At 46.3% G+C, this 144,179-nt stretch overlaps 1 protein-coding gene across 1 annotated transcript; it reads right to left on the bottom strand.

Annotated features, from left to right (window-relative positions):
• Nucleotides 1-35,563: 35,563 nt before the first annotated feature.
• On the bottom strand, nt 35,564-114,297 carry LOC145345292 (Fc receptor-like protein 5). Its single transcript, XM_080193109.1, has 8 exons — nt 114,156-114,297; nt 112,944-113,231; nt 87,569-87,859; nt 60,923-61,210; nt 51,912-52,205; nt 39,708-40,004; nt 36,855-36,965; nt 35,564-35,622 (listed from the first exon to the last, which is right to left on the bottom strand). Exons 1-8 carry the CDS (start codon nt 114,295-114,297, stop codon nt 35,564-35,566), a joined length of 1,770 nt encoding a protein of 589 aa, XP_080049235.1.
• Between the last annotated feature and the right edge of the window lie 29,882 nt (nt 114,298-144,179).

Raw genomic sequence — 144,179 nt, 5'->3', positions numbered from 1 at the left:
GCTTTGCTAAAATCCATATACACCACATCAACTGCTTTACCCTTATGCACCTCTTTGGTCATCTTCTCAAAGAACTCAATAAGGTTTGTGAGGCACGACCTACCCTTCACAAAACTGTGTTGACTATCACTAATCAATTTATTTCTCTCTAGATGATTATAAATCCTATCTCTTATACTCCTTTCCAAAACTTTGTCCACAACAGAAGTAAGGCTCACCGGTCTATAATTCCCAGAATGGTCTCTACTCCCCTTCTTGAGCAAGGGGACAACATTTGCTATCCTCCAGTCTTCCGGCACTATACCTGTAGCCAATGGCAACATAAAGATCCACGCCAAAGGCTCTGCAATCTCCTCCCGAGCCTCCCAGAGAATCCTAGGATAAATCCCATCTGGCCCAGGGGTCTAATCTATTTTCATACTCTCAAGAATTGCTCACACCAATTGGATGGGATTAGTTGGGTGGGAGAGTGAACTGTGACGAGAACACAGAGATCCTTCGGAATGATCTGGATAGGTTGGGTGAGTGGGCTAATCAATGGTAGATGCAGTATAATTTGGATAAATGTGAGGTTATTCACTTTGGAAGCATAAACATAAAGGCAGATTACTAGCTGATGGCTGTAAATTGGGAGAGGGGAGTGTGCAGAGGGACCTGGGTGTCCTTGTGCATCAGTCACTGAAGGTAAGCATGCAGGTGCAGCAGGTGGTAAAGAAGGCAAATGGTACGTTGGCCTTCATTGCGAGAGGTTTCGAGTACAGGAGCAGGGATGTGTTGTTGCAATTATACAGGGGCCCTGATGAGGCCACACCTAGAATATTGTGTGCAGTTTGGGTCTCCTTTTCTGAGGAAGGAGGTTCTTGCTCTCGAGGGAGAGCAGCGAAGGTTTACCAGGCTGATTCCGGGGATGGTGGGACTGATGTATGAGGAGAGATTGACCAGGTTAGGATTGTTCATGCTGGAGTTCAGAGAATCTTGCAAGGGGTTTTTCCTGTGATGGAGAGCAGCGAGATTCCTCAGTGGTTGTCACATACTTGCTGATTGCCCTTCCTCTTGTAGAGGTGTACGATGGAAGCATCTTTAAGTCCCTGAGGAATGGATCCTTGCTTCAAAAAGGGCTGGAACAACTCGGTGAGCTTCTCAATAAGTACAAGACCTGCTTTGGAGGTCTCTGCTGGTATGGCATCTGCTTTGCCACTGGATAGCTGGCTGACAGCTTTCGTGACTTCGGCTACTACAGTGGGTCATCCATGGCGCAGTTAATATCGACCCGGGGAATCCTGTCTATTGCCTCATCGGTAATAGATGACAGTCGGTTGAGGATGGCTTCAAAGTGTTCAGTCCATCTCCGCAGGTTCTGAGTCCTCTCTGTAATGAGAATTGTACCATCTGTACTCAGGAGGGGGATCTCCCGAGAGATTGACGTCCGTAGGGAGTGTTGAGAGCTTCATAGAACCATTTCAAGTTGTTTCTGTCAGCATATCCCTGTATTTCATCTGCCTTGGCACTCAGCCAGGCATCCTGCATTTTATGCAATTTATTCAGGACTGTCCTGCGAGCACTGGTAAAAGCATTTTTCTTGGCAGCTGAAGATGGGTCGTTCTGACAGGCCCGATGAAGACGGTTCTTTCCAACAAGTAGAGCCTGTATCTCCCCATCATTCTTGTTGACCCAGTCATGCTGCTTGCGGGTAGAGGGCCCGAGCATCTTCAGTGCAGATGAATGGACAGCATCTCTGAAGCATTCCCAGTCATCCTCAGTGCTGCCTGCGAGGTGTAGGTCAGCAAGCTTGATTTCTAAGTCTTCAGCTAGTGCTGAAGCTATGCTGGGGTTCTTTAGCTTGGCCGCATTGATTCTTTTCATAACCTTGCTTCCTTTTGGGTCTGATGCGGAGCCTCATTTTGGAGACAATGAGCCTGTGATCTGTCCAGCAGTCAGCACCACACACGGCCTTGGTCACTCTGACATCCTGCCTGTCTTTTCTCCTGACAATGACATAGTCGATAAGATGCCAATGCTTAGAGTGGGGATGCATCCAGGAGGTCTTGTTACGGGTAGGCAGACGGAAGGTTGTGTTGGTGATGAGGAGTTTGTGTGGTGTACAGGTCTTCATTAAGAGTAGGCCGTTACTGTTACACTTGCCCACTCCATACCTCCCAATGACTCCCTGCCAGATTGCAGAGTCACACCCTACTCTTGCATTGAAATCGCCAAGCAAGATCAGCTTGTCGGTACTGCTCACTGCTGATAGTAGGGCGTCTAGTTCTTCATAGAACTTGTCTTTCATCTCTTCCGGGTTCTTCATTGTGGGGGCATAGGTGCTGATCAGGGTGACTTGACTTCTGTTCTGTAGCGGAAGCTGTACTGTCATAAGCCGGTCGTTCACACCCTTGAGTAGACTAGCAAGTTTCCGAACAAGGTGACTCCTGATAGCGAATCCAACACCAGCATCACGACACTCATCGCTGCCGTGACCACTGCAGAAAAAGTGTATCCACCTCCAGTTTCAGTCAACTGACCTATGTAGGCAAGACGCGTTTCACTCAGGGCAGCAATGTCAATGTTATATCTTGCAAGCTCCCTGGCAACTAAGGCTGTTCTTCTCTGTGGTCTGTCTGCTGTAGGGTTGTCCAAAAGCGTGCTCATGTTCCAAGTGCTAATGGTGAGCGGTGTCACCTTGTGTTTTATTTTGTTTGTTCAACCGCAAGATGGGATCTCCGCCAGCTGCGGTAAACTGGCCAGAGTGGAGTGGAGCAGGCAATGTTTAGGGCACCTTTTCGAGCCCCTTCCTCATTCTACGGAGGTGAGCAGTGCGTTCCTGAAGAGGGCTGCTCGGTCGCCCAGATAGACACCAAGTTTCACTGCTGCTTCGGTCAGCGGAAAATGACCATTAGACCTGAGCCCCCTGTGTGAATACAGCTCCCAGTGTATCCACACCTGCTGTTTCGTCTCTCACCCATTGCCACAGGCCTTCAAAGGTTGAACTGGACGATGATGATGATGATGGCGTCGAAAGTAGCACTTGATTTGGATTAAAGTGAGGGAGAGTTGCGCAGCGTCAGTCTCACTCTTCCCATTTTCCATCTGAATCCAGTGGCAAGTCAAGAGTCAAGACGGCTGGAGATGGGACTAGTCGCAGTGGATGACCAGGACGTCTTCTGTATCTTGTCTGATCTTCGCATTCCACGACGCTTGCAGAGACCACCTTCTTGGCCATTGGACCTTCCATTGGTCTCGTCCACTCAAATCCACCGGAGTCTGTCTTCACATGCTGGGATAGACACCTCCGTATCTCACCGAGGGTTGAGACCTGTCGGCTACCCTCACCCGGTTTAGCCGGCTAGTCGAAGCCATTGCCCGGGGTGTGGCCGCTGTCGCATTCAAACAGCTACAGGGAGCCACAGGTGAGAACTGAGTGCCAGGTGGGACAAAGGATGGACAAACAGCCCTGAAAGGACGTGACATGTTCCCGCACCCAGAGGCTCTACCCCTCCCTGACACCCCATACACTCTCCTAGCACTGATGAAATGGACACTCACTCGGATCTGCTGCTCCCTCCTAGCACTGATGAAATGGACACTCACTTGGATCTGCTGCTCCCTCCTAGCACTGATGAAATGGACACTCACTCGGATCTGCTGCTCTCCGCACTGATGAAATGGACACTCACTCGGATCTGCTGCTCCCTCCTAGCACTGATGAAATGGACACTCACTCGGATCTGCTGCTCTCTCCTAGCACTGATGAAATGGACACTCACTCAGATCTGCTGCTCTCCGCACTGATGAAATGGACACTCACTCGGATCTGCTGCTCTCTCCTAGCACTGATGAAATGGGGACTCACTCGGATCTGCTGCTCTCCGCACTGATGAAATGGACACTCACTCGGATCTGCTGCTCTCTCCTAGCACTGATGAAATGGACACTCACTTGGATCTGCTGCTCTCTCCTAGCACTGATGAAATGGACACTCACTCGGATCTGCTGCTCTCCGCACTGATGAAATGGACACTCACTCGGATCTGCTGCTCTCTCCTAGCACTGATGAAATGGACACTCACCCGGATCTGCTGCTCTCCGCACTGATGAAATGGACACTCACTCGGATCTGCTGCTCTCCGCACTGATGAAATGGACACTCACTTGGATCTGCTGCTCTCTCCTAGCACTGATGAAATGGACACTCACTTGGATCTGCTGCTCTCTCCTAGCACTGATGAAATGGACACTCACCCGGATCTGCTGCTCTCCGCACTGATGAAACGGACACTCACTCGGATCTGCTGCTCCCTCCAAGCACTGATGAAACGGACACTCACTCAGATCTGCTACTCCCTCGAGCACTGATGAAATGGATGCTCACTTGGATCGGCTGCTCCCTCCTAGCACTGATGAAATGGACACTCACTCGGATCTGCTGCTCTCTGCACTGATGAAATGGACACTCACTCGGATCTGCTGCTCTCTCCTAGCACTGATGAAACGGACACTCACTCGGATCTGCTGCTCCCTCCAAGCACTGATGAAACGGACACTCACTCAGATCTGCTACTCCCTCCGAGCACTGATGAAATAGATGCTCACTCGGATCTGCTGCTCCCTCCTAGCACTGATGAAATGGACGCTGACTCGGATCTGCTGCTTCCTCCTAGCACTGATGAAATGGACACTCACTCGGATCTGCTGCTCCCTCCTAACACTGATGAAATGGACACTCACTCAGATCTGCTGTTCCCTCCCAGCACTGATGAAATGGACACTCACTCGGATCTGCTGCTCCCTCCCAGCACTGATGAAATGGACACTCGGATCTGCTGCTCTCTCTTCGCACTGATGAAATGGACACTCACTCGGATCTGCTGCTCTCTCCTAGCACTGATGAAATGGACACTCACTCAGATCTGCTGCTCTCCGCACTGATGAAATGGACACTCACTCGGATCTGCTGCTCTCTGCACTGATGAAATGGACACTCACTCGGATCTGCTGCTCTCTCCTAGCACTGATGAAACGGACTCTCACTCGGATCTGCTGCTCCCTCCAAGCACTGATGAAACGGACACTCACTCAGATCTGCTACTCCCTCCGAGCACTGATGAAATAGATGCTCACTCGGATCTGCTGCTCCCTCCTAGCACTGATGAAATGGACGCTGACTCGGATCTGCTGCTTCCTCCTAGCACTGATGAAATGGACACTCACTCGGATCTGCTGCTCCCTCCTAACACTGATGAAATGGACACTCACTCAGATCTGCTGTTCCCTCCCAGCACTGATGAAATGGACACTCACTCGGATCTGCTGCTCCCTCCCAGCACTGATGAAATGGACACTCGGATCTGCTGCTCTCTCTTCGCACTGATGAAATGGACACTCACTCGGATCTGCTGCTCCCTCCTAACACTGATGAAATGGACACTCACTCGGATCTGCTGCTCCCTCCTAACACTGGCTGTTCAGTTTTGTGGTGGGAATTGAAGATGAATTTAGAAACACACCCAGCCCATTGAATCAACATATTTAACAATCTCTGCTCTCTGTGACTTACCTGCTGTACTCACTGTCACACTCTCGCTCATTGGGGATATGAGCTGCCTATTCCCAATGGAAATCTCATATTGACATTGGTATGACCCCTCATTGCTTCTACCAGTGTTCCGGAATGTTCCAATGCTGTCTTTTGTGTCAATTTCACTGGAGGTCAGACGTTGGTGACCTTTGTAAAAATGGAAGGTTTTATCTTGATAATCGCCATCGACGGTGCAGGTAATGGTGACAGTCTCTCCCACAACATACACCCCGGTGGGTTCACTCAGCGATATCTGTGGCTTTATTAGCTGCCCTGTGAGAAAACAAATGGACAAAACAATGAGAAACAGATTGGAGGGATCACATGTCCAAACATTGTTAATACAAACACCATCCATTGACCTATGTAGAAGGACAGTGCTCACATCCTGAACTGAGGTTCCACACAGAGAGTTGAGGAACTGATTCCAAAAGAATGGACATTTGAAAGATAGTTTCAGAAACTGGGAACACCCCAGAACAACCCAGTGAGAAAATCCATTATCTTCTGCCTGTCTTCTGAAGCTGAGTGGAATGTTAGAATTGGTGTTGTAAAGTTATTTAAAAATTGTGAAATCAACATATTGGCTCATTCCAGAGGTGAGTGTCTCTGACCAGCCTGACAATTATTGTCCCTCTCTCATTGATTCCCTTTGTGAATCTGGTGGTGATCCTCTCTGATGTGAGGCTGTCCATGGAGTGTGGTTAAACGGAAAGCCAATGGAAGCCCCGTCTGGACCCAGAGATTATTGAAGAAGCACTGACATGTTTGACATTTGAGTTTGTGTGAGACCCGGAGGGAACCCGTGTCTGGATAGTGTTCTCCTGTATCTGTTATTATTGTCCATGTTAATGACATACATCTTCTCCAAACTCTCCTTGGTCCTCGACTCCTCTCTATCTGTGTGTGAACCTTGAGATTATGAACCCTCTGATATCTCTGTACCCGGATAATTGCTGCCTCGGGACCTCTCCCCCACTTTCCATCGCTCTACAATGGGCTCCTTCAGCTGCCTGGGGGCCTGAACTCTGGAATCCCCTCCCTAATCCTCTATGCCGTCTGTCTCTCCCTCAGTGACACTCCAAAATACATCCCTTCCACCACACTGTTTTGCATCATCTGCATTGACATCGCCACACAGTGTTCAATGGATATTTGCTCCATTTGACACGTCCAGTGAGAGGTTACTGCGTTACAGGCGCTAAATCAATGAAATGATGTTTCTGTGAGGATGGGGTTGGTGCTTGTTGGATAATGTGACTGTTTTCAGGAACAGAGAGGGAGTTTATTGCTGTTGGATTGGGTGGGGGAGGAGGTGACAGAGAGACAGGGAAACATTAGAGAAGATTTAGATCTCTCACACTCCAACTGGACAGCAGAACAGACACAAGGACGTCCAATGGCAACTTTGGATATCCTCAGGAACATTCGGAGCTGTCACTGTAAATTTGGAATGAATGTTCCCATTCAATAAAACATTGGCTGTGGCCACTGGGAATGCCGGATTGTTCCTGAGATATCTTCCCCAGAGAATGTTAATGGATGGTTGCTTCACATTCTTTAAAAAATCCCTAGATGAGCACTTGGAATGTTATAACATTCAGGGCTATAGGACAAGTGCTGGGAAATGGGATTAGGTGGGAAGTCAGGTGGTTCTCGTGTGCTGGTGAAGACTCAATGGGCCGAGGGGCCTCTTCAGCTCAGTATGATTCTATCGTAGTTTTTAGTAATCAGTTTCTTCCCGGTATTCTCATTCTTTTTTGTGTGTGTGTGTGTGTGTGTGTGCGCCTTGCCTCTGCATGTCTCTGACAGTGTGCCTGACCCTGCCTTTGTGGCAGTCTCTGTGTATGTGTCTGTCTGTGTGTATCTTAGTCTGTCCATCTTTGTTGCAGCCCCTGTATTTGTGTCTATCTATGTATGTCTGTGTTTCGCTGTGTCCTTATCTCTGACCCTTCCAGTCTGTCTGTCTGTTTTGCGGTCTCTCTATGTGTATGTCCATGTGAGCGTGTGCCTATGTGTCACTGTGTCTGTCTCTGTCTGTCCCTACCTGTCTGTGTGTCTCTTGTCTTTCTGTCTGTCTGTGTGTCTGTCTCTGTGTCCTTACCTTTGTCTGTCCCTTCCAGTCTGCATGTCCCTCAGTCTGTCTGTCTGTGTCAGTGTGTCTGTCTGTGTCAGGGAGCACCATTATGGAATGGATTCTCACTTTGGGTTGTTAAACTGAACAAAATGAGGATGAGATGATGAAATGTTGACCACAAACAGAAGCTGCTGTCATGTGTTCATTGAAGGACATTAGTCTCCATTCTCTAGTGGGATAGTGGGGGAATCCAGAAACCAGGGATCACAGTCTGAGGATACAGGGTCAATGGTTTAGAACTGAGGTGAGGAGAAATTTCTTCACCCAGACAGTGGTCAGCCTGGAGAATTCACTACCACAGAAAGCAGCTGAGGCTGAAACAATGTATGTTTTCAAGAAGGAGTTGGATATAACTCTTGGGGTGACGGGAAGATCAAGCTATTGAGTTGGATGATCAGCCATGATAATGAATAGCACAGCAGGATCGAAGGGCTGAATGGCCTTTGCTCCATTTTCTCTGCTTCAATGCAAGGGTTGGTCTTCCAATATAGAACAGCTGGAGGCATGAATTGTGACAATTCAGACTGTGATATATGCAAATTGGGAGGTTGATTCTGAGCACAAACACTCTAACATTCTCTGTTCACTCTACAGATCTCCATCGCAGTGATATCCTCAACTCCAGCAGGGTGAATGAGGACAGGGAGTTAATACAAGTTCCCCAGATGTAACCGCTCCTGACTTATTCACTCGGAGCCTTGACTTCACACTTTGTAAAGACACCCATCCCCAAATATAAAAAAAACACCTTCACACAAGCTGGACACGACTCTGAGGAATGAGCCAACACTCTGAAAGTGTTCAGTGTTAAAGATGAGAGCAATAGCAATGGGGCGTCACAGCAGAAAGATAGTGGTTTCAACTTGAAGAAGCTTCAGTTGAAAAAAAGAGGAACTCAGCCAGTGCCAGGAAGGACAGTGACTCAGAACTAACAGATTAGGCCAAAATATATTTCACAGAATATTCCAGAACTGTGCTCAAGTGTTGTCTCATATTTAAATTTCCCAAATTCGCTGAAGACTCTCATTCACGAATGAACCCCGTTGATGGTGAATATCCCACCCCTTTACCCCCTGATCCTTATCGAGGGACTTGGATCATGGGGAGAGACTGGAGAAGCTGGTGTGGTTCTCATTTGATACGAGAAGGTTCAGTGGGTATTTCCCAGCTTGGCAGCGAGGGCAGGGAATTGTATTCAGAGGAGGGAGGGGGTGAGTCGGGAGAGATGGGATAAATTGGGAGAGTTGGGGAGAAATCTGCAGGAAACAGATAAACACATTTAATACAGATTAGCAACAATGTGAGGAAGTTTGAGAAAGAGGTGAGCGGTGTTAGAGACAGGTCACAGCGGAACGATGTGATTTCAGCTCAGAGGCTTCACAGAAAGATAAAGGAGATTGTAGACCCCGATAGGATGGACAGGGCATCAGAACCCAGAGTGGGGCTAAACATATCACAGGAAAATGCACTGATGGAATCTGTTGAAATGTATTAAGCCTTGTAATTAAGGACCTCCTTTAATCCCACCAGAGATACAATCAAAGTATGAAAGATCCCCACCCCTCACCACTCCCCCCACTCCCCACACACTGCAGACCCCCCAGGATTGGACAGTGGACATGGATATACTGAGGGGAAATCATGAGCGACCACACTGTTAGCATGTTCGGGGAATTTACCTCCAGGAATAGATAAGGGAGGACCAGTGAATGTGGTACACTGGAATTTTCAGAAGGACACAGGAGATTAATGTGCAGAATGAGGGTACACAGGATTGGCATTGATATACTGACACAGGCTGAGAAATGTTCAAAAAATACATTGTAGAAATTTGCAATAAAAGGATCATTCTCAGCTTCTGGGGCAGTGAGTAAAATGGGACATCGTAAGGATCGGTGCTTGGGCCCCAGATGTTCACAGCCGCTATCCCGGATTGTCACGGTGGGGGTGGGGGGAGGATCAGAGAGTCACAGAGATCAACAGCACAAAAAAAGCCCCTGCGACCCATTGTGTCACATTGGGCCAGTCAAAGACAAAACACCCAACTGTTCTCATGTCCCAAAGGCAATGTCCCCAAGTTTTGGCAGCGGTGGAGGGGGGTGGGAGAGGATGTCAGTTCTGAGAGGGACACAGCAAAGCATCAAGGAGATTTAATCCGGTGAAGTGTGTGGACATGAATATGGCGGATGGAATGCAATGTGGAAAAAAATGTAACATCCTCTTTGGAAAAATCAGAAAGTGAGAGTATTTCTGAAATAGAGAGAGATCGGGAAGACTTGATGTCCAAGGTGGATTTGGATATCATTGTTCACATATCCGTGGAAGCAAATGTGGAGGGTCAGCAAGCAATGTGGAAGGTCAAAGTTATGTTGGCCTTCATTGCAAGAGGACCTGAGTAGAGGAGTGAAGGTGTCTTGCTGCATTTGCATAGAGCCATGGTAAGGCAGCATCTCCAGCACTGTCTACAGTTTTGATCTCCTTACCAAAGGAAAGAGATATTTCCCACAGAGGGAGAGTACAGCGACCATTTACCAGACTGAGTCCTGGGATTGTCCTCTTAGGAGAGACTGAGCAGCCTGGACCTGTGCTCTCTCATCTCGAGTATCACAGAATGAGAGGCGATGTAATTGAAACAGATAGTATCCTCACAGGGCTCCACAGGGTAGATGAAGAATGTACATTTCCCCTCACTGGGTAGCCCACCATCTCAGAGACACTGGTTGTAATTCTCAGGGGCTGGAAGGACAGCACTGCCAGAGTCCTGGGCTGGCTAGCAATCGAGCTGGCCAGCAAATGGGAAGACTGACAGATTGGGACCACCGCATATGTGCAGAATTCCAGAACTGTCAAACACCAGTGTGAATAGGCCCCGCGTCCCCGGTCTTTCATGAGATTCCAGACTGGGATCTCTGCAGTGCACAGAATGTGGAGATTCAGGTGAGAAGCTGAACTACTAAGAGAACAGTCGGGATTTAGAACAGTTCTCCCACCAATTCAAGACTTTTGGGAGAATCACAGCCATTGCCTCGAAATGACAAGTTGGCCATTTTGGATTGAGATGAAGAGGAATTTCTTTGCTTCTCCAGAGAGATCTGGAGTCCCAGTCACTGAGCATATTCCAGACAGAGATCAATACATTCCTAGATATTAAAGATATCAAGGGATAAGTAGATTATGCAGGAATATTGTAGAGAATCAGCCATGATCTAATTGAATGGCTGAGCAGAAAACAAGGGGCCGAATGGCCTACTCGACAAGGTCTCACACAGCAGACTACTCTGTAAAGTTAAAGCCACAGGATTGTGGTTAGTCTCTTGAGATGTATAGAAAGCTGGTTAGCCGATATGAAGCAAGGAGTTGGCAGAAATTGACATTTTTCCAATTGGTGGTCATCGACTAGTGAGATTCCACAGGGATCTGTGCTGGTGTTCCACAGGGATTTGTGCTAGGACCCCATTATCTCCATGTTTGCAGATGATACAAGGTTGGGTGGGAGGGTGAGCTGTGAGGAGGATGCGGAGATGGTTCAGTGTGATTTAGACAGGTTGAAGGAGTGGAGATATGTGTGGCAATGCAGTAAAATGTGGATACATGTGAGGTTATCCACTTCATAGCAATAATAGGATGGCAGATTATTATTTGAATGGATGTAAATTGAGAGAGGTGGATACACGGCGACACTTTGGTGTCCTGCTGCATGAGTTGCTGGAAGTGAGTGCGCAGGTACAGCGGGCAGTAAAGAAATCAAATGGTATGTTGACCTTCAAAGTGAGATGCTCTGAGTATAGGAGTGGGAAATTTTACTGCAGTTGTACAGAGCATTGGTGAGGCTACACCTGGAGTATTGAGTGCAGTTTTGGTCTCCTTATCTGAGGAAGGATGTCCTTGCGATAGAGGGAGTACAGAGAAGGTTTACCAGGCTGATTCCTGGGATGGCAGGTCTGTTATACGAGGAGAGACTAAATTGGTTAGGATTATATTCACTGGAGTTTAGAAGAGTGAGAGGGAATCTCAGAGAAATTTTACAATTGTAACAGGGTTAAAGATGATAGATTCAGGAAGAATGTTCTCGATTGCGGGGCACTCGGAATAAGGGTCATAGATTGAGAATAAGGGGATAATCCTTTTAGGATTAAGTGAGGAGAAATTTCTTCACCCAGAGAGTGGTGATGAATGTTCAGTACAAGTGCTGGAGTTCCATTCTGGAGTGGATGGAGCTGTGAACAGTGACAATTTAGATGGTTAAAGATGGAGATCGACAGATCAGTTCTGAGGAGTGCAGGAAGCCAATGCCCTGTTTCAAATGAAAGGCTTTAGTCTCTGTCCATTTGGACAAGTCACAGCTCCGAGATGTGCTCATCTCTCACTGAGTGGGAAATGGAGTCAGTACAAGTTCCCAGGAATGGACACTGACTCAATTACAGACAGCACTCAGACACGCAAGACACCCACACACCAGACAGCACTCAAACACGCAAGACACCCACACACCAGACAGCACTCAGACATGCAAGACACCCACACACCAGACAGTTACACACACCCTCTCTGACACACACACTCTCTCTGACACACACACACACTCTCTGACACACACTCTCTCTCTGACACAGACTCACACACACACACACAAACAGTGAATCACTCACAACTATCCCAAAACGCTTCAATTTCAGTTGAAATGGAATAGAAACAGAATGATCTAAGCAATGGAGAATGTCCAGCACTGAGGGGAATATTAATAGTAGTGAGGTGGTATAACGGAAAGCAGTGGTTACAACTTGCAAGAGGTTCAGCTCAAAGAAAGAGGAACTCAGACAGTGAGAAGCAGAGGGTCAGATTGAAACTAGTGAAAGATATATTCACTGGAATATCCACTGAGTGTCGATTCTGTCTTTTCCATCAGTTTAAATGGTGGGACAGACTCTATCAGATAGAAATACATCCCGGGATCTCTCCTCTTCCCTCCCATCTTTCACCCGATAGCGGACCAATATTAGCCACATATCTGTTGCCCATCCCCCCACAGCCCCTGTCCTAATCCAAGCCAAGTCAAGTTCACCACCTCCCACTACCATCCCCCCACCCCTCACCCGCCCACAGCACCTCCTGCAACTCCACTCACAGAAGAACATAATCCCCCCGGCACCATCCCCACTGGACTGAACAAAAGCTGCATTTGAAAAAATGTTCAAACATGTTCTCCAAACTCTCCATGGTCCTCGACTCCTCTCTATCTGTGTGTGATCCTCTAGATTATGAACCCTCTGATTTCTCCATACCTGGATAATTGCTGCCTCGGGAACTCTCCCCCACTTTCCATTGCTCCACAATGGGCTCCTTCAGCTGCCTGGGGGTCTGAGCTCTGGAATCCCCTCCCTAATCCTCTCCCCCTGTCTCTCTGTCTCTCTCTCTGCCCCTCAATGATGCTCCTAAACACCTCCCTCCCTCCACACAGATTTGGGTCGTCTATGCTCACATCTCCACTCAGTGTTCAGTGGATAGTGGTTCCCTTTGATGCGACCAGTGAGGGGTTACTGCGTTACCGGCGCTATATCAATGGAATAATGTTTTTGTGAGGATGGGACTGGTGTTGAGGGGACAGCAGTCACTGTGTTCCAGGGACAGAGAGTCAGTTCATTGCTGTTGGACTGGGGAGTAGGGGGTGACAGAGAAACAGGTAGCCAGTGAAAGTTTTAGACAGCTGGAGGATGGGTTCAGTGGGACAGGGCTGATGTGTCTGAGATTGGACCCCAGCTGCTCCCTCCTCAGGGTAGTGGGAGACACTTTCCCTATATCAGCTATAGGATTCTGACACTCGGGGGAGGTGGGTCAGGGGAGGTGAAGGGGGGGGTGCGGGGTCGGGGGGGGAGTGCGGGGGAGGTGGTGGAGGGAGTTGTTGAGGGCAGTGACCCAGGCATCAGACATTTCGGGAACCAATCCCTGGTCAGACACAGCATCATGTGGCAATGATCAAAACCTGCTACCCAGTTACAGAACCCTTCATCTGAGGACTGGGTCCTTCACACCTCTCCCTGCCTCAATCCTTTGGTCACCCCTGACCCTGAACCACAGGCCAAGAATTCAGGCCCCAAACCCTCATGGATTCTGTCAGGAGTTAAGGAATGACTGGGAAGATTATTCAGTTACACTCCTCCCTCCTCATATCTAACCTTCCAATTTCTGACAGTGGATAATACACGATTTGTGAAAGTCAGAATGAGTTTGAACAGATATGTTAACAATCTCCGTTCCCAGTCCCTCACCTGCTATTCTCACCCTCACAGATTCACTCCATGGGGAACCTGGATGATCAGTCCGACATGAATAATAACACTTATAAAGGCCTCCTTGGTTCAAAGCAGCAAACGAGAATCTTGCAGAGTTGTCCCGTGTGGAAACTAAAGGAAGATTGTTCTCTTGATCATCCTTGGAAATGTAGAAGGTTTTATCGGAACAATGTGTCTCCACAGTGCAGGTGAGGGTGACAGTCTCTGTTTCTAGATACACTCCAGTCGGTTGATCCAGTGATATCTGCGGCTCTGGTAAGTTCCCTGTGTTGGAAGGAATGGAAATCTCTGTTAGGAATGGATCTCCAGGGTTTCAGGGACAGAGGGAATGAGCTCACTCACGAACCATTGCACTGATGTTGAAGGGAGATGTTTGCATCGGGAACTGAGGATGAAGAAAAGGGAGTTTTCGGGATGAGTTCTCGAAGAAGCAGTGAGATATTGGAATTTACCCAATGGATTTCAGTAACTCAGCTCATTAGAAAACAATTCACAGCTAACGGTGTAAATGTGAAGTGTAACTCATTATTTAATGTAGAAAATCAAATCACAACACTAAATAAAATAAACTGGTTGGGATTCCCTTTCCAAAGTGAGATGTTTAATCAGTAATTGTACCCTGGGTTACAGGAGAAAGAAGGATATGGTTTAATTTACAGTCAATATTTCTGTTCAGTGCAGCTGATTTGAACATTTGATTTAAAGGGGTGAAGATTTCCTTTAATCTGTGTCTTTTCAAACAATGGAGTCACTTTGGTGAAAGCAACATATTGGCTCATTCCAGAGGTGAGTGTCTCTGACCAGCCTGACAATTATTCTCCCTCTCTCATTACCCTTTGTGAATCTGGTGGTGATCCTCTCTGATGTGAGGCTGTCCATGGAGTGTTGTTAAACGGAAAGCCAATGGAAGCCCCGTCTGGACCCAGAGATTATTGAAGAAGCACCGACATGTTTGGTGTTTGGGTTTGTGTGAGACCTGGAGGGAATCCATGTGTTGATGATCTTCTGATGTATCTGCTGTTATTGTCCATGTGAATGAATTCACTCCCCCCTCCCCCGAGTCCCCCCTCTAAATCCGTTCCCCAGTCACCACCTTGAGCCGCCTCACTGATATTTGTCTGAGGGGTGGTGGAGATACTTAAAAATCTTTGTATCCTGTCAGACCCTGAGTGATCTTCTGATCCCTGTACCTGCATCACCTCTCAGTCCACCAATGTCCATCTCCCTGATATTGTGTGACTCCATCCCCATGTCTCCCTCTGCCTCCAGCCTTGTGTCTTCCAACTCTCTCCTGGTGGACCTCCCATCTGTCACCCGGCATCGGAATGTCATGAATCAAATATCTGCTGGTTCCCCACCTTGTCCTACTTCAAACCAAGTCCCATTCATCCACCATGCTCCTGTTCTTACAGAACAACATAACCCCCAGCCCCTCTCCCACCCCCCTCATTCTCAACTGAATAACAACTGGATTTGAAAAACAATTCATACATATTCCCCAAACTCTCCATGGTCCTCACCTATTCTCTGTCTCTGTGCAGTTCTCCAGATTGTCAAACCTCTGATAACTCTTGCGATGATACTGTGCATTGGAGAAATGTTTTTGAGTGATGTTGCTGTGCAGGATTTTTCTCAACAGGCAGTTCTAACTGCCCGGTGAGGGGTTACTGCAAATAATGTGAGGGCAGCACTGGTGTTTGATGGACACTCATGACTCTTTCCCAGGAGCAGAGAGGGAGTTTGTTGCTGTTGGACACGTGAGGGAGGGACCGGAGGTGACAGAGAGACAGATAGCCGTTGAAAGCTTTAAACAGCTGGAGGATGGGCTGGGTGGGACAGGACAGATGTTTCTGAGATTGGACCCCAGCTGGAGTGATCCATTGGAATGATTCCAGGGTCCAATGGGGTGAATTCTGACAACAGTCTGCATGGACAGCGCTGAGTGTGGAAGAGAAACGGGTGAAATGGAATTGTTTGAGGGAAATTAATTCCTTGATGCAGCATTCTGGGAGACTCTGTGTTCTTTCATCTCACCCTGGAGAAACAGTCAGCAAAATCTCAGAATTAGAAATCACCCTTTCAAGGGCGATACTGGCAAGAAATTCCTCACTCGAGGAGCAGTCTAGATCAGCTCACACACTCCTCAAATCACAGCTGAGGTTAGATCGGTTGTAAATTACAGACTCGGGGGTGAAAGGTTTTTGTTATTTTATATTGTTAGAGGAAAGGTCATCAGGGTGTGTGAAATTAGAGAAGATTTAGATCTCTCACACTCCAACTGGACAGCAGAACAGACACAAGGACGTCCAATGGCAACTTTGGATATCCTCAGGAACATTCGGAGCTGGAACTGTAAATTTGGAATGAATGTTCCCATTCAATAGAACATTGGCTGTGGCCAGTGGGAATGCCGGATTGTTCCTGAGTTATCTTCCCCAGAAAGTGTTAATGGATGGAGCACCAACAACAAGCATGAGGCATTTCCCATGGCATTGACAATCTAGGCCCCCGTCACCAGTGTCAGAGTTACAACACGATGGGTTATAACAATCAAATCCATCACCAAACCACAAAACCAAACCAATTGATTTAACACGATAGGGATTAATAATTCAATGTCATGATATTAGAGTGAAATGTGGACACTTACTTTGAGAGAAGCTTCCCTGAACAGCAAAAGCCGCTGAAACGAGAGAATATGAATGAGTGAAATGAAAACTGAGACCTTTCCCAGAATCACAGGTTGTTACAATATTCCCCAAAGAGGGTCTTTCCTCACACTGAACTCCCATCTCCAATCATTGGAGGATCTTTATAATTAAACCCATTCCCCCACTTTTTCAATATCCAATCTTCTCTCCAGGCAGTGTGACACATGTGTCTCTTTAAATAATTTATGTTTTAATCACATTCTCTCCAGTTATAAACTGTCCCTGAGCTGTCTGCTTAGAAGTCATTTTGTTGCTGCTTAAATGGTTTAAATGTGGTTTTGTTTATTTTAACACTGGGTCTCGTGCACTTTCTGGGATTTTATGATCATTTTGAATTGTTAGAACACAGAACATCGAACACTACAGCACAAACAGGCCCTTCGGCCCACAAGTTGCACCGATCATATCCATACCTACCAGGCCATAAAACTACCTGTAACTCCCAATCCCATTAAATCCCACGTACTCATCCAGAAGTCTTTTAAAAGACCCCAGCAAGTTCGTCTCTACCACCTCCAATGGCAGCCGATTCCACTCACTCACCACCCTCTGAGTGAAAAACTTACCCCTAACATCTCCTCTGTACTTGCTTTCCAGCACCTTAAACCTGTCTCCTCTCGTAGCGACCATTTCACCCTGGGAAATAGCCTCTGAGAATCCACCCTATCTATTCCTCTCAGCATTTTATAAACCTCTATCAGGTCGCCTCTCATCCTTCGTCTCTCCAGGGAGAAGAGATCTAGCTCCCTCAACCTATCTTCATAAGGCATGCCTCCCAATCCAGGCAACATCCTTGTAAATCTCCTCTGCACCCTCTCAATAGCTTCCACATACTTCCTGTAGTGAGGTGACCAGAACCGTGCACAGTACTCCAAGTGGGGTCTGACAAGGGTCTTATAAAGTTGCAGCATTACCTCCCGACTCCTAAACTCAATCCCTTGATTAATGAAGGCCAGTACGCCATACGCCTTCTTGACCACATCCTCCACCTGCGAGGCCGATTTAAGAGTCCTATGGACCTGGACCCCAAGATCCTTCTGCTCCTCAACACTGCTAAGACTCCTGCCCTTGATATTGTACTCCTTCATCCCATTGGTCCTGCCAAAATGGACCATTGCACATTTATCTGCGTTGAAGTCCATCTGCCACTTCTCCGCCCAGTCTTGCATCCTATCTATGTCACGCTGCAACTTCTGACATCCCTCCAGACGATCCACAACACCAACTTCGTGTCGTCGGTGAACTTACTAACCCATCCCTCCACTTCCTCATCCAGGTCATTTATGAAAATGACAAAAAGCAAGGGTCCTAGAACAGGTCCCTGGGGCACTCCACTGGTGACTCACCTCCATGCAGAAAAAGACCCATCCACAACCACTCTCAGCCTTCTGCAGGCAAGCCAGTTCTGGATCCACAAGGCCAAAGCCCCTTGGATCCCATGCCCTCTCACCTTCTCAAGACGTCTTGCATGGGGGACCTTATCAAATGCCTTGCTGAAGTCCATATAAACCACATCCACCGCTCTTCCTTCGTCAATGAAAGATTAGGGGGAAGGATGATTGACAGATTCGTTAACAGGAGTTATTTTCCTTTCAGTTTGGTTTAGAGGCTGTCCTGGTTTTCAAGATGCAGGCAGGTTTTATCTCTCTCCCTGTTATTGTAAATTCTGCTGGCTGGCTGGGAATAGGCCTTCATGCCACCTGGGGGAGTGAGAATTCTGTCTCTTGCAGTGGTTCACTGAATAAAAGCTAGATGCCTGCACGGGGATGATCTCTACCTCGAGGTTTTCTGGAAGTTACAGGCCTGAGAAGTCAGAGTTATAATTCTTCAAACAAAAAACTAAGTTCCAGCATCACGTGAGCATCCTTGTTTTCTAAGGTAAAACTTTGGCAGGTGTATCTTGACAGAGAAGTTTGATTGGTTAGAACATTTCATAAAGATTTTTAAGGTTTATACAATATCATGGTGTTTTTTTCTTGTTTGTAATTGGTCAAAGTTATTGCTGTATGTTAACTGTATTTTTAAATAAACTTTCTTTGATAAAAGCTCGCTGGTGGGTTCGTTGAATCAAATCTCAATTAAAACATCTCATGCTTATCCGAGCCAAATTCAAATTGCAAAACTTAAGATCCAGGTGGACTTTGTAAAACACTTTGGAGTTTCTGACCTGAATTATAACAGGCGATAATGATCTGATTTTGTTTTGAGTGTTCCTGTCGGAGCTGTTTCTATCGTGTTTTCAGAAGGGGCATTCCAGATCACCACAACTAGCTGTGTGAAGAGAAATGTGTCCCCATTTGAGTTGGTCACCAGTCACGTTATATTGTGTGTGCTCTGGTTACTGACTATCATACAACTATAGAATCATACAGTGCAGAAGAGACACTTTGCCCTATCGATTCTGCACCGACACATGAGAAACACCTGACCTCCCACCCAATCCCATTTACCAGCGCTTGGCCCATAACCCTGAATGTTATGACGAGCCAAGAGGTCCTCCAGGTAGTTTTAAAGGATGTGACGCAACTCACCTCAACCACCCTCCCAGACAGCGCATTCCAGACCACCACCACCCTCCCAGACAGCACATTCCAGGCCACCACCACCCTCCCAGACAGCACATTCCAGACCACCACCACCCTCCCAGACAGCACATTCCAGACCACCACCACCCTCCCAGACAGCACATTCCAGCCCACCACCACCCTCCCAGACAGCACATTCCAGACCACCACCACCCTCCCAGACAGCACATTCCAGACCACCACCACCCTCCCAGACAGCACATTCCAGACCACCACCACCCTCCCAGACAGCACATTCCAGACCACCACCACCCTCCCAGACAGCACATTCCAGACCACCACCACCCTCTGGGTTGAAGTGTCTTCCTCACATTCCCATAAACCTCCTGCCCGTCACTTTGAAACTATGTCCACTCGTGACTTCTCCTCCAAATAAAGGGAGCAGCTGCTCTCCATTTACTCTTTCCATGCCCCTCATAATCTAATTACACCTCGATCAGGTCACTGCTCAGTCTTCTCTGCTCCGACAAAAACAACCCAAGCCTATCCAATCTCTGTTCCTAATGTAATTGTTGCATTCGAGGCAGCATCCTGGTGAATCTCCTCTGCACCCCGTCCAGTACATTCACATCCTTCTCATAATGTGGTGACCAGAACTGCACAGAGGGTTCTAGCAGTGGCCTCACCAAAGTTCAATACAACTTCCACATGGCTTTCCTATTTCTGTAATCTGTGCCTCATTTGATAAAGGCAAGTGTCCCAGATGCCTTTTTCACAGCCCTGCGAACATGACTTTCCGCTTTCAGAGATCTCTGGACAAACACACCAAGGTCACATTGTTCCACAGAACTTCCTCATGCCGTGCTGTTCATTGAATACTTCCTTGTCAAATTCCTTGTGTCCCAAAACCGGAATGGATTACAGCTCATGTGATGGATCAGAATCCATCATGATTTGGAGAAGTTTACTCAAAGCTCCTCTGAAGTGGCTCTGTTTGAAGGGGAACAAGCCCAGTGGTTCCAGCTCTGGAATGTGGGGCTCAGAGTCAGAGACAAGTCTCTGGGACCAGCACCTTCAGGAGTGAAGCGCAGAAACACTTCTCCACAGGAAAGTGGTGCTCTCAGATTGGAACTCTCTGCTGCAAATTACAATTGTTCCTTTGGAAAATTGTTCAATCCAAATCTCAGATTGAGAGGTTATTTCTAAATGAAATGTATATTAGATCTGGAGCTGAGACACACAGAGTTGGTGACAGATCAGTTAGTCTGAGAGTTCTGCAGCAAGAAAGAGGCCCTTTGGCCCATCATGTCTGCGCTGGCCAACAAGCACCCATCTATTCTCATCCCATTTTCAGCACTTACTCCATAGCTGTGTATGCAATGGTCTTTCATGTGCTCATCTAAACACTTTTTAATTGTTGTGAGAGTTCCCGACTCTCCCACACTTTCAGGCAGCGAGTTCCAGATTCCCACCACCCTCTGGTGAAAGTGTTTCTCCTCAAATCCCCTCGAAATTTCCTGCCCCTTACCTTAAATCTCTCTCCCACCTGGTTATTGGTCCGTCCACTCAGGGGAAGTTTCTTCCTATTAACCCTATCAAAGTCGCCTCATAATTTAGTGTTTTCCCTGTCTGTGTGACAATCTCTGTGGCTCTGTCTGTCTGTGTGACAGTTTCTGTGTGTCTGTGGTATCTGTCTGTGTGCTTTTTGGTCTATCTGTCCTCACCAGCACCTTATACAGCTGCAACATAATCTCGTTCTTGTTAAACTCCATCCCTCTGGCAATGAAGGACAAAATCCCATTTGCCTTCTTAATTCCCTGCTGCACCTGCAAACCAACTCCTTGAGATTCCTGCACAAGGACACCCAGGTCCCTCTGCACAGCAGCATGCTGCAATTTTTTATCATTTAAATAATAGTCCATTTTGTTGTTATTCCGACCAAAATGGATGACCTCACGTTTACCAACATTGTACACCATCTGTGTTTTCTGGTGAATTTTACTTGCTCTCTGGGTCTATGTCTGTTTCTCTCTGTTTATTTGAATCTGTCTGTCGCTGTCTCTGCCTATGGCTGTCTCCATCTGTCTTATCTGCTGATCCCTGCGCACCTAACGCTATCTGTGTGTCTGTCCCTGCCTGTGTCTGTGTGCCTGTCTCTGCCTTTGTGACAGTCTGTGTGTGTGTCTGTCTCTGTGTGCTTGTGTCAGTGTGTCTGTCTGTCATTTGGTGTATCTGTGTCTCTGTCCATTTCTGCTGGTTTGAATGATTTTTGCTGTATTTGCCTCGCTCTGTGCATACGTCTGCGTCTGTGTGTCTGTCTGTTTCTTTGTGTCTGTCAGTGTCTAGCCCGCCTGTGTGTGTGTGTGTGTGTGTGTGTGTGTGTGTGTGTGTGTGTGTGTGTGAGTGTGTGTGTTCCTCTGTGTGCCTGTATCGATCTATGTATATTTATTGCAGTGTCTGTGAGTGAGTGTCTCGATTTGTGCGTCAGTTCCTATCTGCTGTTCTGAGTGTTTTTTTGCTGTATTAGTCTCACTCTGTGTGTCTGTCAATGTCTATGTGCCTACCTGTCTGTGTGTTTGTCTGTGTCTCAGTGTTTGTATATGTCTGTGTGTCTGCTCTTCCAGTATTTGTCTGTCTGTTTGTCTCTGAGTCTCAGTATCTGTTTCTGTGTCTCTGACTCTATGAATGTGTGTCTGTCGCTTGCCTGTTCCTTACTCTCAGTCTATCGATGAGTTTTTGTTGCCATCTCTGTGCATGTGTCTGTGTGTGTGTGTGTGTGTGTGTGTGTGTGTCTGTGTCATTCTGTTTCTGAGTCTGTCTGTATGGGCCTGAGTCATTCAGAAGTATTTCAATACTCTGACAGAAAATACATTGTGAGAATATCTACCTATATTTCTGGACAAATTCAGCAACTGATTCTTGGATAAGTGTCTGCCAATGGCGGTGGACGTACAGACTGTATCTCCCTGCACTCACTTATCCATACTCAGCGATACCTGCACTCATCCAATTAAATTCAAGATATTTCAAATCAAGATTAGTTATTAAATATCCCACCTGTTCTGGTTCAGGTTATAAACTCCGAAATGTTTTATGGAGCCCATCTGGATCAAAAGTTTTGAACCTTCAATCTGGCTAGGATAAGCATGAGATGTTTCATTTCAGATATGATTCAAATAACCCACTAGGGAGCTTTAATCAAACGACGTTTATTTAAGAATATAGTTAATATGTATGGAAACACAATTGGCAATAACTTTTATCAGTTGCAAACAAGAAACAAAACAACCAAAATAATGTATAACCCTTAAAAATACATCTAATGTGTTCCAATCAAACCAATCCCATCGACGAAACAACAGACCTTTCTCACAGCTTTAACTCAGCAAAGACTAATGCTCACGTGATGCTGGAATTGAGTCCTTTGGATGAAGTCTGCAGTTCTATGGATAGACTCAGAATAGTTTGAAGTCTCAACAGCTTCCCAAAACAACAGGGACTGTAGACAAGCCGCCAACAGCACATTCTCCCCTTCAGAAAGGCAAAACCCTGCTTTGGAGGACGAGCAGAATTTACAAAACCCAGGGAGATGGAGACACTTTTCAGTTTGCGGTCACTTCTAAAGAACTAAAACTCAAAACCTGCAGCTCCAAACTGGAAATGAAAGAAACTCCTATCAGCTGACCTGACAACACATTTTTCTCCGAACTATGCAGAGTCATAAACAAGACAGTAAAAATAGACAAATCCCCCTTTCAGCAGCAATAAAAGACCATCTCTCATCAAACCAGCAACAAAATGCATCAGCTGAGGCTGTCAGCTAAGAAGGCACTGAAGCTGTGAAAGCTGCAGAGAACATGATCTTTAAAAAAATCATTTAAGTACACTAACATCACACACAAATCTCAGAATATGTTAATAAGTAGAAACACGGCGTCATTAGGGGCGGCGCGGTAGCACAGTGGTTAGCACTGCTGCCTCACAGCACCAGAGAACTGGTTTCAATTCCCAGCTGGGGTCACTGTCTATGTGGAGCCTGCACATTCTCCCCGTGTCTGCATGGGTTCCCTCCCACAGTCTAAAAGACGAGCTGGTTCGGTGCATTGACCCGAACTGGCACCAAAGTGTAGTGGCTAGGGGAATTTCACAGTTACTTCATTGCAGTGTTAATGTCAGCCTTACTTGTGACTAATAAATAAATTTTAACTTAATTTTATTATAATGTGTTGAGGATTCAAGCTCCATAAAACAGGATAGAACTGACAGAAAGTTAAAAGTACGCTAGTAGCTAAAGTGAACAGTAGTTCCTTGGGGCTGGGAAAGGGCGGAGACGAGAGAGGGAGAGACAGAGGAGAGAAAGATAGATCGACACATAGAGAACGGTGGAGAGGGAGGGGGAGAGACAGGGAGGGGCTGAGACAGGGAGGGGCTGAGAGAGAGAAAGAGAACTAGAGAGAGACAGGGATACAGAGAGACAGAGGGAGAGACAGAGATAGAGAGAGATGGAACAAATGAGAGAGAGAGACAGGGAGGGACAGAGGGAGACACACAGAGAGCAATGAAGTGGAGTTAAGTGAAGTGATGTTCTAACGGAAAGCACTGGTTACAACTGCCAAGAGCTTCAGTTGAAAGAAAGAGGAATTCAGACAGCAAGAAGCAGATGGCCAGATTGAAGCAAAAAATATATTTACCAGAATATCCACTGAGTGTCAGTTCTGCCTTTTTCATCAGTTGAAATGGTGGGACAGACCCTACCAGACAGAAACAGACTCCGGGATCTCTCCCTTTCTGGAAAATGACCTGGTTAACGGTGAAAACTCTGATTTCAGAAGGTGCAAACACCCATGACACAGCGGATTTCCGGTGATCTCCAGGGAGATCCACTCCAGATTTAACAAGGGGATTGAAGAGATCCCAATCTGCAGCTCTCACTGAAATCCCAAAAGTGTCCAGCAAACTGACCCCAGGATCACTGCCCTCAACGGGATTTAAAGTGAACCCATCACAGTCAAATCTCCACCCTCACCATCCACCCCAACACACTCCATCCCAAACTAGCTTTAATCCTGGGGCTAACTGAGATCAGACACTTCCCGGGTTCATTCCCACTCTCCCCTCTGCCATTCCCACACTCAGATACCACACAGACCAGACGTATGACAGTGTTACACAGAGACCGGTGCAGGACTCACCAAAGAGCAGTAACAAGGCGCCCGTCTCCATCTCCTAGTCGCAGCTACATCGAGATGTGAGAGCTGGAAGGGACAGAGACTGTGTCTCCTCCTCTGAGAGTCAGAGCTTCAAACCAGGAAGTGGTGAATGAGAGAGGAAAGAGAGGCTGGGAGGAAGTATGTTGGTCACCACAGTTACAGCAGCAGCACTGAGCTTTGTACAACACAGAGTTAAACATGGGCGGGAAAGATTACAAGGTCCAAAATGTCGATCTTTGTAATTTGAACAAAGAACAGACGGTGAGAGAGAAAGGACTGGTCGCCTCGAATCCAGCCAATCTGGCTCCACACGAGGTGTATAAAGTCTGGGTGTAAAGGAGATGTACACATTCTGTGTTCACCAGTTGAGTAGACAATCTGGGTGTACAGGAGTTGTGCACAGCTTGGTTGTATAAGCGGTGTGCACAGTCTGTGTGTCCAGGAGGGGCACACAATCTGGGTGTACATGAAGTGTACACAGTCAAAGGACAAAGAGAATTACATCACAGGAACAGGCCCTTCGGCCCCTCCAAGCCTGCACCGACCATGCTGCCCAACTGAACTAAACCCCCTACCCTTTCGGGGACCATATCCCCCTATTCCCATCCTATTCATGGATTTGTCCAGATGCTCCTTAAAACTCACTATCGTATCCGCTTCCACTACTTCCCCCAGCAACGGGTTCCAGGCACCCACCACCCTCTGTGTAAAAAATCTCCCTCATACATCTCCTTTAAACCTTGCCCCTCGCACCTTAAACCTGTGCCCCCGAGTAATTGACTCTTCCACCCTGGGAAAAAGCTTCTGACTATCCACTCTGTCCATGTCTCTCATAATCTTGTAGACTTCTATCAGGACTCCCCTCAACCTCCATCATTCCAGTGAGAACAAACCAAGTTTCTCCAACCTCTCCTCATAGCTAATACCCTCCACACCAGGCAACATCCTGGTAAATCTTTTCTGTCCCCTCTCCAAAGCCTCCACATCCTTCTGGTAGTGTGGTGACCAGAATTGAACACGATATTCCAAGTGCAGCCTAACTAAGGTTCTATAAAGCTGCAACATGACATGCCAATTTTTAAACTCAATGCCCTGACTGATGAAGGCGAGCATGCCGTATGCCTTCTTGACTACCTTCTCCACCTGCATTGCCACTTTCAGTGACCTGTGTACCTGTACACCCAGATCCCTCTGCCTATCAATACTCCTAAGGGTTCTGCCATTTACTGTATATTTCCTATCTGTATTAGACCTTCCAAAATGCTTTATCTCACATTTGTCCGGATTAAACTCCATCTGCCATCTCTCTGTCCAAGTCTCCAGCTGATCTATATCCTGCTGTATCCTCTGATGGTCCTCCTCACTATCCACAAATCCACCAACCTTTCTGTTGTCTGCAAACTTACTAATCAATCCAGTTACATTATCCTCCAAATCATTTATATATATTACAAACAGCAAAGGTCCCAGCACTGATCCCTGAGGAATGCCACTTGTCACAGGCCTCCATTCAGAAACACACCCTTCCACTGCTACTCTCTGTCTTCTTTGACCGAGACAGTTTGGTATCCGCTTTGCCAGCTCACCTCTGATCCAACGCGACTTCACCTTCTGCACCAGTCCACCATGAGGGACCTTGTCAAAGGCCTTAGTCGGTGTACAGGAAGTGTACACAGTCTGAATTCACAGGAGGGGTACACAGCCTGTGTGTATAGGAGGTAAACAGTATCCCCATTGACAGAAGGTGTAAACAGCCTGGGTGTACAGGATGGGCACACAGCCTGGGTGTCAGGAAGGGCACATAGTCTGGGTGCACACTGTCAGTGTGCAGGAGGTCTGCACAGTCTGAGTTCACAGGAGGGGTACACAGTCTGGTTGTACAGGAGGGGTACACAGTCTGAGTTCACAGGAGGGGTACACAGTCTGGTTGTACAGGAGGTGTACACAGTTTGGTTGTACAGGAGGTGTACACAGTCTGGTTGTATAGAAGGTGTACACAGTCTGGTTGTATAGGAGGTCTACACAGTCTGAGTTCACAGGAGGGGTACACAGTCTGGTTGTACAGGAGGTGTACACAGTTTGGTTGTACAGGAGGTGTACACAGTTTGGTTGTACAGGAGGTGTACACAGTCTCGTTGTATAGAAGGTGTACACAGTCTGGTTGTATAGGAGGTCTACACAGTCTGAGTTCACAGGAGGGGTACACAGTCTGGTTGTACAGGAGGTGTACACAGTTTGGTTGTACAGGAGGTCTACACAGTCTAACCAAACAAGAGATCTTAGATTCATAGAATCACAAAGTGCAGAAGAGGCCGTTCGGCCCATTGATCTACACTGACAAATTACAAACACCTGAACTCCCACGTAATCCCATCTGCCAGCACTTGGTACATAGCCTGAAAGTTACGTAGCACCGAGTGCTCATCCAGGTACTTTTTAAAGAATGTGAGGCAACCCGTCTCTGCCACCCTCCCAGGCAGCGCATTCCATTCAGTCACCACCCTCTGGGTAAAAAGGCTTTTCCTCACATTCTCCCTAAACCTCCTGCCCCTCACCCTGAATCTACGTCCTCTCGTAACTGACCCTGCAGCTAACGGGAACAGTTGCTCTCTATCTACTCTGTCCATGTCCCTCAATCAGGACCCTCGATCAGGTCACCCCTCAGTCTTCTCTGCTCCCAATGACAACGTCCCAATACTACCCAACCCCTCTTCATAACTTAACTGTTCCATCCCAGGCAGCATCCTGGTAAATCCCCTCTGCAGACCCTCTAATCACATCCTTCCTATAATGTGGCATCCAGAACCACACACACACACGAGTCTAGCTGTGGCCTCACCAAAGTTCTATATAACTTCAATATAACTTCCTGCTTTGGTAATCTATGCCAAATCGTTAAAGGCAGGTGTACCGTGTGCCTTTTTCACCACCATACTAACATGCCGTTCTGCCTACAGAAATCTGTGGACCAATCCGTCAAGGTCACTTTCTTCCACAGAACTTCCTAGTGCCCTGTCATTCATTGAGTATATTCTTGTGAAATTACTCCTTCTAAAGTGAATCACCTCACATTTTCAGGGTTAAATTCATTTTGCCATTTATCAGTCCATTTGACAATTCTGTCCATATCTTCTTGTTACCCAAGGCACTCAGTCTCACCGTTAATCACCAGCCAATCATTGTGTCATCCGCAAACTTACTAATCCAACCGCCCACATAGTCATCAATGACAGAGACAGAAGTGATGAATAACCAGGGGCCCAACACAGATCCCTGTAGTGTATCACTGGACAGTGGCTTCCAGTCACTAAAGCAGCCTTCTGTCAACACCCTCTGTCTTCTACAACTGAGCCACCTCCTCAAAAAGTTCAATCAGCTTTGTTCGGTGTGACCTTCCTCTGACAAAGACATGCTGACTATCCCTGGTCAAGTTTTGCCTCTCCAAGTGGAGATAGATGCTCTCCTGCCAAAGTTTCTCCAATAGTTTCCCTCCCACTAATGTGAGAGTGGAGTTCCCTGGTTTGTCTCTATAATCTTTCTTAAATAGCGGAACCACATTAACTGATCTCTAGTCCATAAGACCATAATACGTAGGAGCAGAATTAGGCCACTCGGCCCATCAAACCTGCTTCCCCATTCAATCATGGCTGATATTTTTCTGATCTCCATTCTCCTGCCTTTACCCCATAATCCCTGATCTCCTTATTAATCAAGGAACTATCTATCTCAGTCTTAAAGACACTCAGTGACCTGGACTCCACAGCCTTCTGCAGAAAAGAGTGCCAGAAATCCACCACTCTCTGGCTGAAGAAATTCCCCCTCATCTCTGTTTTAAAGGATCATCCCTTTAGCCTGAGGTTGTGCCCTCTCTGGTTCTAGTTTTTCCTACTAGTGGAAACATCCTCTCTACGTCCACTCTATCCAGGCCCCGCAGTATCCTGTAAGTTTCAATAAGATCCCCATCCCACCCCCCATCCTTCTAGACTCAAACGAGTCCTCAACCATTCCTCATACGACAAGCTCTTCATTCCAGGGGTCATTCTTGTGATCTAAGTCCTTAGCTCTATACAAAAGTTATTGTTGGGAAAATTGAAATCAGCTAATGTCCTTATCCGACTGTTGTTTGTTTCACACTTCTGTGAATTGTGTACATTTGTGCTCCACAATATCCTGCTGCCTCCCGGGGATCCATTATGTACGACTGATCAGAGCAGCTGCCCCTTTTTTTAATTCCCAAACTCTGTCCACAAAGCTTCATTCGATGTCTCCTCCAAGATATTATCCCTCCTTAGTGTGGAAACTGACTCATTAACTAATAATCCAATGTCACCTTTTACCCCCTCCTCTGTCTCCCTCAGGATGTTGAGTTGCCAATCGTGTCCTTCCTCCAAACCCCATCTCTGTGATGGTCACTACATCACAATTCCACGTGTCACTCATTGCCCTCAACTCATCCATTTTACCTGTAATACTCCTGATGTTAAAGTAGAGACCATCCAGCTGGGCCTTACTCATTTCAAACTTCATACAGCTGTACTCCCTCGGACTTGTTTGTCTTGCTGGATGATTCTGTGCCCTTATTCTGCTAACAGTCTGTGTCCCCTCCCACTGCCAAATTAGTTTAAACTCCTCTCAACAGCACCAGCAAAATGTCCCTGCCAGGATGTTAGTCCCGCTCTGGTTCAGATATAGAGAGTGTCCCGCTTGTAAAGGTCCCACCTTCCCCAGAAATTGTCCCAGTGATTCAGGAATCTAAACTTTCCATCATGCACCCATTCTTAAGCTGCACATTCATCTACACTATTCTCCTATTTCTGTGCCCTCTCGCACGTGGCACTGGGAATAATCTGGAGATTACAATCCGAGAGGTCTTGCTTTTTAATCTAGCCTAACTTCCTGAATTCTTGATACAAGATCTCATCCCTCTTTCTGTCAATGTCACTGGTACCAACATATACCAGAACCTCTGCCTGGTCACCCTGTCCCTTCTGGAGGCCCTGCAGATGTTCAGTGAAATCCGAGACCTGAGTACCAAGGAGGCAACATACCATCCTGGAGTCATGTTGAAGGCCACAGTAAGGCTTGTCTGTACCCCTGACTGTTCCTATTGCCCTGCCTCTCTCCCTGATCCCCTCCTGTACAGACAGGCTGCAGTCGGCTCCTGAAGGTTGGCTTTGTCTGCGCTCCCTGGAGAAGCCAGTGCCCTCATCAGACTCTAAAATAGAATATTGATTTGTGAGGGAGACCCCAGGGGACTCCTGAATTACCTGCCAGTATCTCCTGCCTGGTGGTCACCCATTCCCTTCCTTCCTCAAGTCCATTCAGCGTTGGTGTAACAACCTCCATCAATGTGCTATCCACAGATTCACAGCTGATCCACCGTGTACACAGCCACCGCTCTGGCTCCGAAACTCAAGTTTCCAGAAGCTGCAGCTGGATACATTTCCAGCACACATACAGGCCCTGGGCCATGGAAATGTGCCTGGATTCCCACATGGAGCAAGAAAAGCAAACTACAAGTTCGAGCTCTCCTGCCATGACTAAACACTGCTAAGTTTAAAAAATTATAACACAAAAATAAACAAATCAAATAATTCCCTACCCTTGCTTATCAATGGTTTACAATTTAAACACGGATATACCTGCCAGAATTTACTCACCAACCAGCTGCTTTCCATTGATCCCACAGACCTTCTGAACTGTAATGTCTGGCTGATCCCTGCCTCCACTGGACCTGTGGAGGGGGCAGGGAAACAAATCACAGCATTAAACCTAACCCTCTCTCCACTTTATTAAACTCTCACACACTTACCTGGGCCCCCAATGTTTCACTCTCTGCATCTATTATAAAACGGAGGGATGGACCAATGGTATTATCACTAGATTATTAATCCAGAAACTCAACTATTGTTCTGGGTACCTGGGTTCTAATTCCACCACCGCAGCTGATGGAATTTGAATTAAGTGAAATATATCTGGGATTAATTATCCACTGATGACCATGAAAACATTGTCAATTGTTGGAAAGAAAAACCTCTGGTTCACTAATGCCCTGTGGGGAAGCAAACCTGCCGTCCTCTACTGGTCTGGCCTACGTGTGATTCCAAAACCACAGCAACTGCTCTCCAAGGGCAACTGGAAATGGGCAATAAACGCTGCTCTGCCATTGACGCCTGTGTTCCAAAAGAAATAAAAAATCTGGTAAAGTTGTGTTTGTGATTCTGCCATTCTCCAAGAGAGGATTGGTTGGTATGTCTGTGTGTTTGATTCTGATATTGATAAAGGTGTGTGTGTGATTCTGACAGTATCCTCTAGGGAATAGATTGGTAAAGGTGTGTGTGTGATTCTGACAGTATCCACTAGGGAATAGATTGGTAAAGGTGTGTGTGTGATTCTGACAGAATCCACTGGGGAATAGATTGGTAAAGGTGTGTGTGTGATTCTGACATTCTCCACTAGGGAATAGATTGGTAAAGGTGTGTGTGTGTGATTCTGACATTCTCCACTAGGGAATAGATTGGTAAAGGTGTGTGTGTGATTCTGACAGTATCCACTGGGGAATAGATTGGTAAAGGTGTGTGTGTGATTCTGACATTCTCCACTAGGGAATAGATTGGTAAAGGTGTGTGTGTGTGATTCTGACATTCTCCACTAGGGAATAGATTGGTAAAGGTGTGTGTGTGATTCTGACAGTATCCACTAGGGAATAGATTGGTAAAGGTGTGTGAGTGATTCTGACAGTATCCACTGGGGAATAGATTGGTAAAGGTGTGTGTGTGATTCTGACATTCTCCACTCGGGAATAGATTGGTAAAGGTGTGTGTGTGATTCTGACAGTATCCACTAGGGAATAGATTGGTAAAGGTGTGTGTGTGTGATTCTGACAGTATCCACTAGGGAATAGTTTGGTAAAGGTGTGTGTGTGATTCTGACAGTATCCACTGGGGAATAGATTGGTAAAGGTGTGTGTGTGATTCTGACATTCTCCACTCGGGAATAGATTGGTAAAGGTGTGTGTGTGATTCTGACAGTATCCACTAGGGAATAGATTGGTAAAGGTGTGTGTGTGATTCTGACATTCTCCACTAGGGAATCGATTGGTAAAGGTGTGTGTGTGATTCTGACAGTATCCACCAGGGAATAGATTGGTAAAGGTGTGTGTGTGATTCTGACATTCTCCACTAGGGAATAGATTGGTAAAGGTGTGTGTGTGATTCTGACATTCTCCACTCGGGAATAGATTGGTAAAGGTGTGTGTGTGATTCTGACATTCTCCACTAGGGAATCGATTGGTAAAGGTGTGTGTGTGATTCTGACAGTATCCACCAGGGAATAGATTGGTAAAGGTGTGTGTGTGATTCTGACATTCTCCACTAGGAAATAGATTGGTAAAGGTGTGTGTGTGATTCTGACATTCTCCACTAGGGAATAGATTGGTAAAGGTGTGTGTGTGATTCTGACATTCTCCACTCGGGAATAGATTGGTAAAGGTGTGTGTGTGATTCTGACAGTATCCACTGGGGAATAGATTGGTAAAGGTGTGTGTGTGATTCTGACAGTATCCACTTGGGAATAGATTGGTAAAGGTGTGTGTGTGATTCTGACATTCTCCACTAGGGAATAGATTGGTAAAGGTGTGTGTGTGATTCTGACAGTATCCACTAGGGAATAGATTGGTAAAGGTGTGTGTGTGATTCTGACAGTATCCACTAGGGAATAGATTGGTAAAGGTGTGTGTATGATTCTGACAGTATCCACTAGGGAATAGATTGGTAAAGGTGTGTGTGTGATTCTGACAGTATCCACTAGGGAATAGATTGGTAAAGGTGTGTGTGTGATTCTGACAGTATCCACTGGGGAATAGATTGGTAAAGGTGTGTGTGTGATTCTGACATCCTCCACTCGGGAATAGATTGGTAAAGGTGTGTGTGTGATTCTGACAGTATCCACTAGGGAATAGATTGGTAAAGGTGTGTGTGTGATTCTGACAGTATCCACTCGGGAATAGATTGGTAAAGGTGTGTGTGTGATTCTGACAGTATCCACTAGGGAATAGATTGGTAAAGGTGTGTGTGTGATTCTGACAGTATCCACTAGGGATTAGATTGGTAAAGGTGTGTGTGTGATTCTGACAGTATCCACTCGGGAATAGATTGTAAAGGTGTGTGTAACCCTGCAGTCTGGCTGGTTCCCTCCCCTGGACAGGAACAATCAGGAGCCCAGATGAAGGGATTCTGTAGTATTTTATTTCCAAATATATACTTTATTGATAAATCTTTGAGAACATTACAAACAATACAGAATGACCATCACACATGAAGCAAGAATACTCGGGCTGTTTACAAACATCCAGTAACATTCTGAGATCCTTCAATAGTCAAGGGAATGTTTTAGACACTTTACAATGGTTTACAAATGTTGTAAAGATATTTTAAAGGTTATCTACATAGAAAAAGTTGCATTGCAAGGTGCTTCAGTACAACTGAGATACATGTAATATTCACTCTATACATTCAGTGAGTCTTACAGCCCCAGGAGGTTCTGTTCCCATCGGTTCACTGTGGATATAAGGTCTTTAACAGTGAAAAGAATGAAGAACTGATCGGACCTGCGGTGTCAGAATCCGACCAGATAGTAATGTGTCCCAATCCCATCTGTGAAACTGACAGAACTGAATGTGGAATTAGATCGGGAAAAGAGGTTAATTGTAATTGGGAGTTGGAGATAAGTGAGAGGATGTGTGTAACAGTGGGGATGTGGGAGATGGAACAGACTGTGCACACAGTAATGAAGCAGAGAGACATTACAGTACAGAAATGTACCCTATCCACCACCCCACCTACTGCTTCAGCAAGGAATGAACACATTCACCACATTGACGGACATGTTAGAGAACGAGTTACAATTAATGTCATTGCAGAATTGAGGGATACTGAGAGCAAATATCCAAAAAAGATATTTGCAGCTGTCCTGAAATTAGATGCTGAATTGAAAAATTAAGACAATAACCAGGAGAAGTGTTTAAAACATCTGTAAAGATTAACGCAAGAAACATAGAGAATTGATGAGGAAATGAAAGATAACAAGAGGAACATTTGCTGGAATGATAGATGGAAATGGGGAAACAATTCATCCTTGGATTTGCTCCCTGTCCATTGTTGCAGTGTTAATAATATCAGGGACCTTAAATTATTTGATGTTATTTCTGATTCAGTTTGTTCAATGGAAAAAGATGGTAATATAACTATTGAATATGTAATTGATGTTATATAGGCCAGCAGTTAGTTAATTGTAAGGATGTAATAATATGTTGATAGTTAATTTGACTGAAATTTGAATATTTACCTGAGAGAGGGGACTTGGTCATGTTTTGTGATCCAACTCGCTTCATGCTCCAGAATCCCAGAAGAGGGACTGTGGCTGAGTGACCAACAGCAACAGTGAGAACAGCAGTGACAAGCAGAATCAAACACGTTGGGAATTTTCATCAAGTTGTGTTAAACACAGAGGCAGGTCAGAGAGGGCAGCAGCAAGTCATCACCTGTCCTGGGTGATGTGACCTGACACATCCTGTGTTGACCAGATAAGGATGGTTGTTTGAACTGATTCAACACAGTAAGAAGTCTCACAACACCAGGTTAAAGTCCAACAGGTTTATTTGATAGTAAATGCCACAAGCTTTCAGAACGCTGCTCCTTCATCAGGTGAGTGGCGACCTCACACTCACACACACACACACACACACACACACACACACACACTCACTCTCACACACACACACATGCATATACACACACACACACACACACACATTCTCACATCGTTTGAACTGATGCCAGACATACCAGAGCCATTGTTACCATACATGGTGAAGCTATATAAATTACATGCAGCTTGGGATAAATATTCAGGAGTGTTTCTGAGTAACTCCATTGGCTATAATCGAACATTGTCATCAGTTTCTGGTGGTATCTTTGGCTAAGTGCCAGAGAACTTTCTGGACAATTTTAGTTTCGTGCTCAGCAGAAACTCGAGGATCAATTTTGCAATTTGTGCCCTGGAGACATCTTCAGAGAAAGACAAAGAAACCACGAGTAAGATTCAGACTGGAGAGCAAGCCTGGCCAATTTACTCAAGTGGGTGGTATTTGCTTCATCCAGAAAATCAAAAAGTTAGAGTTAAGCGTAGAGTAACATTGAAACTGGAGTTAAAAAGGGTTGAGTTAAATGTGTAAAAGTAACTGTTGCAACTACTGTGTGTTTAGGTTAAGTATTGCTCCCTAAAGCATTGAGTAAAGAGAAAGATTTGTTCAAGTGAAATCTCAGTTGACTCTCTATCCGTCGCTCCGTCACACAAGGGGTACATTTCTGGGAAAAGGTTTGTGTTTTCCAGCCAGATATCAGCACTCTCATTACCTCACTCTCACACACACACACACACACACACACACACACAATCACTCTCACACACACACACACACACACACACACACTCTCACACACACACACACACACACACACACAATCACACACACAATCACTCTCACACACACACACACACACACACACACACACAATCACACACACAATCACTCTCTCACACACACACACACACACACACACACACACACACACACACACAATCACTCTCACACACACACACACTCACACACACACACACACACACACACACACACAATCACACACACAATCACTCTCACACACACACACACACACACACACACACACAATCACTCTCACACACACACACTCTCACACACACACACACACACACACACACAATCACACACACAATCACTCTCACACACTCACACACACACACACACACACACACACAATCACACACACAATCACTCTCACACACACACACACACACACACACACACACACACACACACACACACACACACACACACACACACACATATACACACACACTTACCCACAGATTTATGGTGAACTGTTGATATAAGAGACAGAGACATCATTACAATAATTGGTGTAACTGGGTTAAGTGTTTTGTGACAGTACTGTGTAATAATAATCTCAATTCTGTTTGAAAATGCCAGACTTGTGTAAGATCTTCAAGACAGTGCATTCACACTGAAGTCTCTTCATTGCCACTTACTACACAATGAGCTCCATCAGTGTGGTGACCTGTGAAATGAGAAGGTAAATGTCCATCAATAAGGCTGTTTAATGACTGATGTACTCTCTCTGGAATCCTCCAGTCAGAATAGACTAAATCAGTATAAATTATTTAAAACAAACCTTCCAGAGCTGCAGTGAATCATTTTTAAAAGTGAAACAATCAGATTGCATGCTTTTCAGTCAGATTCCTGTGTGACTATTGGCTTTGGTAAATAGTTATCTGGTCATTTACCATTCAGTGAGACAATGTCAATGTGATAACAGAGTTCTGTGTTCACACAATGAGAGGGCGCTGAGAGTAAATTGTATTCCTGAGGACATGGCCACTTTCTGCATCGAGAAGCAGCTTATATTCATTAACCTATCAGAGACGGCATCAAGCTATATCTACAGCTAATGAAATATTTTATCCTTTCCAGCATTTGACTGCAACTTCTGACTGTCAATATTGTTAACCCCTTCCCCTTCCCTGCTGAGCCAGTCTGTGTATATTTTTCTGTTCGTGCTTCAACAGCAGCGACAGAAGTTGCTGCTTGAATTGGATCAAACTCTTTGTATTTGGGGAGAGGGGATTGATTCAGTGAATGTTACAGCAGTGACACTCCCTGTTGGAGACAGTGTTTGTCCCAGTTTAAACTGCCCAATTTGAATAAATACAGTTCCAGCTGTGATACCTGGTGGAAATGTGTCTCATGGACACACACAATGTCTGCGCATTTTGGAAATTCCCTGGTATCAGTCACCTCTTTATCGCCTCTCTTGCTGTGACCAGGATGGAGGAAATACTGCCCGAGTTTTCAGACTCTGGTCTACCTTACTTCAAAGCTACAGCTTCCATAGAAAGAGGCTATTCAGCCCATCGAGTCTGCACTGACTCTCCAAAAGATCACCTTATCCTGGGCCTATCTACATATTTACCCCGCAAGTCCCACTAACCTAAACATCTTTGCACACCAAGGGGCAACTGAGCATGGCCAATCCACCAAACCTGCATACCTTTGAACTGTGGGAAGAAACCGGAGCACCCGGAGGAAACCAGTGCAGAGACGGGGAGTAAATGCAGGCTCCACACTGAGAGCGACCCAAGCCGGGAATCGAACCCGAGTCCCTCGCACTGTGAGGCAGCAGTGCTAACCACTCTGCCACCATGATGAAGACTGGATACTTTTTGAATGAAAACCAACATACAATTCCATCACTAATTCCAAGCGTCAATCTATCCGGACATTGGAGTTTACCTGCAGAATCTTTCTTTCTCTCAATCCGGATCCACTCCATTCCCAGGATGGTGATGATTCCAAACGTCACCAGCACAGCCACAGCCAATCGGATTGGGATTGAATTGGAAGCTGGAAGATTGGGAGGATGGATTGAAGAGAGTGAATGGGGGAATGTTCAATTTCAAACGAGAAACTCTAGTTCTGAGACACTCTGTAACCCTACCTAACCTTCACAATGAGGGGGAACATGGTGAGATTTCCATTGATATTGCTGCATGGTAAGTGCTGTAGGCAACAGGACTATGGGCTGGTGCAGGAAGGTGGCACGAGGAAGATCGGGTCTTCCGGCTGGCCTGGACACGATGGGCCGAATGGACGTGCTGCAACATTTCTTTCTTTCTATGGTTAACTCTGTGAACACATTATTCTCTCCTTGTATTTCTCTGCATCATCCCCTCTACAATATAATCCTCATATAATCCTGAGGCTGAGATTAACGATAGAGCAATGGGGGGATTTATAATCCCTTCCGGGGAAGCTCTGAACGTTCAATTTAATTCAGTCTAAACCAAAACAAAATACAAAACTTTATATTAGTGTTGGTGACGGGGAAAGTTCTGAACTGTGACAAAACAATAAACTATCTGGTTGGTAGATGTCCACAGGGGTAGGAAACCCCCCACCATTCCTTGGCCTGGCCTCCAGAACCCCAGCGATGTGGGTGACTGTGAGTCACCCTCCAACTGGCCGAGCAGCTCAGTCAGTGATGGGGAATAAATGCTTGTTTGTGAGACTTATGGAATTCATTAAAAAAAGGATTGTGAAGAAGGAGCGGGACAGAATCTGTATTGATCCAAGGCCTCAAATCAACCTGTTCACCAGCGTTAACAAACACTACCAAAGTTCACCATGCCCAGTGATTCACCAATACCTTGTTTCTATCCCAATTTCCCAATGATGACCTGGGTGTCCTCGTGCACCAGTCACTGAAGGTAAACGTGCAGGTGCAGCAGGCAGTGAAGGTCAATGATAAACTGGACTTCATGACCAGAGGATTCGAGTACAGGAGCAGGGATATTTTGCTGCAGTTATACAGGGCCTTGGTGAGACCACAGCTGGAATTTTGTGTGCAGTTTTGGTCTCCTTATCTGCGGAAGAATGTTCCTGTTCTCGAGGGATTACATAGAAGGCTCACCAGACTGATTCCTGAGTTGGCAGGGCTGACGTATTAGGTGAGATTGAATCAGTTAGGATTATATTCCCTAGAATTCAGAAGAATGAGGGGGGAATCTCATAGAAACCTAGAAGATTCAAACTGGATAACAAGACTAGATATGGTAAATGCAAGAAGGATGTGTCTGATGTCGGGGCAGTCCAGAACCAGGGGTCACAGTCTAAGAATACGGGGTAGCTGGGGACAAAGCTGAGAGGAAATGTCTTCACCCAGAGAGTGAAGAAAGCAGACAATGTGAGAACATTGCATATTTTCGGGAAGCAGGTAGATATAGCTCTTGAGATGTAAGAGACCAAAGGGATTTGGGGAAGGGGGTTCAGGTTATTGAGTTGGACGATGATCCATGATCATAATGAATGGAGGAGCAGGTTTGAAGGGCAGAATGGCCTCCTCCTGCTCCTATTTTCACTGCTTCTTCTGCAAGTCTTCCAAAGTAAGTTGCAATGTCAGGCAGAAGATGGTGTGCTGGGTGTCCTCGGGCTGGCGTGGACAGGATGGGTAAATGCTCTCCTTCCATGCTGTAATTTATCTATCCATCTTCCAGTCATGTAACAGTTCAGAACCATTGGATGTATGTGAAGGGTATTGTCCTCACACTGACGGACAACAACAGATTTTCAACTATTCTCTCCATTCATCCATAGTGATTGGTTCATTCATTTCCTCATTTGTCCAATCATTTGATCAACTTCTTCATTTCATTATGGGGCTTGTTTCCTGTTAAAGATTATTAAAATTAATATTCCCTCTGTTTATCTTCTTGGAACGTGTTAAATTCTGACCAGGCGGGATGTAGGGATGTTGATTCCTCTGGCTGGTGAGGAGGGTGGGTGTCTAGAACGACGGGGGTAACACTCTCAGAATTAGGGAGCAGCTCCATTTAGGTCTGAGATGAGGAGAAATGTCTTCACCCAGAGGGAATTGAACCTGTCAGATTCTCTCCCAGAGGGGTTTCTGAATTGGGGTCATGGGAACACAGCGTCTCCATGGGGATTTCCCCAGCGGGTCTGCGGCAGGACAGGCACATCAGTAAAGATTAAAATACATCAGGGAGTTGTTTGACCAGAGAAGCCAGCCTGTGATTGGACAAGAGTGGAGAGGTGGAATGTGATAAAGAGCGAGATTCAGAATGGGTGCTGGAGTGTGAATATGGGACTGAACCTCACAGGCTGAGTGTAAAGTGTGTATGAGAGTGAGAGAGGGGTGAGGCGTTTGAGAGAGAGGTCTGTGTATGTGAAAAGGAGAGTTTGGGAGGGTGTCTGTGTCTGTGTGAGAGAGAACAGTAAATGTTTTTGGTTGTAGCTCAAGAACTCCTCCATGAGATGGCGACCTTGTGCCAACTACCAGGCAGGTATTCCACCAATCACAGTTGCTGAGATGCCAGTGCAGCTTCGATTCTCGGTGCTCATTGGTGGAGCTGTGGTACACATCACAAGCTCAGCCATCTGTTTAGCTCTTCAGAATACAATGCCTCCGAATATTACACAGGTATAAAGGGAACACCATGGTCACCTAATCAGGGAAGTTTGATCTGTTAAGTGCGCTAGTTAGTGTAACCAGGAAATCTCAGAGAAAGAAAGTAAACGGGGAACTTTTTTACAAAACTCAGATGGATATACTGACTGACTCTCACTCACCTCCCACAGTGATGTTTACAGGGTCACTATCACCCGAGGTTAGGTTCCTTCCATTCACATCTGCTTCATACCGACAGGTATAAGTTCCTATTTTAGAGTGATCAATATTCTTGATGGTGAAGGTGACGGAATGTGTGCCTGCAGTAGCTGACTTGACACTGACTGATTCCATTTCTCCTTGCCTGTTTAAGTAAAATACAATGGCAGGATTGCCGCGGGGGCTGCTACAGTTAAAGGTGACATTTCCACCCTGAGCAGCATCATCAGAATCCACCCAGAAATGTGCCTTATTCAGAACTGCAATTGGAAAGAGAGAAGTGGTGATGATTGATTGTAAATTCAATGCTGAGTTGTAGGAAACAGATTATTACTGGTAATTCTAATGGTAGAACAGCGGTTAACACTCCTGCCTCACAGTGCCAGGGACCTGGATTTTATTCTGGCTAGAGCTAACAGTCTGTATAGAGTTTGCATGTTCTCCCCGTGTCTGCATGGGTTCCCTCTGGGTGCTCCGGTTTCCTCCCACAGTCCAAAGATGTCTAGGTTAGGGGGATTGGCCATGCTAAATATGCGGGGTCCTGGGATATGGAAATAGACAGTTTCCTAAGAGATTTTCTCGTTCCATAATGATAAACAAGTCACAAGGCTAGACTATGGACTAAATCTGTATTTATATTCCTGGGTATGATTTTCATTTCTGTAACTTTAATCTGGAGTGAGACAATTTGATTCTGTTTCATTTTTGGTGAAAGAATGATCAGGACTTCTGGATTTAAATAACCCCCACTTCCAATAAAGTGAATATTGTGAGAATGATGTTTAAGAGGCTCTGATGGTCATTAGGAACTGTCAGTGTAAGATACAGAGTGGATGAATTCACAGACCAGTGTTACAGAAGTTCTGTGAAACATTGTGCTCTGAGGTGGGAGTCAGTTGTGTTTAATTATTCTGCCCCAATATTACAGCAATCCATTGTGTTACAATTAGGGCAACAGAGATTCAAGGAAGAAATTCAGGAAACATTCGAGAAATCATTATTTCCTGTTACTTACCCACGAGTGTGGGAATTCTCACATTGCTGAATTTCAATTCTAACCTCCTCCCTTTGGTGCTGTATCCATATCTGCATTTATAATCCACACTCGTGTTTGCATTGGTTACTGTGTAGGTTACACTGTTTTTTGATGCAAAGATACGGCTAGAGTACAGTGGATTATTATCATTGAGAGAATAAATACCTACCTCCGACAGTGCAGCACTCCCTCAGTACTGGTACCGGGGGGAGTGTGGGCCTGGATTATGGAGCTCAAATCCTAGAGTATATACATCTACCCCCGACAGTGCAGCACTCCCTCAGTACTGGCACCGGGGGGAGTGTGGGCCTGGATTATGGAGCTCAAATCCTAGAGTATATACATCTACCCCCGACAGTGCAGCGCTCTCTCAGTACTGGCACCGGGGGGAGTGTCAGCCTGGATTATGGAGCTCAAATCCTAGAGTATATACATCTACCCCCGACAGTGCAGCACTCCCTCAGTACTGGCACCGGGGGGAGTGTCAGCCTGGATTATGGAGCTCAAATCCTAGAGTATATACATCTACCCCCGACAGTGTAGCACTCCCTCAGTACTGGCACCGGGGGGAGTGTCAGCCTGGGTTATGGAGCTCAAGTCCTCATCTACCCCCGACAGTGCGGCACTCCCTCACTATAAACCTCCCCATGGGAGCTACATGGAGAAATTGGACATTCTGTGACATATAATCTCAATGGTCAGTGTAGGGCCCTTGAGGACAATATTATGTCATTAACATCCGAGACCCCAATTGCTATCAGTAGAAAATGTTCACTAGCTCCCCATAAGTCAAAGAATGCTTTAGCTGCTGAGTGACCCCTCAAACCCTCCTCCTCCTGCTCCCCACCATGCCCAGAGTCTGGTTACCCTGAGCCCCAACTGCTCCATTCAATGCACAGAGGGTGAATTCACAAACCATTCTGTCATCAATTGTTGAGCAATGAAATGGACCCTCACACGGATCTGCTGCTCCCTCCTAGCACGGATGAAATGGACACTCACTCAGATCTGCTGCTCCCTCCTAGCACTGATGAAATGGACACTCACTTGGATCTGCTGCTCCCTCCTAGCACTGGTGAAATGAACCCTCACTCGGATCTGCTGCTCTCTCCTAGCACTGATGAAACGGACACTCACTCGGATCTGCTGCTCCCTCCTAGCACTGATGAAAAGGAGACTCACTCGGATCTGCTGCTCCCTCCAAGCACTGATGAAAAGGAGACTCACTCGGATCTGCTGCTCCCTCCTAGCACTGATGAAATGGACACTCACTCGGATCTGCTGCTCCCTCCTAGCACTGATGAAACGGACCCTCACTCGGATCTGCTGCTCCCTCCTAGCACTGATGAAATGGACACTCACTCGGATCTGCTGCTCCCTATTAGCACTGATGAAATGGACACTCACTCGGATCTGCTGCTCCCTCCTAGCACTGATGAAACGGACCCTCACTCGGATCTGCTGCTCCCTCCTGGCACTGATGAAACGGACCCTCACTCCTGAACTGAGCTTCCACACATAGTTGAGGAGTTGAGGAGTTCCCTGTGCTTAGGAAGTAAAAAAAAAACGATGCCTGTGTATGTAGTGCCAGTGCACAGACTGAAATATTGTATTAAAAGGCTAAACAACAGGATTGCCTTCGTAACTGGCTTCAGGCATTTGGATGTTTTGAATTTACTCAATCAAATTTGAATCAGGCACTTCGATACGAACAACCTAATAGATTTGAAATTGATGCTTTGCTAACCTGAGAACCAATCACATTGTAGGAGATGTGGATTTGTCATCAGGGGTATAAAGAAGGGGGCAGTGAAACAAAGAAAAGCAACAGCCACCTGCCGAATGACAGCTTAGTTCAATTCTGAGAGAGAAAGGGCACTGCTGGCTCTGATGGCCTCATTTATGTCCTAAAAGAAAGACTCAACTCAATAGTGAAGACAGCAAAGAGGAAAGAAGACAGAATATTCCGGAAGACGACAAACCTGATTGTAATTTTGAGAGTGACTAAATTCTGTTGTTCTAATGTGTGGGAATTATACTCATTGGAGCAGCATTCCATTAGAAACATGTTTTGTTCAGGTTCTCAATAGATCTAACTTGTTCACTATTAGATCAATAAAGTGTTACTTGTTACTATTACAGAGTGTTAGGGAGTTATTTTGATTTAACCACTAATGATTGCTGAAGAGCAGATGGTACTATTCCTCACACACTTTCATCTGATTATGAAACGAGGGACTCCTTTTTGAGTGGTTGGGTGTTAGTTCTCAGAGAGGAGATAATCCTCCCCTTTTATAACAGTCTGTCATAAGAACATAAGAAATAGGAGCAGGAGTAGGCCATCTAGCCCTTCGAGCCTGCCCCGCCATTCAATAAGATCATGGCTGATCTGTTGTGGCTCAGTTCCACATTCCCGCCCTCTCCCCATAACCCTTAATCCCCTCTCTTATCAAGAACCCATCAACCCGCTTCTTAAAAATATTTGGCAAGGTAGCCTCCACCACTTCAACGGGCAGAGAATTCCAGAGATTCACCACCCTTTGAGTGAAGAAGTTCCTCCTCAACTCCGTTCTAAACCGTTCTAAACTGCTGCACAGGGGAGGGATAAAAAATGTGCCAGTACAATGGTTATAGGGGACTCAACTGTAAGGGGAATAGACAGATATTTCTGTGGTCCCAAACACGACTGTAGGATGGTATGTTGCCTCCCTGGGTAAATAATGTCTCAGAGCGGGTACAGGACATTCTGGAGGGGGACGGTGAACAGCCAGTGGTCGTGGTACATATCGGTACAAACAACATAGATAAAAAAGGGATGAGATTCTAAAAGCAGAACACAGGGAGCCAGGAAGAAAATAGATCTCAAAGGTAGTGATCTCAGGATTACTACCAGTGCCAGTTGCTAGTCAGAATAGAAAGGACTGGATATACCGGATGAATATGAGACTGGAGAGAAGGTGTCAGGGAGAGGGTTTCAGATTCCTGGGACATTTGGACCGGTTGTTGGGAAGCTGAGACCTGTATAAATTGAATGGGTTACACCTGGGTAGGACTGGGACTGATGTCCAAGGGGGACTGTTTGCTAGAGCGGCTGGGGGGGGTTTAAACTAATATGCTGGGAGTTGGGAATCTGTGTAAAGAGTCAGAGAAGGAGGGGGCAAGGGCAAAAACAAAACATAGAAAAGGGGATAAGGAAAGATATCGACAGAGAAACCAGGGACAAAATTCAAACAGGGCTAGAGGAAAAATATTGGGAGTGAGGGAAACAATGTTAAAAAGACAAGCTTAAAGGCTCTGAGCCTTAACGCGTGGAGCATTTACAATAAAGTGGATGAACTGATCATGCAGATAGATGTAAATGGGTGCGATATAATTGGGATTACTGAGACATAGCAGCAGGGGGACCAGGGTTAGGAACTGAATGTCCCAGGGTATTCAGAATTTAGGAAGGACAGATACAAAAGGAAAAGGGGGTGGAGTGGTGCTGCTGGTTAAAGAAGAATTAACAATAGTGAGAAAGGATATTAGCTCTGACAATGTGGGTAGATTTGGGAAATACCAAGGGGCAAAAACATCAGTTTGTATCATATGTAGACCCCCAACCTGCAGTGGTGATGTTGGGAATGGCATTAAACACAAAATTAGAGATGAATGTGATAAGGGAATATCGGTGACCATGGGTGATTTTAATCTGCACATAGATTGGGCAAATCAAATAAACCACAAAGCCATAGAGGAGGAATTCCTGGAGTGTAAACAGGATGATTTCCTTCACCAATATGTGGAGGAACCAACTCGAGAGCGGGCCAGTTTAGATTAGGCACTGTGTAATGAGAAGGGAATCATTGTCAATGTAGCCGTGTGAGACCCCTTGGGAATGAGCACCCATAACATGAAGAATTTTTTATTGAGATGGAGAATGAAGTAGTTGATTCGGAGACTACACTATCCCCCTTCAAACACTCCCAGGACAGGGACAGCACGGGGTTAGATACAGAGTAAAGCTCCCTCTACACTGTCCCCCCATCAAACACTCCCAGGACAGGTACAGCACGGGGTTAGATACAGAGTAAAGCTCCCTCTACACTGTCCCCCATCAAACACTCCCAGGACAGGTACAGCATGGGGTTAGATACAGAGTAAAGCTCCCTCTACACTGTCCCCCCTTCAAACACTCCCACGACAGGTACAGCACGGGGTTAGATACAGAGTAAAGCTCCCTCTGCACTGTCCCCCCTTCAAACACTCACAGGACAGGTACAGCACGGGGTTAGATACAGAGTAAAGCTCCCTCTACACTGTCCCCCTTCAAACACTCCCAGGACAGGGACAGCATGGGGTTAGATACAGAGTAAAGCTCCCTCTACACTGTCCCCCATCAAACACTCCCAGGACAGGGACAGCATGGGGTTAGATACAGAGTAAAGCTCCCTCTACACTGTCCCCCATCAAACACTCCCAGGACAGGTACAGCACGGGGTTAGATACAGAGTAAAGCTCCCTCTACACTGTCCCCCATCAAACACTCCCAGGACAGGTACAGCACGGGGTTAGATACAGAGTAAAGCTCTCTCTACACTGTCCCCATCAAACACTCCCAGGACAGGTACAGCATGGGGTTAGATACAGAGTAAAGCTCCCTCTACAGTATCCCCTTTCAAACAGTCCCAGGACAGGGACAGCACGGGGTTAGATGCAGAGTAAAGCTCCTTCTACACTGTCCCCATCAAACACTCCCAGGACAGGAACAGCACGGGGTTACAGAGTAAAGCATCCTCTACACTATCCATAAGAACATAAGAAGTAGGAGCAGGAGTAGGCCATCTAGCCCATCGAGCCTGCCCCGCCATTCAATAAGATCATGGCTGATCTGAAGTGGCTCAGTTCCACTTTCCCGCTCTCTCCCCATAACCCTTAATTCCTTTGCCTACCAAAAACCTATTTACCCGTGACTTAAATATATTTAGCGAGGTAGCCTCCACCATTTTAACGGGCAGAGAATTCCAGAGATTCACCACCCTCCTGAGTGGTGAATCTCAACTCCATTCTAAACTGCTCCCCCCTTATCTTGAGGCTGTGCCCTCTGGTCCTGCTGTCCTTTCTGAGCGGGAAGAATCTCTCTACCTCTACCCTATCCATCCCCTTCATTATCTTATACGTCTCTATAAGATTCCCCCTCATCCTTCTAAACTCCAACAAGTACAGACCCAGTCTACTTAGTCTCTCTTCATAGTCCAACCCCCTCATCTCCGGTATCAGCCGAGTGAACCTCCTCTGCACTCCCTCCAAGGCCAAATATCCCCCATCAAACACTCCCAGGACAGGGACAGTACGGGGTTAGATACAGAGTAAAGCTCCCTCTACACTATCCCCCATCAAACACTCCCAGGACAGGGACAGCACGGGGTTAGATACAGAGTAAAGCTCCCTCTACACTGTCCCCCCATCAAACACTCCCAGGACAGGTACAGCACGGGGTTAGATACAGAGTAAAGCTCCCTCTACACTGTCCCCATCAAACACTCCCAGCTCCCTCTGCACTATTGGTCCAGGACTCTGTTGTTTAGATGCAGACCTTGGCACTAATCTCATGCAGATCTTTCTGGAATTTTCCCTTCTTTAGAAGATGGAGTCAGGAAGAAAAGAAAGCGAGACATGAAGAAATGCAGAAGAGAAAAATGGACAGGATGATGGGCAGAGCAATGGAGGATCACAGCAACAGACGCACGGTTAGAACATAGAACATTACAGCGCAGTACAGGCCCTTCGACCCTCAATGTTGCGCCGACCAGTGGAACCAATCTAATGACCCTCTAACCTAAACTATTCCAATGTTAACCATATGCCTATCCATTGACCACTTGAACGCCCTTAAAGTTGGCGAGTCCACAACGGTTGCAGGCAGGGCATTCCACGCCCTTACTACCCTCTGAGTAAAGAACCTACGTCTGACATCCGTCCTATAATTATCACCCCTCGATTTAAAGCTATGTCCCCTTGTGTTATCCATCACCATCCGAGGAAAAAGGCTGTCACTGTCCACCCTATCTAACCCTCTGATCATCTGGTATGCCTCAATTAGGTCACCTCATAACCTTTTCTCTTACGAAAACAACCTCCAGTCCCTCAGCCTTTCCTCATGAGACCTTCCCACCATACCAGGCAACATCCTGGTAAATCTCCTCTGCACCCTTTCCAATGCCTCCACATCTTTCTTACAATGCGGCGACCAGAACTGTACGCAATACTCCAAGTGCGGCCGCACCAGAGTTTTGTACAGTTGCAACATGATCTCACGGCTCCGAAATTCAATCCCTCTACCAATAAAAGCTAACACACCGTACGCCTTCCTAACAACCTTATCAACCTGGGTACCAACTTTCAGGGATCTATGCACATGTACCCTGAGATCTCTCTGCTCGTCCACACTACCAAGAGTCCTTCCATTAGCCCTATATTCTGTAATCCTGTTACTCTTTCCAAAGTGAATCACCTCACATTTTTCTGCATTAAACTCCATTTGCCACCCCTCAGCCCAGCTCTGCAGCTTATCTATGTCCCTCTGCAAATTGTAACATCCATCCTCACTGTCTACAACTCCTCTGACTTTAGTGTTGTCCACAAATGTACTAACCATCCTTCTACACCCTCATCTAGGTATTTATAAAAATGGCAAACAACAGTGGCCCCAAAACAGATCCCTGAGGTACACCACTAGTAACTGAACTCCAGGTTGAATATTTCCCATCAACCATCACCCTGTGTCTTCTATCAGCTAGCCAATTCCTGATCCAAGCTGCTAAATCACCCTCAATCCCATGCATCTGTATTTTCTGCAGTGGCTCACCATGGGAACATTATCAAACGCTTTGCTAAAATCCATATACACCATGTGAACTGCTTTACCCTTATCCATTTCTTTGGTCATCTTCTCAAAGAACTCAAGGTTTGTGAGGCACGACCTACCCTTCACAAAACCGTGTTGACTATCCCTAATCAATTTATTTCTCTCTAGATGATTATAAATCCTATCTCTTATACTCCTTTCCAAAACTTTGTCCACAACAGAAGTAAGGCTCACCGGTCTATAATTCCCAGAATGGTCTCTACTCCCCTTCTTGAGCAAGGGGACAACATTTGCTATCCTCCAGTCTTCCGGCACTATACCTGTAGCCAATGACGACATAAAGATCAAAGCCAAAGGCTCTGCAATCTCCTCCCTAGCCTCCAGAGAATCCTAGGATAAATCCCATCTGGCCCAGGGGACTAATCTATTTTCATACTCTCAAGAATTGCTCACACCAATTGGGTGGGATTAGTTGGGTGGGAGAGTGAACTGTGATGAGGGTACAGAGATCCTTCAGAATGATCTGGATAGGTTGGGTGAGTGGGCTAATCAATGGCAGATGCAGTATAATTTGGATAAATGTGAGGTTATTCACTTTGGAAGCATAAACATAAAGGCAGATTACTACCTGATGGCTGTAAATTGGGAGAGGGGAGTGTGCAGAGGGACCTGGGTGTCCTTGTGCACCAGTCACTGAAGGTAAGCATGCAGGTGCAGCAGGTGGTAAAGAAGGCAAATGGTACGTTGGCCTTCATTGCGAGAGGTTTCGAGTACAGGAGCAGGGATGTGTTGTTACAATTATACAGGGGCCCTGATGAGGCCACACCTGGAGTATTGTGTGCAGTTTGGGTCTCCTTTTCTGAGGAAGGAGGTTCTTGCTCTCGAGGGAGTGCAGTGAAGGTTTACCAGGCTGATTCCGGGGATGGTGGGACTGATGTATGAGGAGAGATTGACCAGGTTAGGATTGTTTATGCTGGAGTTCAGAGAATCTTGCAAGGGGTTTTTCCTGTGATGGAGAGCAGCGAGATTCCTCGGTGGTTGTCACATACTTGCTGATTGCCCTTCCTCTTGTAGAGGTGTACGATGGAAGCATCTTTAAGTCCCTGAGGAATGGATCCTTGCTTCCAAAAGGGCTGGAACAACTCGGTGAGCTTCTCGATAAGTACAAGACCTGCTTTGGAGGTCTCTGCTGGTATGGCATCTGCCCCTGGGGTTTTGCCACTGGATAGCTGGCTGACAGCTTTCGTGACTTTGGCTACTACAGTGGGTCATCCATGGCGCCGTTGATATCGACCCGGGGAATGCTGTCTATTGCCTCATCGATAATAGTTGACAGTCGGTTGAGGACGGCTTCAAAGTGTTCAGCTCATCTCTGCAGGTTCTGAGCCCTCTCTGTAATGAGATTTGTACCATCTGTACTCAGGAGGGGGAACTCCCAAGAGATTGACGTCCGTAGGGAGTGTTGAGGGCTTCATAGAACCGTTTCAAGTTGTTTCTGTCAGCGTATTCCTGTATTTCATCTGCCTTGGCGCTCAGCCAGGCATCCTGCATTTTATGCAGTTTATTCTGGACTGTCCTGCGAGCACTGGTAAAAGCATTTTTCTTGGCAGCTGAAGATGGGTCGTTCTGACAGGCCCGATGAAGACAGTTCTTTCCAACAAGTAGAGCCTGTATCTCCCCATCATTCTCGTTGACCCAGTCATGCTGCTTGCGGGTAGAGGGCCCGAGCATCTTCAGTGCAGATGAATGGACAGCATCTCTGGAGTGTTCCCAGTCATCCTCAGTGCTGCCTGCGAGGTGTAGGTCAGCAAGCTTGATTTCTAAGTCTTCAGCCAGTGCTGAAGCTATGCTGGGGTTCTTTAGCTTGGCCGCATTGATTCTTTTCATAACCTTGTTTCCTTTTGGGTCTGATGCGGAGCCTCATTTTGGAGACAATGAGCCTGTGATCTGTCCAGCAGTCAGCACCACACATGGCCTTGGTCACTCTGACATCCTGCCTGTCTTTTCTCCTGACAATGACATAGTCGATAAGATGCCAATGCTTAGAGTGGGGGTGCATCCAGGAGGTCTTGTTACGGGTAGGCAGACGGAAGGTTGTGTTGGTGATGAGGAGGTTGTGTGGTGTACAGGTCTTCATTAAGAGTAGGCTGTTACTGTTACACTTGCCCACTCCATACCTCCCAATGACTCCCAGCCAGACTGCAGAGTCACACCCGACTCTTGCATTGAAATCGCCAAGCAAGATCAACTTGTTGGTACGACTCACTGCTGATAGAAGGGTGTCTAGTTCTTCATAGAACTTGTCTTTCATCTCTTCCGGGTTCTTCATTGTGGGGGCATAGGTGCTGATCAGGGTAGCTTGACTTCTGTTCTGTAGCGGAAGCTGTACTGTCATAAGCCGGTCGTTCACACCCTTGAGTAGACTAGCAAGTTTCCGAACAAGGTGACTCCTGATAGTGAATCCAACACCAGCATCACGACACTCATCGCTGCCGTGACCACTGCAGAAAAAAGTGTATCCACCTCCAGTTTCAGTCAACTGACCTACGTAGGCAAGATGCGTTTCACTCAGGGCAGCAATGTCAATGTTATATCTTGCAAGCTCTCTGGCAACTAAGGCTGTTCTTCTCTGTGGTCTGTCTGCTGTAGGGTTGTCCAAAAGCGTGCTCATGTTCCAAGTGCTAATGGTGAGCGGTGTCACCTTGTGTTTTATTTTGTTTGTTCAACCGCAAGATGGGATCTCCACCAGCCGCGGTAAACTGGCCAGAGTGGAGTGGAGCAGGCAATGTTTAGGGCACCTTTTCGAGCCCTTTCCTCATTCTACGGAGGTGAGCAGTGCGTTCCTGAAGAGGGCTGCTCAGTCGCCCAGATAGACACCAAGTTTCACTGCTGCTTCAGTCAGCGGAAAACGACCATTAGACCTGAGCCCCCTGTGTGAATACAGCTCCCAGTGTACCTGGGAAACAGCACCTGCTGTTTCGTCTCTCACCCACTACCACAGGACTTCAAAGGTTGAACTGGACGATGATGATGATGATGGCGTCAAAACTAGTACCTGATTTGGATTAAAGTGAGGGAGAGTTGCACAGCGTCCGTCTCACTCTTCCCATTTTCCATCTGGATCCAGTGGCAAGTCAAAAGTCAAGACAGCTGGAGATGGGACTAGTCGCAGTGGATGACCAGGACGTCTTCTGTATCTTGTCTGATCTTCACATTCCACGACGCTTGCAGAGACCACCTTCTTGGCCATTGGACCTTCCATTGGTCTCGTCCACTCAAATCCACCGGAGTCTGTCTTCACATGCTGGGATAGACACTTCCGTATCTCACCGAGAGTTGAGACCTGTCGGCTACCCTCACCCGGTTTAGCCGGCTAGTCGAAGCCATTGCCCGGGGTGTGGCCGCTGTCGCATTCAAACAGCTACAGGGAGCCACAGGTGAGAACTGAGTGCCAGGTGGGACAAAGGATGGACAAACAGCCCTGAAAGGACGTGACATGTTCCCGCACCCAGAGGCTCTACCCCTCCCTGACAGCCCATACAATCTCCTAGCACTGATGAAATGGACACTCACTCAGATCTGCTGCTCCCTCCTACCACTGATGAAATGGACACTCACTCGGATCTGCTGCTCCCTCCTAGCACTGATGAAATGGACACTCACTCGGATCTGCTGCTCCCTCCTAGCGCTGATGAAATGGACACTCACTCGGATCTGCTGCTCCCTCCTAGCACTGATGAAATGGACACTCACTCGGATCTGCTGCTCCCTCCTAGCACTGATGAAATGGACACTCACTCGGATCTGCTGCTCCCTCCTAGCACTGATGAAATGGACACTCACTCAGATCTGCTGCTCCCTCCTAGCACTGATGAAATGGACACTCACTCGGATCTGCTGCTCCCTCCTAGCACTGATGAAATGGACACTCACTCGGATCTGCTGCTCCCTCCAAGCACTGATGAAATGGACACTCACTCGGGTCTGCTGCTCCCTCCTAGCACTGATGAAATGGACACTCACTCGGATCTGCTGCTCCCTCCTAGCACTGATGAAATGGACACTCACTCGGATCTGCTGCTCTCTCCTAGCACTGATGAAACGGACACTCACTCAGATCTGCTGCTCCCTCCTAGCACTGATGAAATGGACACTCAGTCGGATCTGCTGCTCCCTCCTAACACTGGCTGTTCAGTTTTGTGGTGGGGAATTGAAGATGAATTTAGAAACACACCCAGCCCATTGAATCAACATATTTAACAATCTCTGCTCCCTGTGACTTACCTGCTGTAGTCACTGTCACACTCGTGCTCATTGCGGATATGAGCTGCCTATTCCCGATGGAAATCTCATATTGACATTGGTATGACCCCTCACTGCTTCTACCAGTGTTCCAGAATGTTCCAATGCTGTCTTTTGTGTCAATTTCACTGGAGGTCAGACGTTGGTGACCTTTGTAAAAATGGAAGGTTTTATCTCGATAATCGCCATCGACGGTGCAGGTAATGGTGACGGTCTCTCCCACAACATACACCCCGGTGGGTTCACTCAGCGATATCTGTGGCTTTATTAGCTGCCCTGTGAGAAAACAAATGGACAAAACAATTAGAAACAGATTGGAGGGATCACATGTCCAAACATTGTTAATACAAACACCATCCATTGACCTATGTAGAAGGACAGTGCTCACATCCTGAACTGAGGTTCCACACAGAGAGTTGAGGAACTGATTGGGTGGGGGAGGAGGTGACAGAGAGACAGGGAAACATTAGAGAAGATTTAGACCTCTCACACTCCAACTGGACAGCAGAACAGACACAAGGACGTCCAGTGGCAACTTTGGATATCCTCAGGCACATTCGGAGCTGTCACTGTAAATTTGGAATGAATGTTCCCATTCAATGGAACATTGGCTGTGGCCACTGGGAATGCCGGATTGTTCCTGAGTTATCTTCCCCAGAGAATGTTAATGGATGGTTGCTTCACATTCTTTAAAAAATCCCTAGATGAGCACTTGGAATGTCATAACATTCAGGGCTATGGGACAAGTGCTGGGAAATGGGATTAGGTGGGAAGTCAGGTGGTTCTCGTGTGCTGGTGAAGACTCAATGGGCTGTAGGGCCTCGTCAGCTCAGTATGATTCTATCGTAGTTTTTATATTAGTAATCAGTTTCTTCCCGGTATTCTCATATTTTTGTGTGTGTGTGTGTGTGTGTGTGTGTGTGTGTGTGTGTGTGTGTGTGTGTGTGTGTGTGCGTGCGTGCGTGCGTGTGCGTGCGCGCACCTTGCCTCTGCATGTCTCTGACAGTGTGCCTGACCCTGTCTTTGTGGCAGTCTCTGTGTATGTGTCTGTCTGTGTGTATCTTAGTCTGTCCATCTTTGTTGCAGTCCCTGTATTTGTGTCTATCTATGTATGTCTGTGTTTCACTGTGTCCTTATCTCTGACCCTTCCAGTCTGTCTGTCTGTTTTGCGGTCTCTCTATGTGTATGTCCATGTGAGCGTGTGCCTATGTGTCACTGTGTCTGTCTCTGTCTGTCCCTACCTGTCTGTGTGTCTCTTGTCTTTCTGTCTGTCTGTGTGTCTGTCTCTGTGTCCTTACCTTTGTCTGTCCCTTCCAGTCTGCATGTCCCTCAGTCTGTCTGTCTGTGTCAGTGTGTCTGTCTGTGTCAGGGAGCACCATTATGGAATGGATTCACACTTTGGGTTGTTAAACTGAACAAAATGAGGGTGAGATGATGAAATGTTGACCACAAACAGAAGCTGCTGTCATGTGTTCATTGAAGGACATTAGTCTCCATTCTCTAGTGGGATAGAGGGGGAATCCAGAAACCAGGGATCACAGTCTGAGGATACAGGGTCGATGGTTTAGAACTGAGGTGAGGAGAAATTTCTTCACCCAGACAGTGGTCAGCCTGGAGAATTCACTACCACAGAAAGGAGCTGCGGCTGAAACAATGTATGTTTTCAAGAAGGAGTTGGATATAACTCTTGGGGTGACGGGAAGATCAAGCTATTGAGTTGGATGATCAGCCATGATAATGAATAGCACAGCAGGATCGAAGGGCTGAATGGCCTCCTCTTGCTCCATTTTCTCTGCTTCAATGCAAGGGTTGGTCTTCCAATATAGAACAGCTGGAGGCATGAATTGTGACAATTCAGACTGTGATATATGCAAATTGGGAGGTTGATTCTGAGCACAAACACTCTAGCATTCTCTGTTCACTCTACAGATCTCCATCGCAGTGATATCCTCAACTCCAGCAGGGTGAATGAGGACAGGGAGTTAATACAAGTTCCCCAGATGTAACCACTCCTGACTTATTCACTCAGAGCCTTGAGTTCACACTTTGTAAAGACATCCATCCCCAAATATAAAAAAAACACCTTCACACAAGCTGGACACGACTCTGAGGAATGAGCCAACACTCTGAAAGTGTTCAGTGTTAAAGATGAGAGCAATAGCAATGGGGCGTCACAGCAGAAAGATAGTGGTTTCAACTTGAAGAAGCTTCAGTTGAAAAAAAGAGGAACTCAGCCAGTGCCAGGAAGGACAGTGACTCAGAACTAACAGAATAGGCCAAAATATATTTCACAGAATATTCCAGAACTGTGCTCAAGTGTTGTCTCATATTTAAATTTCCCAAATCCGCTGAAGACTCACATTCACGAATGAACCCCGTTGATGGTGAATATCCCACCCCTTTACCCCCTGATCCTTATCGAGGGACTTGGATCATGGGGAGAGACTGGAGAAGCTGGTGTGGTTCTCATTTGATACGAGAAGGTTCAGTGGGTATTTCCCAGCTTGGCAGCGAGGGCAGGGAATTGTATTCAGAGGAGGGAGGGGGTGAGTCGGGAGAGATGGGATCAATTGGGAGAGTTGGGGAGAAACCTGCAGGAAACAGATAAACACATTTAATACAGATTAGCAACAATGTGAGGAAGTTTGAGAAAGAGGTGAGCGGTGATAGAGAGAGGTCACAGCGGAACGATGTGGTTTCAGCTCAGAGGCTTCACAGAAAGAGAAAGGAGATTGTAGACCCCGATAGGATGGACAGGGCATCAGACCCCAGAGTGGGGCTAAACATATCACAGGAAAATGCACTGATGGAATCTCTCCCCTTCCCTCCCATCTTTCACCCGATAGCGGACCAATATTAGCCACATATCTGTTGCCCATCCCCCCACAGCCCCTGTCCTAATCCAAGCCAAGTCAAGTTCACCACCTCCCACTACCATCCCCCCACCCCTCACCCGCCCACAGCACCTCCTGCTACTCCGCTCACAGAAGAGCATAATCCCCCCGGCACCATCCCCACTGAACTGAACAAAAGCTGCATTTGAAAAAATGTTCAAACATCTTCTCCAAACTCTCCATGGTCCTCGACTCCTCTCTATCTGTGTGTGATCCTCTAGATTATGAACCCTCTGATTTCTCCATACCCGGATAATTGCTGCCTCGGGAACTCTCCCCCACTTTCCATCGCTCCACAATGGGCTCCTTCAGCTGCCTGGGGGCCTGAGCTCTGGAATCCCCTCCCTAATCCTCTCCCCCTGTCTCTCTCTCTCTCCCCCGCTTCATGACACTCATAAACACCTCCCTCCCTCCACACTGATTTGAGTTGTCGACACTAAGATCTCCACTCAGTGTTCAATAGTTAATGGCTCCCTTTGACACACCCAGTAAGGGATTAGCACATTACGGGCACTATAGCAATGAAATGATATTTCTGTGAGGATGGGACTCGTGTCGGGTGGACAATTGTGACTGTTTTTCAGGGATAGAGAGGGAGATCCTTTCCTTTGGGCAGGAGGTGACAGAGAGACAGATAGCCATTGAAAGCTTTAAACAGCTGGAGGATGGGCTGGGTGGGACAGGACAGATGTTTCTGAGATTGGACCCCAGCTGGAATGATCCATTAGAATGATTCCAGGGTCCAATGGGGTGAATTCTGACAACAGTCTGCATGGACAGCGCTGAGTGTGGAAGAGAAACGGGTGAAATGGAATTGTTTGAGGGAAATTAATTCCTTGATGCAGCATTCTGGGAGACTCTGTGTTCTTTCATCTCACCCTGGAGAAACAGTCAGCAAAATCTCAGAATTAGAAATCACCCTTTCAAGGGCGATGCTGGCAAGAAATTCCTCACTCGAGGAGCAGTCTAGATCAGCTCACACACTCCTCAAATCACAGCTGAGGTTAGATCGGTTGTAAATTATAGACTCGGGGGTGAAAGGTTTTTGTTATTTTATATTGTTAGAGGAAAGGTCATCAGGGTGTGTGAAATTAGAGAAGATTTAGATCTCTCACACTCCAACTGGACAGCAGAACAGACACAAGGACGTCCAATGGCAACTTTGGATATCCTCAGAAACATTCGGAGCTGGAACTGTAAATTTGGAATGAATGTTCCCATTCAATAGAACATTGGCTGTGGCCAGTGGGAATGCCGGATTGTTCCTGAGTTATCTTCCCCAGAGAGTGTTAATGGATGGAGCACCAACAACAAGAACGAGGCATTTCCCATGGCATTGACAATCTAGGCTCCAGTCACCAGTGTCAGAGTTACAACACGATGGGTTATAACAATCAAATCCATCACCATAGTGTCTGCGAGAGTTTGCACATTCTCCCCGTGAGTGCGTGAGTTTTCTCCAGGTGCTCCGAAAAACGTGCTCTTAGGCTGATTGGTGTAACAAATTGTCCCTAAATTAGTCTTCCCTCAATCCTCCCCAATAGGTGTAGACAAAGGTCATGGGTAGAGGAGGGCACTCAATGTTAAAATGGCGGCGCGGGCTCGTTGGGCCGAAGGGCCTGTTTCCCGTGCTGTGTTGTTCTTTGTTCTTTGAATATGAATGAGTGAAATGAAAACTGAGACCTTTCCCAGAATCACAGGTTGTTACTATATTCCCCAAACAGGGTCTTTCCTCACACTGAACTCCCATCTCCAATTGTTTGAGGATGTTTTTCATGAACCTCACCCCCCCTCACTTTCCCAACATCCAATCTTTTCTCCAGACAGGTAATTAGTTACCAACTATCACAGAATCATACTGAACTGAAGAGGCCCTTCAGCCCATCGAGTCTTCACCAGCACACAAGAACCACCTGATCTCCCACCTAATCCCATTCACCAGCACTTGTCCCATAGCCCTGAATGTTATAACATTCCAAGTGCTTGTTATCGGACAACAAATTTTATGAAATTGGGCATACAAAAAGGAAGCAGACTAAAGTTACACTCAGAGCCTCTCCACTAAAAATCACAAAGTAACAGACACTGATCTGTGGGCAAGAGCATGCTTTTAGAATGCAAATGAGGGCTAGCACATAAGGGAAATTGGACAGGATGGCACCTACAGGAACTAAATCTCCACCCCATCAAATCAGCACTTTTAAAACAGTCAAACAAACCATGGAGACACTTAAAATTAGCATAGTTAAGGAAACATTCCTGTCCCCTCAAAACCTCTTTTGAGATCAATGACACACCTATGGTTCAAACCCCAGAGATTCTAGACTATTAAATAACCAATCAGACAAAACAATTAACACACACCTAAAACAATTTCCTCAACACTTGAAAACATCGAGACGGGATGGCTAAAGTCGAATATTGTAAATAAAGTATTAGCGTTTGAATCGCATACTGCACCGAAGTTCAGGTATAACTATAGCCTGCTGCGAGGGACGGACAGACCGCTTTCGGGACAGTCCGATTGTATGTCCTGACTGCGCTTCTCCGTCGACATAAAGAAAATAAAGCTGTGCCGTTATTGAACATCACCCTGAGTCCGTAGTGGTTGTTTCGCCCACTCGCGCTAACATGCTCATCCAGGGATTTGTTTAAAGGATGTGGCAGATGGGAGAGGCCAGCGAGCTTTCCAACGTCCCTGATGACAATCTCTTCGGAAAGCATGACCAGCTACAGCTGCTCAGAGACCGTGTGGTTCAGTTGGAGCAGCAGCTGGGTACATTGCAGAGCATACAGGGGGCAGAGAGTGTGACACACACTCGTTTCAGGGAGGTGGTCACACCACAGGTTCAGGCAGGTAGATGGGTGCCCATCAGGAGAGGCAGGAAGGTAAGGCAGGATTTTCCTGTGGTTATTCCCCTTTCAAACAGGTACCGTTTGGATATGTTGGAGGGGGGGATAGCTGCTCAATGGAAGATACCAGCAGCAGCCAGGCTTGTGACACCACAACTGGTTCTGGTGTAGAGCAGGGTCGGGATCAGTGCAAGCGAGAGATATTAGCGGAGACTCGATAGTCAGGGCTGTGTTGCCTCCCTGGTGCCAGGGTCCTGCATGTCACTAAGTGGATCCACAGCATCCTGAAACAGGAGAGTAAACAGACAGATGTCATTGTCCACATTGGCACTGATGACATAGACAAGAAGAGGACCTGTAAAAACAATTCAGGGAGTTAGGGAGGGAGCCAAGCCAGGGGATCGATGTTTCAGCAGGGGAGCATTTTGGGCTGAGTGACCAGAATTCCATAAGTTTTTGGGTAGCCATGGATAAGGGTAAGAGTGGCCCTCGGGTGAGGGTGCTTAATTGGGCGAGGGACAATAACATCCAAATTAGACAGGAACTGGGGCATGTGGATTGGGAGCGGCTATTTAAGGGCAAACATGCCTGACATGTGGGAGGTTTTTAAAGGCCAGTTGATTGAAATGGAGGGGAGGAATATTCCCATAAAAATGATGGATAAAAATGGCAGGATTCAGGAACCAGGATTAGAAGGGAAATTTTAAGCTTTGACAAAAGGGAAAAGAAAGCATGCGATATGTCCAGGCATCTAAAAACTGACAAAGCCCTGGAGGAATACAGTGAAAGTAAGGAGGAACTTAAACATGGAATTAGAAGGGCGAAAAGGGACCATGAAATGTCTTTAGCAAAAAGGGTGAAGAAAAATCCCAAGCATTTTTATGCATATATTAGGAGCAAGAGGGTAGCAAGAGAAAGAGTAGGCTCACTCAGGAATAATGGAGGGAAATTTTATGTGGAATCACAGGAAGTGAATGAGATCTTTAATGAGTACTTTGTAACAGTATTCACCAAGGAGAAGGACATGAGGGATGTTGAGGTCAGGGATAGGTGTGTGAATGCTCTTGAGAACGTCAGTATATCAGAGAAGGACATCTAGAGGCTAAAGGGATCAAGGGATATGGGGGGAAGGCGATATCACAGTATTAAATTTGATGATCAGCCATTATCATAATGAATGGGACAGCAGGCTCGAAGGGCCAAATGGCCTACTCCTGTTCCTACATTCCTGTGTCCCAAAGAACTGGAGACAAAGTAATTCTGTGCTAAGTCTTTGAAATGTCAATCCAATTATTCAATCCTACATTATGTTGGTCCCACAGCCCCGACAGTTCAGGGGGAACAGAGTAATTCTGTGACTGAGTGAATCTTTAACCGAAAGACAGATGGAAATAGTTGGGGCGCAGTGTGAGGCATCGATATGGGACTTGTGTACAGATAGTGTCCAGTACAAGTGGTAGATTCCATTCTGGAGTGGATGGAGCTGTGAACAGTGACACTCACTGTCACTCACTCACTGTCACCCACACACTCACTGTCACTCACTCACTGTCACTCACACACTCACTGTCACTCACTGTCACTCACTGTCACTCACTGTCACTCACTGACTCACTGTCACACACACAGACACACACACAATCAAATGACCACAACTATCACAAAACGTCTGAAATTCAGTTGCGACATTGAAATGGAATAGAAATAGAATGTTCTAAGCAATGGAGAATGTCCAGCACTGAGGGGAATATTAATAGTAGTGAGGTGTTATAACGGAAAGCAGTGGTTACAACTTGCAAGAGGTTCAGCTCAAAGAAAGAGGAACTCAGACAGTGAGAAGCAGAGGGTCAGATTGAAACTAGTGAAAGATATATTCACTGGAATATCCACTGAGTGTCGATTCTGTCTTTTCCATCAGTTTAAATGGTGGGACAGACCCTATCAGATAGAAACACATCCCGGGATCTCTCCCCTTCCCTCCCATCTTTCACCAGGCAGCGGAATGACATTAACCAAATATCTGCTGCCCCCCACCCCCTCTGGCTGCCGCCCTTGTCCCAGTCCAAGCCAAATCCCATTTATCCCCCACCCCCATATCCTCACAGAAGAACATAAACCCCCCGGCACCATCCCCACTGGACTGAACAAAAGCTGCATTTAAAAAAAATGTTCAAACATGTTCTCCAAACTCTCCATGGTCCTCGGCTCCTCTCTATCTGTGTGTGATCCTCTAGATTATGAACCCTCTGATTTCTCCATACCCGGATAATTGCTGCCTCGGGAACTCTCCCCCACTTTCCATCGCTCCACAATGGGCTCCTTCAGCTGCCTGGGGACCTGAGCTCTGGAATCCCCTCCCTAAACCTTTCCCCCTGTCTCTCTGTCTCTCTCTCTGCCCCTCAATGATGCTCCTAAACACCTCCCTCCCTCCACACAGATTTGGGTCGTCTATGCTCACATCTCCACTCAGCGTTCAGTGGATAATGGTTCCCTTTGATACGACCAGTGAGGGGTTCCTGCGTTACTGGTGCTATATCAATGGAATAATGTCTTTGTGAGGATGGGACTGGTGTTGAGGGGACAGCAGTCACTGTGTTCCAGGGACAGAGAGACAGTTCATTGCTGTTGGACTGGGGAGTAGGGGGTGACAGAGAAACAGGTAGCCAGTGAAAGTTTTAGACAGCTGGAGGATGGGTTCAGTGGGACAGGGCTGATGTGTCTGAGATTGGACCCCAGCTGCTCCTTCCTCAGGGTAGTGGGAGACACTTTCCCTATATCAGCTACAGGATTCTGACACTCGGGGGAGGTGGGTCAGGGGAGGTGAGGGGGGGGGCGGGGGGGGGGGGGGGGGAGTGCGGGGGAGGCGGTGGGGGGAGTTGTTGAGGGCAGTGACCCAGGCATCAGACATTTCGGGAACCAATCCCTGGTCAGACACAGCATCATGTGGCAATGATCAAAACCTGCTACCCAGTTACAGAACCCTTCATCTGAGGACTGGGTCCTCCACACCTCTCCCTGCCTCAATCCTTTGGTCACCCCTGACCCTGAACCACAGGCCAAGAATTCAGGCCCCAAACCCTCATGGATTCTGTCAGGAGTTAAGGAATGACTGGGAAGATTATTCAGTTACACTCCTCCCTCCTCATATCTAACCTTCCAATTTCTGACAGTGGATAATACACGATTTGTGAAAGTTGGAATGAGTTTGAACAGATATGTTAACAATCTCCGTTCCCAGTCCCTCACCTGTTATTGTCACATTCACAAATTCACTCACTGGGGAAGAAGACTGATAACTCCAACACCAGTAATAACACTGATAACGGCCTCCTTGGTTCAAAGCAGCAAACGAGAATCTTGCAGAGTTGTCCCGTATGGAAACTAAAGGAAGATTGTTCTCTTGATCATCCTTGTAAATGTAGAAGGTTTTATCGGAACAATGTGTCTCCACAGTGCAGGTGAGGGTGACAGTCTCTGTTTCTAGATACACTCCAGTCGGTTGATCCAGTGATATCTGCGGCTTTGGTAAGTTCCCTGTGTTGGAAGGAATGGAAATCTCTGTTAGGAATGGATCTCCAGGGTTTCAGGTACAGAGGGAATGAGCTCACTCACTAACCATTGCACTGCTGTTGAAGGGAGATGTTTGCCTTGGGAACTGAGGATGAAGAAAAGGGAGTTTTCGGGATGAGTTCTCGAAGAAACAGTGAGATATTGGAATTTACACAATGGATTTCAGTAACTCAGCTCATTAGAAAACAATCCACAGCTAACGGTGTAAATGTGAAGTGTAACTCATTATTTAATGTAGAAAATCAAATCACAACACTAAATAAAATAAACCGGCTGGGATTCCCTTTCCAAAGTGAGATGTTTAATCAGTAATTGTACCCTGGGTTACAGGAGAAAGAAGGATATGGTTTAATTTACAGTCAATATTTCTGTTCAGTGCAGCTGATTTGAACATTTGATTTAAAGGGGTGAAGATTTCCTTTAATCTGTGCCTTTTCAAACAATGGACTCACTTTGGTGAAAGCAACATATTGGCTCATTCCAGAGGTGAGTGTCTCTGACCAGCCTGACAATTATTCTCCCTCTCTCATTACCCTTTGTGAATCTGGTGGTGATCCTCTCTGATGTGAGGCTGTCCATGGAGTGTTGTTAAATGGAAAGCCAATGGAAGCCCCGTCTGGACCCAGAGATTATTGAAGAAGCACCAACATGTTTGGTGTTTGGGTTTGTGTGAGACCTGGAGGGAACCCCCGTGTGTTGATGATCTTCTGATGTATCTGCTGTTATTGTCCATGTTAATGAATTCACTCCCCCCTCCCCTGAGTCCCCCCTCTAAATCCGTTCCCCAGTCACCACCTTGAGCCACCTCACTGATATTTGTCTGAGGGGTGGTGGAGACACTTCAAAATCTTTGTATCCTGTCAGACCCTGAGTGATCTTCTGATCCCTGTACCTGCACCACCTCTCAGTCCACCAATGTCCATCTCCCTGATATTGTGTGACTCCATCCCCGTGTCTCCCTCTGCCTCCAGCCTTGTGTCTTCCAACTCTCTCCTGGTGGACTTCCCAGCCGTCACCCGGCATCGGAATGTCATGAATCAAATATCTGCTGGTTCCCCGCCTTTCAAACCAAGTCCCATTCATCCACCACGCTCCTGTTCTTACAGAACAACATAATCCCCCAGCCCCTCTCCCACCCCCCTCACTCTCAACTGAATAACAACTGGATTTGAAAAGCAATACATACATATTCCCCAAACTCTCCGTGGTCCTCACCTATTCTCTGTCTCTGTGCAGTTCTCCAGATTGTCAAACCTCTGATAGCTCTTGTGATGATACTGTGCTTTGGAGAAATGTTTTTGAGTGATGTTGCTGTGCAGGATTTTTCTCAACAGGCAGTTCTAAGTGCCCGGTGAGGGGTTACTGCAAATAATGTGAGGACAGCACTGGTGTTTGATGGACACTCATGACTCTTTCCCAGGAGCAGAGAGGGAGTTTGTTGCTGTTGGACACGTGAGGGAGGGGCAGGAGGTGACAGAGAGACAGATAGCCGTTGAAAGCTTTAAACAGCTGGAGGATGGGCTGGGTGGGACAGGACAGATGTTTCTGAGATTGGACCCCAGCTGGAGTGATCCATTGGAATGATTCCAGGGTCCAATGGGGTGAATTCTGACAACAGTCTGCATGGACAGCGCTGAGTGTGGAAGAGAAACGGGTGAAATGGAATTGTTTGAGGGAAATTAATTCCTTGATGCAGCATTCTGGGAGACTCTGTGTTCTTTCATTTCACCCTGGAGAAACAGTCAGCAAAATCTCAGAATGAGAAATCACCCTTTCAAGGGCGATGCTGGCAAGAAATTCCTCACTCGAGGAGCAGTCTAGATCAGCTCACACACTCCTCAAATCACAGCTGAGGTTAGGTCGGTTGTAAATTACAGACTCGGGGGTGAAAGGTTTTTGTTATTTTATATTGTTAGAGGATAGGTCATCAGGGTGTGTGAAATTAGAGAAGATTTAGATCTCTCACACTCCAACTGGACAGCAGAACAGACACAAGGACTTCCAATGGCAACTTTGGATATCCTCAGGAACATTCGGAGCTGGAATTGTAAATTTGGAATGAATGTTCCCATTCAATAGAACATTGGCTGTGGCCAGTGGGAATGCCGGATTGTTCCTGAGTTATCTTCCACAGAGAGTGTTAATGGATGGAGCACCAACAACAAGAATGAGGCATTTCCCATGGCATTGACAATCTAGGCCCCAGTCACCAGTGTCAGAGTTACAACACGATGGGTTGTAACAATCAAACCCATCACCAAACCACAAAACCAAACCAATTGATTTAACACGATAGGGATTAATAATTCAATGTCATGATATTAGAGAGAAATGTGGACACTTACTTTGAGAGAGGCTCCCCTGAACAGCAAAAGCCGCTGAAACGAGAGAATATGAATGAGTGAAATGAAAACTGAGACCTTTCCCAGAATCACAGGTTGTTACAATATTCCCCAAAGAGGTCTTTCCTCACACTGAACTCCCATCTCCAATCATTTGAGGATCTTTATAATTAAACCCATTCCCCCACTTTTTCAATATCCAATCTTCTCTCCAGGCAGTGTGACACATGTGTCTCTTTAAATAATTTATGTTTTAATCACATTCTCTCCAGTTATAAACTGTCCCTGAGCTGCCTGCTTAGAAGTCATTTTGTTGCTGCTTAAATGGTTTAAATGTGGTTTTGTTTATTTTAACACTGGGTCTCGTGCACTTTCTGGGATTTTATGATCATTTTGAATTGTTAGAACACAGAACATCGAACACTACAGCACAAACAGGCCCTTCGGCCCACAAGTTGCACCGATCATATCCATACCTACCAGGCCATAAAACTACCTGTAACTCCCAATCCCATTAAATCCCACGTACTCATCCAGAAGTCTTTTAAAAGACCCCAGCAAGTTCGCCTCTACCACCACCAACGGCAGCCGATTCCACTCACTCACCACCCTCTGAGTGAAAAACTTACCCCTAACATCTCCTCTGAACTTTCTTCCCAGAACCTTAAACCTGTGTCCTCTCGTAGCGACCATTTCACCCTGGGAAATAGCCTCCGAGAATCCACCCTATCTATTCCTCTCAGCATTTTATAAACCTCTATCAGGTCGCCTCTCAACCTTCGTCTCTCCAGGGAGAAGAGATCTAGCTCCCTTAACCTATCTTCATAAGGCATGCCTCCCAATCCAGGCAACATCCTTGTAAATCTCCTCTCAATAGCTTCCACATCCTTCCTGTAGTGAGGTGACCAGAACTGTGCACAGTACTCCAAGTGGGGTCTGACAAGGGTCTCAAAGTTGCAGCATTACCTCCCGACTCCTAAACTCAATCCCTTGATTAATGAAGGCCAGTATGCCATACGCCTTCTTGACCACATCCTCCACCTGCGAAGCCAATCTAAGGGTCCTATGGACCCGCACCCCAAGATCCTTCTGCTCCTCAACACTGCTAAGACTCCTGCCCTTGATATTGTACTCCTTCATCCCATTGGTCCTGCCAAAATGGACTATTGCACATTTATCTGCGCTGAAGTCCATCTGCCACTTCTCCGCCCAGTCTTGCATCCTATCTATGTCACGCTGCAACTTCTGACATCCCTCCAGACGATCCACAACACCAACCTCGTGTCGTCGGTGAACTTACTAACCCATCCCTCCACTTCCTCATCCAGGTCATTTATGAAAATGACAAACAGCAAGGGTCCTAGAACAGATCCCTGGGGCACTCCACTGGTGACTGACCTCCATGCAGAAAAAGACCCATCCACAACCACTCTCTGCCTTTTGCAGGCAAGCCAGTTCTGGATCCACAAGGCCAAAGCCCCTTGGATCCCATGCCCTCTCATCTTCTCAAGAAGTCTTGCAAGGGGGACCTTATCAAACGCCTTGCTGAAGTCCATATAAACCACATCCACCGCTCCTCCTTCATCAATGAAAGATTGGGGAAAGGATGATTAACAGATTCGTTAACAGGAGTTATTTTCCTTTCAGTCTGGTTTAGAGGCTGTCCTAGTTTTCAAGATGCAGGCAGGTTTTATCTCTCTCCCTGTTATTGTAACTTCTGCTGGCTGGCTGGGAATAGGCCTTCTTGCCACCTGGGGGAGTGAGAATTCTGTCTCTTGCAGTGGTCCACTGAATAAAAGCTAGATGCCTGCACGGGGATTATCTCTACATCAAGGTTTTCTGGAAGTTACAGGCCTGAGAAGTCAGAGTTATAATTCTTCAAACAAAAAACTAAGTTCCAGCATCACGTGAGCATCCTTGTTTTCTAAGGTAAAACTTTGGCAGGTGTATCTTGACAGAGAAGTTTGTTTGGTTAGAACATTTCATAAAGATTTTTAAGGTTTATACAATATCATGGTGTTTTTTCTTGTTTGTAATTGGTAAAAGTTATTGCTGTATGTTAACTATTTTTAAATAAACTTTCTTTGATAAAAGCTCGCTGGTGGGTTCGTTGAATCAAATCTCAATTAAAACATCTCATGCTTATCCGAGCCAAATTCAAATTGCAAAACTTAAGATCCAGGTGGACTTTGTCAAACACTTTGGAGTTTCTGACCTGAATTATAACAGGCGATAATGATCTGATTTTGTTTTGAGTGTTCCTGTCGGAGCTGTTTCTGTTGCATTTTCAGAAGGGGCATTCCAGATCACCACAACTAGCTGTGTGAAGAGAAATGTGTCCCCATTTGAGTTGGTCACCAGTCACGTTATATTGTGTGTGCTCTGGTTACTGACTATCATACAACTATAGAATCATACAGTGCAAAGAGACACTTTGCCCTATCGATTCTGCACCGACACATGAGAAACACCTGACCTCCCACCCAATCCCATTTACCAGCGCTTGGCCCATAACCCTGAATGTTATGATGAGCCAAATGGTCCTCCAGGTAGTTTTAAGGATGTGATGCATCTTTCAGAGATCTCTGGACAAACACACCAAGGTCACATTGTTCCACAGAACTTCCTCGTGCCGTGCTGTTCATTGAATACTTCCTTGTCAAATTCCTTGTCTCCCAAAACCGGAATGGATTACAGCTCATGTGATGGATCAGATTCCATCATGATTTGGAGAACTTTACTCAAAGCTCCTCTGAAGCGGCTCTGTTTGAAGGGGAACAAGCCCAGTGGTTCCAGCTCTGGAATGTGGGGCTCAGAGTCAGAGACAAGACTCTGGAACCAGCACCTTCAGGAGTGAAGCTCAGAAACACTTCTCCACAGGAAAGTGGTGCTCTCAGATTGGAACTCTCTGCTGCAAATTACAATTGTTCCTTTGGAAAATTGTTCAATCCAAATCTCAGATTGAGAGATTATTTCTAAATGAAATGTATATTAGATCTGGAGCTGAGACACACAGAGTTGGTGACAGATCAGTTAGTCTGAGAGTTTTGCAGCAAGAAAGAGGCCCTTTGGCCCATCATGTCTGCGCTGGCCAACAAGCACCCATCTATTCTCATCCCATTTTCAGCACTTGCTCCATAGCTGTGTATGCAATGGTCTTTCATGTGCTCATCTGAACACTTTTTAATTGTTGTGAGAGTTCCCGACTCTACCACACTTTCAGGCAGCGAGTTCCAGATTCCCACCACCCTCTGGTGAAAGTGTTTCTCCTCAAATCCCCTCTAAATTTCCTGCCCCTTACCTTAAATCTCTCTCCCACCTGGTTATTGGTCCGTCCACTCAGGGGAAGTTTCTTCCTATTAACCCTATCAAAGTCGCCTCATAATTTAGTGTTTTCCCTGTCTGTGTGACAATCTCTGTGGCTCTGTCTGTCTGTGTGACAGTTTCTGTGTGTCTGTGGTATCTGTCTGTGTGCTTTTTGGTCTATCTGTCCTCACCAGCACCTTATACAGCTGCAACATAATCTCACTCTTGTTAAACTCCATCCCTCTGGCAATGAAGGACAAAATCCCATTTGCCTTCTTAATTACCTGCTGCACCTGCAAACCAACTCCTTGAGATTCCTGCACAAGGACACCCAGGTCCCTCTGCACAGCAGCATGCTGCAATTTTTTATCGTTTAAATAATAGTCCATTTTGTTGTTATTCCTACCAAAATGGATGACCTCACGTTTACCAACATTGTACACCATCTGTGTTTTCTGGTGAATTTTACTTGCTCTCTGGGTCTATGTCCGGGTGTTAGCGATGGAAAGGTGGTAGGACTGGAGGGTCTTAATGACATTACTGTTACTAGAAAGGCGGTGCTCGACAGACTGGAGGGGGCTGACTGTGGACAAGTCCCCAGGACCGGATGGAATGCATCCGAGGGTTCTGAAAGAAATGGCGGAGGTGATAGTGGATGCCTTGGTGGTTATTTTCCAAACGTCGCTGGATTCCGGGGAAGTGCTGGATGATTGGAAAACGGCTAATGTTACGCCGTTGTTTAAGAAGGGTGCCAGGCAAAAGGCGGGGAATTATAGGCCGGTTAGTTTAACGTCTGTGGTAGGTAAAATGTTAGAATCTGTCATTAAGGAGGAAATTGCAAAGCATCTTGAAGGGAATTGCTTGATAGAGCAGACGCAGCACGGTTTCATTAAAGGGAAGTCGTGTCTGACAAATTTACTGGAGTTCTATGAGGATGTGTCTAGGGCGGTGGATAGAGGAGAGCCGGTGGATGTGGTCTTTCTAGATTTTCAGAAGGCGTTTGACAAAGTGCCTCACAAGAGGTTATTGCAGAAGGTCGAGGGACATGGAGTTGGGGGTAGGGTGTTAGCGTGGATAGAGGATTGGTTGTCAAATAGGAGGCAGAGAGTGGGGGTCAACGGGTGCTATTCGGATTGGCGGATGGTGACTAGTGGAGTGCCCCAGGGGTCGGTGCTGGGGCCTCAGCTTTTTACCATTTATATAGATGATCTGGAGGAGGGAACCGAGTGTAGAGTGTCGAAATTTGCTGATGACACCAAGATTGGGGGAACGGCAAATTGTGCGGAGGGTGTTGAGAGTCTGCAGAAGGATCTAGATAGGCTGGGTGAATGGGCCAGGAAATGGCAAATGGAATTTAATGTTGGCAAGTGTGAGGTGGTCCACTTTGGTAGGAAAAATGGTAGGAAGGACTATTACTTACGAGGCGAAAAACTGCAGCAGGCGACGGTGCAGAGGGACCTCGGGGTCCTTGTGCATGAGTCGCAAAAACCCAGCTTGCAGGTGCAGCAGGTGGTCAGGAAGGCGAATGGGATGCTGGCCTTCATAGCGAGGGGGATTGAATATAAAAGTAGGGAGGTCTTGCTGCAGCTGTATAGGGCATTAGTGAGGCCGCAACTGGAGTACTGTGTGCATTTTTGGGCGCCGCACCTGCGCAAAGATATTTTGGTCTTGGAGGGAGTGCAGAGGAGGTTTACTAAGCTGATACCGGAGTTGAGGGGGTTGAGCTATGAGGAGAGGCTGAATAAACTGGGCTTGTACTCGTTAGAGTTTAGAAGAATGAGAGGAGATCTCATTGAGACGTATAAGATGATGAATGGGATGGATAGGATAGAGGTGGAAAGACTCTTCCCGCTCAAAAAAGACAATAGGACTAGGGGGCACAGCCTCAAGATAAAAGGGGGGCGGTTTAGAACGGAGTTGAGGAGGAACTTCTTCACTCAAAGGGTGGTGAATCTCTGGAATTCTCTGCCCGTTGAAGTGGTGGAGGCTGCCTCGCTAAATATTTTTAAGACGCAGGTAGATGGGTTTTTAATAGGAGAGGGGATTAAGGGTTATGGGGAGAGGGCGGGAAAGTGGAACTGAGCAGCGACAGATCAGCCATGATCTTATTGAATGGCGGGGCAGGCTCGAAGGGCTGGATGGCCTACTCCTGCTCCTATTTCTTATGTTCTTATGTTCTTATGTCTGTTTCTCTCCGTTTATTTGAATCTGTCTGTCGCTGTCTCTGCCTATGGCTGTCTCCATCTGTCTTATCTGCTGATCCCTGCGCACCTAACACTATCAGTGTGTCTGTCCCTGCCTGTGTCTATGTGCCTGTCTCTGCCTTTCTGACAGTCTGTGTGTTTGTCTGTCTCTGTGTGCTTGTGTCAGTGTGTCTGTCTGTCATTTGGTGTATCTGTGTCTCTGTCCATTTCTGCTGGTTTGAATGATTTTTGCTGTATTTGCCTCGCTCTGTGCATACGTCTGCATCTGTGTGTCTGTCTGTTTCTATGTGTCTGTCAGTGTCTAGCCCGCCTGTGTGTGTGTGTGTTCCTCTGTGTGCCTGTATCGATCTATGTATAATTTATTGCAGTGTCTGTGTGTGTCTCGATTTGTGCGTCAGTTCCTATCTGCTGTTCTGAGTGTTTTTTTGCTGTATTAGTCTCACTCTGTGTGTCTGTCAATGTCTGTATGTCTACCTGTCTGTGTGTTTGTCTGTGTCTCAGTGTTTGTATATGTCTGTGCGTCTGCTCTTCCAGTATTTGTGTGTCTGTTTGTCTCTGAGTCTCAGTATCTGTTTCTGTGTCTCTGACTCTATGAACGTGTGTCTGTCGCTTGCCTGTTCCTTACTCTCAGTCTATCTATGAGTTTTTGTTGCCATCTCTGTGCATGTGTCTGTGTGCGTGTGCGTGTGCGTGTGCGTGTGCGTGTCATTGTGTTTCTGAGTCTGTCTGTATGGGCCTGAGTCATTCAGATGTATTTCAACACTCTGTGAGAAAATACATTGTGAGAATATCTACCTATATTTCTGGACAAATTCAGCAACTGATTCTTGGATAAGAGTCTGCCAATGGCGGTGGACATACAGACTGTATCTCCCCGCACTCACTTATCCATACTCAGCGATACCTGCACTCATCCAATTAAATTCAAGATATTTCAAATCAAGATTAGTTATTAAATATCCCACCTGTTCTGGTTCAGGTTATAAACTCCGAAATGTTTTATGGAGCCCATCTGGATCAAAAGTTTTGAACCTTCAATCTGGCACGAGATGTTTCATTTCAGATATGATTCAAATAACCCACTAGGGAGCTTTTATCAAACAACGTTTATTTAAGAATATAGTTAATATGTATGGAAACACAATTGGCAATAACTTTTATCAATTGCAAACAAGAAACAAAACAACCAAAATAATGTATAACCCTTAAAAGTACATCTAATGTGTTCCAATCAAACCAATCCCATCGACGAAACAACAGACCTTTCTCACAGGTTTAACTCAGCAAAGACTAATGCTCACGTGATGCTGGAATTGAGTCCTTTGGATGAAGTCTGCAGTTCTATGGATAGACTCAGAATATTTTGAAGTCCCAACAGCTTCCCAAAACAACAGGGACTGTAGACAAGCCGCCAACAGCACATTCTCCCCTTCAGAAAGGCAAAACCCTGCTTTGGAGGACGAGCAGAATTTACAAAACCCAGGGAGATGGAGACACTTTTCAGTTTGCGGTCACTTCTAAAGAACTAAAACTCAAAACCTGCAGCTCCAAACTGGAAATGAAAGAAACTCCTATCAGCTGACCTGACAACACATTTTTCTCCGAACAATGCAGAGTCATAAACAAGACAGTAAAAATAGACAAATCCCCCTTTCAGCAGCAATAAAAGACCATCTCTCATCAAACCAGCAACAAAATGCATCAGCTGAGGCTGTCAGCTAAGAAGGCACTGAAGCTGTGAAAGCTGCAGAGAACATGATCTTTAAAAAAATCATTTAAGTACACTAACATCACACACAAATCTCAGAATATGTTAATAAGCAGAAACACGGCGTCATTAGGGGCGGCGCGGTAGCACAGTGGTTAGCACTGCTGCCTCACAGCACCAGAGAACTGGTTTCAATTCCCAGCTGGGGTCACTGTCTATGTGGAGCCTGCACATTCTCCCCGTGTCTGCATGGGTTCCCTCCCACAGTCTAAAAGACGAGCTGGTTCGGTGCATTGACCTGAACTGACGCCAAAGTGTAGTGGCTAGGGGAATTTCACAGTTACTTCATTGCAGTGTTAATGTCAGCCTTACTTGTGACTAATAAATAAATTTTAACTTAATTTTATTATAATGTGTTGAGCATTCAAGCTCCGTAAAACAGGATAGAACTGACAGACAGTTAAAAGTATGCTAGTTGCTAAAGTGAACAGTAGTTCCGTGGGGCTGGGAAAGGGCGGAGACGAGAGAGGGAGAGAAAGATAGATCGACACATAGAGAACGGTGGAGAGGGAGGGGGAGAGACAGGGAGGGGCTGAGACAGGGAGGGGCTGAGAGAGAGAAAGAGAACTCGAGAGAGACAGGGATACAGAGAGACAGAGGGAGAGACAGAGATAGAGACAGAGAGAGAGACAAAGCAAATGAGAGAGAGAGACAGGGAGGGACAGAGGGAGAGACACAGAGAGCAATGAAGTGGAGTTAAGTGAAGTGATGTTCTAATGGAAAGCACTGGTTACAACTGCCAAGAGCTTCAGTTGAAAGAAAGAGGAATTCAGACAGCAAGAAGCAGATGGCCAGATTGAAGCAAAAAATATATTTACCAGAATATCCACTGTGTGTCAGTTCTGCCTTTTTCATCAGTTGAAATGGTGGGACAGACCCTACCAGACAGAAACAGACCCCGGGATCTCTCCCCTTCTGGAAAATGACCTGGTTAACGGTGAAAACTCTGATTTCAGAAGGTGCAAACACCCATGATACAGCGGATCTCCGGTGATCTCCAGGGAGATCCACTCCAGATTTAACAAGGGGATTGAAGAGATCCCAATCTGCAGCTCTCACTGAAATCCCAAAAGTGTCCAGCAAACTGACCCCAGGATCACTGCCCTCAACGGGATTTAAAGTGAACCCATCACAGTCAAATCTCCACCCTCACCATCCACCCCAACACACTCCATCTCAAACTAGCTTTAATCCTGGGGCTAACTGAGATCAGACACTTCCCGGGTTCATTCCCACTCTCCCCTCTGCCATTCCCACACTCAGATACCACACAGACCAGACGTATGACAGTGTTACACAGAGACCGGTGCAGGACTCACCAAAGAGCAGTAACAAGGCGCCCGTCTCCATCTCCTAGTCGCAGCTACATCGAGATGTGAGAGCTGGAAGGGACAGAGACTGTGTCTCCTCCTCTGAGAGTCAGAACTTCAAACCAGGAAGTGGTGAATGAGAGAGGAAAGAGAGGCTGGGAGGAAGTACGTTGGTCACCACAGTTACAGCAGCAGCACTGAGCTTTGTACGACACAGAGTTAAACATGGGCGGGAAAGATTACAAGGTCCAAAATGTCGATCTTTGTAATTTGAACAAAGAACAGACGGTGAGAGAGAAAGGACTGGTCGCCTCGAGTCCAGCCAATCTGGCTTCACATGAGGTGTATAAAGTCTGGGTGTAAAGGAGATGTACACATTCTGCGTTCACCAGTTGAGTAGACAATCTGGGTGTACAGGAGTTGCGCACAGCTTGTTTGTATAAGCGGTGTGCACAGTCTGTGTGTCCAGGAGGGGCACACAATCTGGGTGTACATGAAGTGTACACAGTCAAAGGACAAAGAGAATTACATCACAGGAACAGGCCCTTCGGCCCCTCCAAGCCTGCACCGACCATGCTGCCCGACTGAACTAAAACCCCCTACCCTTTTGGGGACCATATCCCCCTATTCCCATCCTATTCATGGATTTGTCCAGATGCTCCTTAAAACTCACTATCGTATCCGCATCCACTACTTCCCCCAGCAACGGGTTCCAGCCACCCACCACCCTCTGTGTAAAAAATCTGCCTCATACATCTCCTTTAAACCTTGCCCCTCGCACCTTAAACCTGTGCCCCCGAGTAATTGACTCTTCCACCCTGGGAAAAAGCTTCTGACTATCCACTCTGTCCGTACCTCTCATAATCGTGTAGACTTCTATCAGGACTCCCCTCAACCTCCATCATTCCAGTGAGAACAAACCAAGTTTCTCCAACCTCTCCTCATAGCCAATGCCCTCCATACCAGGCAACATCCTGGGAAATCTTTTCTGTACCCTCTCCAAAGCCTCCACATCCTTCAGGTAGTGTGGTGACCAGAATTGAACACGATATTCCTGGTGCAGCCTAACTAAGGTTCTATAAAGCTGCAACATGACATGCCAATTTTTAAACTCAATGCCCCGACTGATGAAGGCGAGCATGCCGTTTGCCTTCTTGACTACCTTCTCCACCTGCATTGCCACTTTCGGTGACCCGTGTACCTGTACACCCAGATCCCTCTGCCTATCAATACTCTTAAGGGTTCTGCCATTTACTGTATATTTCCTATCTGTATTAGACCTTCCAAAATGCTTTATCTCACATTTGTCCAGATTAAACTCCATCTGCCATCTCTCTGCCCAAGTCTCCAACTGGTCTATATCCTGCTGTATCCTCTGATGGTCCTCCTCACTATCCACAAATCTACCAACCTTTCTGTCGTCTGCAAACTTACTAATCAATCCAGTTACATTGTCCTCCAAATCATTTATATATATTACAAACAGCAAAGCTCCCAGCACTGATCCCCGAGGAACACTACTTGTCACAGGCCTCCATTCAGAAACACACCCTTCCACTGCTACCCTCTGTCTTCTTTGGTCGAGCCAGTTTTATGTCCACTTTGCCAGCTCACCTCTGATCCAACGCGACTTCACCTTCTGCACCAGTCCGCCATGAGGGACCTTGTCAAAGGCCTTAGTCGGTGTACAGGAAGTGTACACAGTCTGTAAAGGAGGTATACACAGTCTGAATTCACAGGAGGGGTACACAGCCTGTGTGTATAGGAGGTAAACAGTATCCTCATGTACAGAAGGTGTAAACAGCCTGGGTGTACAGGATGGGCACACAGCCTGGGTGTCAGGAAGGGCACATAGTCTGGGTGCACACTGTCAGTGTGCAGGAGGTCTACACAGTCTGAGTTCACAGGAGGGGTACACAGTCTGGTTGTACAGGAGGTGTACACAGTTTGGTTGTACAGGAGGTGTACACAGTCTGGTTGTATAGGAGGTCTACACAGTCTAACCAAACAAGAGATCTTAGATTCATAGAATCACAAAGTGCAGAAGAGGCCGTTCGGCCCATTGATCTACACTGACAAATTACAAACACCTGAACTCCCACGTAATCCCATCTGCCAGCTCTTGGTACATCGCCTGAAAGTTATGTAGCACTGAGTGCTCATCCAGGTACTTTTTAAAGAATGTGAGGCAACCCGTCTCTGCCACCCTCCCAGGCAGCGCATTCCATTCAGTCACCACCCTCTGGGTAAAAAGGCTTTTCCTCACATTCTCCCTAAACCTCCTGCCCCTCACCCTGAATCTACGTCCTCTCGTAACTGACCCTGCAGCTAACGGGAACAGTTGCTCTCTATCTACTCTGTCCATGTCCCTCAATCAGGACCCTCGATCAGGTCACCCCTCAGTCTTCTCTGCTCCCAATGACAACGTCCCAATACTACCCAACCCCTCTTCATAACTTAACTGTTCCATCCCAGGTAGCATCCTGGTAAATCCCCTCTGCAGACCCTCTAATCACATCCTTCCTATAATGTGGCATCCAGAACCACACACACACACGAGTCTAGCTGTGGCCTCACCAAAGTTCTATATAACTTCAATATAACTTCCTGCTTTGGTAATCTATGCCAAATCGTTAAAGGCAGGTGTACCGTGTGCCTTTTTCACCACCATACTAACATGCCGTTCTGCCTACAGAAATCTGTGGACAAATCCGTCAAGGTCACTTTCTTCCACAGAACTTCCTAGTGCCCTGTCATTCATTGAGTAAATTCTTGTGAAATTACTCCTTCTAAAGTGAATCACCTCACATTTTCAGGGTTAAATTCCTTTTGCCATTTATCAGTCCATTTGACAATTCTGTCCATATCTTCTTGTTACCCAAGGCACTCAGTCTCACCGTTAATCACCAGCCAATCATTGTGTCACCCCCAAACTTACGAATCCAACCGCCCACATAGTCATCAATGACATAGACAGAAGTGATGAATAACCAGGGGCCCAACACAGATCCCTGTAGTATATCACTGGACAGTGGCTTCCAGTCACTAAAGCAGCCTTCTGTCAACACCCTCTGTCTTCTACAACTGAGCCACCTCCTCAAAAAGTTCAATCAGCTTTGTTAGGTGTGACCTTCCTCTGACAAAGACATGCTGACTATCCCTGGTCAAGTTTTGCCTCTCCAAGTGGAGATAGATGCTCTCCTGCCAAAGTTTCTCCAATAGTTTCCCTCCCACTAATGTGAGAGTGGAGTTCCCTGGTTTGTCTCTATAATCTTTCTTAAATAGCGGAACCACATTAACTGATCTCTAGTCCATAAGACCATAATACGTAGGAGCAGAATTAGGCCACTCGGCCCATCAAACCTGCTTCCCCATTCAATCATGGCTGATATTTTTCTGATCTCCATTCTCCTGCCTTTACCCCATAATCCCTGATCTCCTTATTAATCAAGGAACTATCTATCTCAGTCTTAAAGACACTCAGTGACCTGGCCTCCACAGCCTTCTGCAGAAAAGAGTGCCAGAGATCCACCACTCTCTGGGTGAAGAAATTCCCCCTCATCTCTGTTTTAAAGGATCATCCCTTTAGCCTGAGGTTGTGCCCTCTCTGGTTCTAGTTTTTCCTACTAGTGGAAACATCCTCTCTACGTCCACTCTATCCAGGCCCCGCAGTATCCTGTAAGTTTCAATAAGATCCCCATCCCACCCCCCATCCTTCTAGACTCAAACGAGTCCTCAACCATTCCTCATATGACAAGCTCTTCATTCCAGGGGTCATTCTTGTGATCTAAGTCCTTAGCTCTATACAAAAGTTATTGTTGGGAAAATTGAAATCAGCTAATGTCCTTATCCGACTGTTTGTTTCACACTCCTCTGTGAATTGTGTACATTTGTGCTCCACAATATCCTGCTGCCTCCCGGGGATCCATTATGTACGACTGATCAGAGCAGCTGCCCCTTTTTTTAATTCCCAAACTCTGACCACAAAGCTTCATTCGATGTCTCCTCCAAGATATTATCCCTCCTTACTGTGGAAACTGACTCATTAACTAATAATCCAATGTCACCTTTTACCCCCTCCTCTGTCTCCCTCAGGATGTTGACTTGCCAATCGTGTCCTTCCTCCAAACCCCATCTCTGTGATGGTCACTACATCACAATTCCACGTGTCACTCATTGCCCTCAACTCATCCATTTTGCCTGCAATACTCCTGATGTTAAAGTAGAGACCATCCAGCTGGGCCTTACTCATTTCAAACTTCATGCAGCTGTACTCCCTCGGACTTGTTTGTCTTGCTGGATGATTCTGTGCCCTTATTCTGCTAACAGTCTGTGTCCCCTCCCACTGCCAAATTAGTTTAAACTCCTCTCAACAGCACCAGCAAAATGTCCCTGCCAGGATGTTAGTCCCGCTCTGGTTCAGATGTAGAGTGTCCCGCTTGTAAAGGTCCCACCTTCCCCAGAAATTGTCCCAGTGATTCAGGAATCTAAACTTTCCATCATGCACCCATTCTTAAGCTGCACATTCATCTACACTATTCTCCTATTTCTGTGCCCTCTCGCACGTGGCACTGGGAATAATCCCGAGATTACAATCCGAGAGGTCTTGCTTTTTAATCTAGCCTAATTTCCTTAATTCTTGATACAAGATCTCATCCCTCTTTCTGTCAATGTCACTGGTACCAACATATACCAGAACCTCTGCCTGGTCACCCTGTCCCTTCTGGAGGCCCTGCAGATGTTCAGTGAAATCCCTGACCGAGTACGAAGGAGGCAACGTACCATCCTGGAGTCATGTTGAAGGCCACAGTAAGGCTTGTCTGTACCCCTGACTGTTACTTTTGCCCTGCCTCTCTCCCTGATCCCCTCCTGTACAGACAGGTTGCAGTCAGCTCCTGAAGGTTGGCTTTGTCTGCGCTCCCTGGAGAAGCCAGTGCCCTCATCAGACTCTAAAATAGAATATTGATTTGTGAGGGAGACCCCAGGGGACTCCTGAATTACCTGCCAGTATCTCCTGCCTGGTGGTCACCCATTCCCTTCCTTCCTCAAATCCATTCAGCGTTGGTGTAACAACCTCCATCAATGTGCTATCCACAGATTCACAGCTGATCCACCGTGTACACAGCCACCGCTCCGGCTCCGAAACTCAAGTTTCCAGAAGCTGCAGCTGGATACACTTCCAGCACACATACAGGCCCTGGGCCATGGAAATGTGCCTGGATTCCCACATGGAGCAAGAAAAGCAAACTACAAGTTCGAGATCTCCTGCCATGACTAAACACTGCTAAGTTTAAAAAATCATAACACAAAAATAAACAAATCAAATAATTCCCTACCCTTGCTTATCAATGGTTTACAATTTAACACGGATATACCTGCCAGAATTTACTCACCAACCAGCTGCTTTCCATTGATCCCACAGACCTTCTGAACTGTAATGTCTGGCTGATCCCTGCCTCCACTGGACCTGTGGAGGGGGCAGGGAAACAAATCACAGCATTAAAACTAACCCTCTCTCCACTTTATTAAACTCTCACACACTTACCTGGGCCCCCAGTGTTTCACTCTCTGCATCTATTATAAAATGGAGGGATGGACCAATGGTATTATCACTAGATTATTAATCCAGAAACTCAACTATTGTTCTGGGTACCTGGGTTCGAATTCCACCACCGCAGCTGATGGAATTTGAATTAAGTGAAATATATCTGGGATTAATTATCCACTGATGACCATGAAACCATTGTCAATTGTTGGAAAGGAAAACCTCTGGTTCACTAATGCCCTGTGGGGAAGCAAACCTGCCGTCCTCTACTGGTGTGGCCTACGTGTGATTCCAAAACCACAGCAACTGCTCTCCAAGGGCAACTGGAAATGGGCAATAAACGCTGCTCTGCCATTGACGCCTGTGTTCCAAAAGAAATAAAAAATCTGGTAAAGTTGTGTTTGTGATTCTGCCGTTCTCCAAGAGAGGATTGGTTGGTAAGTCTGTGTGTTTGATTCTGATATTGATAAAGGTGTGTGTGTAATTCTGACAGTATCCACTCAGGAACAGATTGGTAAAGGTGTGTGTGTGATTCTGACAGTATCCACTAGGGAATAGATTGGTAAAGGTGTGTGTGTGATTCTGACAGTATCCACTAGGGAATAGATTGGTAAAGGTGTGTGTGTGATTCTGACAGTATCCACTAGGGAATCGATTGGTCAAGGTGGGTGTGTGATTCTGACAGTATTCACTGGGGAATAGATTGGTAAAGGTGTGTGTGTGTGATTCTGACAGTATCCACTAGGGAATAGATTGGTAAAGGTGTGTGTGTGATTCTGACATTCTCCACTAGGGAATAAATTGGTAAAGGTGTGTGTGTGATTCTGACAGTATCCACTCGGGAATAGATTGGTAAAGGTGTGTGTGTGATTCTGACATTCTCCACTAGGGAATAGATTGGTAAAGGTGTGTGTGTGTGATTCTGATAGTATCCACTAGGGAATAGATTGGTAAAGGTGTGTGTGTGATTCTGACAGTATCCACTGGGGAATAGATTGGTAAAGGTGTGTGTGTGATTCTGATAGTATCCACTAGGGAATAGATTGGTAAAGGTGTGTGTGTGTGATTCTGATAGTATCCACTAGGGAATAGATTGGTAAAGGTGTGTGTGTGATTCTGACAGTATCCACTAGGGAATAGATTGGTAAAGGTGTGTGTGTGATTCTGACAGTATCCACTAGGGAATAGATTGGTAAAGGTGTGTGTGTGATTCTGACAGTATCCACTCGGGAATAGATTGGTAAAGGTGTGTGTATGATTCCGACAATATCCACTAGGGAATAGATTGGTAAAGGTGTGTGTGTGATTCTGACAGTATCCACTCGGGAATAGATTGGTAAAGGTGTGTGTGTGATTCTGACATTCTCCACTAGGGAATAGATTGGTAAAGGTGTGTGTGTGATTCTGACATTCTCCACTAGGGAATAGATTGGTAAAGGTGTGTGTGTGATTCTGACAGTATCCACTAGGGAATAGATTGGTAAAGGTGTGTGAGTGATTCTGACAGTATCCACTAGGGAATAGATTGGTAAAGGTGTGTGTGTGATTCTGACAGTATCCACTGGGGAATAGATTGGTAAAGGTGTGTGTGTGATTCTGACAGTATCCACTGGGGAATAGATTGGTAAAGGTGTGTGTGTGATTCTGACAGTATCCACTAGGAAATAGATTGGTAAAGGTGTGTGTGTGATTCTGACAGTATCCACTAGGGAATAGATTGGTAAAGGTGTGTGTGTGATTCTGACATTCTCCACTAGGGAATAGATTGGTAAAGGTGTGTGTGTGATTCTGACATTCTCCACTAGGGAATAGATTGGTAAAGGTGTGTGTGTGATTCTGACAGTATCCTCTAGGGAATAGATTGGTAAAGGTGTGTGTGTGATTCTGACAGAATCCACTGGGGAATAGATTGGTAAAGGTGTGTGTGTGATTCTGACAGTATCCACTCGGGAATAGATTGGTAAAGGTGTGTGTGTGATTCTGACAGTATCCACTGGGGAATAGATTGGTAAAGGTGTGTGTAACCCTGCACTCTGGCTGGTTCCCTCCCCTGGACAGGAACAATCAGGAGCCCAGATGAAGGGATTCTGTCGTATTTTATTTCCAAATATATACTTTATTGATAAATCTTTGAGAACATTACAAACAATACAGAATGACCATCACACATGAAGCAAGAATATTCGGGCTGTTTACAAACATCCAGTAACATTCTGAGATCCTTCAATAGTCAAGGAAATGGTTTCGACTTTTTGCAATGGTTTACAGATGTTGTAAAGATATTTTAAAGGTTATCTACAGAGAAAAAGTTGCATTGCGAGGTGCTTCATTACAACTGAGATACATGTAATATTCACTCTATACATTCAGTGAGTCTTACAGCCCCAGGAGGTTCTGTTCCCATCGGTTCACTGTGGATATAAGGTCTTTAACAGTGAAAAGAATGAAGAACTGATCGGACCTGCGGTGTCAGAATCCGACCAGATAGTAATGTGTCCCAATCCCATCTGTGAAACTGACAGAACTGAATGTGGAATTAGATCGGGAAAAGAGGTTAATTGTAATTGGGAGTTGGAGATAAGTGAGAGGATGTGTGTAACAGTGGGGATGTGGGAGATGGAACAGACTGTGCACACAGTAATGAAGCAGAGAGACATTACAGTACAGAAATGTACCCTATCCACCACCCCACCTACTGCTTCAGCAAGGAATGAACACATTCACCACATTGACGGACATGTTAGAGAACGAGTTACAATTAATGTCATTGCAGAATTGAGGGATACTGAGAGCAAATATCCAAAAAAGATATTTGCAGCTGTCCTGAAATTAGATGCTGAATTGAAAAATTAAGACAATAACCAGGAGAAGTGTTTAAAACATCTGTAAAGATTAACACAAGAAACATAGAGAATTGATGAGGAAATGAAAGATAACAAGAGGAACATTTGCTGGAATGATAGATGGAAATGGGGAAACAATTCATCCTTGGATTTGCTCCCTGTCCATTGTTGCAGTGTTAATAATATCAGGGACCTTAAATTATTTGATGTTATTTCTGATTCAGTTTGTTCAATGGAAAAAGATGGTAATATAACTATTGAATATGTAATTGATGTTACATAGGCCAGCAGTTAGTTAATTGTAAGGATGTAATAATATGTTGATAGTTAATTTGACTGAAATTTGAATATTTACCTGAGAGAGGGGACTTGGTCATGTTTTGTGATCCAACTCGCTTCATGCTCCAGAATCCCAGAAGAGGGACTGTGGCTGAGTGACCAACAGCAACAGTGAGAACAGCAGTGACAAGCAGAATCAAACACGTTGGGAATTTTCATCAAGTTGTGTTAAACACAGAGGCTGGTCAGAGAGGGCAGCAGCAAGTCATCACCTGTCCTGGGTGATGTGACCTGACACATCCTGTGTTGACCAGATAAGGATGGTTGTTTGAACTGATTCAACACAGTAAGAAGTCTCACAACACCAGGTTAAAGTCCAACAGGTTTATTTGATAGTAAATGCCACAAGCTTTCGGAACGCTGTTCCTTCATCAGGTGAGTGGCGAACACACACACACACACACATATACACTCACTCACACACACACACACACACACACACACACACACACACACACACACACACACACACACACACACACACACACATCGTTTGAACTGATGCCAGACATACCAGAGCCATTGTTACCATACATGGTGAAGCTATATAAATTACATGCAGCTCGGGATAAATATTCAGGAGTGTTTCTGAGTAACTCCATTGGCTATAATCGAACATTGTCATCAGTTTCTGGTGGTATCTTTGGCTAAGTGCCAGAGAACTTTCTGGACAATTTTAGTTTCGTGCTCAGCAGAAACTCGAGGATCAATTTTGCAATTTGTGCCCTGGAGACATCTTCAGAGAAAGACAAAGAAACCACGAGTAAGATTCAGACTGGAGAGCGAGCCTGGCCAATTTACTCAAGTGGGTGGTATTTGCTTCATCCAGAAAATCAAAAAGTTAGAGTTAAGCGTAGAGTAACATTGAAACTGGAGTTAAAAAGGGTTGAGTTAAATGTGTAAAAGTAACTGTTGCAACTACTGTGTGTTTAGGTTAAGTATTGCTCCCTAAAGCATTGAGTAAAGAGAAAGATTTGTTCAAGTGAAATCTCAGTTGACTCTCTATCCGTCGCTCCGTCACACAAGGGGTACATTTCTGGGAAAAGGTTTGTGTTTTCCAGCCAGATATCAGCACTCACATTACCTCACTCTCACACACACACACACACACACACACACACACACACACACACACACACACACACACACACACACACACACACACACACACACACACACACACACACACACACACACATATACACACACACTTACCCACAGATTTATGGTGAACTGTTGATATAAGAGACAGAGACATCATTACAATAATTGGTGTAACTGGGTTAAGTGTTTTGTGACAGTACTGTGTAATAATAATCTCAATTCTGTTTGAAAATGCCAGACTTGTGTAAGATCTTCAACACAGTGCATTCACACTGAAGTCTCTTCATTACCACTGATGGAGTTCATTGACAAAATGAACTCCATCAGTGTGCTGACCTGTGAAATGAGAAGGTAAATGTCCATCAATAAGGCTGTTTAATGACTGATGTACTCTCTCTGGAATCCTCCAGTCAGAATAGACTAAATCAGTATAAATTATTTAAAACAAACCTTCCGGAGCTGCAATGAATCATTTTTAAAAGTGAAACAATCAGATTGCATGCTTTTCAGTCAGATTCCTGTGTGACTATTGGCTTTGGTAAATAGTTATCTGGTCATTTACCATTCAGTGAGACAATGTCAATGTGATAACAGAGTTCTGTGTTCACACAATGAGAGGGCGCTCTGAGAGTAAATTGTATTCCTGAGGACATGGCCACTTTCTGCATCAAGAATCAGCTTATATTCATTAACCTATCAGAGACGGCATCAAGATATATCTACAGCTAATGAAATATTTTATCCTTTCCCGTGTTTGTTTGCGACTTCTGACTGTCAATATTGTTAACCCCTTCCCCTTGCTTGCTGAGCCAGTCTATGTATATTTTTCTGTTCGTGCTTCAACAGCAGCGACAGAAGTTGCTGCTTGAATTGGATCAAACTCTTTGTATTTGGGGAGAGAGGATTGATTCAGTGAATGTTACAGCAGTGACACTCCCTGTTGGGGACAGTGTTTGTCCCAGTTTAAACTGCCCGATTTGAATAAATACAGTTCCAGCTGTGATACCTGGTGGAAATGTGTCTCATGGACACACACAATGTCTGCGCATTTTGGAAATTCCCTGGTATCAGTCACCTCTTTATCACCTCTCTTGCTGTGACCAGGATGGAGGAAATACTGCCCGAGTTTTCAGACTCTGGTCTAACTTACCTCAAATCTACAGCTTCCATAGAAAGAGTCTATTCAGCCCATCGAGTCTGCACTGACTCTCCAAAAGATCACCTTATCCTGGGCCTATCTACATATTTACCCCACAAGTCCCACTAACCTAAACATCTTTGCACACCAAGGGGCAACTGAGCATGGCCAATCCACCAAACCTGCATACCTTTGAACTGTGGGAAGAAACTGGAGCACCCGGAGGAAACCTATGCAGAGACGGGGAGTAAATGCAGACTCCACACCGACAGTGACCCAAGCCAGGAATCGAACCCGGGTCCCTCGCACTGTGAGGCAGCAGTGCTAACCACTGTGCCACCATGATGAAGACTGGATACTTTTTGAATGGAAACCAACATACAATTCCATCACTAATTCCAAGTGTGATCCAGTCAATCTATCCGGAGATTGGAGTTTACCTGCAGAATCTTTCTTTCTCTCAATCCGGATCCACTCCATTCCCAGGATGGTGATGATTCCAAACGTCACCAGCACAGCCACAGCCAATCGGATTGGGATTGAATTGGAAGCTGGAAGATTAGGAGGATGTTCTGAAGAGAGTGAATGGGGGAATGTTCAATTTCAAACGAGAAACTCTAGTTCTGAGACACTCTGTAACCCTACCAAACCTTCACAATGAGGGGGAACATGGTGAGATTTCCATTGATATTGCTGCATGGTAAGTGCTGTAGGCAACAGGACTATGGGCTGGTGCAGGAAGGTGGCACGAGGAAGATCGGGTCTTCCGGCTGGCCTGGACACGATGGGCCAAATGGACGTGCTGCAACATTTCTTTCTTTCTGTGGTTAACTCTGTGATGACATTATTCTCTCCTTGTATTTCTCTGCATCATCCCCTCTACAATATAATCCTCATATAATCCTGAGGCTGAGATTAACGATAGAGCAATGGGGGGATTTATAATCCCTTCCGGGGAAGCTCTGAACGTTCAATTTAATTCAGTCTAAACCAAAACAAAATACAAAACTTTATATTAGTGTTGGTGATGGGGCAAGTTCTGAACTGTGACAAAACAATAAACTATCTGGTTGGTAGATGTCCACAGGGGTAGGAAACCCCCCACCATTCCTTGGCCTGGCCTCCAGATCCCCAGCGATGTGGGTGACTGTGAGTCACCCTCCAACTGGCCGAGCAGCTCAGTCAGTGATGGGGAATAAATGCTTGTTTGTGAGGCTTATGGAATTCATTAAAAAAAGGATTGTGAAGAAGGAGTGGGACAGAATCTGTATTGATCCAAGGCCTCAAATCAACCTGTTCACCAGCGTTAACAAACACTACCAAAGTTCACCATGCCCAGTGATTCACCAATACCTTGTTTCTATCCCAATTTCCCAATGATGACCTGGGTGTCCTCGTGCACCAGTCACTGAAGGTAAACGTGCAGGTGCAGCAGGCAGTGAAGGTCAATGATAAACTGGGCTTCATAACCAGAGGATTTGAGTACAGGAGCAGGGATATTTTGCTGCAGTTATACAGGGCCATGGTGAGACCACAGCTCACCAACAGAGATTCAAGGAAGAAATTCAGGAAACATTCGAGAAATCGTCATTTCCCGTTACTTACAGACAAGTGTGGGAATTCTCACATTGCTGAATTTCAATTCTAACCTCCTCCCTTTGGTGCTGTATCCGAATCTGCATTTATAATCCACACTCGTGTTTGCACTGGTCACTGTGTAGGTTACACTGTTTTTTGATGCAAAGATACGACTAGAGTACAGTGGATTATTATCATTGAGAGAATAAATACCTACCCCCGACAGTGCAGCACTCCCTCAGTACTGGCACCGGGGGGAGTGTCAGCCTGGATTATGGAGCTCAGATCCTAGAGTATATACATCTACCCCCGACAGTGCAGCACTCCCTCAGTACTGGCACCGGGGGGAGTGTCAGCCTGGATTACGGAGCTCAAATCCTAGAGTATATACATCTACCCCCGACAGTGCAGCACTCCCTCAGTACTGGCACCGGGGGGAGTGTCGGCCTGGATTATGGAGCTCAAATCCTAGAGTATATACATCTACCCCCGACAGTGCAGCACTCCCTCAGTACTGGTACCGGGGGGAGTGTCGGTCTGGATTATGGAGCTCAAATCCTAGAGTATATACATCTACCCCCGACAGTGCAGCACTCCCTCACTACTGGCACCGGGGGGAGTGTCGGTCTGGATTATGGAGCTCAAATCCTAGAGTATATACATCTACCCCCGACAGTGCAGCACTCCCTCAGTACTGGCACCGGGGGGAGTGTCGGTCTGGATTATTGATAGCTCAAATCCTAGAGTATATACATCTACCCCCGACAGTGCAGCACTCCCTCAGTACTGGCACCGGGGGGAGTGTCGGCCTGGATTATGGAGCTCAAGTCCTCATCTACCCCCGACAGTGCAGCACTCCCTCACTATAAACCTCCCCATGGGAGCTACATGGAGAAATTGGACATTCTGTGACATATAATCTCAATGGTCAGTGTAGGGCCCTTGAGGACAATATTATGTCATTAACATCCAAGACCCCAATCGCTATCAGTAGAAAATGTTCACTAGCTCCCCGTAAGTTAAAGAATGCTTTAGCTGCTGAGTGACCCCTCAAACCCTCCTCCTCCTCCTGCTCCCCACCCTGCCCAGAGTCTGGTTACCCTGAGCCCCAACTGCTCCATTCAATGCACAGAGGGTGAATTCACAAACCATTCTGTCATCAATTGTTGAGCAATGAAATAGACACTCACTCGGATCTGCTGCTCCCTCCTAGCACGGATGAAATGGACACTCACTCGGATCTGCTGCTCCCTCCTAGCACGGATGAAATGGACACTCACTCGGATCTGCTGCTCTCTCCTAGCACTGATGAAATGGACACTCACTCGGATCTGCTGCTTTCTCCTAGCACTAATGAAATGGACACTCACTCGGATCTGCTGCTCCCTCCTAGCACTGATGAAATGGACACTCACTCAGATCTGCTGCTCTCTCCTAGCACTAATGAAATGGACACTCACTCGGATCTGCTGCTCCCTCCTAGCATTGATGAAATGGACACTGACTCAGATCTGCTGCTCCCTCCTGGCACTGATGAAATGGACCCTCACTCCTGAACTGAGCTTCCACACACAGTTGAGAAGTTGAGGAGTTCCCTGTGCTTAGAAAGTAAAAAACAATGCCTGTGTATGTGGTGCCAGTGCACAGACTGAAATATTGTATTAAAAGGCTAAACAATAGGGTTGCCTTCATAACAGGCTTCAGGCATTTGGATCTTTTGAATTTACCCAATCAAATTTGAATCAGGCACTTAGATACGAACACCCTAATAGATTTGAAATTGACGCTTTGCTAACCTGAGAACCAATCACATTGTAGGAGATGTGGATTTATCATCAGGGGTATAAAGAAGGGGGTAGTGAAACAATGAAAAGCAACAGCCACCTGCCGAATGACAGCTTAGTTCAGTTCTGAGAGAGAGAGAGAAAGGGCACTGCTGGCTCTGATGGCCTCATTTATGTCCTAAAAGAAAGACTCAACTCAATAGTGAAGACAGCAAAGAGGAAAGAAGACAGAATATTCCGGAAGACGACAAACCTGGTTGTAATTTTGAGAGTGACTAAATTCTGCTGTTCTAATGTGTGGGAATTGTACTCATTGGAGCAGCATTCCATTAGAATCATGTTTTGTTCAGTTTCTCAATAGATCTAACTTGTTCACTATTAGATCAATAAAGTGTTACTTGTTACTATTACAGAGTGTTAGGGAGTTATTTTGATTTAACCACTAATGATTGCTGAAAAGCAGGTGGTACTATTCCTCACACACTTTCATCTGATTATGAAACGAGGGACTCCTTTTTGAGTGGTTGGGTGTGAGTTCTCAGAGAGGAGATAATCCTCCCCTTTATAACAGTCTGTCACTGTCATGCTACTCCTGTCCTCTCAATCTAGACTTTCAGTCGATCAGCAGATTATAGGTTTCATTCCGTTAGGGTTTGCAGTGTTCATGTGTCTGGTAAAGCCTGAGGTGGATGCAGCTCCCACTAATAATGGCTGTTTCCTTGGCTTGCTCATCCTGGAACTGATGGTTAGGGTGAGGACAGTCTCTGACCCTCAACAACGTGTATTCCAGACTAGAATATCTCCCTCTCTCTACCCATCTATCTGGGGCTTGCTGCATGGATTTGCAGGGGGGATACTCAATTTTGCCAGTATTAGATTATGGAGTGAGAATCAAACTGGAAGATCCTGTCTCACAGGCGGGGACTTTTCCCTCTGCACAAGGACCCCGTTCAGCTGCAATGTGATAGTAGTTATTGTTGCATTTTCTGTATGAAGGATATAACTATGGCAGTACAATCAGTGTAGAATAGATATCATAAGTGTCTGATAGACTCACTCACCTGCTACAGTCACTGTCACAGCCTCACTCATTGGGGAAGTTAATGCTCTACCATTGATGGAAATTACATATCGGCAAGAGTGCTGTCCTTGAAACATATTGTCAAGAGCAGCTGTATAAAAACTCTCCTCTGTGGAAACTGCAGCAGTGTGGATCCAATGACTTTCCCGCAGAAACTCGAATTTTTTTTTGCGTCCATCTCCAGTCACAGTGCAGGTAATGTTGCCCTTCTCCCCAGGTAAATACACCCCTGTCTGCTGGTTAAATGTGATCACTGGCTTTACTGGTGTTGCTGCAGTGGAGGAAATGACAAGAACAATTAGAAATGGATCAGAAGGTGGTCATCTTCAGCAGCAGGTTGGTGAGTGAATAACTATTAATCTGTGCAAAGGAACGTGTTCCAACAGGGAAATAAATCTTGTTCAAGAAGGGGAGTAGAGACAACCCTGGTAATTGTACACCAGTGAGCCTTCTGTTGTGGGCAAAGTTTTGGAAAGGATTATAAGAGATAGGATTTATAATCATCTGGAAAGGAATAATTTGATTCGGGATAGTCAACACGGTTTCGTGAAGGGTAGGTTTTCCCTCACAAACCTTATTCAGTTCTTTGGAAAGGTGACAAAAGAGGTGGATGAGGGTAAAGGAGTTGATGTGGTGTACATGGATTTCAGTAAAGCATTTGATAAGGTTCCCCACGGTAGGCTATTACAGAAAATACAGAGGCATGGGATTGAGGGTGATTTAGCGGTTTGGATCAGAAATTGGCTAGCTGTAAGAAGACAGAGGGTGGTGGTTGATGGGAAATGTTCATCCTGGAGTTCAGTTACTAGTGGTGTACCGCAAGGATCTGTTTTGGGGCCATTGCTGTTTGTCATTTTTATAAATGATCTGGATGAGGCATAGAAGGATAGGTTAGTAAATTTGCGGATGATACTAAAGTCGGTGAAGTTGTGGACAGTGTGGAAGGATGTTGCAGCTTACAGAGGGACATAGATAAGCTGCAGAGCTGGGCTGAGAGGTGGCAAATGGAGTTTAATGCGGAAAAGTGTGAAGTGATTCACTTTGGAAGGAGTAACAGGAATACAGAGTACTGGGCTAATGGTAAGTTACTTGGTAGTGTGATTGAGCAGAGAGATCTCGGTGTCGATGTGCATAAGTCCCTGAAAGTTGGCACCCAGGCTGATAGGGTTATTAAGAAGGCGTACGGTGTGTTAGCTTTTATTGGTAGAGGGATTGAGTTTAGGAGCCATGAGGTCATGTTGCAGGTGTAAAAAAACTCTCGTGTGGCCACACTTGGAGAATTGTGTACAGTTCTGGTCTCTGCATCATAGGAAGGATGTGAAAGTGTTGGAAAGGGTGTAGGGGAGATTTAGCAGGACGTTGCCTGGTATGGTGGGAAGGTCTAATGAGGAAAGGCTGAGGAACTTGAGGCTATTTTCATTAGAGAGAAGAAGGTTAAGAGGTGACTTAATAGAGGCATATAAGATGATCAGAGGATTAGATAGGATGGACAGTGAGAGCCTTTTTCCTCAGATGGAGATGGCTAGCATGAGGGGAGCTAGCTTCAAATTGAGGGGTGATAGATATAGGACGGATGTCAGAGATAGGTTCTTGACTCAAAGTAGTCAGGGCGTGGAATGCCCTGCCTGCAACAGTAGTGGACTCGCCAACATTAAGGGCAACATTAAATGGTCACTGGATATACATATGGATGATATTGGAATAGTGTAGGTTAGATGGGCTTTAGATTGGTTTCACAGGTCGGCGCAACATCGCGGGCCGAATGGCCTGTACTGTGCTGTAATGTTCTATGTTCTACGGTGAAGGTTTACCAGCCTGATTCCTGGGATGGCAGGTCTGTCATATGAGGACTGATTAAGTCGGTTAAGACGATATTTATGGGAGATTAGAAGAGTGAGACAGGATCTCATAGAAACTTAGAAAATTCTAACAGTTAGATAGAGTAAATTCAGAAAGAATGTTCAAGCTGGTGATGACATTATACATTAATGATTTAAAAGGAGGAACTGCAGACACTGTTGCTAAGTTTGCAGATGCCAAGAAGATATGTAGAGGGTCAGGTGGTATTGAGAAAGCAGGGACAACAGGAGGACTTGGACAGGTTATGAGAGTGAGCAATGAAGGGGCAGCTGGAATACAATGTGTTGGGGGATCTTATTGAAACTTCAAGGATACTGTGAGGCCTGGATAGAGTGGATGTGGAGAGATGTTTTCACTAGGAGGAAAATTAGAACAAGAGGAGACAACCTCAGGCTAAAGGGACAATCCTTTAAAATAGAGATGAGGAGGAATTTCTTCAGCCAGAGAGTGGAGAATGTGTGGAACTCTGCCACAGAAGGCTGTGGAGGCCAGGACATTAAGTGCCTAAAGACAGAGATAGATACGGTCTCGATTATAAGGGCATGAGCGGTGAAGGGGAAAAGGCAGGAGAAAGGGGATGAGAAAAATATCAGCCATTATTGAATGGCACAGCAGACTCAATGGACCAAGTGGCCTTACTCTGCTTCTATGTCTTATGGTCATATAGCCTCATGGCCTTATGGTCTTGAGCCTAAAGGGATCAAGGGATATGGGGGAAGGCGGTATCACGGTATTGAATTTGATGACCAGCCGTTACCAAAGCGAATGGTGGAGAAGGCTTGAAGGGCCGAACAGCCTACTCCTGTTCCTACGTTCCTGTGTCCCAAAGAACTGGAGACAAACTAATTCTGTGCTGAGTCTTTGAAATGTCAATCCAATTATTCAATCCTAGATTGTGTTGTTCCCACAGCCCCTACAGTTCACGGGGAACAGAGTAATTCTGTGGCTGAGGCAATTATTGACTGAAAGACAGATAAAACTAGCTGGGGTGCAGTGTGAGGTACAGATATGGGGTTTGTGTACAAATAATGTCCAGTACCAGTAGGGGAGTTCCATTCTGGAGTGGAGGGAGCTGTGAACAGTGACAATTTAGATGAAAGTTGGAAGGTGGTACCCTGTTTCTAATGAAGAGTTTTGGTCTCTGCTCTTTACAGGTCACATCTGAGAAATGGGCACAATGAGCGGAGAAGTGGAGTCAATCCAAGATCCCTGACTCAATTATAGACAGCACATTCACTCACACTGACACAAACACTCACTGTCTCTCTTACACACACTCTCTCAAACTCTCTCTGTCACACATACAATACACAAACACACACACACAGACTCTTTCTCACACAATCTGACATACAGAATGCTTCAAATGCAGTTGCGACATTGAAATGGAATAAAAATAGAATGATCTAAGCAATGGAGAATGTCCAGCACTGAGGGGAATATTAATAGTAGTGAGGTGTTATAACGGAAAGCAGTGGTTACAACTTGCAAGAGGTTCAGCTCAAAGAAAGAGGAACTCAGACAGTGAGAAGCAAAGGGTCAGATTGAAACTAGTGAAAGATATATTCACTGGAATATCCACTGAGTGTCGATTCTGTCTTTTCCATCAGTTTAAATGTTGGGACAGACTCTGTCAGACAGGAACAGACCCCGGGATCTCTCCATTTCAGTAAGATTCACTCTGTCTCACAGTCAATCAGTGAACCAGCCTGGAACCTGTTCCCAAGGCAGCAGCTTCTCACTGCTCTCTTTGTTCAAATGGTCACAATCAGTATTTGAGCTCAGATCCTGGTTAATGGTGAACACTCTGATTTCAGAAGGTGCAAACACCCGATTTTGACACAGATTTAACAAGGGGATCAGGGGAGATCTCGATCAGCAGCTCTCACTGAAATCCCAAAACTCTCCAGCAAACTGACTCCAGGATCAAAGTGACTCAAAGTGAATGATCTGATTTTGTTTCGAGTGTTCCTATTGAAGCTGCTTCTGTCGACATTTCAGGAGGGGAAATCCAGATCACTACAACTAGCTGTGTGAATAGAAATGTGTCCCTCTCGTGTCCCCATGTGGGTCAGTCACCAGTCACATTATATTGTGTGTGCTCTGGTCACTGACTCTCATAGAAACATACAGTGCTGAAGAGACTCTTCAACCCATCGCGTCTGCACCGACACCCTGAGAAATACCAGAACTCCCACCTCATCCCATTCACCAGAGCTTGGCCCATATCCCTGAATGTTCTAACATGCCAAGTGCTCATTCAGATACTTTTTAAAGGATGTGAGACATCTCACATCCACCTTCCTTCCAGGCAGCGCATTCCACACTGTCATCACCTCTGGGTGAAAACATCCCCCCTAAACTTCCTGCCCCTCACCTTTAACCTCTGTCCCCTCGTGACTGACCTCCCAAGTCAGGGGAATGGCTGCTCCTTACCCACTCTGTCCATATCTCCCATCATCTTGTACACCTCGATCAGGTCGCCCCTCTGTCTTCTCTGCTCCAGTGAAAACAACCCAAGCCTACCAAGGCTTTCTTGATAACCTGAATGCTCCATCCCAGGCAGTACCCTGGTGAATCTACTCTACACCCCCTCCAGTGCAATCACATCCTTCCTATAATGTGGCGACCAGAACCGTACACAGTGCTCTAGCTGTGGCCTCATCAAAGTGCTTTACAACTCCAACATGACCTCTCTGCTTTTGTAACCTATTCCTCGATTGATAAAGGCAAGTGTCCCATATGCCTTTTTCACCATCCGATGAACATATCCTTCCATTTTCAGAGATCTGTAGACAAGCACGCCAAGGTCACTTTGTTCCACAGAACTTCCTCGTGCCGTGCTGTTCATTGAATACTTCCTTGTCAAATTCCTTGTGTCCCAAAACCGGAATGGATTACAGCTCATGTGATGGATCAGAATCCATCATGATTTGGAGAACTTTACTCAAAGCTCCTCTGAAGTGGCTCTGTTTGAAGGGGAACAAGCCCAGTGGTTCCAGCTCTGGAATGTGGGGCTCAGAGTCAGAGACAAGACTCTGGGACCAGCACCTTCAGGAGTGAAGCTCAGAAACACTTCTCCACAGGAAAGTGGTGCTCTCAGATTGGAACTCTCTGCTGCAAATTACAATTGTTCCTTTGGAAAATTGTTCAATTCAAATCTCAGATTGAGAGGTTATTTCGAAATGAAATGTATATCAGATCTGATGCTGAGACGCACAAACAGATTTGGAGACCGAACAGAGTCTGAGAGGTTTCCAGCACACAAAGAGACCCTTCAGCCCATCATGACTGTGCCAGCCATCAACAAACTATCCATTGTAATCCCATTTCCCAGGACTTGCTCCACAGCCGTGTGTGCTATGGCCATGCAAGTTTTCATCTAAACACTTTAGTTGTTGTGAGAGTTCCTGCTTCTACCACCCTTTCAGGCAGCAAGTTCTAGATCCCCAACACCTTCTGGGTGAAAAAATGTTTCCCTCAAATCCCCTCTAACATTCTTGCCCCTTACCTTAAATCTGTGCTCTCTCCACCATAGCCTTCAAGCCCTTTTATTGATGCCTCTACTCTACTAAGTGGAAATTTATCTTCCCTATATTCCTCATATATTTATGTCTTCTGTGTCTGGCTGTGTGTGTCTCTTTTTGTTTGTCTCTGCCTGTGCCTGTCTCTGCGTGCATGTGTCTATGTGTGTGTGGCAGTCTGTATGTGTTTCTCTGTTTCTATGTGCCTAAGTGTCAGTCTCTTTGTGTGTGTCTGCCTCTGAATGTCTGTGTCAGTCTGTCTGTGTGTGTCTGTTTATCTCTGTGTGTCTTTTCTTCTTTGCTGGCCTGAGTGTTTATTGCTGTATTTGTCGCACTCTGTGTATATGTCTGCGTCTATCCGTGTCTCTGTGTTTATATCTCTGTGCACGAGTGTGTGCCTTGTCTGTCTCGGAGTTTTGTCTGTCTCTCCCTGTTCCTATGTCAGTCTCTGTATATGTCTGGCTATGTGTATGCCTGTATCTCTCTGTGCATATGCCTGTCCCTGTCTTTGTGGCAGTCTCTCTCTGTGTCTGTGTCTATCTGTGTGTATTTGTTGCAGTCATGGTGCTTTTGTCTATCCTTGTGTGTGTCTCTGTGTCCTTGTGTGTACCAATGTGTTCTTATCTCTGTCTGTCTGTTCCTAACTGTCTGCATGTCTCACACTTCGTCTGTCTGTGTCTGAGTTTGTGTCCTGATCTTTGTCCCTTCCAGTTTGTGTGTCTCTCCGTTTGTCTGTCTGTCAGGGAGCACCATTATGGAATGGATTCAGACTTTGGGTTGTTAAACTGAACAAAACGAGGGTGAGATGATAAAATGTCGACCACAAACAGCAGCTGCTGTCATGTGTTTACTGAAGGACATTAGTCTCTGCTGTCTACACAGATCTCCATCTCAATGATGTGACCAACTCCAGGAGACAACAGGAGAAAGTGCCATCTCAATAATGAGAACTGAACATTGTGTCAATGCAGGGAAACAGAAAATAGTTTACAAGCAATCTGCGATGTCACAATAAACCGATAGAGAGAGAAAATTAACTATCAATCTGGGTGTATTTTAGTCACAGTCAGTGTTTGTAACGGAAACCTGTGGTTTCAGCTCAGAAACACATCACTGGGGACAAATATAAAGTTAAACCTTGACAGAGAAAGCAATGGATCAGGGAAGATGTGTTTAAATACACTGAAAGAATAGACATTGTGAGAATGTCTACCGAATATCTTGAACAAATTCCATATTAATTCTTGGATAAACGACCAACAATGGTGCGGACTTTCACACTACATCTCCCTGCACTCACAGGCAGACAGGCAGGGTAGTGCAGGAATCTTCTGTGGCCATTCCCCCACAGAACAGATACACCGTTTTGGATGTTGAGGGAAATGGCCTTTCTGGGGAAAGCGGCAGCAGCCAAACTCATTGCACCGTGTTTGGTTCTGCTGCACAGGGAAGGGATAAAAAATGTGCCAGTACAATGGTTATAGGGGACTCAACTGTAAGGGGAATAGACAGACATTTCTGTGGTCCCAAACACGACTGTAGGATGGTATGTTGCCTCCCTGGGTCAATAATGTCTCAGAGCGGGTACAGGACATTCTGGAGGGGGAGGGTGAACAGCCAGTGGTCGTGGTACGTATCGGTACAAACAACATAGATAAAAAAGGGATGAGATTCTAAAAGCAGAACACAGGGAGCCAGGAAGAAAATAGATCTCAAAGGTAGTGATCTCAGGATTACTACCAGTGCCAGTTGCTAGTCAGAATAGAAAGGACAGGATATATCGGATGAATATGAGACTGGAGAGAAGCTGTCAGGGAGAGAGTTTCAGATTCCTGGGACATTTGGACCGGTTGTTGGGAAGCTGAGACCTGTATAAATTGAATGGGTTACACCTGGGTAGGACTGGGACTGATGTCCAAGGGGGACTGTTTGCTAGAGCGGCTGGGGAGGGTTTAAACTAATATGCTGGGAGATGGGAATCTGTGTAAAGAGTCAGAGAAGGAGGGGGCAAGGGCAAAAACAAAACATAGAAAAGGGGATAAGAAAAGATATCGGCAGAGAAACCAGGAACAAAATTCAAACAGGGCTAGAAGGAAAAATATTGGGAGTGAGGCAAACAATGTTAAAAAGACAAGCTTAAAGGCTCTGAGCCTTAACACATGGAGCATTTACAATAAAGTGGATGAACTGATCATGCAGATAGATGTAAATGGGTGCGATATAATTGGGATTACTGAGACATAGCAGCAGGGGGACCAGGGTTAGGAATTGAATGTCCCAGGGTATTCAGAATTTAGGAAGGACAGATACAAAAGGAAAAGGGAGTGGAGTGGTGCTGCTGGTTAAAGAAGAATTAACAATAGTGAGAAAGGATATTAGCTCTGACAATGTGGGTAGATTTGGGAAATACCAAGGGGCAAAAACATCAGTTTGTATCATATATAGACCCCCAACCTGCAGTGGTGATGTTGGGAATGGCATTAAACACAAAATTAGAGATGAATGTGATGAGGGAATATCGGTGATCATGGGTGATTTTAATCTGCACATAGATTGGGCAAATCAAATAAACCACAAAGCCATAGAGGAGGAATTCCTGGAGTGTAAACAGGGTGATTTCCTTCACCAGTATGTGAAGGAACCAACTAGAGAGCAGGCCAGTTTAGATTAGGCACTGTGTAATGAGAAGGGAATCATTGTCAATGTAGCTGTGTGAGACCCCTTGGGAATGAGCACCCATAACATGAAGAATTTTTTATTGAGATGGAGAGTGAAGTAGTTGATTCAGAGACTAGAGTGCTGAATCTTAATAAAGGAAACTATGAAGATGTGAGGTGTGAGTTGGGATTGATAGATTGGGGAGAGTTACTGAAAGGAGTGACGGTGGATAGGCGATGAGAAACATTCCAGGAACACATGGGGGAACTGCACCAACTGTTTATTGCTGTCTGGAACAAAAACAAAATGGGTAAGAGAGCCAATCCATGGCTTACAAAGGAAATTAGAGAGAGTATCCAATCCAAGGAAGAAGCACATGGATTGTCCAAGAAAAGTAACCAGTCTGAGGATTGGGAACTGTTTAGAATTCAACAAAGAGCCAAGGAATTGATTCAGCGAACTTGCAGGGAACAGAAACACTGACATGAAGGGTTTCTATAGATACCTGAAGAGAAATAGGTTGGTGACGACAAAGTTAGTTCCCCCACTGACAGAAACTGGGGATTGTATAATTAGAGATAAAGAAATGGCTGAGCAACTGAATACATGGAGATAAATCAGATACCAGAAATGTTAGAAAATGCAAGATTTAGTGAGAGGGAAGAAGTAAGGGAGATTAATATTAGTAGAGAAATGGTGCTGGGAAAATTATTGGGATTGAAGGCGGATAAATCCCCAGGATCTGATAATCTATATCCCAGAATACTTAAGGAAGTGGCTCGAGGATTATAGAGCGGTAAGCCTAACATCGGTGTGGGGGAAATTCTCAAATCCATTATCAAGGACTTTATAGCGGAGCATTGAGAAAGCAGTGGCAGGATCAGACAGAGTCAGCATGGATTTATGAAGGGGAAATCATGCTTGACAAATCTGTTGGAATTCTTTGAAGATGTAACTGGTGGAGTTGATAATGGGGAGCCAATCAATGTGACATATTTGGACTTTCAGAGAACATTTGACACGGTCCCACATAAGAGATTATCGTGTAAGAGTAAAGCCCATGGGATTGGGGAAGGAGAATTGAGACGGGTAGAAAACTGGTTGGTCGAGAGGAAACTAAGTGTTGGATTTAACGGGTCTTTTTCAAACTGGCCGGCAGTAACGAGCGGGGTGCCACAGGGATCAGTGCTGGGACCCCAGCTATTCACAATATGTATTAATGACTGGATGAGGGAACAAAATGTAACATCTCAAAGTTTGCAAATAATACCTAGTTACATAGAACATTACAGCGCAGGACAGGCCCTTCGACCCTCGATGTTGCACCGACCAGTGGAACCAATCTAATGACCTCTGACCTAAACTGTTCCAATATTATCCATATGCCTATCCAATGACCATTTGAACGCCCTTAATGTTGGCGAGTCCACAACGGTTGCAGGCAGGTCATTCCACGCCCTTACTACCCTCTGAGTAGAGAACCTACCTCTGACATCCGTCCTATAATTATCACCCCTCGATTTAAAGCTATGTCCCCTCGTGTTAGCCATCACCATCCAAGGAAAAAGGCTCTCACTGTCCACCCTATCTAATCCTCTGATCATCTGGTATGCCTCAATTAAGTCACCTCTTAACCTCCTTCTCTCTTACGAAAACAACCTCAAGTTCCTCAGCCTTTCCTCATAAGGCCTTCCCACCATACCAGGCAACATCCTGGTAAACCTCCTCTGCACCCTTTCCAATGCCTCCACATCCTTCTTACAATGCGGCGACCAGAACTGTACGCAATACTCCAAGTGTGGCCGCACCAGAGTTTTATACAGTTGCAACATGATCTCACGGCTCCGAAATTCAATCCCTCTACCAATAAAAGCTAACACACCGTACGCCTTCCTAACAACCTTATCAACCTGGGTACCAACTTTCAGGGAGCTATGCACATGTACACCGAGATCTCTCTGCTCATCAACACTACCAAGAGTCCTTCCATTAGCCCTATATTCTGTAATCCTGTTACTCTTTCCAAAGTGAATCACCTCACATTTTTCTGCATTAAACTCCACTTGCCACCCCTCAGCCCAGCTCTGCAGCTTATCTATATCCCTCTGCAAATTGTAACATCCATCCTCACTGTCTACAACTCCTCTGACTTTAGTGTTGTCCACAAATGTACTAACCCATCCTTGTACACCCTCATCTAGGTATTTATAAAAATGACAAACAGCAGTGGCCCCAAAACAGATCCCTGAGGTACACCACTAGTAACTGAACTCCAGGTTGAATATTTCCCATCAACCACCACCCTGTGTCTTCTATCAGCTAGCCAATTCCTGATCCAAACTACTAAATCACCCTCAATCCCATGCATCTGCATTTTCGGCAGTAACCTACCATGGGGAACCTTATCAAACGCTTTGCTAAAATCCATATACACCACCTCAACTGCTTTACCCTCATCCATTTCTTTGTTCACTTTCTCAAAGAACTCAATAAGGTTTGTGAGGCACGACCTACCCTTCACAAAACTGTGTTGACTATCCCTAATCAATTTATTTCTCTCTAGATGATTATAAATCCTATCTCTTATACTCCTTTCCAAAACTTTGTCCACAACAGAAGTAAGGCTCACCGGTCTATAATTCCCAGAATGGTCTCTACTCCCCTTCTTGAGCAAGGGGACAACATTTGTTATCCTCCAGTCTTCCGGCACTATACCTGTAGCCAATGACGACATAAAGATCAAAGCCAAAGAGTCTGCAATCTCCTCCCTAGCCTCCCAGAGAATCCTAGGATAAATCCCATCCGGCCCAGGGGACTTATCTATTTTCATACTCTCAAGAATTGCTCACACCAATTGGGTGGGAGAGTGAACTGTGACGAGGGTACACAGATCCTTCAGAATGATCTGGATAGGTTGGGTGAGTGGGCTAATCAATGGCAGATGCAGTATAATTTGGATAAATGTGAGGTTATTCACTTTGGAAGCATAAACATAAAGGCAGATTACTACCTGATGGCTGTAAATTGGGAGAGGGGAGTGTGCAGAGGGACCTGGGTGTCCTTGTGCATCAGTCACTGAAGGTAAGCATGCAGATGCAGCAGGTGGTAAAGAAGGCAAATGGTACGTTGGCCTTCATTGCGAGAGGTTTCGAGTACAGGAGCAGGGATGTGTTGTTACAATTATACAGGGGCCCTGATGAGGCCACACCTGGAGTATTGTGTGCAGTTTGGGTCTCCTTTTCTGAGGAAGGAGGTTCTTGCTGTCGAGGGAGTGCAGCGAAGGTTTACCAGGCTGATTCCGGGGATGGTGGGACTGATGTATGAGGAGAGATTGACCAGGTTAGGATTGTTCATGCTGGAGTTGAGAGAAACTTACAAGGGGTTTTTCGTGTGATGGAGAGCAGCGAGATTCCTCGGTGGTTGTCGCATACTTGCTGATTGTCCTTCCTCTTGTAGAGGTGTACGATGGAAGCATCTTTAAGTTCCTGAGGAATGGATCCTTGCTTCAAAAAGGGCTGGAACAACTCGGTGAGCTTCTCAATAAGTACAAGACCTGCTTTGGAGGTCTCTGCTGGTATGGCATCTGCCCCTGGGGCTTTGCCACTGGATAGCTGGCTGACAGCTTTCATGACTTAGATTTAGAATTTAGGACTTAGAACAGTTCTCCCACCAATTCAGGACTTTTGGGAGAATCACAGCCATTGCCTCGAAATGACAAGTTGGCCATTTTGGATTGAGATGAAGAGGAATTTCTTCACTCAGAACATTTGGAATTCTTTGCTTCTCCAGAGAGATCTGGAGTCCCAGTCACTGAGCATATTCCAGACAGAGACCAATACATTCCTAGATATTAAAGATATTAAGGGATAAGTAGATTATGCAGAAATATTGTAGAGAATCAGCCATGATCTAATTGAATGGCTGAGCAGAAAACAAGGAGCCGAATGGCCTACTCAACAAGGTCTCACACAGCAGACTACCCTGTAAAGTTAAAGCCACAGGATTGTGGTTAGTTTCTTGAGATGTATAGAAAGCTGGTTAGCCGATATGAAGCAAGGAGTTGGCAGAAATTGACATTTTTCCCATTGGTGGTCTTTGACGAGTGAGATTCCACAGGGATCTGTGCTGGTGTTCCACAGGGATTTGTGCTAGGACCCCATTATCTCCATGTTTGCAGATGATACAAGGTTGGGTGGGAGGGTGAGCTGTGAGGAGGATGCAGAGCTGGTTCAGTGTGATTTAGACAGGTTGAGGGAGTGGAGACATGTGTGGCAATGCAGTAAAATGTGGATACATGTGAGGTTATCCACTTCATAGCAATAATAGGAAGGCAGATTATTATTTGAATGGATGTAAATTGAGAGAGGTGGATACACGGCGACACTTTGGTGTCCTGCTGCATGAGTTGCTGGAAGTGAGTGCGCAGGTACAGCAGGCAGTAAAGAAATCAAATGGTATGTTGACCTTCAAAGTGAGATGCTCTGAGTATAGGAGTGGGAAATTTTACTGCAGTTGTACAGAGCATTGGTGAGGCCACACCTGGATTATTGAGTGCAGTTTTGGTCTCCTTATCTGAGGAAGGATGTCCTTGCGATAGAGGGAGTACAGAGAAGGTTTACCAGGCTGATTCCTGGGATGGCAGGTCTGTTATACGAGGAGAGACTAAATTGGTTAGGATTATATTCACTGGAGTTCAGAGGCGTGAGAGGGAATCTCATAGAAATTTTAAAATTGTAACAGGGTTAAAGATGATAGGTTCAGGAAGAATGTTCTCGATTGCGGGGCACTCGAAATAAGGGTCATAGATTGAGAATAAGGGGATAATCCTTTTAGGATTAAGTGAGGAGAAATTTCTTCACCCAGAGAGTGGTGATGAATGTTCAGTACAAGTGCTGGAGTTCCATTCTGGAGTGGATGGAGCTGTGAACAGTGACAATTGAGATGGTTAAAGATGGAGATTGACAGATCAGTTCTGAGGAGAGCAGGAAGCAAATGCCCTGTTTGAAATGAAAGGCTTTAGTCTCTGTCCATTTGGACAAGTCACAGCTCCGAGATGTGCTCATCTCTCACTGAGTGGGAAATGTAGTCAGTACAAGTTCCCAGGAATGGACACTGACTCAATTACAGACAGCACTCAGACACGCAAGACACACACACACCAGACAGTCACACACTCTCTCTCTGACACACACACACGCTCTCTGACACACACTCTCTCTCTGACACACACCCTCTCTCTCTGACACACACTCTCTGACCCACACTCGCGCGCGCACACACACACACACACAAGTTCACCACCTCCCACTACCATCCCCCCACCCCTCACCCGCCCACAGCACCTCCTGCTACTCCACTCACAGAAGAACATAAACCCCCCGGCACCATCCCCACTGAACTGAACAAAAGCTGCATTTAAAAAAATGTTCAAATATGTTCTCCAAACTCTCCATGGTCCTCGACTCCTCTCTATCTGTGTGTGATCCTCTAGATTATGAACCCTCTGATTTCTCCATACCCGGATAAATTGCTGCCTCGGGAACTCTCCCCCACTTTCCATCGCTCCACAATGGGCTCCTTCAGCTGCCTGGGGACCTGAGCTCTGGAATCCCCTCCCGAAACCTCTGCCCCTGTCTCTCTCGCTCTCCCCCCGCTTAATGACACTCATAAACACCTCCCTCCCTCCACACTGATTTGAGTTGTCGACACTAAGATCTCCACTCAGTGTTCAATAGTGTGAGCAACAGGTAAAGATGCTGTTAACACATATATCTGTACACCATAGAAAAATTGCCTAAAGTTAGGTAGACTGGATATAGTCAGACACATTGATAACCCACATTATGGAAACAACTGTGATTTTAGTCACAAACATAGGACATAAAATTCGCTGCTGCTAACAGAGCAATAGTCAGGGACAATAAAGAGACTGCCTGCGGTGTAGGAATAACACCAGATGTGTGGTGTGCAGTGAAGCATACACCACATAAGAACATAAGAAATAGGAGCAGGAGTAGGCCAACTAGCCCTTCGAGCCTGCCCCGCCATTCAATAAGATCATGGCTGATCTGTCGCTGCTCAGTTCCACTTTCCCGCCCTCTCCCCATAACCCTTAATCCCCTCTCTTATCAAAAACCCATCAACCCGCGCCTTAAAAATATTTAGCGAGGTAGCCTCCACCACTTCAACGAGCAGAGAATTCCAGAGATTCACCACCCTTTGAGTGAAGAAGTTCCTCCGCAACTCCGTTCTAAACCACCCCCCCCTTTATCTTGAGGCTGTGCCCCCTAGTCCTACTATCCTTTCTGAGCGGGAAGAGTCTCTCCACCTCTATCCTATCCGTCCCATTCATCATCTTATACGTTTCAATGAGATCTCCCCTCATTCTTCTAAACTCTAACGAGTACAAGCTTAATTTATTCAGCCTCTCCTCATAGCTCAACCCCCTCAACTCCGGCATCAGCCTAGTAAACCTCCTCTGCACTCCCTCCAAGGCCAAAATATCCTTGCGTAAGTACGGCGCCCAAAACTGCACACAGTACTCCAGCTGCGGCCTCACCAATGCCCTATACAGCCGCAGCAAGACCTCCCTACTTTTATATTCAATCCCCCTCGCTATGAAGGCCAGCATCCCATTCGCCTTCCTGACCACCTGCTGCACCTGCAAGCTGGGTTTTTGCGACTCATGCTGAAGGAATCCTGAAGGAATGTACGAGGTCCAGGTTGTAAAAAGCAAATGGCATACAAGATGTGTTGTTTCTACAACTAAGCATAAAAGGGGGAAAAAGGTCACTGAGATAGTCGGGACAGCAGTGAGTAAGTTGGCCAAGGATTGATTACCGCCAATCTGAACTGGACATGTAACAGTGTTAGATAAGACGGATGAGTTTACTAATGCACTCTTGTGATAACAGGAGACATTGTTAGATGGGGAGTAGAGGGGATGGAAACTTGGGGCACCTCGAGCCAATAGGGGAATGACAACACATAGATGGGACAGGGACCACCAATTAGGGGAGAACAACACATTGCAAAGCCATTACAAAGCTTGTAAAAAAGTATAAAAATGTGCTGCACATCGATGTAAGGTGTGCCTACTTTTCTGGACGCCCGGTCTTGCAAGAACGTTAAATAGAATATCTTGCTCCTTCGGAACTTGACTCGACTAAAATTGTTTGACTGTGAGCTGCGTTTCTCACAATAGTTAATGGCTCCCTTTGACACACCCAGTAAGGGATTAGCACATTATGGGCACTATAGCAATGAAATGATATTTCTGTGAGGATGGGACTCGTGTTGGGGGGACAATTGTGACTGTTTTTCAGGATAGAGAGGGAGATCCTTTCCTCTGGACAGGAGGTGACAGAGAGACAGATAGCCATTGAAAGCTTTAAACAGCTGGAGGATGGGCTGGGTGGGGCAGGACAGATGTTTCTGAGATTGGACCCCAGCTGGAGTGATCCATTAGAATGATTCCAGGGTCCAATGGGGTGAATTCTGACAACAGTCTGCATGGACAGCGCTGAGTGTGGAAGAGAAACGGGTGAAATGGAATTGTTTGAGGGAAATTAATTCCTTGATGCAGCATTCTGGGAGACTCTGTGTTCTTTCATCTCACCCTGGAGAAACAGTCAGCAAAATCTCAGAATTAGAAATCACCCTTTCAAGGGCGATACTGGCAAGAAATTCCTCACTCGAGGAGCAGTCTAGATCAGCTCACACACTCCTCAAATCACAGCTGAGGTTCGATCGGTTGTAAATTACAGACTCGGGGGTGAAAGGTTTTTGTTATTTTATATTGTTAGAGGAAAGGTCATCAGGGTGTGTGAAATTAGAGAAGGTTTAGATCTCTCACACTCCAACTGGACAGCAGAACAGACACAAGGACGTCCAATGGCAACTTTGGATATCCTCAGGAACATTCGGAGCTGTCACTGTAAATTTGGAATGAATGTTCCCATTCAATAGAACATTGGCTGTGGCCAGTGGGAATGCCGGATTGTTCCTGAGTTATCGTCCCCAGAAAGTGTTAATGGATGGAGCACCAACAACAAGAACGAGGCATTTCCCATGGCATTGACAATCTAGGCTCCAGTCACCAGTATCAGTGTTACAACACGATGGGTTATAACAATCAAATCCATCACCATAGTGTCTGCGGGAGTTTGCACATTCTCCCCGTGAGTGCGTGAGTTTTCTCCGGGTGCTCCAGTTTCCTCCCACATCCCGAAAAACGTGCTCTTAGGCTGATTGGTGTAACAAATTGTCCCTAAATTAGTCTTCCCTCAATCCTCCCCAATAGGTGTAGACAAAGGTCATGGGTAGAGGAGGGCACTCATAATGTTAAAATGGCGGTGCGGGCTCGTTGGGCCGAAGGGCCTGTTTCCCGTGCTGTGTTGTTCTTTGTTCTTTGAATATGAATGAGTGAAATGAAAACTGAGACCTTTCCCAGAATCACAGGTTGTTACTATATTCCCCAAACAGGGTCTTTCCTCACACTGAACTCCCATCTCCAATCGTTTGAGGGTGTTTTTCATGAAACTCACCCCCCCTCACTTTCCCAACATCCAATCTTTTCTCCAGATAGGTAATTAGTTACCAACTATCACAGAATCATACTGAACTGAAGAGGCCCTTCGGCCCATCGAGTCTTCACCAGCACACGAGAACTACCTGATCTCCCACCTAATCCCATTCACCAGCACTTGTCCCATAGCCCTGAATGTTATAACATTCCAAGTGCTTGTTATCAGACAACAAATTTTATGAAATTGGGCACACAAAACGGAAGCAGACTAAAGTTACACTCAGAGCCTCTCCACTAAAAATCACAAAGTAACAGACACCGATCAGTAGGCAAGAGCATGCTTTTAGAATGCAAATGAGGGCTAGCACATAAGGGAAATTGGACAGGATGGCACCTACAGGAACTAAATCTCCACCCCATCAAATCAGCACTTTTAAAACAGTCAAACAAACCATGGAGACATCTAAAATTAGCATAGTTAAGGAAACATTCCTGTCCCCTCAAAACCTCTTTTGAGATCAATGACACACCAATGGTTCAAACCTTGGAGATTCTAGACTATTAAATAACCAATCAGACAAAACAATTAACACACACCTAAAACAATTTCCTCAACACTTGAAAACATCGAGACGGGATGGCTAAAGTCGAATATTGTAAATAAAGTATTAGCGTTTGAATCGCATACTGCACCGAAGTTCAGGTATAACTATAGCCTGCTGTGAGGGACGGACAGAGCGCTTTCGGGACAGTCCGATTGTATGTCCTGACTGCGCTTCTCCGTCGACATAAAGAAAATAAAGCTGTGCCATTATTGAACATCACCCTGAGTCCATAGTGGTTGTTTCACCCACTCGCGCTAACATGCTCATCCAGGGATTTGTTTAAAGGATGTGGCAGATGGGAGAGGCCAGCGAGCTTTCCAGCGTCCCTGATGACAATCTCTTCGGAAAGTATGACCAGCTACAGCTGCTCAGAGACCGTGTGGTTCAGTTGGAGCAGCAGCTGGATACATTGCAGAGCATACAGGGGGCAGAGAGTGTGACACACACTTGTTTCAGGGAGGTGGTCACACCACAGGTTCAGACAGGTAGATGGGTGCCCATCAGGAGAGGCAGGAAGGTAAGGCAGGATTTTCCTGCGGTTATCCCCCTTTCAAACAGGTACCGTTTGGATATGTTGGAGGGGGAGATAGCTGCTCAATGGAAGATACCAGCAGCAGCCAGGCTTGTGACACCACAACTGGTTCTGGTGTAGAGCAGGGTTGGGATCAGTGCAAGCGAGAGATATTAGCGGAGACTCGATAGTCAGGGCTGTGTTGTCTCCCTGGTGCCAGGGTCCTGCATGTCACTAAGTGGATCCACAGCATCCTGAAACAGGAGAGTAAACAGACAGATGTCATTGTCCACATTGGCACTGATGACATAGACAAGAAGAGGACTTGTAAAAACAATTCAGGGAGTTAGGGAGGGAGCCAGGCCAGGGGATCGATGTTTCAGCAGGGGAGCATTTTGGGCTGAGCGACCAGAATTCCATAAGTTTTTGGGTAGCCATGGATAAGGTTAAGAGTGGCCCTCGGGTGAGGGTGCTTAATTGTGCGAGGGACAATAACATCCAAATTAGACAGGAACTGGGGCATGTGGACTGGGAGCGGCTATTTAAGGGCAAACATGCCTGACATGTGGGAGGCTTTTCAAGGCCAGTTGATTGAAATGGAGGGGAGGAATATTCCCGTAAAAATGATGGATAAAAATGGCAGGATTCAGAAACCAGGATTAGAAGGGAAATTTTAATCTTCAACAAAAGGAAAAAGGAAGTATCCGATACATCCAGGGATCCAGAAACTGGCGAAGACCTGGCTGGGAGCTTTGCTAGAGAGGTTCAGGTGGGTTTAAACTAATGTGTTGGGGGGTGGGGATCAGAACAATAGATCAGCAAGTGTAGAGACTGGGGACGAGCATGGGGCAAAGACAAGGCTACCTAAGAGGAAGAGCAATCTGGGGGAGGATGAACTCAGTGGGCCTGGAAGTCTGGAGTGCATCTGCTTCAATGCAAGGAGCGGAATGGGCAAAACAGATGAACTTAGAGCCTTAATGCATGCGCGGACCTTGGATGTGGTTGCAATGACAGAGACTTGGTTAAAAGAAGGATAGGACTGGCAGCTGAATATTCCGGCGTATAAATGTTTTAGGCGAGACAGAGGAGGGGCTAGAAGGGGTGGGGGAGTAGCAGTACTGGTTGGGGAGCATATTACAGTGGTACAGAGGGTGGACAATTTGGAAGCATCATGTAACGAGACACTGGGTAGAGCTCAGAAACAGGAAGGGCACAGTCACTATGCTGGGGGTATACCACAGGCCTCCCAACAGCCCATGGGAAATTGGGGAACAAATATGTAAGGAGATTCTGGACAGGTGTAGGAAAAATAGGGTTGTTGTAGTGGGAGATTTTAATTTCCCTCATATAGACTGGAAATCCCTTCGGGCTGGGGATCCGGACAGGGAGGAATTTGTAAAATGTGTCCAGGAAGGTTCTTTGGAACAATATGTTGACAGTCCAACTAGTGAGGGAACTATACTGGACCTAGTACTGGGGAATCAGCCTGGTCAGGTCATCAAAGTTTCAGTGGGGGAACATACGGCAAACAGTGACCACAATTCTGTAAACTTTTGAATAGTCATGGAAAAGGATGAGTGTTGTCCTATGGGTAAGGTGTTGAAAGGAGGGGAAGGCTAACTATAGCCGGATTAGGCAGGATCTGGTGGCTGTTGATTGGGAGAGGCTGTTTGAGGGTAAATCCACATCTGGCATGTGGGAGTCTTTTAAGGAGCAGTTGATAGGAGTGCAGGACAGGCATGTGTCTGTAAAAAAGGAAGGACAGGAAAGGTAGGATTCAAGAGCCGAGGATAACCAGGGAAACTGTGGGTCTAATCAAACAGGAAAAAGAGGCACACATAAGGTCCAGGCAGCTAAAAACAGCTGAAGCAATGGAAGAATACAGAGAGAGTAGAAAGGAACTCAAACAGGGAGTGAGAAGGGCAAAAAGGGGTCATGAAATGTCCTTGGCAGACAGGATGAAAAAGAATCCCAAGGCATTTTATACATACGTTAAGAACAAGAGGATTGTCAGAGAAAGAGTCGGACCCCTCACGAAGAAAGGAGTAGAATTATGCTTAGAGCCCAAGGAAGTAGATGAGATCCTAAATGAATCCTTTGTATCAGTATTCACTAAGGAGAGGGACACGTTGATTGGTAGTGTCTCAGAGGGATGTGTAGACCCGTTAGAACAAATTGCAATTACAAGGGAGGAAATGTTAGGTATTTTAGGAAGCATTAGAACATAGAACATAGAACATTACAGCGCAGAACAGGCCCTTCGGCCCACGATGTTGCGCCGACCAGTTACAAAACAATGACCCACTAACCTAAACCAATCCCTTCTTGTCCATAAACCTATCCACGGATCTCTTAAACGCCCCCAAACTAGGCGCATTTACAACTGCAGCAGGCAGGGCATTCCAATCCCTCACCACCCTCTGGGTAAAGAACCTACCCCTGACATCCGTCCTATAACTACCACCCCTTAATTTAAAGCCATGCCCCCTCGTGCTAGATTTCTCCATCAGAGGAAAAAGGCTATTACTATCCACCCTATCTAAACCTCTAATCATCTTATGTGTTTCAATAAGATCCCCTCTTAGCCACCTTCTTTCCAGCGAAAACAACCCCAAATCCCTCAGCCTCTCCTCATAGGACCTCCCCTCCATACCAGGCAACATCCTGGTAAACCTCCTCTGCACCCTCTCCAAAGCCTCCACATCCTTCCTGTAATGTGGGGACCAGAACTGCACACAGTACTCCAAGTGCGGCTGCACCAGAGTTGTGTACAGTTGCAACATGACGCTGCGACTCCTAAATTCAATCCCCCTACCAATAAACGCCAAGACACCGTATGCCTTCTTAACAACCTTATCTACTTGACTCCCAACTTTCAGGGATCTATGTACACATACACCTAGATCCCTCTGCTCATCCACACTATTCAAAGTCCTCCCATTAGCCCTATACTCAACACATCTGTTATTCCTACCAAAGTGAATTACCTCACACTTCTCCGCATTAAACTCCATCCGCCACCTCTCGGCCCAGCTCTGCAACCTGTCTAAGTCTTCCTGCAAACTATGACACCCTTCATCACTATCTACCACACCTCCGACTTTGGTGTCATCAGCAAACTTACTAATCCACCCAACTATACCCTCATCCAGATCATTAATAAAAATTACAAACAGCAGTGGCCCCAAAACAGATCCCTGAGGCACACCACTCGAAACCGAACTCCATGATGAATATTTACCATCAACCGCCACCCTCTGTCTCCTATCCGCTAGCCAATTCCTGATCCAATTCCCTAGATCACCCCCAATCCCATACATCTGCATTTTCTGCAGAAGCCTACCATGGTGAACCTTATCAAACGCCTTACTAAAATCCATATACACCACGTCCACTGCCTTACCCCCATCCACCTCTTTGGTCACTTTCTCAAAAAACTCAATAAGGTTAGTAAGGCACGACCTACCCGCCACAAAACCATGCTGACTATCTCCAATCAATTCTTTACTCTCCAAATAACTATAAATCCTATTATGATAGACAAATCCCCAGGGCCAGATGGTATCTGCCCTAGATTACTGAGAGAGACAAGAGATGAAATTGTTGGGCCTCTAACAGAAATCTTTGTTTCTTCATTGAACACAGGTGAGGTCCCAGAGGATTAGAGGGTAGCAAATGTGGTCCCGTTATTTAAGAAGGGCAGCAAGGATAACTCGGGTAATTATAGGCCAGTGAGATTGACGTCCGTGGTAGGGAAATTGTTGGAGAAGATGCTTAGAGATAGGATCAATACACATTTAGAACTGAATAGTCTCATTAGCGATAGACAACACGGTTTTGTACAAAGGAAGTCATGACTCACAAATCTTTGAGTTTTTTGAGGAGGTGACAAAAATGATTGACAAGGAAGGGCCGTGGATGTTGTCTACATGGATTTTAGTAAAGCATTTGATAAGGTTCCTCATGGCAGGCTGGTGCAAAAGGTTAAATCTTACGGGATAAAAGGTGAACTAGCTAGATGGGTACAGAACTGGCTTGGCCATAGAAGACAGAGGGTAGCAGTGGAGGGGTCTTTTTCTGATTGGAGGTCTGTGACTACTGGTGTTCCACAGGGCTCTGTATGGGACCTCTGCTGTTTGTGATATATATATAAATGATTTGGAAGAAGATGTAGCTGGTCTGATTAGTAAGTTTGCAGACGACACAAGGATTGCTGGAGTTGTGGAAAGTGATGAATATTGTCAGAGAATACAGCAGGATATAGATAGGCTGGAAAACTGAGCAGAGAAATGACAGATGAAATTTAATTCAGATAAATGCAAAGTAATTCAGTTTGGTAGATCTAATGCAGGGGGAAACTATACAATAAATGGCAGAACCATCAGGAGTATAGACACACAGAGGGACCTGGGTGTGCAGGTCCACAGATCCTTAAAGGTGGCAGCGCAGGTGGAAAAGGTGGTGAAGAAGGCATATGACATGCTTGCCTGTATTGGACGGGGCACAGAGTATAAAAGTTGGCGATGATGTTGCGGTTATATAGAACGTTGGTTAGGCCACATCTGGAATTCTGCATCCAGTTCTGGTCACCACACGACCGGAAGGATGTGGAGGCTTTGGAGAGAGTGCAGAGAAGGTTTACCAGGATGTTGCCTGGTATGGAGGGTATTAGCTATGAGGTGAGATTGAGTAAACTAGGGTAGTTCTCCCTGGAAAGATGGGGATTTAGGGGCGACCTAATAGAAGTTTATAAAATTATGAAGGGCATAGATAGGGTGAACAGTTGGAAGCTTTTTCCCAGGTCAGAAATGACAAACACAAGGGGTCACAACTTCAAGGTAAGGGGGGTAAGGTTCAATACGGATATGCGGGGATGTATTTTACACAGAGGGTGCTGGGGGTCTGGAATACACTAACAAGCAAGGTGGTTGAGGCAGACACGCTAGGATAGCCACATGAATAGACTGGGAATAGAGGGATACAAACGGATGGTCTAGTTAGGAACACATGATTGGTGCAGGCTTGGAGGGCCGAAGGGCCTGTTCCTGTTCTGTATTGTTCTTTGTTCTTTGAGTACAGTGAAAATCGGAAGGAACTGAAACATGGAATTAGGAGAGCTAAAGGAGGCCATGAAATGTCTTTAGCAAACAGGATCAAGAAGAATCCCAAGGATTTTTATGCATATATGAGGAGCAAGAGGGTAGCAAGAGAAAGAATAGGCTCACTCAAGAATAATGGAGGGAAATTTTGCGTGGAACTGAGAATGTAAAGGGGTTTTTTTTTGGTGTTGCGGATGCGTGCTTTGGGGGGCTTTGTAGTGTTGTATACTGGAGGCATAATCAGATAATTGCCAGCTTTGGAGAACAAAGAATAATGTCTGCTGATCATTTTACTGAATGCAGTCACTGACTGCCATATGGGAAGATGCTACGTGCAGTGGGGAGTGATTGGTTAAGTACGAGATAAGTACGAATGGAGCATAAATACCTTATGTGGTAAAACGTGTGTTGGAGACGAGTGATAGGCTGCTCCCTTTGTGCATGCTTCAGCGGGGAAGGAGTATAAGTCTTTTGTATGATCATAGTAAGTTGTTAGTCTTTCTGCAGTGGAGTGGCTATTACTTACCCACCTCACGTTTGGTGGAAGACTGACCCAATGTCGTAAATCACATTCAATAAACACTGGAGATAACTGGAGATAACTGGAGTTGAATCGATTATTGTTGAACCGAGCCTGACAAGGTGTGGAGTTTTAAATTATCAGAATCACAGGAAGTGAATGAGATCTTTAATGAGTACTTTGTAACAGTATTCACCAAGGAGAAGGACATGAGGGATGTTGAGGTCTGGGATAGTTGTGTGAATGCGCTTGAGAACATCAATATATCAAAGAAGGATATCTTGCAGCGAAAGGGATCAAGGGATATGGGGGAAAGGCGATATCACAGTATTAAATTTGATGATCAGCCATTATCATAATGAATGGGACAGCAGGCTCGAAGGGCCAAATGGCCTACTCCTGTTCCTACATTCCTGTGTCCCAAAGAATAATTCTGTGCTGCGTCTTTGAAATGTCAATCCAATTATTCAATCCTAGATTATGTTGGTCCCACAGCCCCAACAGTTCAGGGGGAACAGAGTAATTCTGTGACTGAGTGAATCTTTAACCGAAAGACAGATGGAAATAGTTGGGGTGCAGTGTGAGGCATCGATATGGGACTTGTGTACAGATAGTGTCCAGTACAAGTGGTAGATTCCATTCTGGAGTGGATGGAACTGTGAACGGTGACACTCACTGTCACTCACTCACTCACTCACTGTCACTCACTCACTCACACTGTCACCCACTCACTCACTGTCACCCACTCACTCACTCACTCACTGTCACTCACTCGCTGTCACTCACTCACTGACTCACTCGCTGTCACTCACTGTCACTCACTGCTCACTCACTCACTGACTCACTGTCACCCACTCACTCACTCACTCGCTGTCACTCACTCGCTGTCACTCACTCGCTGTCACTCACTCGCTGTCACTCATTCACTCACTCACTCACTGTCACTCACTCACTCGCTGTCACTCACTCGCTGTCACTCACTCGCTGTCACTCACTGTCACTCACTCACTGTCACTCACTCACTGTCACTCACTGTCACTCACTCACTGTCACTCATTCACTCACTCACTCGCTGTCACTCACTCACTCGCTGTCACTCATTCACTCACTGTCACTCACTCACTCACTGTCACTCACTCGCTCACTCACTGTCACTCACTCATCACTCACTGTCACTCATTCACTCGCTGTCACTCACTCGCTGTCACTCACTCGCTGTCACTCACTCGCTGTCACTCACTCGCTCATAAACACACAAGCTGTCACTCACGTTCAAACACACACACACAGACTCTCTCTCTCACACTCTGACATACAGAATGCTTCAAATTCAGTTGCGACATTGAAATGGAATAAAAATAGAATGATCTAAGCAATGGAGAATGTCCAGCACTGAGGGGAATATTAATAGTAGTGAGGTGTTATAACGGAAAGCAGTGGTTACAACTTGCAAGAGGTTCAGCTCAAAGAAAAAGGAACTCAGACAGTGAGAAGCAGAGGGTCAGATTGAAACTAGTGAAAGATATATTCACTGGAATATCCACTGAGTGTCGATTCTGTCTTTTCCATCAGTTTAAATGGTGGGACAGACCCCATCAGATAGAAACACATCCCGGGATCTCTCCCCTTCCCTCCCATCTTTCACCAGGCAGCAGAACGACGGGGGTGGGGGGAGTTGGAGGTGGTGGGGGGTGTGACCCAGGCATCAGACATTTTGGGAACCAATCCCTGGTCAGACACAGCATCATGTGGCAATGATCAAAACCTGCTACCCAGTTACAGAACCCTTCATCTGAGGACTGGGTCCTTCACACCTCTCCCTGCCTCAATCCTTTGGTCACCCCTGACCCTGAACCACAGGCCAAGAATTCAGGCCCCAAACCCTCATGGATTCTGTCAGGAGTTAAGGAATGACTGGGAAGATTATTCAGTTACACTCCTCCCTCCTCATATCTAACCTTCCAATTTCTGACAGTGGATAATACACGATTTGTGAAAGTCAGAATGAGTTTGAACAGATATGTTAACAATCTCCGTTCCCAGTCCCTCACCTGCTATTATCACCCTCACAGATTCACTCCATGGGGAACCTGGCTGTTCACTCCGACACCAATAAACACACCGATAACGGCCTCCTTGGTTCAAAGCAGCAAACGAGAATCTTGCAGAGTTGTCCCTTGGGGAAACTGGAGGAAGATTGGAATGTTGACCATCCTTGGAAAAGTAGAAGGTTTTATCGGAACAATGTGTCTCCACAGTGCAGGTGAGGGTGACATTCTCTGTTTCTAGATACACTCCAGTCGGTTGATCCAGTGATATCTGCAGCTTTGGTAAGTTCCCTGTGTTGGAAGGAATGGAAATCTGTCAGGAATGGATCTCCAGGGTTTCAGGTACAGAGGGACTGAGCTCACTCACTAACCATTGCACTGCTGTTGAAGGGAGATGTTTGCATCGGGAACTGAGGATGAAGAAAAGGGAGTTTTCGGGATGAGATCTCGAAGAAACAGTGAGATATTGGAATTTACTCAATGGATTTCAGTAACTCAGCTCATTAGAAAACAATCCACAGCTAACGGTGTAAATGTGAAGTGTAACTCGTTATTTAATGTAGAAAATCAAATCACAACACTAAATAAAATAAACCGGCTGGGATTCCCTTTCCAAAGTGAGATGTTTAATCAGTAATTGTACCCTGGGTTACAGGAGAAAGAAGGATATGGTTTAATTTACAGTCAATATTTCTGTTCAGTGCAGCTGATTTGAACATTTGATTTAAAGGGGTGAAGATTTCCTTTAATCTGTGTCTTTTCAAACAATGGACTCACTTTGGTGAAAGCAACATATTGGCTCATTCCAGAGGTGAGTGTCTCTGACCAGCCTGACAATTATTCTCCCTCTCTCATTACCCTTTGTGAATCTGGTGGTGATCCTCTCTGATGTGAGGCTGTCCATGGAGTGTTGTTAAACGGAAAGCCAATGGAAGCCCCGTCTGGACCCAGAGATTATTGAAGAAGCACCGACATGTTTGGCGTTTGGGTTTGTGTGAGACCCGGAGGGAATCCGTGTGTTGATGATCTTCTGATGTATCTGCTGTTATTGTCCATGTTAATGAATTCACTCCCCCCTCCCCCGAGTCCCCCCTCTAAATCCGTTCCCCAGTCACCACCTTGAGCCGCCTCACTGACATTTGTCTGAGGGGTGGTGGAGACACTTCAAAATCTTTGTATCCTGTCAGACCCTGAGTGATCTTCTGATCCCTGTACCTGCACCATCTCTCAGTCCACCAATGTCCATCTCCCTGATATTGTGTGACTCCATCCCCGTGTCTCCCTCTGCCTCCAGCCTTGTGTCTTCCAACTCTCTCCTGGTGGACCTCCCAGCCGTCACCCGGCATCGGAATGTCATGAATCAAATATCTGCTGGTTCCCCGCCTTGTCCTACTTCAAACCAAGTCCCATTCATCCACCATGCTCCTGTTCTTACAGAACAACATAATCCCCCAGCCCCTCTCCCACCCCCCTCACTCTCAACTGAATAACAACTGGATTTGAAAAACAATTCATACATATTCCCCAAACTCTCCGTGGTCCTCACCTATTCTCTGTCTCTGTGCAGTTCTCCAGATTGTCGAGAGAGAGAGAGCTAAGATTTTACCTGTTAGAAACCTGTTTAAAATAAGTTTAAAGCACTTTACTCTTTGTAGAACTGTTTAAAGCATTTATTTATTGTATTTACTGCTTTAAGAATTCTGAGGGTGTGGTGAAAAGGCATTTGTGGACCAGCCTGCTTTAAATCAGCGCCAGGTTTAAAAGGAGGCCTGGTGTAGACAGCGGGCAGCGTCTGAGCGGGCAGCGGAGTGAGAGGGAAGCAGAGTGAGTTAATAGGGCTTAATATCAAAAAAGGGCTTGAAGGAAAAAGGCCAGGTGAGTTTGTTTGAAAAAAAAACAAGGAAAAAAAATTTTTTCAAAACTACTACAGCAAGAAACAAGGAAAAAAATTTTTTCCCCATAAAAAATTACAGTGAATAATGGAGGGGCATGTGATGTGTGGTTTCTGTATGATGTGGGAACTGGCGGACCCCAGGGTCCTTCCCAGTGACCATGTCTGCAGTAAGTGCAGGTTGCTGGAGGAGCTCCAGCTCAAGGTGGATGAGCTGGCCTCTGAGCTACAGACACTGAGGCTCATCAGGGGGAGAGAGGGTGCCCCTAGACTGGCTAAATCTAAGGGTCAGGGACAAAAGGGGGCTGCTGGGAGGAGGAAGGGGGGTGAGGAGCGGAGGCCTCAGCCTCTTAATCTGCATAACAGGTTTGAGGTTCTTGCTTCCAGTCTGGAAGAAGACGAGGCAGGTGAGGTTGGTGAGCAAACTGCACACGGTACAGTGATGCAGCAGGACATAGGCAAAGAGAAATGGAAAAGGAACGTAGTAGTGATTGGGGATAGTGGGGTGAAGGGTATTGACACTGTCCTTTGTCACAATGACAAAGTGCACAGAAGGGTGTGTTGTCTGCCTGGTGCTTGGGTACAGGATGTCGCAGCTGGGCTGCAGAGGAATCTGGAGTGGGAGGGTGAGAATCCGGTCGTTGTGGTACATGTGGGTGCTGGCGACGTAGGCAAAGTGCGGACTGAGGATCTGGGGAGGGAGTATGAGAAGCTGGGAATGGAATTAAAAAGTAGAACCGACAAGGTGGTCGTCTCTGGGCTACTGCCTGAACTGAGTGCAGACGGGCGTAGGGTTGACAGGATAAAGGAAGTGAATGGGTGGCTCAGGGATTGGTGTGGGAGGAATGGGTTCGAATTTATGGGGCATTGGCACCAGTATTGGGGTAGGTGGGACTTGTTCGGGCAGGATGGGGTTGGTCTGAATCGTGCTGGGACCAGAGTGTTGGCGAATCGAGTAAAGAGGACTGTAGACAGGGCTTTAAACTAATTAGGGGGGGGGAGGGTGCGAGGGTAGGTGACGCTACGAGGTCTAAAGTTAAGGATAGGGTACAGGTAAGGGAAGAGGCCGAGCATGTCCCAATTGGTGGCGTTACGGCAAATAGGGCCCAGGTGAAGGCTGGGATGAAAGCACTTTATCTGAATGCACGAAGCATTCGGAATAAAGTGGATGAGCTGGTGGCGCAGATCGACACAAATGGATACGATCTGGTGGCCATTACAGAGACGTGGCTGCAAGGTGACAGGGACTGGGAGATGAATGTACAGGGCTATCAAGTGTTTAGGAAGGATAGGCAGGAGGAAAGAGGGGGTGGCGTAGCTCTGCTGATTAAGGATAGTATCAAGGTGGTAGCAAGGGATGATATCGGAGCCAAAGAGCAGAACGTGGAATCGTTGTGGGTGGAGATTAGGAACAGCAAAGGGAGGAAGACGCTGGTGGGTGTCGTCTATAGGCCCCCGAATAATGATCTGGAGGTGGGGCGGGCTGTTAACATGCAAATAAGTGCGGCGTGCAGGAATGGGACGGCAGTAGTTATGGGAGATTTCAATCTGCATATTGATTGGTCGACCCATGTTGGACGAGGTGGGCTCGAGGAGGAGTTCTTGGAATGCTGCCGGGATAATTTCCTTGAACAGTGTGTGTTGGAGCCGACGAGGGAGCGAGCTATCTTGGATCTGGTGCTATGTAATGAGGCGGGTAGAATTAGGGACCTTGCGGTGAAGGATCCTCTTGGAGAGAGTGATCATTGTATGGTGGAGTTTCTGGTGCAGATGGAGGAGGAGAAAGTGGGTTCCCGGACACGCGTCCTTTGTTTGAATAGAGGGGAGTATGGTAGGATGAGAGAAGAATTGGCAAATGTGGACTGGGGGAGTGCGTTGGAAGGTAGGTCTGCTGAGGAGCAGTGGAGGATCTTTAAGGAGATCTTTCTTGGTGCTCAGCAGAAATTTATTCCGATGGTTAAAAAGGACAGTAGGAAGAGAGGTAATAAGCCGTGAATAACGAAGGAGGTGAAGGAAAGTGTTAAATTAAAAGCGGAGGAATTTAGAGTAGCTAAGAGCAGTGGGCGAGAAGAGGATTGGGAAAGGTTTAAATGTCAACAAAGATTGACAAAGAAGTTGATAAAGGAGGGTAGGAGAAGCTATGAGGCTGGGCTAGCACTTAATATAAAAAAGGATAGCAAGAGTTTTTATAAATATATAAAAAGGAAGAGGCTGGCTAGGGTGAACGTTGGTCCTTTAGAGGATGAGAAAGGGGAGCTAGTGGTAGGGGATGGGGATATGGCTAAGGTCTTGAATAACTTTTTTGTTTCTGTCTTCACGGAGGAGGACGTGAATAATTTGCCGGGTGTTAGCGATGGAAAGGTGGTAGGAATGGAGGGTCTTAATGACATTACTGTTACTAGAGAGGTGGTGCTCGACAGACTGGAGGGGCTGATTGTGGACAAGTTCCCAGGACCGGATGGAATGCATCCGAGGGTTCTGAAAGAAATGGCGGAGGTGATAGTGGATGCCTTGGTGGTTATTTTCCAGACGTCGCTGGATTCCGGGGAAGCGCCGGAAGATTGGAAAACGGCTAATGTTACGCCGTTGTTTAAGAAGGGTGCCAGGCAAAAGGCGGGGAATTATAGGCCGGTTAGTTTAACGTCTGTGGTAGGTAAAATGTTAGAATCCGTCATTAAGGAGGAAATTGCGAGGCATCTTGAAGGGAATTGCTTGATAGGGCGGACGCAACACGGTTTCATTAAAGGGAAGTCGTGTCTGACAAATTTACTGGAGTTCTATGAGGATGTGTCTAGGGCAGTGGATAGAGGAGAGCCGGTGGATGTGGTCTTTCTGGATTTTCAGAAGGCGTTTGACAAGGTACCTCACAAGAGGTTATTGCAGAAGGTCAGGGGACATGGAGTTGGGGGTAGGGTGTTAGCGTGGATAGAGGATTGGTTGTCAAATAGGAGGCAGAGAGTGGGGGTCAATGGGTGCTATTCGGATTGGCGGTTGGTGACTAGTGGGGTGCCCCAGGGGTCGGTGCTGGGGCCTCAGCTATTTACCATTTATATAGATGATCTGGAGGAGGGAACCGAGTGCAGGGTGTCGAAATTTGCTGATGACACCAAGATTGGGGGAAAGGCAAATTGTGCGGAGGGTGTGGAGAGTCTGCAGAAGGATCTAGATAGGCTGGGCGAATGGGCCAGGAAATGGCAAATGGAATTTAATGTTGGCAAGTGTGAGGTGGTCCACTTTGGTAGGAAGAATGGTAGGAAGGACTATTACTTACGTGGCGAAAAACTGCAGCAGGCGACGGTGCAGAGGGACCTCGGGGTCCTTGTGCATGAGTCGCAAAAACCCAGCTTGCAGGTGCAGCAGGTGGTCAGGAAGGCGAATGGGATGCTGGCCTTCATAGCGAGGGGGATTGAATATAAAAGTAGGGAGGTCTTGCTGCAGCTGTATAGGGCATTGGTGAGGCCGCAGCTGGAGTACTGTGTGCAGTTTTGGGCGCCGCACCTGCGCAAAGATATTTTGGCCCTGGAGGGAGTGCAGAGGAGGTTTACTAGGCTGATACTGGAGTTGAGGGGGTTGAGCTATGAGGAGAGGCTGAATAAACTAGGCTTGTACTCGTTAGAGTTTAGAAGAATGAGGGGAGATCTCATTGAGACGTATAAGATGATGAATGGGATGGATAGGATAGAGGTGGAGAGACTCTTCCCGCTCAAAAAAGACAGTAGGACTAGGGGGCACAGCCTCAAGATAAAGGGGAGGCGGTTTAGAACGGAGTTGAGGAGGAACTTCTTCACTCAAAGGGTGGTGAATCTCTGGAATTCTCTGCCCGTTGAAGTGGTGGAGGCTGCCTCGCTAAATATTTTTAAGAAGCGGGTTGATGGGTTCTTGATAAGAGAGGGGATTAAGGGTTATGGGGAGAGGGCGGGAAAGTGGAACTGAGCCACAACAGATCAGCCATGATCTTATTGAATGGCGGGGCAGGCTCGAAGGGCTAGATGGCCAACTCCTGCTCCTATTTCTTATGTTCTTATGTTCTTATGTAAACCTCTGATAGCTCTTGTGATGATACTGTGCATTGGAGAAATGTTTTTGAGTGATGTTGCTGTGCAGGATTTTTCTCAACAGGCAGTTCTAAGTGCCCGGTGAGGGGTTACTGCAAATAATGTGAGGACAGCACTGGTGTTTGATGGACACTCATGACTCTTTCCCAGGAGCAGAGAGGGAGTTTGTTGCTGTTGGACATGTGAGGGAGGGGCAGGAGGTGACAGAGAGACAGATAGCGTTGAAAGCTTTAAACAGCTGGAGGATGGGCTGGGTGGGACAGGACAGATGTTTCTGAGATTGGACCCCAGCTGGAGTGATCCATTGGAATGATTCCAGGGTCCAATGGGGTGAATTCTGACAACAGTCTGCATGGACAGCGCTGAGTGTGGAAGAGAAACGGGTGAAATGGAATTGTTTGAGGGAAATTAATTCCTTGATGCAGCATTCTGGGAGACTCTGTGTTCTTTCATCTCACCCTGGAGAAACAGTCAGCAAAATCTCAGAATTAGAAATCACCCTTTCAAGGGCGATGCTGGCAAGAAATTCCTCACTCGAGGAGCAGTCTAGATCAGCTCACACACTCCTCAAATCACAGCTGAGGTTAGATCGGTTGTAAATTACAGACTCGGGGGTGAAAGGTTTTTGTTATTTTATATTGTTAGAGGAAAGGTCATCAGGATGTGTGAAATTAGAGAAGGTTTAGATCTCTCACACTCCAACTGGACAGCAGAACAGACACAAGGACGTCCAATGGCAACTTTGGATATCCTCAGAAACATTCGGAGCTGGAACTGCAAATTTGGAATGAATGTTCCCATTCAATAGAACATTGGCTGTGGCCAGTGGGAATGTCGGATTGTTCCTGAGTTATCTTCCACAGAGAGTGTTAATGGATGGAGCGCCAACAACAAGAATGAGGCATTTCCCATGGCATTGACAATCTAGGCTCCAGTCACCAGTGTCAGAGTTACAACACGATGGGTTATAACAATCAAATCCATCACCAAACCACAAAACCAAACCAATTGATTTAACACGATAGGAATTGATAATTCAATGTCATGATATTAGAGAGAAATGTGGACACTTACTTTGAGAGAGGCTCCCCTGAACAGCAAAAGCCACTGAAACGAGAGAATATGAATGAGTGAAGTGAAAACTGAGACCTTTCCCAGAATCACAGGTTGTTACAATATTCCCCAAAGAGGGTCTTTCCTCACACTGAACTCCCATCTCCAATCATTTGAGGATCTTTATAATTAAACCCATTCCCCCACTTTTTCAATATCCAATCTTTTCTCCAGGCAGTGTGACACATGTGTCTCTTTAAATAATTTATGTTTTAATCACATTCTCTCCAGTTATAAACTGTCCCTGAGCTGCCTGCTTAGAAGTCATTTTGTTGCTGCTTAAATGGTTTAAATGTGGTTTTGTTTATTTTAACACTGGGTCTCGTGCACTTTCTGGGATTTTATGATCATTTTGAATTGTTAGAACACAGAACATCGAACACTACAGCACAAACAGGCCCTTCGGCCCACAAGTTGCACCGATCATATCCATACCTACCAGGCCATAAAACTATCTGTAACTCCCAATCCCATTAAATCCCATGTACTCATCCAGAAGTCTTTTAAAAGACCCCAGCAAGTTCGCCTCTACCACCACCAACGGCACCCGATTCCACTCACTCACCACCCTCTGAGTGAAAAACTTACCCCTAACATCTCCTCTGTACTTGCTTCCCAGCACCTTAAACCTGTGTCCTCTCGTAGCGACCATTTCAGCCCTGGGAAATAGCCTCCGAGAATCCACCCTATCTATTCCTCTCAGCATTTTATAAACCTCTATCAGGTCGCCTCTCATCCTTCGTCTCTCCAGGGAGAAGAGACCTAGTTCCCTCAACCTATCTTCATAAGGCATGCCTCCCAATCCAGGCAATGTCCTTGTAAATATCCTCTCAATAGCTTCCACATCCTTCCTATAGTGAGGTGACCAGAACTGTGCACAGTACTCCAAGTGGGGTCTGACAAGGGTCTCATAAAGTTGCAGCATTACCTCCCAACTCCTAAACTCAATCCCTCGATTAATGAAGGCCAGTACGCCTTATGCCTTCTTGACCTCCACCTGCGAAGCCAATCTAAGGGTCCTATGGACCCGGACCCCAAGATCCTTCTGCTCCTCAACACTGCTAAGACTCCTGCCCTTGATATTGTACTCTTTCATCCCATTGGTCCTGCCAAAATGGACCATTGCACATTTATCTGCGTTGAAGTCCATCTGCCACTTCTCCGCCCAGTCTTGCATCCTATCGATGTCACGCTGCAACTTCTGACATCCCTCCAGACGATCCACAACACCAACCTGGTGTCGTCGGTGAACTTACTAACCCATCCCTCCACTTCCTCATCCAGGTCATTTATGAAAATGACAAACAGCAAGGGTCCTAGAACAGATCCCTGGGGCACTCCACTGGTGACTGACCTCCATGCAGAAAAAGACCCATCCACAACCACTCTCTGCCTTCTGCAGGCAAGCCAATTCTGGATCCACAAGGCCAAAGCCCCTTGGATCCCATGCCCTCTCACCTTCTCAAGACATCTTGCATGGGGGACCTTATCAAATGCCTTGCTGAAGTCCACATAAACCACATCCACCGCTCTTCCTTCGTCAATGAAAGATTAGGGGAAAGGATGATTGACAGATTTGTTAACAGGAGTTATTTTCCTTTCAGTTTGGTTTAGAGGCTGTCCTGGTTTTCAAGATGCAGGCAGGTTTTATCTCTCTCCCTGTTATTGTAAATTCTGCTGGCTGGCCGGGAACAGGCCTTCTTGCCACCTGGGGGAGTGAGAATTCTGTCTCTTGCAGTGGTTCACTGAATAAAAGCTAGATGCCTGCACGGGGATTATCTCTACATCAAGGTTTTCTGGAAGTTACAGGCCTGAGAAGTCAGAGTTATAATTCTTCAAACAAAAAACTAAATTCCAGCATCACGTGAGCATCCTTGTTTTCTAAGGTAAAACTTTGGCAGGTGAATGTTGACAGAGAAGTTTGTTTGGTTAGAACATTTCATAAAGATTTTTAAGGTTTATACAATATCATGGTGTTTTTTTCTTGTTTGTAATTGGTAAAAGTTATTGCTGTATGTTAACTATTTTTAAATAAATTTTCTTTGATAAAAGCTCGCTGGTGGGTTCGTTGAATCAAATCTCAATTAAAACATCTCATACTTATCCGAGCCAAATTCAAATTGCAAAACTTAAGATCCAGGTGGACTTTGTAAAAAACTTTGGAGTTTCTGACCTGAATTATAACAGGCGATAATGATCTGATTTTGTTTTGAGTGTTCCTGTCGGAGCTGTTTCTGTCGTGTTTTCAGAAGGGGCATTCCAGATCACCACAACTAGCTGTGTGAAGAGAAATGTGTCCCCATTTGAGTTGGTCACCAGTCACGTTATATTGCGTGCGCTCTGGTTACTGACTATCATACAACTATAGAATCATACAGTGCAGAAGAGACACTTTGCCCTATTGATTCTGCACCGACACATGAGAAACACCTGACCTCCCACCCAATCCCATTTACCAGCGCTTGGCCCATAACCCTGAATGTTATGACGAGCCAAGTGGTCCTCCAGGTACTTTTAAAGGATGTGATGCATCTTTCAGAGATCTCTGGACAAACACACCAAGGTCACATTGTTCCACAGAACTTCCTTGTGCCGTGCTGTTCATTGAATACTTCCTTGTCAAATTCCTTGTGTCCCAAAATCGGAATGGATTACAGCTCATGCGATGGATCAGAATCCATCATGATTTGGAGAACTTTACTCAAAGCTCCTCTGAAGTGGCTCTGTTTGAAGGGGAACAAGCCCAGTGGTTCCAGCTCTGGAATGTGGGGCTCAGAGTCAGAGACAAGTCTCTGGGACCAGCACCTTCAGGAGTGAAGCTCAGCAACACTTCTCCACAGGAAAGTGGTGCTCTCAGATTGGAACTCTCTGCTGCAAATTACAATTGTTCCTTTGGAAAATTGTTCAATCCAAATCTCAGATTGAGAGATTATTTCTAAATGAAATGTATATTAGATCTGGAGCTGAGACACACAGAGTTGGTGACAGATCAGTTAGTCTGAGAGTTTTGCAGCAAGAAAGAGGCCCATCATGTCTGCGCTGGCCAACAAGCACCCATCTATTCTCATCCCATTTTCAGCACTTGCTCCATAGCTGTGTATGCAATGGTCTTTCATGTGCTCATCTGAACACTTTTTAATTGTTGTGAGAGTTCCCGACTCTACCACACTTTCAGGCAGCGAGTTCCAGATTCCCACCACCCTCTGGTGAAAGTGTTTCTCCTCAAATCCCCTCGAAATTTCCTGCCCCTTACCTTAAATCTCTCTCCCACCTGGTTATTGGTCCGTCCACTCAGGGGAAGTTTCTTCCTATTAACCCTATCAAAGTCGCCTCATAATTTAGTGTTTTCCCTGTCTGTGTGACAATCTCTGTGGCTCTGTCTGTCTGTGTGACAGTTTCTGTGTGTCTGTGGTATCTGTGTGCTTTTTGGTCTATCTGTCCTCACCAGCACCTTATACAGCTGCAACATAATCTCGTTCTTGTTAAACTCCATCCCTCTGGCAATGAAGGACAAAATCCCATTTGCCTTCTTAATCACCTGCTGCACCTGCAAACCAACACCTTGAGATTCCTGCACAAGGACACCCAGGTCCCTCTGCACAGCAGCATGCTGCAATTTTTTATCATTTAAATAATAGTCCATTTTGTTGTTATTCCTACCAAAATGGATGACCTCACATTTACCAACATTGTACACCATCTGTGTTTTCTGGTGAATTTTACTTGCTCTCTGGGTCTATGTCTGTTTCTCTCTGTTTATTTGAATCTGTCTGTCGCTGTCTCTGCCTATGGCTGTCTCCGTCTGTCTTATCTGCTGATCCCTGCGCACCTAACACTATCTGTGTGTCTGTCCCTGCCTGCGTCTATGTGCCTGTCTCTGTCTTTGTGACAGTCTGTGTGTGTGTCTGTCTCTGTGTGCTTGTGTCAGTGTGTCTGTCTGTCATTTGGTGTATCTGTGTCTCTGTCCATGTCTGCTGGTTTGAATGATTTTTGCTGTATTTGCCTCGCTCTGTGCATACGTCAGCGTCTGTGTGTCTGTCTGTTTCTATGTGTCTGTCAGTGTCTAGCCCGCCTGTGTGTGTGTGTGTGTGTGTTCCTCTGTGTGCCTGTATCGATCTATGTATATTTATTGCAGTGTCTGTGAGTGTGTGTCTCGATTTGTGCGTCAGTTCCTATCTGCTGTTCTGAGTGTTATTTTGCTGGAAAGTCTCACTCTGTGTGTCTGTCAATGTCTGTCTGTCCGCCTGTCTGTGTGTTTGTCTGTGTCTCAGTGTTTGTATATGTCTGAGTGTCTGGTCTGCCAGTATTTGTCTGTCTGTTTGTCTCTGTGTCTCAGTATCTGTTTCTGTGTCTCTGTCTCTATGAATGTGTGTCTGTCGCTTGCCTGTTCCTTACTCTCAGTCTATCTATGAGTTTTTGTTGCCATCTCTGTGCATGTGTCTGTGTGTGTGTGTGTGTGTGTGTGTCTATGTCTGTGCGTGTCTGTGTCATTGTGTTTCTGAGTCTGTCTGTATGGGCCTGAGTCATTCAGATGTATTTCAACACTCTGTGAGAAAATACATTGTGAGAATATCTACCTATATTTCTGGACAAATTCAGCAACTGATTCTTGGATAAGTGTCTGCCAATGGCGGTGGACATACAGACTGTATCTCCCCGCACTCACTTATCCATACTCAGCGATACCTGCACTCATCCAATTAAATTCAAGATATTTCAAATCAAGATTAGTTATTAAATATCCCACCTGTTCTGGTTCAGGTTATAAACTCCGAAATGTTTTATGGAGCCCATCTGGATCAAAAGTTTTGAACCTTCAATCTGGCACGAGATGTTTCATTTCAGATATGATTCAAATAACCCACTAGGGAGCTTTAATCAAACGACGTTTATTTAAGAATATAGTTAATATGTATGGAAACACAATTGGCAATAACTTTTATCAATTGCAAACAAGAAACAAAACAACCACAATAATGTATAACCCTTAAAAATACATCTAATGTGTTCCAATCAAACCAATCCCATCGACGAAACAACAGACCTTTCTCACAGGTTTAACTCAGCAAAGACTAATGCTCACGTGATGCTGGAATTGAGTCCTTTGGATGAAGTCTGCAGTTCTATGGATAGACTCAGAATATTTTGAAGTCTCAACAGCTTCCCAAAACAACAGGGACTGTAGACAAGCCGCCAACAGCACATTCTCCCCTTCAGAAAGGCAAAACCCTGCTTTGGAGGACCAGCAGAATTTACAAAACCCAGGGAGATGGAGACACTTTTCAGTTTGCGGTCACTTCTAAAGAACTAAAACTCAAAACCTGCAGCTCCAAACTGGAAATGAAAGAAACTCCTATCAGCTGACCTGACAACACATTTTTCTCCGAACTATGCAGAGTCATAAACAAGACAGTAAAAATAGACAAATCCCCCTTTCAACAGCAATAAAAGACCATCTCTCATCAAACCAGCAACAAAATGCATCAGCTGAGGCTGTCAGCTAAGAAGGCACTGAAGCTGTGAAAGCTGCAGAGAACACGATCTTTAAAAATCATTTAAGTACACTAACATCACACACAAATCTCAGAATATGTTAATAAGCAGAAACACGGCGTCATTAGGGGCGGCGCGGTAGCACAGTGGTTAGCACTGCTGCCTCACAGCACCAGAGAACCGGTTTCAATTCCCAGCTGGGGTCACTGTCTATGTGGAGCCTGCACATTCTCCTCGTGTCTGCATGGGTTCCCTCCCACAGTCTAAAAGACGAGCTGGTTCGGTGCATTGACCCGAACTGACGCCAAAGTGTAGTGGCTAGGGGAATTTCACAGTTACTTCATTGCAGTGTTAATGTCAGCCTTACTTGTGACTAATAAATAAATTTTAACTTAACTTTATTATAATGTGTTGAGGATTCAAGCTCCATAAAACAGGATAGAACTGACAGAAAGTTAAAAGTACGCTAGTAGCTAAAGTGAACAGTGGTTCCTTGGGGCTAGGAAAGGGCGGAGGCAAGAGAGAGAGAGAGACAGAGGAGAGAAAGATAGATCGACACATGGAAAATGGTGGAGAGAGAGGGGGAGAGACAGGGAGGGGCTAAGAGAGAGAAAGAGAACTAGAGAGAGACAGGGATACAGAGAGACAGAGGGAGAGACAGAGATAGAGACAGAGACGGAGCAAATGAGAGAGAGAGGGAGGGACAGAGGGAGAGACACAGAGAGCAATGAAGTGGAGTTAAGTGAAGTGATGTTCTAACGGAAAGCACTGGTTACAACTGCCAAGAGCTTCAGTTGAAAGAAAGAGGAATTCAGACAGCAAGAAGCAGATGGCCAGATTGAAGCAAAAAATATATTTACTAGAATATCCACTGAGTGTCAGTTCTGCCTTTTTCATCAGTTGAAATGGTGGGACAGACCCTACCAGACAGAAACAGACCCCGGGATCTCTCCCTTTCTGGAAAATGACCTGGTTAACGGTGAAAACTCTGATTTCAGAAGGTGCAAACACCCATGATACAGCGGATCTCCGGTGATCTCCAGGGAGATCCACTCCAGATTTAACAAGGGGATTGAAGAGATCCCAAGCTGCAGCTCTCACTGAAATCCCAAAAGCGTCCAGCAAACTGACCCAGGATCACTGCTCTCAACGTGACTCAAAGTGAACCCATCACAGTCAAATCTCCACCCTCACCATCCACCCCAACACACTCCATCTCAAACTAGCTTTAATCCTGGGGCTAACTGAGATCAGACACCTCCCGGGTCCATTCCCACTCTCCCCTCTGTCATTCCCACACTCGGATACCACACAGACCAGACGTATGACAGTGTTACAGAGAGACCGGTGCAGGACTCACCAAAGAGCAGTAACAAGGCACCCATCTCCATCTCCTAGTCGCAGCTACATCGAGATGTGAGAGCTGGAAGGGACAGAGACTGTGTCTCCTCCTCTGAGAGTCAGAGCTTCAAACCAGGAAGCGGTGAATGAGAGAGGAAAGAGAGGCTGGGAGGAAGTACGTTGGTCACCACAGTTACAGCAGCAGCCCTGAGCTTTGTACAACACAGAGTTAAACATGGGCGGGAAAGATAACAAGGTCCAAAATGTCGATCTTTGTAATTTGAACAAAGAACAGATGGTGAGCGAGAAAGGACTGGTCACCTCGAATCCAGCCAATCTGGCTCCACACGAGGTGTATAAAGTCTGGGTGTAAAGGAGATGTACACATTCTGTGTTCACCAGTTGAGTAGACAATCTGGGTGTACAGGAGTTGTGCACAGCTTGGTTGTATAAGCGGTGTGCACAGTCTGTGTGTCCAGAAGGGGCACACAATCTGGGTGTACATGAAGTGTACACAGTCAAAGAACAAAGAGAATTACATCACAGGAACAGGCCCTTCGGCCCCTCCAAGCCTGTACCGACCATGCTGCCTGACTGAACTAAAACCCCCTACCCTTCGGGGGACCATATCCCTCTATTCCCATCCTATTCATGGATTTGTCCAGATGCCCCTTAAAACTCACTACTGTATCCGCTTCCACTACTTCCCCCAGCAACGGGTTCCAGGCACCCACCACCCTCTGCGTTAAAAATCTGCCTCATACATCTCCTTTAAACCTTGTCCCTCACACCTTAAACCTGTGCCCCCGAGTAATTGACTCTTCCACCCTGGGAAAAAGCTTCTGACTATCCACTCTGTCCATGACTCTCACAATCTTGTAGACTTCTATCAGGTCTTTCCTCAACCTCCATCGTTCCAGTGAGAACAAACCAAGTTTCTTCAACCTCTCCTCATAGCTAATGCCCTCCATACCAGGCAACATCCTGGGAAATCTTTTCTGTACCCTCTCCAAAGCCTCCACATCCTTCTGGTAGTGTGGCGACCAGAATTGAACACGATATTCCAAGTGCAGCCTAACTAAGATTCTATAAAGCTGCAACATGACTTGCTAATTTTTAAACTCAATGCCCCGACTGATGAAGTTGAGCATGCCGTATGCCTTCTTGACTACCTTCTCCACCTGCATTGCCACTTTCAGTGACCTGTGTACCTGTACACCCAGATCCCTCTGCCTATCAATACTCCTAAGGGTTCTGCCATTTACTGTATACTTCCTATCTGTATTAGACCTTCCAAAATGCTTTATCTCACATTTGTCCAGATTAAACTCCATCTGCCATCTCTCTGCCCAAGTCTCCAACTGATCTATATCCTGCTGTATCCTCTGATGTTCGTCATCGCTATCCACACATCCACCAACATTTCTGTCGTCCGCAAACTTACTAATCAAACCAGTTACATTGTCCTCCAAATCATTTATATATATTACAAACAGCAAAGGTCCCAGCACTGATCCCTGAGGAACGCCACTTGTCACAGGCCTCCATTCAGAAACGCACCCTTCCACTGCTACTCTCTGTCTTCTTTGACCGAGACAGTTCTGTATCCACCTTGTCAGCTCACCTCTGATCCAATGTGACTTCACCTTCTGCACCAGTCCGCCATGAGGGACCTTGTCAAAGGCCTTAGTCGGTGTACAGGAAGTGTACACGGTCTGTAAAGGAGGTATACACAGTCTAAATTCACAGGAGGGGTACACAGCCTGTGTGTATAGGAGGTAAACATTATCCTCATGTACAGAAGGTGTAAACAGCCTGGGTGTACAGGATGGGCACACAGCCTGGGTGCACACGTGGTGCACACTGTCAGTGTGCAGGAGGTCTACACAGTCTGAGTTCATAGGAGGGGTACACAGTCTGGTTGTACAGGAGGGGTACACAGTCTGGTTGTACAGGAGGGGTACACAGTCTGGTTGTACAGGAGGGGTACACAGTCTGGTTGTACAGGAGGGGTACACAGTTTGGTTGTACAGGAGGGGTACACAGTCTGGTTGTACAGGAGGGGTACACAGTCTGGTTGTACAGCAGGGGTATACAGTTTGGTTGTACAGGAGGAGTACACAGTCTGGTTGTACAGGAGGGGTACACAGTCTGGTTGTACAGGAGGGGTACACAGTTTGGTTGTACAGGAGGAGTACACAGTCTGGTTGTACAGGAGGTCTACACAGTCTGGTTGTACAGGAGGGGTACACAGTCTGGTTGTACAGGAGGAGTACACAGTTTGGTTGTACAGGAGGAATACACAGTCTGGTTGTACACGAGGGGTACACAGTCTGGTTGTACAGGAGGAGTACACAGTCTAACCAAACAAGAGATCTTAGATTCATAGAATCACAAATTGCAGAAGAGGCCTTTCGGCCCATCGATCTACACTGACAAATTACAAACACCTGAACTCCCACGTAATCCCATCTGCCAGCACTTGGTACATAGCCTGAAAGTTATGTAGGACCGAGTGCTCATCCAGGTACTTTTTAAAGAATGTGAGGCAACCCGTCTCTGCCACCCTCCCAGGCAGCGCATTCCATTCAGTCACCACCCTCTGGGTAAAAAGGCTTTTCCTCACATTCTCCCTAAACCTCCTGCCCCTCACCCTGAATCTATGTCCTCTTGTAACTGACCCTGCAGCTAACGGGAACAGTTGCTCTCTATCTGTTCTGTCCATGTCCCTCAATCAGGACCCTCGATCAGGTCACCCCTCAGTCTTCTCTGCTCCCAATGACAACGTCCCAATACTACCCAACCCCTCTTCATAACTTAACTGTTCCATCCCAGGCAGCATCCTGGTAAATCCCCTCTGCAGACCCTCTAATCACATCCTTCCTATAATGTGGCATCCAGAACCACACACACGAGTCTAGCTGTGGCCTCACCAAAGTTCTATATAACTTCAATATAACTTCCTGCTTTGGTAATCTATGCCAAATCGTTAAAGGCAGGTGTACCGTGAGCTTTTTTCACCACCATACTAACATGCCGTTCTGCCTACAGAAATCTGTGGACAAATCCATCAAGGTCACTTTCTTCCACAGAACTTCCGAGTGCCCTGTCATTCATTGAGTATATTCTTGTGAAATTACTCCTTCTAAAGTGAATCACCTCACATTTTCAGGGTTAAATTCATTTTGCCATTTATCAGTCCATTTGACAATTCTGTCCATATCTTCTTGTTACCCAAGGCACTCAGTCTCACCGTTAATCACCAGCCAATCATTGTGTCATCCGCAAACTTACTAATCCAACCGCCCACATAGTCATCAATGACAGAGACAGAAGTGATGAATAACCAGGGGCCCAACACAGATCCCTGTAGTATATCACTGGACAGTGGCTTCCAGTCACTAAAGCAGCCTTCTGTCAACACCCTCTGTCTTCTACAACTGAGCCACCTCCTCAAAAAGTTCAATCAGCTTTGTTCGGTGTGACCTTCCTCTGACAAAGACATGCTGACTATCCCTGGTCAAGTTTTGCCTCTCCAAGTGGAGATAGATGCTCTCCTGCCAAAGTTTCTCCAATAGTTTCCCTCCCACTAATTTGAGAGTGGAGTTCCCTGGTTTGTCTCTATAATCTTTCTTAAATAGTGGAACCACATTGACTGTTCTCTAGTCCATAAGACCATAATACGTAGAAGCAGAATTAGGCCACTCGGCCCATCAAACCTGCTTCCCCATTCAATCATGGCTGATATTTTTCTGATCTCCATTCTCCTGCCTTTACCCCATAATCCCTGATCTCCTTATTAATCAAGGAACTATCTATCTCAGTCTTAAAGACACTCAGTGACCTGGACTCCACAGCCTTCTGCAGAAAAGAGTGCCAGAAATCCACCACTCTCTGGGTGAAGAAATTCCCCCTCATCTCTGTTTTAAAGGATCATCCCTTTAGCCTAAGGTTGTGCCCTCTCTGGTTCTAGTTTTTCCTACTAGTGGAAACATCCTCTCTACGTCCACTCTATCCAGGCCCCGCAGTATCCTGTAAGTTTCAATAAGATCCCCATCCCACCCCCCATCCTTCTAGACTCGAACGAGTCCTCAACCGTTCCTCATACGACAAGCTCTTCATTCCAGGGGTCATTCTTGTGATCTAAGTCCTTAGCTCTATACAAAAGTTATTGTTGGGAAAATTGAAATCAGCTAATGTCCTTATCCGACTGTTGTTTGTTTCACACTTCTCTGTGAATTGTGTACATTTGTGCTCCACAATATCCTGCTGCCTCCCGGGGATCCATTATGTACGACTGATCAGAGCGGCTGCCCCTTTTTTTAATTCCCAAACTCTGACCACAAAGCTTCATTCGATGTCTCCTCCAAGATATTATCCCTCCTTACTGTGGAAACTGACTCATTAACTAATAATCCAATGTCACCTTTTACCCCCTCCTCTGTCTCCCTCAGGATGTTGACTTGCCAATCGTGTCCTTCCTCCAAACCCCATCTTTGTGATGGTCACTACATCACAATTCCACGTGTCACTCATTGCCCTCAACTCATCCATTTTACCTGCAATACTCCTGATGTTAAAGTAGAGACCATCCAGCTGGGCCTTACTCATTTCAAACTTCATACAGCTGTACTCCCTCGGACTTGTTTGTCTTGCTGGATGATTGTGTGCCCTTATTCTGCTAACAGTCTGTGTCCCCTCCCACTGCCAAATTAGTTTAAACTCCTCTCAACAGCACCAGCAAAATGTCCCTGCAAGGATGTTAGTCCCGCTCTGGTTCAGATGTCGAGAGTGTCCCATAAGAACATAAGAACAAAAGAAATAGGAGCAGGAGTAGGCCATCTAGCCCTTCGAGCCTGCCCCGCCATTCAATAAGATCATGGCTGATCTGAAGTGGATCAGTTCCACTTTCCCGCCCTCTCCCCATAACCCTTAATCCCCTCTCTTATCAAAAACCCATCAACCCGCGTCTTAAAAATATTTTGCGAGGCAGCCTCCACCACTTCAACGGGCAGAGAATTCCAGAGATTCACCACCCTTTGAGTGAAGAAGTTCCTCCTCAACTCCGTTCTAAACCGCCCCCCTTTTATCTTGAGGCTGTGCCCCCTAGTCCTACTGTCTTTTTTGAGCGGGAAGAGTCTTTCCACTTCTATCCTATCCATCCCATTCATCATCTTATACGTCTCAATGAGATCTCCCCTCATTCTTCTAAACTCTAACGAGTACAAGCCCAGTTTATTCAGCCTCTCCTCATAGCTCAACCCCCTCAACTCTGGTATCAGCCTAGTAAACCTCCTCTGCACTCCCTCCAAGGCCAAAATATCTTTGCGCAGGTGCGGCGCCCAAAACTGCACACAGTACTCCAGCTGCGGCCTCACCAATGCCCTATACAGCTGCAGCAAGACCTCCCTACTTTTATATTCAATCCCCCTCGCTATGAAGGCCAGCATCCCATTCGCCTTCCTGACCACCTGCTGCACCTGCAAGCTGGGTTTTTGCGACTCATGCACAAGGACCCCGAGGTCCCTCTGCACCGTCGCCTGCTGCAGTTTTTCGCCCCGTAAGTAATAGTCCTTCCTACCATTCTTCCTACCAAAGTGGACCACCTCACACTTGCCAACATTAAATTCCATTTGCCATTTCCTGGCCCATTCGCCCAGCCTATCTAGATCCTTCTGCAGACTCTCCACACCCTCCGCACAATTTGCCGTTCCCCCAATCTTGGTGTCATCAGCAAATTTCGACACCCTACACTCGGTTCCCTCCTCCAGATCATCTATATAAATGGTAAAAAGCTGAGGCCCCAGCACCGACCCCTGGGGCACTCCACTAGTCACCATCCGCCAATCCGAATAGCACCCGTTGACCCCCACTCTCTGCCTCCTATTTGACAACCAATCCTCTATCCACGCTAACACCCTACCCCCAACTCCATGTCCCTCGACCTTCTGCAATAACCTCTTGTGAGGTACTTTGTCAAACGCCTTCTGAAAATCTAGAAAGACCACATCCACCGGCTCTCCTCTATCCACCGCCCTAGACACATCCTCGTAGAACTCCAGTAAATTTGTCAGACGCGACTTCCCTTTAACGAAACCGTGCTGCGTCTGCTCTATCAAGCAATTCCCTTCAAGATGCCTCGCAATTTCCTCCTTAATGACAGATTCTAACATTTTACCTACCACCGCTTGTAAAGGTCCCACCTTCCCCAGAAATTGTCCCAGTGATTCAGGAATCTAAACTTTCCATCATGCACCCATTCTTAAGCTGCACATTCATCTACACTATTCTCCTATTTCTGTGCCCTCTCGCACATGGCACTGGGAATAATCCCGAGATTACAATCCGAGAGGTCTTGCTTTTTAATCGAGCCTAACTTCCTGAATTCTTGATACAAGATCTCATCCCTCTTTCTGTCAATGTCACTGGTACCAACATATACCAGAACCTGTGCCTGGTCACCCTGTCCCTTCTGGAGGCCCTGCAGTGAAATCCCAGACCCGAGTACCAAGGAGGCAACATACCATCCTGGAGTCATGTTGAAGGCCACACTAAGGCTTGTCTGTACCCCTGACTGTTACTGTTGCCCTGCCTCTCTCCCTGATCCCCTCCTGTACAGACAGGCTGCAGTCGGCTCCTGAAGGTTGGCTTTGTCTGCGCTCCCTGGAGAAGCCAGTGCCCTCATCAGACTCTAAAATAGAATATTGATTTGTGAGTGAGAGCCCAGGGGACTCCTGAATTACCTGCCAGTATCTCCTGCCTGGTGGTCACCCATTCCCTTCCTTCCTCAAGTCCATTCAGCGTTGGTGTAACAACCTCCATCAATGTGCTATCCACAGATTCACAGCTGCTCCACCGTGTACACAGCCACCGCTCTGGCTCCGAAACTCAAGTTTCCAGAAGCTGCAGCTGGATACATTTCCAGCACACATACAGGCCCTGGGCCATGGAAATGTGCCTGGATTCCCACAAGGAGCATGAAAAGCAAACTACAAGTTCGAGATCTCCTGCCATGACTAAACACTGCTAAGTTTTAAAAAATTATAACACAAAAATAAACAAATCAAATAATTCCCTACCCTTGCTTATCAATGATTTACAATTTAACACGGATATACCTGCCAGGATTTACTCTCCAACCAGCTACTTTCCATTGATCCCACAGACCTTCTGAACTGTAATGTCTGGCTGATCCCTGCCTCCACTGGACCTGTGGAGGGGGCAGGGAAACAAATCACAGCATTAAACCTAACCCTCTCTCCACTTTATTAAACTCTCACACACTTACCTGGGCCCCCAGAGTTTCACTCTCTGCATCTATTATAAAACGGAGGGATGGACCAATGGTATTATCACTAGATTATTAATCCAGAAACTCAACTATTGTTCTGGGTACCTGGGTTTGAATTCCACCACCGCAGCTGATGGAATTTGAATTAAGTGAAATATATCTGGGATTAATTATCCACTGATGACCATGAAAACATTGTCAATTGTTGGAAAGAAAAACCTCTGGTTCACTAATGCCTGTGGGGAAGCAAACCTGCCGTCCTCTACTGGTCTGGCCTACGTGTGATTCCAAAACCACAGCAACTGCTCTCCAAGGGCAACTGGAAATGGGCAATAAACGCTGCTCTGCCATTGACGCCTGTGTTCCAAAACAAATAAAAAATCTGGTAAAGTTGTGTTTGTGATTCTGCCGTTCTCCAAGAGGGGGTTGGTAGATAAATCTGTGTGTTTGATTCTAATATAGATAGTGTGTGATTCTGACAGTATCCACTCGGGAATAGATTGGTAAAGGTGTGTGTGTGATTCTGACAGTATCCACTGGGGAATAGATTGGTAAAGGTGTGTGTGTGATTCTGACATTCTCCACTAGGGAATAGATTGGTAAAGGTGTGTGTGTGATTCTGACAGTATCCACTGGGGAATAGATTGGTAAAGGTGTGTGTGTGATTCTGACAGTATCCACTGGGGAATAGATTGGTAAAGGTGTGTGTGTGATTCTGACATTCTCCACTAGGGAATAGATTGGTAAAGGTGTGTGTGTGATTCTGACATTCTCCACTGGGGAATAGATTGGTAAAGGTGTGTGTGTGATTCTGACAGTATCCACTGGGGAATAGATTGGTAAAGGTGTGTGTAACCCTGCACTCTGACTGGTTCCCTCCCCTGGACAGGAACAATCAGGAGCCCAGATTAAAGGATTCTGTCGTATTTTATTTCCAAATATATACTTTATTGATAAATCTTTGAGAACATTACAAAAAATACAGAATGACCATCACACATGAAGCAAGAATACTCAGGCTGTTTACAAACATCCAGTAACATTCTGAGATCCTTCAATAGTCAAGGAAATGTTTTTGACATTTTACAATGGTTTACAAATGTTGTAAAGATATTTTAAAGGTTATCTACATAGAAAAAGTTGCATTGCGAGGTGCTTCAGTATAACTGAGATACATGTAATATTCACTCTATACATTCAGTGAGTCTTACAGCCCCAGGAGGTTCTGTTCCCATCGGTTCACTGTGGATATAAGGTCTTTAACAGTGAAAAGAATGAAGAACTGATCGGACCTGCGGAGTCAGAATCCGACCAGATAGTAATGTGTCCCAATCCCATCTGTGAAACTGACAGAACTGAATGTGGAATTAGATCGGGAAAAGAGGTTAATTGTAATTGGGAGTTGGAGATAAGTGAGAGGATGTGTGTAACAGTGGGGATGTGGGAGATGGAACAGACTGTGCACACAGTAATGAAGCAGAGAGACATTACAGTACAGAAATGTACCATAAGAACATAAGAAATAGGAGCAGGAGTAGGCCATATAGCCCTTCGAGCCTGCCCCGCCATTCAATAAGATCATGGCTGATCTGAAGTGGATCAGTTCCACTTTCCCGCTTTCTCCCCATAACCCTTAATCCCCTCTCTTATCAAAAACCCATCAACCCGCGTCTTAAAAATATTTTGCGAGGCAGCCTCCACCACTTCAACGGGCAGAGAATTCCAGAGATTCACCACCCTTTGAGTGAAGAAGTTCCTCCTCAACTCCGTTCTAAACCGCCCCCCTTTTATCTTGAGGCTGTGCCCCCTAGTCTTACTGTCTTTTTTGAGCGGGAAGAGTCTCTCCACCTCTATCCTATCCATCCCATTCATCATCTTATACGTCTCAATGAGATCTCCCCTCATTCTTCTAAACTCTAACGAGTACAAGCCTAGTTTATTCAGCCTCTCCTCATAGCTCAACCCCCTCAACTCCGGTATCAGCCTAGTAAACCTCCTCTGCACTCCCTCCAAGGCCAAAATATCTTTGCGCAGGTGCAGCGCCCAAAACTGCACACAGTACTCCAGCTGCGGCCTCACCAATGCCCTATACAGCTGCAGCAAGACCTCCCTACTTTTATATTCAATCCCCCTCGCTTTGAAGGCCAGCATCCCATTCGCCTTCCTGACCACCTGCTGCACCTGCAAGCTGGGTTTTTGCGACTCATGCACAAGGACCCCGAGGTCCCTCTGCACCGTCACCTGCTGCAGTTTTTCGCCCCGTAAGTAATAGTCCTTCCTACCATTCTTCCTACCAAAGTGGACCACCTCACACTTGCCAACATTAAATTCCATTTGCCATTTCCTGGCCCATTCACCCAGCCTATCCAGATCCTTCTGCAGACTCTCCACACCCTCCGCACAATTTGCCGTTCCCCCAATCTTGGTGTCATCAGCAAATTTCGACACCCTACACTCAGTTCCCTCCTCCAGATCATCTATATAAATGGTAAAAAGCTGAGGCCCCAGCACCGACCCCTGGGGCACTCCACTAGTCACCATCCGCCAATCCGAATAGCACCCATTGACCCCCACTCTCTGCCTCCTATTTGACAACCAATCCTCTATCCACGCAAACACCCTACCCCCAACTCCATGTCCCTCGACCTTCTGCAATAACCTCTTGTGAGGTACTTTGTCAAACGCCTTCTGAAAATCTAGAAAGACCACATCCACCGGCTCTCCTCTATCCACCGCCCTAGACACATCCTCATAGAACTCCAGTAAATTTGTCAGACACGACTTCCCTTTAATGAAACCGTGCTGCGTCTGCTCTATCAAGCAATTCCCTTCAAGATGCCTCGCATTTTCCTCCTTTAGGACGGATTCTAACATTTTACCTACCACAGACGTTAAACTAACCGGCCTATAATTCCCCGCCTTTTGCCTGGCACCCTTCTTAAACAACGGCGTAACATTAGCCGTTTTCCAATCATCCGGCACGTCCCCGGAATCCAGCGACATCTGGAAAATAACCACCAAGGCATCCACTATCACCTCCGCCATTTCTTTCAGAACCCTCGGATGCATTCCATCCGGTCCTGGGGACTTGTCCACAATCAGCCCCTCCAGTCTGTCGAGCACCGCCTCTCTAGTAACAGTAATGTCATTAAGACCCTCCAGTCCTACCACCTTTCCATCGCTAACACCCGGCAAATTATTCACGTCCTCCTCCGTGAAGACAGAAACAAAAAAGTTATTCAATACCTTAGCCATATCCTCATCCCCTACCACTAGGTCCCCTTTCTCATCCTCTAAAGGACCAACATTCACCCTAGCCAGCCTCTTCCTTTTTATATATTTATAAAAACTCTTGCTATCCTTTTTTATATTAAGCGCTAACCCAGCTTCATAGTTTCTCCTACCCTTCTTTATCAACTTCTTTGTCAATCTTTGTTGACATTTAAACCTCTCCCAATCCTCTTCTCGCCCACTACTCTTCGCTACTCTAAATTCCTCCGCTTTTAATTTAACACTTTCCTTCACCTCCTTCGTTATCCACGGCTTATTACCTCTCTTCCTACTATCCTTTTTGACCATCGGAATAAATTTCCGCTGAGCACCAAGAAAGATCTCCTTAAAGATCCTCCACTGCTCCTCAACAGACCCTCCCTCCAACACGCTCCCCCAGTCCACATTCGCCAATTCTTCTCTCATCCTACCGTACTCCCCTCTATTCAAACAGAGGACGCGTGTCCGGTAACCCACTTTGTCCTCCTCCATCTGCACCAGAAACTCCACCATACAATGATCACTCTCCCCAAGAGGATCCTTCACCACAAGGTCCCTAATTCTACCCGCCTCATTACATAGCACCAGATCCAAGATAGCTCGCTCCCTCGTCGGCTCCAACACACACTGTTCGAGGAAACTATCCCGGCAGCATTCCAAGAACTCTTCCTCGAGCCCCCCGCGTCCAACATGGGTCGACCAATCAATATGCAGATTGAAATCCCCCATAACTACGGCCGTCCCATTCCTGCACGCCGCACTTATTTGCGCGTTAACAGCCCGCCCCACCTCCAGATCATTATTCGGGGGCCTATAGACGACACCCACCAGCGTCTTCCTCCCTTTGCTGTTCCTAATCTCCACCCACAACGATTCCACCCTCTGCTCCTTGGCTCCAATATCATCCCTTGCTACCACCTTGATGCTATCCTTAATCAGCAGAGCTACGCCCCCCCCTTTTCCCTCCTGCCTATCCTTCCTAAACACTTGATACCCCTGGACATTCAGCTCCCAGTCCCTGTCACCCTGCAGCCACGTCTCTGTAATGGCCACCAGATCGTATCCATTTGTGTCGAACTGCGCCACCAGCTCATCCACTTTATTCCGAATGCTTCATGCATTCAGATAAAGCGCCTTCATCCCAGCCTTCACCTGGACCCTATTTGCCGTAACGCCACCAACCATACTCGCGCCCCCTACTCCCTCTATTGTTGGGACATCCTCGGCCTCTTCCCTTACCTGTACCCTCTCCTTAACTTTAGACCTTGTACCATCACCTACCCTCGCACCCTCCCCCCCCCAATTAGTTTAAAGCCCTGTCTACAGTCCTCTTTACTCGATTCGCCAGGACTCTGGTCCCAGCATGGTTCAGACCAACCCCATCCCGCCCGAACAGGTCCCACCTACCCCAATACTGGTGCCCCCCACCTACTGCTTCAGCAAGGAGTGAACACATTCACCACATTGATGGACATGTTAGAGAACGAGTTACAATTAATGTCATTGAAGAATTGAGGGATACTGAGAGCAAATATCCAAAAAAGATATTTGCAGCTGTCCTGAAATTAGATGCTGAATTGAAAAATTAAGACAATAACCTGGAGAAGTGTTTAAAACATCTGTAAAGATTAACACAAGAAACAGAGAATTGATGAGGAAATGAAAGGTAACAAGAGGAACATTTGCTGGAATGATAGATGGAAATGGGGAAACAATTCATCCTTGGATTTGCTCCCTGTCCATTGTTGCAGTGTTAATAATATTCAGGACTCTCTTCATTGCCACTTACTACACAATGAGCTCCATCAGTGTGGTGACCTGTGAAATGAGAAGGTAAATGTCCATCAATAAGGCTGTTTAATGACTGATGTACTCTCTCTGGAATCCTCCAGTCAGAATAGACTAAATCAATATAAATTATTTAAAACAAACCTTCCGGAGCTGCTATGAATCATTTTTAAAAGTGAAACAATCAGATTGCATGCTTTTCAGCCAGATTCCTTTGTGACTATTGGCTTTGGTAAATAGTTATCTGGTAATTTACCATTCGGTGAGACAATGTCAATGTGATAACAGAGTTCTGCGTTCACACAATGAGAGGGCGCTCTCAGAGTAAGTTGTATTCCTGAGGACACAGCCACTTTCTGCATCGAGAAGCAGCGCGGCTGGCCACGTTTACAGAAGCTGCCCCAAGCGGAAAGTCACCTACACCCAGATCAGCAGAGGCGAAGCAAGGAAGGCAAATGCTCCTACCACCTCAGAAAACAAGAAATCCACCACAAAAGAAGCTGACCCGGAGAAAGCTTCTGAAGCAGGGGTGGACCCCCCAATGCAGCAGGATGACACATCCGCACCACCAACAGCGGAGGACGCAGAGGACATGGAGTAAGAGGAAGCAGGCCCCCGAGAACGCAAGGTCAAGGAAAAACAACCGGAAAAGGAAATCCGTAGTAGCTAGAGCCTCCAATGGTGACATCTCATCAGATGAGAAAAAGAAAGCTGGCAGACGACAAAACGTCAAACGGCTCAGCGTAAAAGTGACACGGGAACCACAGCAGTCACAAACCACCACCGACATCATAACAGACCTGGCCCATCCAGGCAATGGAGGTACCAGTGCTACCAAGGCTATCCTGACCCCGCAGAGCAGAAACAAGGACACTAACAACGTCCAATGTGGAGACCAGCCTGCAACCCCGGCACCTACCGATAGCAGCACAACATCACAAATGTCACCCAGTCGCTGTCGGGGATCTGGGCCAGGGTCGGTCTGCTACCTCAGCCCTGCAGCTCTGCAGAATTTCGTCAGCGCCACAGGGATGCAACACCTAGAGCATGTGGACAAGAACTGACAAATCCTTTAAATTGTAAAAATGGCTTTAAAGTTAGCCACTATAAACGTCCGCAGCATTAAAAACGGTTTGAGATATGCAGCCACCTTGTCCTATCAGGCCAATATCAAGGCTGACCTGCTGTTCCTGCAGGAGTGTGGGATACCTCACCTCAGCAGCTACAGGCATTGGTCGAGTGTGTGGTCCCACGGACCGTCCATCTGGTCAGGTGGGAACAACTGCCATTCCTCGGACCTAGGCATCCTGCTGCGGGGAGGTGGCTTTACCATCTCCGAAGTTAGGGAGGCGGTGGGGGGTCGCCTCCTCGTAGCAGACGTCACGTACAAAAACTGCCCTCTCAGGCTGATTAATGTGTATGCCCCTGCTGTCAAGACCGAGCGGCTGGTGGTTTTTGAGCAGCTGCCACTGCTGCTCACCACCTCCAGGCCGGTCATTCTGGGTGGGGATTTCAATTGCATCATCGACAAGGCCGACCGATCCAGCAGGGCTGAAAACAAACTGGACGCTACATCCAGAGCCCTGCTGGAGACGGTCAAAGATGCCAAGCTGCTCGACGTCTTCAGCAACCCAGCAGACGGAGGGCAGCGCAGGTACACATGGTCGCGGCCAGACAGGGCTGTTCACTCCAGGATCGACTTTATGTTTGTGTCCCGCACGCTCACGGTCAGGCCCACTGACGTCAGGCCGGTGTTCTTCTCTGACCACTGCCTCCTGCTGGCCGACTGTCAGCTGGAGGCAAACCAGAAAGTGGGCAGGGGGTCCTGGAAGCTGAATGTAGAACTGTTGACCCCAGAGAACCTCAAGGAACTCAGGAGGGTTTACCACAGTTGGAGGACCATCAAACCCTTCTTTGAGTCTCCATCGCTCGGGTGGGAAACCATCAAAGACAACATCAAAAGGTTCTTCATCCGCAAAGGGGTTCAGAAGGCCAGGGAGAGACGGGAAATGTCCCGACTCCAGAGAAGCATGCAGGAACTGCTCCAACTGCTGTCGATGGGGGTTGATGTCAGGGAGGAGCTCCAGGAGGTGAAGAGCCAGCAAGCCTCACTCTTTGCCTCGGAGGCCGCCAAGGTCATCTTCCGGTCCAGAGTCTGCTCCGTGGAGCAGGACGAAAAGTGCTCGCGTTTCTTCTTCCAGAAGCTACACAGAGAAACCTCTGATCAGCAGCCTGAAGGAAGACGATGGCTCAGGAAGGTCATCGCAGTCTGACATTCTGAGGATCTGCAAATCCTTCTGTGCCAGACTGTATGACCTGAAGCCAACAGACAGCACGGCCTCCCAGTCTTTCCTGTCGTCTATCACTCAGGTCTTAGCCGACGGCAAGTGGCACAGCCTGGGCAGGCTGCTATCTCTGGATGAGCTGACGAAGGCCGTCAAGTCCTTTCAGAAGGGTAAAACTCCCGGAAGCAACCGCTTACCAGCCAAGTTTTACTCGGCGTTGTGGGACTTGACGGGCCCGGACCTCCTGGAAGTATATGAGAGTATGCTTCTAGAAGGCAGAATGTCAGAATCCATGAGGAAAGGCATCATTACCCTCATCTACAAGCAGAAGGGGGAAAGGGAGGAAATTTGAAATTGGCGACCCATTTCACTATTGAACGTGGATTATAAAATCCTGGCCAAAGTCATCGCCAACCGGGTCAAGTCTGCCCTGGGGTCAGTGATCCATCCTGATCAAACCTGTGCTGTACCCGGCAGGAAGATCTCTGACAGCCTGGCGCTACTCAGGGATACGATCGCCTACGTGCAGGACAGGCGGTGGATACGTGCCTCATCAGCCTAGACCAGGAGAAGGCATTTGACAGAATATCACACAGCTACATGATGGATGTGCTCTCCAAAATGGGCTTTGGGGAGGGAATCCACAATTGGATCTGGTTGCTCTACACAGACATCAGTAGCGCAGTTTCAGTCAATGGGTGGGAATCAGATAGTTTTCAAATCAGGTCTGGAGTCAGACAGAGCTGCCCTCTCTCCTCCGTCCTTTTTGTGTGTTGCATTGAACTCTTTGCCAAGGCCCTCAGAAATGACCCAGGCATCAAAGGGGTGACAATCCCAGGCAGCAGAGGCACGCAGGTCAAAGCCTCCCTGTACATGGATGACGTGGCTGTCTTCTGCTCGGACCCCTTGTCTGTTCGCAGGCTCCTCCAGGTCTGCGAGCAGTTCGAGCTGGCCTCGGGAGCCAAAGTCAACCAGGGTAAGAGCGAGGCCATGCTCTTTGGGAACTGGGCTGACAAATCCTTTGTCCCCTTCACCGTCAGGGCAGATTACCTGAAGGTGCTGGGGATATGGTTTGGAGCGGCAGGGGCATGCGCCAAAAACTGGGATGAGCGCATCGCCAAAGCCAGGCAGAAACTGGGCTTGTGGGAGCAACGCTCCCTCTCCATGACAGGGAAAAACCTGGTGATCCGGTGCGAGGTGCTGTCCGTGTTGTTGTACGTGGCACAGGTGTGGCCTATCCCCAAATCCTGCGCTGCAGCAGTGACGCAGGCCATCAAGTTTATCTGGAGATCGAAGACGGATCGTGTCCGGAGGGAAGCGATGCACAAATCTCCAGAGAATGGAGGGAAAAACGTTCCCAACGCTGCCCTCATCCTGATGGCCACCTTTGTGCGCGGCTGCATCAAGCTGTGTGTAGATCTTCGGTATGCCAACAGCAAGTGCCACTATTTTTTGAGGTTCTACCTGTCCCAAGTGCCACACTGCCGCGGAACGCTCCGAGTAGTTGGACCGTACCGCAGCACCTGTCCTTCACGGATAAATTTTTCCGCAAACACACCTTTGACCACATGGCGATTAAGCAGTGGACAGCATGTAACGTCCTTGGGGCCCTGAGAGAAAAGGCGATGGCGGATCCTGTCAGATGGTTCCCTGAGCAGACTATCAGTGTCATATGGCAGAATGCCTCACCACCAGAACTTTCAAACAAGCACCAAGATCTGGCTTGGCTGGTGGTGAGAAGGGCACTACCCGTCAGATCCTTTATGCGCGCTCGAGGTCTCAACATCACCGCACCTCAAAGGGGCTGCGGGGCTGACGAGACGGTCGCACACCTCCTTGTGGAACGTGCCTTTGCAAAGAAGGTCTGGAGTGAGATGCAGTGGTATTTGTCGAGGTTCGTCCCGAGCAGCTCGGTGACGCAGGACTCTGTGCTCTATGGGCTGTCTCCGGGGACGCACACCGAGACAAATATCCACTGCTGCTGGAGGGTCATCAACTCGGTGAATGATGCACTTTGGTCCGCCCGAAACTTGCTGATCTTCCAGCTGAAAGATCTGTCCTCGACCAAGTGTTGCAGACTGGCACACTCCAAAGTCCAGGTCTACGTGCTGAGGGACGCGCTGATGCTTGGAGCGGCCGCCACAAAGGCGCAATGGGGAAAGGCCACACTGTAAGGCCTTTTAACGGAGGCAGACCGAGGGCCCGGGAACTGCAGAATACCCTCGGCCTGCGTAACTGTGTGCCAATCTGAGCAATAATGGCACACAGTAATTTCTGAGGAATGTATATAGTTTTAAGGTTTGAAATGTTATGACTGTAATTTGTATAGAACTGTAAAAAGTTTTAATTCTGCACTGTTTGCAATTCAAAGACATGTAGATTTGCAATGGTTTTTGAGATTTTTATGAATAAAGTATATTTTTGGAAAAAAAACAAGAAGCAGCGCTGCCCTCAAAGTAGCTGCGGGGCTGACGAGATGGTCGCACACCTCGATGTGGAATGTGCCTTTGCAAAGAAGGTCTGGAGTGAGACGCAGTGGTATTTGTCGAGGTTCGACCCGAGCAGCTCAGTGACGCAGGACTCTGCGCTCTACGGGCTGTCTCTGGGGACGCACACCGAGACAAATATCAACTGCTGCTGGATGGTCATCAACTCGGTGAAGGATGCACTTTGGTCCGCCCGAAACTTGCTGATCCTCCAATTGAAAGAACT

This window comes from Carcharhinus amblyrhynchos, chromosome 7 (assembly GCF_965287045.1).
Source record: "Carcharhinus amblyrhynchos chromosome 7, sCarAmb.v2.hapA, whole genome shotgun sequence".
NCBI classification, from domain to species: domain Eukaryota; kingdom Metazoa; phylum Chordata; class Chondrichthyes; order Carcharhiniformes; family Carcharhinidae; genus Carcharhinus; species Carcharhinus amblyrhynchos.
The sequence above is the reverse complement of the archived record's forward strand: the minus strand, read 5'-3'. Positions and strand labels throughout refer to the sequence as shown.

Excerpts from the sequence above, each read along its gene's own strand:
- LOC145345292 (XM_080193109.1), bottom strand. The coding sequence starts at position 114,297 with ATGACATTCCGATGCCGGGTGACGGCTGGGAGGTCCACCAGGAGAGAG. Across the intron at positions 61,211-87,568 it reads TGTGACAGTGACTGTAGCAG|GGAACTTACCAAAGCCGCAG; the intron begins GTGAGTGAGTCT and ends CTTCCAACACAG. Across the intron at positions 40,005-51,911 it reads TGTGACAGTGACTACAGCAG|TTCTGAATAAGGCACATTTC; the intron begins GTAAGTCACAGG and ends TTCCAATTGCAG.